This window comes from Bubalus kerabau, chromosome 10 (assembly GCF_029407905.1).
Source record: "Bubalus kerabau isolate K-KA32 ecotype Philippines breed swamp buffalo chromosome 10, PCC_UOA_SB_1v2, whole genome shotgun sequence".
NCBI lineage: Eukaryota > Metazoa > Chordata > Mammalia > Artiodactyla > Bovidae > Bubalus > Bubalus kerabau.
Genome location: NC_073633.1, coordinates 99,990,761 through 100,134,939, shown reverse-complemented (window position 1 = coordinate 100,134,939; position 144,179 = coordinate 99,990,761). Strand labels below are relative to the sequence as shown.

General features: G+C 37.5%; 1 pseudogene; it reads left to right on the top strand.

Moving 5' to 3' along the window:
- Nucleotides 1-77,057: 77,057 nt before the first annotated feature.
- LOC129620693 (60S ribosomal protein L35a-like) lies at nt 77,058-77,391 on the top strand (annotated as a pseudogene).
- The last annotated feature ends 66,788 nt before the right edge of the window (nt 77,392-144,179 follow it).

Here is a 144,179-nt window from a genome sequence, read left to right as displayed (position 1 = left end):
GGCATAGTGGGACAAGTATTGGAATAAACAGTTTCGGATTTGAATTTCTGTTCTGCCTTTATTCTGTGCTATTTAGCAACATTCTGGAATTGGGATAACTTAGAAGTAGTTAACTAACATGGCAGAAATAAATTATCTAAGAAAGAAAAATCATAAATGTGCATCAGTTCAGTCACTCAGTTGTGTCCGACTCTCTGTGACCCCATGAAGCCCAGCACACCAGGCTTTCCTGTCTATCACCAACTCCCGGAGTCCACCCAAACCCATGTCCATTGAGTCGGTGATGCCATCCAACCATCTCATCCTCTGTCGTCCCCTTCTCCTCCTGCCCCCAATCCTTCCCAGAATCAGGGTCTTTTCAAATGAGTCAGCTCTTTGCATGAGGTGGCCAAAATATTGGACTTTCAGCTTCAACATCAGTCCTTCCAATGAACACCCAGGACTGATATCCTTTATGATGGACTGGTTGGATCTCCTTGCAGTCCAAGGGACTTTCAAGAGTTTTCTCCAACACCACAGTTCAAAAGCATCAATTCTTCGGCCCTCAGCTTTCTTTATAGCCCATCATTAAAACTCAAAAAGAAGAACCTCCTAATATCTTAAAAATTGTTTTTTAGGATCCTTGAATTAAAGCATCTGTGTGTGCATGCACGCACAGTTGTGTTTGACTCTGAGATCCCATGGACTGTAGCCCTCCAGCTCCTCTTTTTTTTTTTTTTTTTTTCCCTAGTCACTAAGTCATATCCGACTCTCATCTCTCATGACCCCATGGACTGTAGCCTGCCAGGCTCCTCAGTCCATGGAATTTCCCAGGCAACAATACTGGAGCGGGTTTCCATTTCCTTCAGTATTAAAATTTCAGGTTATCATTGGTTTGGGCCCTTTGAGTATTCTTATATTCCAGGAATAAGCTCATCCCACAAGTTGCAGGACCAAGAAAGAGGAAACTTGGTGACGTCAACTTTGAATTATTCCAGAGACGGAATTCTTTCCTTTTTTTCTTTAAATTTTACCATCACCTTTATCTGCATTTCTTCAACTAACATATTTGCAGCTGTACAAATACCATGTGAAATAGCCCTGATTTCACAAACCTGGGCAGGAGTTTATATTAAATACTACCATTGCTCTGACTGACCAAATAGGAAAACTTACTCTATATGTGTAAGATCAGATCTGAAACTGAATATGGTAATTTACCTCGCTATGGATTTTCCAGTGGTCATGTATGGATGTGAAAGTTGGACTGTGAAGAAAGCTGAGCGCCGAAGAATTGATGCTTTTGAACTGTGGTGTTGGAGAAGACTCTTGAGGGTCCCTTGGACTGCAAGGAGATCCAACCAGTCCATTCTAAAGGATATCAGTCCTGGGTGTTCTTTGGAAGGACTAATGCTAAAGCTGAAACTCCAATACTTTGGCCACCTCATGCGAATAGTTAGACTCATTGGAAAAGACTCTGATGCTGGGAGGGATTGAGGGCAGGAGGAGAAGGGGATGACAGAGGATGAGATGGCTGGACGGCATCACTGACTCGATGGGCATGAGTTTGGGTGAACTCCGGGAGTTGGTGATGGACAGGGAGGCCTGGCATGCTGAGATTCATGGGGTCGCAAAGAGTTGGACACGAGTGAGCGACTGATCTTATCTGATCTGATCTGATACTGTATTGGTGTTTTTCTTTCTGGCTTACTTCACTCTGTATAATAGGCTCCAGTTTCATCCACCTCATTAGAACTGATTCAAATGCATTCTTTTTAATGGCTGAGTGATACTCCATTGTGTATATGTACCACAGCTTTCTTATCCATTCATCTGCTGATGGACATCGAGGTTGCTTCCATGTCCTGGCTATTATAAACAGTGCTGTGATGAACATTGGGGTACACGTGTCTCTTTCACTTCTGGTTTCCTCAGTGTGTATGCCCAGCAGTGGGATTGCTGGGTGGTATGGCAGTTCTATTTCCAATTTTTTAAGGAATGTCCACACTGTTCTCCATAGTGGCTATACTAGTTTGCATCGCTTTTAAAATTTATTATTTACTTCAGTTACTTTTTCCATTTGCAGCAAATAAATTTGCAGTAAATTTATTAAAATACTATTTAAGGGATTTCTAGATTAACTGGGAATATTGATGTCTAAATGTTGACTGTTTCTATTCATGGACATAGTACATAGCTAGCTATTTCTTTGTCCAAAACTTCTTTTCTGTTTTTCAGTAATTATTGGTAATTTTATTGCTTCATATATTTTGTTTTTAAACTCTATCTCTAGACACCTTATAGTTTGTTGTTTTTATAAATAGTCTTTTCATTTCTATTTTACTTTCTGTTAATACTAAAAATACAGTTAATATTTTTTTGGTTCTTGTTTGTAGAAAAGTTGATAATTAAAAAAGTTAGATAGTTGAATTTGCTGATTCTCCTAGATATTGCTTAAGATATAGCAGCACGAACAGACACAATTTCTATTTTTTAACCACCATTTTTGTCTTTAAATAATACTATGTCTAGGACTTCTCAAAATAAGAATGAATACAATCTAGCCTCTGGATTGGACCATTAAACATATTATTTAGTATAGGTTTTTGATAGATGTCCATCAGATAACAAGGAACTTCCTTTCCAGTTGAAATATTTTGAGTTTCCATTATGAGTTAGGTATTGAAATTTAATGAATTCTTCATATGCTTTTTTTGAGCTCAATTTTTTTTTCTCCCTTAAACTCTATGCAGCACGACATAGTGATAGTTTTATCTGAAATTGACATTTGTTTACATTCCTGAGAATAAGCACTAATTTGTTACAATATAGTTTGCATGTATGGATAGGTGTATGCCTATACCTGTGCACATATATGGTTATAATATTGAACTTGATTTGCTAGTATTTTATTTTGGATTGTTGTTGTACATGACTTTTTTCATGGAAACTGGTATCAATATTTTTTTTTTCCTTTTTGCTGTTCTTGTCTGGTTTTGTTATTCCACTTATACTAGCCTCATAAACTTAAACTGAATAGTTTTCTTTTTTTTCTAAATTTACTGTCTGAAATTGTATAAAAGCAGGAACATCTGTTCCTTGAAGGTAAAGTCATCTGGGTTGACCATGTGTTTTGTAAGTAAAAAGGCTGATGATCAAAGATTAAATTTTTGGTTCACATTCTTTATCAGAAATCCAGATTTTCTGTTATTCTCAGTACATTTTTATAATTTCTATATTTTCTCAATATTCTATTAGGTAATTGACAGAAAATTATTCAAACCAATCTTATTATTTTAAGAAGCACTACTGTAACTAAATTTGCATTCCCTTTTTTGTTGTAAATCTGTTTGTGGCTTTTCTCCCCTAATCAGTATTGCTAAAATAACAAATATATTGATCTTTTCTCTCCTAATGTGTTTCTATTAAATCAATTTCCACTTTTGCTATTATTATTACTCTCATATTTCTCCTATAAACTTAGTCATTTGTTTTGTAGCTTTTCTTAGCTCTTTGTTTTCAGAATTTTTTTTAAGGTAAATGCCTTTAAAATTATAAATTTACCACTAATCACTATATTGATCTTTTTATGCAAATTTTAGTGTATTATTTTTATTTTTGTTCTACTTTAAATATATTTGAAATTTTTCAACACTTTTCTTTACCACCTGTAGAATAGTTAGCTTGCATTTATGTCTTTAAACATATTTTTTCTGTTTTTAATTTTTAGTGTCATTGCATTGAGGTATAATTATATGCTTTGCTTTGGCACTTAATTTGCAAGTGAAAATAAAGTAATACAAACTTTTTGGTAAAATATTCTCCATTTTGGAAGGCTGGATCCTACATAAATAGGTATTAATGTCAAGCATACTATAGTTATTTGTTAAAATTTTTTGTATATCTATGAACTACTCGTTCTAGCTGACAATGTCTAGAAGATATGTGTTGAAATTAACTTCTTCAGGATACTGATTCCTTAATTACTTTGTGAAAGTTTATCACTCTTGCTTTGTATATTTGAAGGCTGTGATGTTACATGATTATATATTCGTGATTTGCATAGCTGCTTGAAGAGATCTGTGGGGTTTTTCTTTTAATACTAAGCAGTGCCAAGTGTCTTGGAGAAGAGAATGGACACCCGCTCCAGTAGTCTTGCCAGGAGAACTACATGGATAGAGGAGCCAGGTGGGCTATAGTCCACGGAGTTGCAGCGTCGGATATGACTGAGCAAGAGAGAGTGCCAAGTGAAATACAAATTAATACTTTACCTTAAAGTAACTATTATCTGGTGTTTAATTTTGCTTTACTTGCTTTTTTCATTTGCTGATGTTTACTTGGCATACCTACTTTCAGACCTCTATTATCACCTTTATATATTGTGTTTGTTTATATGTGACTTTTATGTAGAATATAGTTGATTTTGTATTGTTGGAGTTGTTTTTAATACGATCTGATAATATTTTCAATAATAAAATTTACATTTAATATTTGTTGTGACTGTAGGTGTATATATAATTTATATGTAAATATAGTCACAAAATTATATTGTAAATATAAAATATTATACATATTGTACAACATCTTATTTTGTATATGCTTTCCATTTTATTTTTATTTTTTCTCTATCTCCTTATTGTTATTGTTTCTTTTTAAAATCTTTTTCTTTTTAATTTGGATTGGATGGATAAAATTCCTGATATCCCTTGTCTTTCCTCTTCCAGTCTGAAGGATGCAAAATTTGTTTCAGTAATTTTAGTGGTTTGACTTACATTTTCTCAAACATAGTTAACTGCACATCTTACTTAATAAAACTAAGGGAACTTCATAAAATTTTCTTGAACAATAACCACTTACTATATCAGGTCCCTGAATCAAGGCAAATTGGAAGTGGTCAAAAAGAGATGGCAAGAGTGAATGTCGACATTATAGGAATCAGCAAACTCAAATGGACTGGAATGGATGAATTTAACTCAGATGACCATTATATCTACTACTGTGGGCAGGAATTCCTCAGAAGAAATGGAGTGGCCATCATGGTCAACAAAAGACTCTGAAACGCAGTACTTGGATGCAATCTCAAAAACGACAGAATGATCTCTGTTCATTTCTAAGGCAAACCATTCAATATCAGAGTAATCCAAGTCTATGCCCCAACCAGTAACACTGATGAATCTGAAGTTGAACAGTTCTATGAAGGCCTACAAGACCTTTTAGAACTAACACCCAAAAAAGATGTCCCTTTCATTATAGAGGACTGGAATGCAAAAATAGGAAGTCAAGAAATACCTGGAGTAACAGGCAAATTTGGCCTTGGAATACGGAATGAAGCAGGGCAAAGACTAATAGAGTTTTGTCAAGAAAATGCACTGGTCATAGCATACACCCTCTTTCAACAACACAAGAGAAGACTCTACACATGGACATCACCAGATGGTCAACACCGAAATCAGATTGATTATGTTCTTAGCAGCCAAAGATGGGGAAGCCCTATACAGTCAACCAAAACAAGACCAGAAGCTGACTGTGGCTCAGATCATGAACTCCTTATTACCAAATTCAGACTTAAATTGAAGAAAGTAGGGAAAATCACTTGACCATTCAGGTAAGACCTAAATCAAATCCCTTATGATTATACAGTGGAAGTGAGAAATAGATTTAAGGGCCTAGATCTGTTAGACAGAGTGCCTGATGAACTATGGGATGAGGTTCATGACATTGTACAGGAGAAAGGGATCAAGACCATCCCCATGGAAAAGAAATGCAGAAAAGCAAAATGGCTGTCTGGGGAGGGCTTACAAATAGCTGTGAAAAGAAGAGAAGTGAAAAGCAAAGGAGAAAAGGAAAGATATAAGCATCTGAATGCAGAGTTCCAAAAATAGCAAGAAGAGATATGAAAGCCTTCCTAAGCAATCAATGCAAAGAAATAGAGGAAAACAACAGAATGGGAAAGACTAGAGATCTCTTCAAGACAATTAGAGGTACCAAGGGAACATTTCATACAAAGATGGGCTCAATAAAGGACAGAGATGGTATGGACCTAACAGAAGCAGAAGATATTGAGAAGTGGTGGCAAGAATACACAGAAGAACTGTACAAAAAAGATCTTCATGACCCAGATAATCACGATGGTGTGATGACTGACCTAGAGCCAGACATCCTGGAATGTGAAGTCTAGTGGGCCTTAGAAAGCATCACTATGAACAAAGCTAGTTGAGGTGATGGAATTCCAGTTGAGCTATTCCAAATCCTGAAAGATGATGCTGTGAAAGCACTGCACTCAATATGCCAGCAAATTTGGAAAACTCAGCAGTGGTCACAGGACTGGAAAAGGTCAGTTTTCATTCCAATCCCAAAGAAAGGCAATGCCAAAGAATGCTCAAACTACCTCACAATTGCACTCATCTCACACACTAGGGAAGTAATGCTCAAAATTCTCCAAGCCAGGCTTCAGCAATACGTGAACTGTGAACTTCCTGATGCTCAAGCCGGTTTTAGAAAAGGCAGAGGAACCAGAGATCAAATTGCCAACATCCGCTGGATCATGGAAAAAGCAAGAGAGTTCCAGAAAAACAGCTACTTCTGCTTTATTGACAATGCCAAAGCCTTTGACTGTGTGGATCACAATCAACTGTGGAAAATTCTGAAAGAGATGGGAATACCAGACAACCTGATCTGCCTTTTGAGAAATCTGTATGCAGGTCAGGAAGCAACAGTTAGAATTGGACATGGAACAACAGATTGGTTCCAAATAGGAAAAGGAGTACGTCAAGACTGTATATTGTCACCCTGCTTATTTAACTTCTACGCAGAGTACATCATGAGAAACGCTGGACTGGAAGAAACACAAGCTGGAATCAAGATTGCTGGGAGAAATATCAATAAACTCAGATATGCAGATGACACCACCCTTATGGCAGAAAGTGAAGAGGAACTCAAAAGCCTCTTGATGAAAGTGAAAGTGGAGAGTGAAAAAGTTGGCTTAAAGCTCAACATTCAGAAAACAAAGATCATGGCATCTAGTCCCATCACTTCATGGGAAATAGATGGGGAAACAGTGGAAACAGTGTCAGACTTTATTTTTCTGGGCTTGAAAATCACTGCAGATGGTGATTGCAGCCATGAAATTAAAAGACGCTTACTCCTTGGAAGAAAAGTTATGACCAACCTAGATAGCATATTCAAAAGCAGAGACATTTCTTTGCCAACAAAGGTCCATCTAGTTAAGGCTATGGTTTTTCCAGTGGTCATGTATGGATGTGAGAGTTGGACTGTGAAGAAAGCTGAGCGCCAAAGAATTGATGCTTTTGAACTGTGGTGTTGGAGAACACTCTTGAGAGTCCCTTGGACTGCAAGGAAATCCAATCAGTCCATTCTGAAGGAGATCAGCCCTGGGATTTCTTTGGAGGGAATGATGCTAAAGCTGAAACTCCAGTACTTTGGCCACCTCATGCGAAGAGCTGACTCATTGGAAAAGACTCTGATGCTGGGAGGCATTGGGTGCAGGAGGAGAAGGGGACGACAGAGGATGAGATGGCTGGATGGCATCACTGACTCGATGGACATGAGTTTGAGTGAACTGGAGTTGGTGATGGACAGAGAATCCTGGCGTGCTGTGATTCATGGGGTCGCAAAGAGTTAGACACGACTGAGCAACTGAACTGAACTGAACTGATGTCTTTTTTTTCATTGATATTGTTACTTATTTTATTTATATAATTTTAAACACAAAGTAATGATGACTACTTTGTGGTCAATCTTAGTGAAGTTAACCACGGTGCACTTTCTGTGCTCTACCATGTCACTTGTATCTCTTCTCTCTCCTGTTTTTAGTATACTCATTGAAGCATATACTTCATTAATTCTTTATTTTGGTCATAGGAGTGTTAACACTCCTACCTTTGTGTCAATACTTTGCTCTCAGTGTTGAGTGACAGTTTGAATAGCATAGAATTGTGGAGTTATGTTCTCTTATCTTTTACCATCTGTCTGGGACATCTCTGGTTTACCTTACTTCATTCTTTTGCATATAATCTCTTTTTTCTTTCTGATAGTTGGAATAACTTCTCTTTAATAGTGATGACACTGTGTGGTTGTAAATTTGATTTTAACCCCCTTGTTTCTTAGGCTGTTTCACCTATGAATTGCTGTCTTTCTTAAATTCTTCATATATTTTTTCTATACAAATATTGCTCCATTTAATTTGCTATGCAAATTATATTTTCTATACAAGTATTTTATTGTAATTGTAATATCAAAGTTTGTTCTTTATTACATAAAATATATCATTATCACTCTGGAATTTTGGAGGGAAGAGGTATATCAAGTACTATCTTGAAATTCACCACTTCTCCCCTGAGTGTTAGCTATAGTTGATACCACTTACTATGAGCTTCTCTGTATTATGGGTTTATTGCATTGGTTTTGCTTTTAGGTTCTACATAATATATATTTTTTTAATTTTAGAGTAAATGTATGTTCTAGTCAGTGATCCTATAGCTGTTTTTATTAACATTATATCTACTTATAAAATTTGGAATTTTAATTTCAAGCTTAGTTTGAGTGGGATTTTTTTTATTTATTTGTGTGCTTCTTTTGATTGTCATTCTTTCACATTTTGTCTAAATTTTGCAGTTGTCTTAGACTGGGTAATTGATCTCCAAGTTTAGAAATAGATTGTACAGTGGAATTTGAGGTTTATCTTATACAGTGGAATTTGAGATTTATCCTCTACAGCAACCATAAATCTCTGTTCAAATCTTCCTCAGTCTAAATAATCCCACTTTCTGGGAGTATGGTAAATTCAGGAGAGCAATCCATGGCAGCCATGAAATTAAAAGACACTTCTCTTTGGAAAAAAAAAAAAAAAGCTATGAAAAAAACTAGACAGCATATTAAAAAGCAAAAACATCACCTAACTGACAAAGGTCCGTATAGTCAAAGCTATGGCTTTTCCAGTAGTCATGTATGGATATAAGAATTGGACTAGAAAGAAAGCTGAGCACCAAAGAACTGATGCCTTCAAATTGTGGAGCTAGAGAAGACTCTTGACAGTTCCTGGGACAGCAATGAGATCAAACAGTGAAACCCTAAGGAAATCATCCCTGAATATTCATTGGAATGACTGATGCTGAAGCTGAAGCTCCAATACTTTGGCCACTTGATGGGAAGAGCTGACTCATTGGAAAAAGACCTTGATGCTGGGAAAGATTGGAGGCAAAGAAGAAGGGAGCTGCAGAGGATGAGATGTTTAGACAGCACCAACAGCTCAATGGACATGAGGACAGGGAAGCCTGGCATGCTCAGTCTATGCCGTCACAAAGAATCAGACACGACTCAGTGACTGAGCAAGAACAACAGCAGTCCACGGCACTGCTCTCCCATGGTTTTCTTCTGAGCAGTGTTGCTAGAGTAGACTAGAAATCACATGGCTTAGTGCCTACTGCTGATTCCAACCAGTTAGTGGGAGAACAGATAGAGCCACAATAGGAAACAATTCTGTGTGTGTAATCCATAAATTCAAATGAGCATTTTGTGACTTTTTTCTTCTTGCTCTGAAACACAAATCCCCTTAAATTTTCCTTGAATGCAGAGCTGGCCAGATTAAAGGCTAATCACTGTTTAGTTGACTTACTGGCTTTTTCTCATAATTTTTTCAACAGAAGGTGAGGTCATAGAGTCAGGATAAGATATAGAATTGACAAAAACTTAATTGTGTAGCTTTAGTTAAAACTTAAAAAATTGCCTTCAGATTCTCATTATGCCTTTGGCTTTCTTCGATCTTTAGGTTAAAAGAATGTTAGCTATATTCATAGCTCTGCTTGATGTCCCATTTGTCAGTGTTTGGTTGGTTTTTCATTGGTTTTTGTTTTCTCTTTCTTGTCATGAGATATCATAGACCAGAAGAATGTCTTCTGAATTTGTTACCTTAACTTTTTTTTCATGGCTAGTAGTAAATATACTACTCTTTCTCCCTTATTAAGTGTAAATACCTCCTCTGACCAATGTCTCCTACTAAAAAAAATTGAAATTGAGAGTACCTTAGGTCTAGTTGCATAACTAGTGGAATATTTGGATCTTTTTTTTTTTTTTTTTTTGTCAAGCTGTATATTTGTTCTTCCTTTTTCCCAGTGGACTGAAAGGGTTGTGTTAGTCACTGAATCATGTGACTCTTTGTGACTCCATGGGCTCTAGCCCACCAGACTCCTCTGTCCATTGGATTCTCCAGACAAGAATACTGGAGTGCATTGCCATTCCCATCTCCAGCGGTCTCCTTGGCTCAGGAATCCAACCCAGGTTTCCTATTTTGTAGGCAGATTCATTACCATCTGACCTGCCACGGAAGCCCATGGACTGAAAAGTAAAACCCAAAATAGTGGCAATTGTTTTTTTTCTTCTGGATTCAGTTCACATGCCTGAGAATTCCACCCAGATCCTTGGCTTTCAAGCTTTGTGTATCAAGCAAATTCATCATCTTTTTGCAGATTCATTAATTTTCTATTACCCACTCTTTCTTTATCCACAAACATGGAACTCTCAGCCATCTTCTTCAGAGCCCTGTAGAGCCTCAGTTTTATTTCAGCACCCTAACATGACTTTCTAAACCACAACTTTGGATCTATTTGCTGAGACTTTCTCTTTTTCTCTTTGTCATTGCAATGATTTTGAAGCTGAATGGCAGTGCTGAAGCTTATGTCAACTTCTAAGAATTGTCAAATATAGCTGACTATCAAAGCATCTTATTATTATCTACTTTCTTATTATATTTTTCAGTTCTCCATCTACAGTTTGCCATCTTTAAACTGTACTCTAACTTTACAAGAGCATTCTTTCTCTAACTATATGACATTGAATATGACATTGAAGTCGCTCAGTCGTGTCCAACTCTTTGCAACCCCATGGACTGTAGCCTACCAGGCTCCTCCATCCATGGAATTTTCCAGGCAAGAGTACTGGAGTGGGTTGCCATTTCCTTCTCCATTCTCTAACTATAGATACTATATAAAATAACCACCTTACATTTCCTGTGTGTGTGTGCTGAGTCTCTCAATTATGTCCAACACTTTGTGACCCCATGGACTGTAGCTTGCCAGACTCCTCTGTCCATGGAATTTTCTAGGCAAGAATACTGGAGTGTATTTCCTACTTTTGTCTATAATTCTTATTTTGCTTCTTCACCTCTTGGCTCTGTGGCAGAATGCTTAATTCCGTCACAATGAAATATAGTCTTATACTTTTATAATTTAACATCACATAATGCACATGTACTATCCAAGGACTTATATAATTTAACTGTGTGAAACATTTTTGCAATGCACTCTACATAAAATATATTATATGCAATGAAGTTGTTTTGTATACAGCACAGAATTTTTTCTTTGAATAATGATTTTCACTAAGGACTTTAGCTCATCTGGCTCATAAATACTTGCACTCATAAAAATTATTTCTCTTTACCTTCCAATATAAATCTGCATTTGTCTATAAAACTTTTAGCCCAATGGGAACACTGTGTTTCTTCTAAGGTATTTGCCTTTGCTCCTATTGATTTTGTAGAATAATCCTTTCTTTCTTAAGAAAGTTATTTCTACATTTTCATAAAAGAGGAAAACTTTAGGGTGTGAAACAATAGTTTTATGGAGCATCCTTAGTACAATTCAGAATACTCATAGACATCTGAAAGTGGTGAAAAGACTAATTTTATGTTTAGAATTTTTACCATTATCTTCTAAAACCTTTTACAAATGCCAATTCCCACTGATTTTATCTCTCACTATCTCTTTATTGAAATCTTTTAAAAAACATCCAGATGTATATAAGCTCATAGTCAAACCTATTGACAATCTAAATGAACATATACAATATTTTCTCTTGAAGAATTTGCAATATAAATGCCTTACATCTTTGTACTTTTCAGAGATACATGTGGTATGCTATTGTGATCTGGTATAATTTTGTGTTTTCCATAATGGGCTTCTCATATCATCTAAAATTTAAAATAAAAACACCAAAATATAAAAGATTAATTTATGTATTATTATCTTTATATTATCTTATGTATTATTAATCTTTATACATAAGATTAACTTATGTAGTTTATCCATTTTCCATCTATATATGTGAAAATAATTACTTAAACATTCAGGATAGATAATAATTACATATATATTTTTGGTAAAGCTTGTATTTAATCATAAAACCTAATTTTAACAGACTTTTCAAAACCAATAATGGTACTTCATTGAAAAAATGCTGTTGACTGTTACATGTAGTTTAAATTCATGCTGTTATACTGAGATTTTTTTTTTTTTGTCCATGTTCCTAATGAATAAAGTGGAACACACAATATTGTATAACACACATTTTTAGTGCAAAATTTATTCTAATGACCATATTATTCCTTAGTAAAATATATTTTAATTAATTTTTGATTAAATAATACAAGAATGGTATTTTAGAGAAAAATGACACAGTATTCAAAACAATCTCTTTAAAATGCACCCCTACCTGTTAAAATACTTCAGTGATTTCCAAACACATAAAATAATAAAATCCAAGCACCTCACCTGAATCATCTGTCAGCTGACTCTCTCACTGCCTCAGTAGTCTGAGCCCACATTGTCCAAAATATGTCAAGCATTCCTTCCCCCCAGACAAATGCTATTCACTCCGCCTAGAAAGCTCTGCCCACCAGTTTTCCTATCAGTTGTTCATTCTCATCATTTAGTTCTTTATATAATTATCGTTTTATCAGAGAGCTGGTTCCTAATCGTTCTATACATTTGCTATTGTCACCACCCATCCCATTACTATATTTTATATAACATTTATTATCATAAAGATATTTAATGAATATTCCTTTCTGAATGTGTTTATTGTATACCTTTCCCAATAAAATATAAAACTATAAAAGAGCAGACAGTTCAGTCACTCAGATGTGTCCAACTCTTTGCGATCCCATGGAATGCAGCATGCCAGGCTTCCCCTGTCCATCATCAACTCCCTGAGCTTGCTCAAACTCACATCCATTGAGTCAGTGGTGCCATCCAACCGGCTCATCCTCTGTCGTCCCCTTCTCCTGAAGCAGAAGACAGTTAGTCTATTTGGGCCACTGCAGTATCCTTAAAATGTGGATACAGGCCACCATGTTTGGCCCATAGAAGTACTCAGAAAATGTTTGAAGGAAATACTGGCTATTGCCGAGGAAATTACAGTTGTCTAGTGGTTATTCCTCTTGCTAACTTTGTGACTTTAACTAACTCTCATGGGTTTCCCTGGTGGCTCAGATGGTAAGAATCCACCTGTGATGAAAGAGACCTGTGTTTGATGTCTGGGGCGGGAAGATCTCCTGGATAAGGGAAGGGTTGCTGCTGCTGCTGCTGCTAAGGTGCTTCAGTCGTGTCCGACTCTGTGTGACCCCATAGACGGCAGCCCACTAGGCTCCCCCCGTCCCTGGAATTCTCCAGGCAAGAACACTGGAGTGGGTTGCCATTTCCTTCTCCAATGCATGAAAGTGAAAATGAAGTCGCTCAATCATGTAGGACTCTTAGCGACCCCATGGACTGCACCCTACCAAGTTCCTCCATCCATGGGATTCTCCAGGCAATCCCATGGATGGAGGAGCCTGGTGCCCTACAGTCCATGGTGTGGCAAAGAGTCTGATACGACTGAGTGACTAACACTTCCACTTTCATAGATTCTCTATCCCCTAAATTACTCTTCTACAAAAAGAGAGAAGGTAAAGAAATAATGTTTGTACTTCTTATCCCCTAAAGTTATCATGAGGATATAAAGAGATAATTTATAAATTTATAAATTATACACATGTATACCTGTGGTGGATTCATTTTGATATTTGGCAAATCTAATACAGTTATGTAAAGTTTAAAAATAAAATAAAATTTAAAAAAATAAAAAAAAAGAGATAATTTGCAGAAAATGCTTTGAGAATTGTAAAACACTGTGAACATAGAAAATGTCATTGCTGTCAAGATTTTCTATTAACTTGCTGAGTGTCCTTCACTCACTCCCAGGATCCTCATCTATATAATTTGGGGAGTGAATGTCATAGAGTTCCTGACTCTTGAAGGGCTTATGAATCCAACCATTACTCTTAAATCTTATCTTGCTGTAACTGGCTAGTTTTATATTGAAAGCTAATGTGCCAACAATTAGACTTGGCAATGACAAGAGACATATGAAAAAGCTGGGGTCTATAGATGAGCAGCTGTGAATTTTTACATTTGATCTGTAGAACTTTTATTCACCACAGAAGTATTAGTAAAATATCTAACATGTAAATGTAAGTTTATAAACTCAAGTATATGTTGTATTTAATAAGCACTCTCCCCTAAGAGGTAGATAAAGGCTCAAAAAATTAAGGTCATTTGAATGTAATGTATCTGCCAATATTTAACAAGAGTAAAATAATAAAAAATAACAAAAACCTACAAAGTTTCATTAAGCAATTATTTCTTAGAATACACAATGACAATACTTTTAGATTTAATTTAGTAAGACTTGATCACTATAGTCCATACAACTGTAACTACTCATACTTTTGTAAATCTTACATAATATCATTATTCAACTGGGAGAAATAATTTCAAAATAAGTATTGGTCATAATAGCAATGGACATACCTGTTATTTCAGAAGGAATGGCTGACTTATTAGACCAGGTAAAACTGAAGATTATTTTAGGGCACAGTGGGATGATAAAATCTTTAATGACAAATCAGCAAAGCAAGGATTAACTTTTGTTTTCTTTCAAATAAGAATCTATTCTCTTACACTCAGTACCTTCTATTTAATAATTCCTTAACTATTCACCATTGTTTTATGTCTTAATTTATTTTTATCTCACACAAAGCCAAGAATTCATCCCTGTAGATACATTTGCTTGTATTCAGTTTGAACAGAGGTAAGACTCTCCTTTCCTGCTTCAGGAAAATACACACATGGTGTTGCCTTTTACTCATATATCTTCATTATAGCAACAAGGTCAATATTAAGTAATTATTTTTTTCAATAACTGGAAAGATAATTGAATGTGCTATTTTCTATAACTACCTCTCCCAACTAAAACTTCAGTAGTCTTTTTATTCACCATTTCACAGATGTTATTTTTTCTTGTCTCCAAAGCTGTATCTTGTGTATTGAAAGTAGGTTTTTGCTTGTTTTGTTTCAGTTTTTGCTTATTTCTACAATAGGTTTTTGGTAAGCAAATTTCAAACTTCCTGGCAGTGATGATTAAGTTTGTTTCAATTTGACTGGGCTACCAGATGCCCAGATAGATGGTAAAATATTATTTCTGAGTGTGTCTGTGAAGGTGTTTCTATAACACCTTTGGTGTTTTAAATGGTGGACTGAGTGAGGATCACCACACCAGTGCCAACGGCACCAGCCAATCCCTCAAGGGTCTTACTAGAACAAAAAGATAGAGGAAAGAATGACTTGCACTTTGCCAGATCTGCATCTCCCATCTGCCCTGCCCTGGGCGTCAGTGCTCTTGGCTCTCAGTCTTCAGCTTCAGACTAGGATTCATGCCACTGACTCCCCTGCTTCTCAGGCCTTTCGGTTTACGCTGGAACTACACCACTGGCTTTCCAGGGCCCCCAGATGCAAGCAACAGATCATGGAACTTTTCAGCCTCCATATTCACATGAGCCAATCCTTCACAATAAATCTCTTTTGAAATATCTATATTTGTATCTGGGCTACAGGTGACTCAGTGGTCAAGAATCAACCTGCCAATGCAGGAGACATAGGAGATGTGAGTTCAATCCCTGTGTTGGGACGATCCCCTGGAGAAGGAAATGGCAACCAACTCTAGTATTCTTGCCTGGGAAATCCCATGGACAGAGGGACCTCTCAGGCTACAGTCCATGGGGTAGCGAAGAGTCAACATGGCTGAACACAAACTCTCACATACATATTTGTATCTATAATTTTATTCTTCTGGTACTGTTTTTCTAGAAAACCCTAACTAGTATATTGTCTTTTGTGAGCCTTTTTTTTTTTTTTAATTAACATCTGACTTGGTTTGCTTTTCAAATGAAAGATATTGATTAGCTATATATTTACCAAATTAAATGTTCTTAGTTCTTTCTTTAAACAAGGTTCAATATAAGTTCAACTTTAAATGCAGCAAAGAGTTGGACATGACTTAGCAACTGAACAAAGTATTAAACACTTAAGCCCTTAATATATTCTATCATTTCATATGTCAGATTATCTATGGAATGTGTGGGGCTTCAGAAATTATTCAGCAATTCTAAGAAAAAGCTTTCTTTGATAACACTGCCTTCCCTAAGTCTAGAAAAGATTGTGGAATGTTTAGTTTTTCAAGCATTAGATAAGAGTCAATAGAATCTAAAGAAATGGTTTCAAAGATGCATCAGTTTATAGAAAAAACTATCATGAGGGGAAAAATCACATAGGCTAATCACTTTATGGTCACATTCTCAGAGTTAGTCCCTAAATTCATGTGTATGTTGCCTATCAATGTGTAAGCTAAATTAATGACTACTTGAAGGAGGCAAGGTAGAGAATATAAGTGGCAGTAGCCTTTAAAGGACCAAAGACATTGAAGATTTCACATTTCTTGAGGCAAAAGCATTATTTGGGAAGCAAAGATGAAGTAAACATCTTACCAAGATGCAACTGGGAGAAATTCCACAAAAATGAAATGTATATTTCATGTATTATGTCTCACTTCAGTATTGTCATTTTTGACAGTGATGTGCTTTTGGAATATGTTATTTTATACTAACTCTTATAATGTGCTTCTACTTACTCTCCTATATTGATATTTCACTGCCTGAAACATTAATGCCAAGTGTCAAATTAAGCTAACTCTAAGAAAATAATTACACATGAATAGGGGAATATTGGCTTCATTCCATATTTTAAATTATATTCAAATCTTAATAAATACCATCCACCATGACTTTCAAAATTTTTCTGTCATTTTTAAACATACTTTTACACAGTAATTAATAGATTACCTTTCTTTTCTAGGGTTGAGGAAAAAAAAGGTTAAAAATAAAATATATAAAGAAGAAAAAACAATGGAGCATTAAGAGGACTTATACATATTTTTTTTTTTTTTGAACTTAGACGTTTTGAAAGACCAACCAGTTATGGGAATAAGCCATGACAGCTGGCCAAGAGAAAAACTACACCGCTTAATGACAGCTCTGTGTTTGTTGTCCAGTGGCTAAGTCATGACCCACTCTTTGGCAACCACAGGGACTGTAGCCAGTCAGGCTCCTCAGTCCATGAGATTTCCTTGGCAAGACTATTGGAGTGAGCTGCTAATTCTCCCTCTAGGGGATGGTCTCGATCCAGGGTTCAAATCCATGTCTCCTGCATTAGCAGGTGAATTCTTTACCACTGAGCCAACTGGGAAAGCTCTAATGATAACTCAGTCTGTTCAGTCACTCAGTCGTGTCCAATGTTTTGCAACCCCATGAACTGCAGCACCCCAGGATTCCCTGTCCATCACCAACTCTGAGAGTTTGCTCAAATTTATGTCCATTGAGTCAGTGATGCCATCCAACCAATTCGTCCTCTGACATCCCCTTCTCCTCCCACCTTCAATCTTTCCCAGCATCAGGGTCTTTTCTAATGAGTTAGTTCTTTGCATCAGGTGGTCAAAGTATTGGAGATTCAGCATCAGTCCTTCCAATGAATATCCAGGACTAATTTCATTTAGACTTGACTGGTTTGATCTCCTTGCAGTCCAAGGGACTATCAAAAGTCTTTTCCAACACCAGAGTTAAAAACATCAATTATTTGGTGATCAGCTTTCTTTATGGTCCAACTCTTACATCCATACATGACTACTAGAAAAACCATAGTTTGCCTAGACAGATCTTTGTTGGCAAAGGAATGTCTCTGCTTTTTAATATGCTGTCTAGATTTGTCATAGATTTTCTTCCAAGGAGCAAGCATCTATAGATTTCATGGCTGCAGTCACCATCTGCAGTGATTTTGGAACACAAGAACATAAAGCCTCTCACAGTTTCCACTGTTTCCACACCTATTTGCCATTAAGTGATGGGACTGGGTTCCATGATTGCTGCAGCCTGGTGGAGCAGAGACCAGAACCTGCCCCATGACTCTAGGGTGCGGCAAACTGTGCCCTTGTGATTGTCCTAGTAAGCATGCTGAGCGGACACTCTTGGGGCGGGACACTCTCCCTGCTCCACTTTACTGCCTACCCCTGCATCTGTCTCCATGGAAACAAAACAAGATATTCTTTATCAACAGCAAGGCCTGTGCTAATCAAACTCCCCAGTATCACTCTTCCCTAATGATCTGATGTGACTACTGCCAATAAAAGTGAGAGCTGAAAGGAGCCATTTCATCTTCAGGCCATGAAGAGCAAGAGGGCCCCCTGACTCCCTGCTTGCCAAATTATATATGTCTGTCTTTTCATTATGCACTTGCCCCCGTTTCAGATCTTTCTTACCCACTGTGCTGGACGCGGCACGTGATGTTTGTTTTTTGAATATTGAGTTTTAAACCATCTTTTCCACTCTTCTCTTTCACCTTCATCAAGAGGTTCTTTAGTTCCTCTTCACTTTCTGCCATAAGGGTGGTGTCATCTGTATATCTGAGGTTACTGATATTTCTCCCTGCAATCCTGATTCCAGCTTGTGCTTCATCCAGCCCAGCAGTTTGTAAGATGCACTCTGAATATAGGTTAAATGAGTAAGGTGACAATACACAGACTTGACGTACTCCTTTCCCAATTTTGAACCAGTCCATTGTTCCATGCCTGGTTCTGTTGCTTCTTGACCTGCATAGAGATTTCTCAGGAGGCATGTAAGGTGCTGGTATTCCCATCTCTTTAATAATTTTCTACAGTTTGTTGTGATCCATACAGTCAAAGGCTTTAGTATAGTCAATGAAGCAGAAGTGGATGTTTTTTTCTGGAATTTTCTTACTTTCTAACTGCAATTTCATTTTCCTAAGAATACTAGGGAATATGTTGATCTTCAAATTTATAGAGATTTGTAATCTGCTGGCATATAAAAAGAATTTTTGAGGGTTTTCTTAAATACTTTAATGCAAGTTTGAATTCAAGACAGAATTTGAATATAGTAACCAATAGCTAAAACTAGCTTCCACTATTTAAAATAATACATTTAAAATCTTTATTTTCCAGTGACTTCTAGCTGTCATTGTTTCTGTTTAGTGTTGAGCTATGAATTTTGTTGTGTTTTTAAAAATAACGTATCTTTTTATCTATGGTCACTTTTAAGATGTTCTGTTTTTGGTTTGTGAGGCGCTTGAATATAATAATACTTAAATGAGGGTTACCTTGTATTTGTCTTGCTTGTGGTATATAATAAACCTTAAATATTTAGTTTAAATTAAACAGAGTAAAGACTTATTATCATTCAAATATTGGTTTTGTTTAATTTTTTTCTATTCAGCCCTTTTGGCACTCTAAATATTACATCTCACACATTTTCACTATGTCTCTTATGCCTCTTGTGTTTGCACATTTGTATGTGTATGTGTTTTTTTTTTTTTAATTAAGTTATTATTTTTGATTCAGGCAGATTATAGTCTATTTTCCTACACTACAAAGCACTACTCCACTCTTCTGCTGTGTTAATTCATATACTTAATGGATTAGTTTGTTATTAAATTTATCTACTTAGTTCTTAATTTTGTTAGTAAATAAGAAGAACTGATGCTTTCAGATTGTAGTGCTGGATAAGACTCTTGAGAGTACCTTGGACTGCAAGGAGATCACACAGTCAATTCCAAAGGAAATCAATCCTGAGTATTCATTGGAAGGACAGATGCTGAAGCTGAAGCTCTGATACTTTAACCACTTGATGCAAGGATCTGACTCATTAGAAAAGACCCTGATGGTTGCAAAGATTGAAGGAAAAAGGAGTGCCAGAGGATGAGATGGTTAGATACCATCAATGGCTCAATGACGTTAATTTGAGCAAACTCTGGGAGATATGGAGGGCAGACTAGCCTGGTGTGCTGCACTCCATGGGGTGCAAAGGGTCAGAAATGGCTTAGAAATTAAAAAACAACAGCAAAATTTCACAATTCTAAAATTTTTCTTTACAATTCCTTTATAATTTCTTAACATCTGTATATTTTAAATAAATGTGTTTGTTGGAATAGATAAAAGGATTGCATGAAAGCTTTTTTCAAACTGATTTGTTTGGAATTCTTCATCTTGCCATCTGTGTTTTGATTGCACTAATTACATTAAGTTTCAAAAATATGTGCTTTGTAATTGCAAATCTGTAAAAAAATAGATTACATTTTATTTATTTTTTTCTCCTCTTGCCCTCTCTATCTCTCTGTCTCTATCTCTGTTTCTCTTTCTTAATATGCTTGGTTACTCTTGATGGAGTGCCATATTCTATACATAAAGAAAAACAAGATAAAGAAATATCTGAATAATGCTAATTCCATCTTCTTTGGGAATTTTTTTCCCCCAAAACTGGGAATAGAAAAAAAAAATCCCTTAATTCAAACAAGTTCTAAATTTATCTGAGTCTGGGTGCATTCCTTGTAATACATGTTTTACTTATGTGTCACTACTGAGGTATAGCCCACAAGACATCTCAGTTGAGGGATTAGGAGGTATACTAAAACTGCCTTACTTCTTGGGAGGTCCTGAATTCTAAACTGGTCTAGTCTCCACCAGGGTCAGGAAGATCCCCTGCAGAAGATCATGGCAACCCACTCCACCATTTTTGCCTGGAGAATTCTACGGACAGAGGAGCCTGGTGGGCTAGAGTCCAAGGGGTCGCAAAGAGTTGGACATGACTGAGAGACTAACACTTTCACTTTCCACCATGAGACATTAGAAAACTCGATTGACTGAGCTTTCAGGGGCTTTTTGGTTGACATTTAGCTTCTTGCTTTGTGAAGCTTAAGAATTCCCAAAGTTCCTCAGAAGAAAAAGAATTCAATGCATCACACACCTTATTTAGTTCTCTTCTCCCCAGAATCATGGCCACTCATATAATGTGCCCCTGAGCATTCCAAAACTTCCATTTTTGTGTAAGCCAAGACCACAACATAGAGGAAAATTCTCCTGGATTCTTACCCTCTTTCTAAATTCTCAAATGTTGGACCTACACCAAGAATCAAAACTGCCCCAATGAGAAATGTTAAAGAAAAGGGATTCCACTCCTCATGATTTCCTTGTCTCTACAGTTTAGGTCTCTAAAGCCCTGGTTGCCTCAATAGTCTTGAGGTACTTTCAAAAGGTTTTCATGGAAAAATAGCTAGCTTTTCTAGTTTTTCCTAATGGGAGCTTGGTCTTGTAGTTTTTTAATAGGGACAAACAAAAGTTTCTAAGATAGAATGAGGAGGGAGGAGGGAGGAGGGTTCAGGATGGGGAACACATGTATACCTGTGGTGGATTCATTTTGATATTTGGCAAAACTAATACAATTATGTAAAGTTTAAAAATAAAATTAAATTAAAAAAAAGTTTCTAAGATAATTTAAGCTGTTATATTTTTATGTCTCAGGAGAATCCTGAGGAGGATAGGAAGAGAATGAGTGGATTTTGAGAATCTAAAATCTGTCATTTTACATATCTTATTTAAGTTTATTTAATTTATCATCTTTAAAGAAGCCCCTCTTAAGAATTAATGTTCTCATTTTACATTTAAAACTAGTAAATGACATGGATTCATATTTGTCTTTTAAGAGTTTATTCAGAGAGTGAGTAGTAGGGGTCATATGGCAACCAAGTTCATCTGACTCGGCCCTGCCTGACATCCAATGCATCGTGATTTTAAATTTAATTACCTTAGGCAGTTTTGATTCCAACAAATATATTCCATCTATCCATGCAGTAAAGAGTGACCCTAGAAAAACTGTTATTCTCAGAGAGTGCAAAAGGGCATTTCATATGTATTTGTAGCCCAGGAACCTTTACTACATTAATCCTGTCTAAACACAATTTATTTTAGTTTAAAATTTGTTGTTCTGTCATTCTCTCAATTGTTCATGAAGAAACAGTATAAAGTAAAACCCTTTTAATGTTCCTTATTATTTCCTCCATCTTTTTGTTCTGTAAAATGAAATTCTCTAAATACTGATTTTCTCAGAGTTAATTTTCTACCCATCACCATTATTATTGCTTGGCTTCTCTATCAATACATTTAATTAAATTCTAGACAGAACATGAACCTCACTTAATACATTGAAATTACTACTATTAGCTTCTAAACAAAGCATCCCTGGAGAAGGGAATGGCAACCCACTCCAGTATTCTTGCCTGGAGAAGTCCATGGACCGAGAAGCCTGACAGGCTATACAGTCTATGAGATTGCAAAGAGTTGGACACCAGAATGAAGTGACTTTGTGCACACACACACAAACAAAACATTCCAATTTATACATTCAGGTTAGAATTTAAAGAGCAGGGACTTCCTGGCAGTCCAGTGGTTAAAATTCTTTGCTTCCACTGCAGTCTGCATGGGTTTGACCCCTGGTAGAGGAACTAATATCCTAGACACTGCTTGGCACAACCAAAATTAATAATAATAATAATAGATACATTCTCCAAAAGTTAAAAAATACTATAATCAATTCACTATTGACCTAAGATTTTAATGTTTTAATGCAAAATTTAGAAAATTTAATTTGCATTAAAATTTATTAAAAGAGCTAAAGAGTTATAATAATTCTAAATGTCTTGTATCTCTACAAATTTATATTGCTTATATTTCCAGGTCCAAGTTACAAGAAGGACACAAAAATATCTGTCTCATTGTTTTGCAATCATGTCTAAGAGATATGATTTAAGCAAAATGTAGATCATTTTGTAGAAACCATATATTTATTTGTATATACAATTTTCCAAAGCTACTCCTTCTGGTTGATAAATTCCCCCATTTTCTTTCATTCAGTTCAGTTCAGTTCAGTCGCTCAGTCATGTCCGACTCTTTGTGACCCCATGAATCGCAGCACGCCAGGCCTCCCTGTCCATCACCAACTCCCGGAGTTCACTCAGACTCATGTCCATTGAGTCAGTGATGCCATCCAACCATCTCATCCTCTGTCATCCCCTTCTCCTCCTGCCCCCAATCCCTCCTAGCATCAGAGTCTTTTCCAAAGAGTCAACTCCTCTCATGAGGTGACCAAAGTATTGCCGTTTCAGCTTCAGCATCAGTCCTTCCAAAGAACACCCAGGACTGATCTCCTTTAGAAGGGACTGGTTGGATCTCCATGCAGTCCAAGGGACTCTCAAGAGTCTTCTCCAACTCCACAGTTCAAAAGCATCAATTCTTCAGTGCTCAGCTTTCTTCACAGTCCAACTCTCACATCCATACATGACCACTGGAAAAATCATGGCCTTGACTAGATGGACCTTTGTTGGCAAATTAATGTCTCTGCTTTTGAATATGCTGTCTAGGCTGGTCATAACTTTCCTTCCAAGGAGTAAGCATCTTCTAATTTCATGGCTGCAATCACCATGTGCAGTGATTTTGGAGCCCAAAAAAATAAAGTCTGACACTGTTTCACTGTTTCCCTATCTATTTCCCATGAAGTGATGGGACCAGGTGCCGTGACCTTAGTTTTCTGAATGTTGAGCTTTAAGTCAACTTTTTCACTCTCCTCTTTCACTTTCATCAGAGGCTTTTGAGTTCCTCTTCACTTTCTGCCATAAGGGTGGTGTCATCTGCATATCTGAGGTGATTGATATTTCTCCCGGCAATCTTGATTCCAGCTTGTGCTTCTTCCAGTCCAGCATTTCTCATGATGTATTCTACATAGAAGTTAAATAAGCAGGGTGACAATATACAGCCTTGACGTACTCCTTTTCCTATTTGGAACCAGTCTGTTGTTCCATGTCCAGTTCTAACTGTTGCTTCCTGACCTGCATATAGGTTTCTCAAGAGGCAGGTCAGGTGGTCTGGTATTCCCATCTCTTTCATAATTTTCCACAGTTTATTGGGATCCACACAGTCAAAGGTTTTGGCATAGTCAATAAAGCAGAAATAGATGTTTTTCTGGAACTCTCTTGCTTTTTCGATGATCCAGCGGATGTTGGCAATTTGATCTCTGGTTTCTCTTTTATTAAGGACCAGTTAATTAAGAACATTAATTTTTGACAAATAAACATATCTTTAATTTATTTAAAATACTTTGAAGTCCTGGAGGTGCTACATAAATTATCTTTCAAGTACATATCACAAAGTTTCCCTTTCAATTGAGTTTAAGTTTCAAATATGGGCTACAGTCCAAAGAGTGGCAAAGAGTTGGACACAACTAAGTGACTGATCAGCAGCAGTTTCAAATATAAGTTAAAAAAATTGTTTGTTTGTTTGTTCTCTGTATGCATTGTCATAGGATGAATGTCTTCTATTCAAATGATGGAGTAGCACATTCAAAGTATCCCATTCAGCCTGGGTCTTTTCCCGGCAACAAAGAACCACAAATCTTTCCCTACTAAAAGGAATCCCTCATGTTTCTGCCAAAATATAGTTACATGATCTCCTGGTCCTTTCCATTATCACTCTCCCTTCTCAACTATACATAATTATGGAATAAAAATTCAGGAAAATGTAAATAGGAGACTGATTCACCTAGCATTTACACTGTACCTGAAATAGCATGTCCCTTTGAAAATATGGAAGTTGTGTCTCAAACTTTGAATGCTTCATATGTACTGGTCTACTACACACAAAACACTATTAAAACCAATCAATTTATGTTGCCAAATTTTTATTACAAATGAATTAAGCAAGTAGTGATTGGGAAAAGCAATGACTGTGATATTCAAAATAAAAGACAAACAACATTTATTCAGTGCTTCCTTATGCAAGATTCCACAGATTTAAAAGAAAACAAGAAATGAATAAGACTGTCCATTTTATTGGGTATCCATTCATTAGTTACAGAAAAAGACCTAACATTACAATTCCGTGTGATAATTACTGTAATAATTATGTACAAAGTGTTACAGGAAAATTAAAGAGAGAAGGATTACTCTGCCTAAGTAGGGAAGACTTCAAAGAAGACATACTATTTGAACTGTCATAGAGTAAGCATCCGTGCTTTTCATGAAGTAAAGAGACAGAGGAAGTGGCAGTAAGGAAGAGATTGAGGACTTGGGTGATAACTTGTTCATTAAGCATTATCTCATCTGAAATCAACATTATGCAATTTCTGTGGCAGCTCAGGAAAGTTAGAAACACAACAGGAATGAGTGTAGTGTCCCGGTCCCGTTAAGCCTGCTTGGAACATCAGGCTCTGGCAAACACAGCCTCCAAACTGTTTCCTTGAACTCTCACATTTCAAGAAATAGAGCATCAAAACTACAATTAGAGAAGTGACTTGAATAATCAAGAAATGTTTCTTCATAGCTAATAAAATATATTTGGGTTTACTCTCACATTTCCACCCAGTATTTATAATCTCATTGAAGGGGTGGGAGTGACATGCAAGCTATTACTAGCAAAATCTAGGACACAAATCTCACTAGCAATGACCTTTTCATTGTTTCTTTGTCTCTGAAATGTTAACACATTTTTGATTAATTAGGGTAGAGAACTCTCTCAATCCATTACAGGAGAGGTTTCAGTTTGCAACTAATTTACAGATGCACCATATAACCAAGCAAAAGCTACAAAATGAATGTTAGTGAGCATACACACTATTATGGTGTTCCTCTGTGACTAGTGACAAAATTAGCCATGTCTTGAAAACATCCATTTCAGGTCATTTTTAGAAAGAAAGGCAATAGTTGAAACATTTCCAGTTTTGTATGAGTGTGTATTTTGTAGCAGGTTAGGAGATTTCACAGCATGCTAGGTAATTAACAGCATGTGACATAATGATGTAAGTGTTGTGAATGTGTTTACATTGTGTAATGTCAATATTCTATATTGTCAGTGCCTGAACAAAGAAACAAAAGTTACAGAGTACATTTGGACTATATCCATACTAGCTTTTAATTAGTTTTTGTTAATCGTCATTTTTTTTCAATAGAATCATGTTTCTAAATTAATTCCACTTAAGTAGTTTTACTTTAAACACATACACATGTATATCTGTGTGTGTTTTGTGTTTTTAACGCATCTGTTAATATGGGTATTTGTGATAAAGTAATCATGCAGTTCCTGGGGGTGCAAAGAGTCGGACATGACTGTGTGACTGAACAACAATTCAAAACAATCACAGAAAATGGAGAAGGGAATGGCAACCCACTCTAGTATTCTTGCCTGGGAAATCCCATGGACAGAGGAGCAGTCCATGGGTTCTCAAAAGAGGTAGGACACGACTTACCAACTAAGCAACTACAATCATGGAAAAGGATCTGATCTCTATGTTTAGTATTTCCAGCTTAGGAAAATGAGGGAAATTGGCATTATCTTCTTTGTCTTATTTATTTTCCTTTTTAATTTTTTTGTTTACTTATTTCTGAGAAACTTCGATCTCTGCTACTCTTCTTTCTCTTTTTTCATTAATAAAAATATTTTTCTTTTTCCCTCTGACTCTACAGTTTGGATCTTAACATCTTCAATGTTAGATGAGGTGTGCACTCAAAGATTCTGGGTCTGTTGAATATGGAAAATTGTGGAGAGGATATGGTTGAATGAAATGCATCTACTGCTCATAGTTCTCCATAAGGACTATTGTCTGTTCTGTCTTGCTGGGTCCCATCACTAAGAGATTGAGCATACTACATTTACTACGAGTAGCAGTTTAGCAGACTGCCAGATAGTGATGACCATGTGCTTATGCTTCCCTCTAATATTTCACTTTTCGGATTCTCTTGGGAAGGAAATCTTCCAGAATAAGTGTAGTCTGGGTAGTGACTCATCTGAGTTATTATCACTACTTTCTTTTTTTCCCCCAATTCGGACTTTGTCCCAAGGGTTTTATCTATTTTCGTCTCATCAGTCTTTGAATTCCAGAAAATGTCATCCCCAAGAGATCCAGCTAATGACAGCAATGGGAATTGTGCAGCTAATGCCAAGTTAACCTAGATCGTGACCTAATTTTTTATTGTTTTCAGTCTAGGAATGAGTCAAACTAGTAGCATAACTGTGAGAACTTCATCTCTTCTTAATCTTCTCAACAGCTTAGTTCCTGGGGAAAAGATCAGTCTGTTGATGGCAATCCAATTCCAAGGCATTTCTTGTGTGGTTTGGGGAGGAAAGGTCTCACATATTCCAATAAATACAAAGACATATCAGGAACTCAGAAAATAAGCTGAGTTCAGCAAGTGCTATCAGTAAGGTAGCAAAAATTCTTTGCCAACACTACTTTGGAATTATTTTCACATGGAATTGTTCAAGGAACTATAAAATGTGAACTCTGGAAGCATGAGAATCCTTCAGATATTATTTTAAAAGTTGTAAAATGCAAGCCATTCCTAATAAATTAAATTAAGGTAATATATGCATATACACATGTATCAGTAATTTTATAAATGTATATATCCTGGTGTTTTCAATTTCTTATGAAATTGTCCATTCATAGAATATTAGTCTGCATTTTCCATATGAAAAACAATTCACTTTCCACCTATAATAAAGTGAACTCATTGCTTTTAACCAAGAAGTAAATTATTGTAAACTTCACAGAGAACATTATATTTTAAAATATAGTGATAAGACTAGATATTTTACACTGACACAGATCTTTTCCCCAAAATAATTCATACTTGAGGCTGACAGAATTATTGAGGAATTTTCTTTTATATAAACCTGATTTTGTTTTTATTTTTATGCCTCAAATATTTGCTAAAATGCATTACATAGTTCACAGATTTCACACAGCCTCTGCCGAGGGATAGGTCACTCACGTTTGTATCATTAACTGCTGTGGAAAGTCTAGCCCTTTGGCTGCCTGTGGAAGAGTTTATGAGTGTTTTATGATGTTTCTTGGTTATACTATATTTTTACAACTGTTGCAAATAGACACAAATGTCATAAATTACTGAAAAAGTTATCCTCAATCCCTCTGAGTTTAATGAGGAACAGTTACAAAAAAGGGAAGTTTGCAAGTGCCTCTAAAGTCCGCTTGATGGATTCCATATGTAGAATACTTTCAGATTTCTGAGTCAGATTGGTTAAACTTCTAATGTTTATCTGTTTCCTTTCTTTGATGCCATTTTAAATGTACCCTTAATTATGGATAAATTGACTGTTTGGTAATAAATACAGCTATTTGTTTCAAGTAAATGATCCACACTGGCTACCTTTCAGATACAACCTGTGCAATAGATGCAACCAGTAGGTAAATGTGTCCACCCCCAAATCAAGTTATCTACACAATGTGTCCAGCAAGTTTCTACAGCTATAGTCTTTCAACTTTATCATTCATAGCATTTGCAGAGCTGTCATTGAGATACTGCATGAACTTAATGTTCCATCTAAAAATTTAGTTAAAATCATAACAGATATTAATGTAACCATGCACCTATTATTACTAGTAAACATATTTAGTGCCAAATATAGGGCTTGGAATGATGCTAAGTACTATGTATGGATTCAAAGAGGTAAAGGTGGAATTTAGAATATAGAAGACATATTTATAACTATCAATAGAGGATGAGTCTAAGATTTAATTTATGTTACTGATTAGTAAAGGTAACATTGTGATGGAGAAAAAGCAGCCTAGCAAGGGAAATATGCTTGAGAAAGAAAGCATTGAAGTCCAAACTTTATAAAAATTGAACTTAAATAATTAAAAATGGGTTCAAGGAGCTATATCCTGGAAGAATCTCTTTAGGTGCCTCTATAAAGCTGCATGAATTGGTGAAGAACAAGTCATTTTTATTATAATCTTTCCAAAAACAATGAACAATATAGAGGTAATATGAGAAACTCAAAGGAATAGGAAATCCACAGTCTTTCCATTATTCAAAGTGATTTAACTGATTTAACACTACTAACTTAATACCTTACTAAATCTGGTACTAAATAGGAAAACTAAGTGGTTATAAATGCACTTCTCTTCTTGTGTTTCAAAATTCTTCTGAACATGCCCAAATTAGAACAATAATTAAAAATGAAGGCAGTGGTAGAGGGAATTAAACTACATAACACCAAAAGCACAACTGTTGGCTCTTAAGTAATTGAACATTAGCTGACTGTGAAAGTAAATGCTTTGTGGAGTGCCTTAGATGAATTATCTCAAGTCAGCCTCATGTAAGCCATTATTAATAGGGATCCTATTACTCTCCCAGTTTTATAAATTATAAAATGTAACCTTGTTAATATAAGACTTCAGGAAAATCAAGAGTTAATAAAGTGATGGAGAACAGCATTGAGCCAATAAAGTTTGTCCAATGATGGTATTAACAAATACTCCATAATAAGATATAAGTACGAGGCATATTTGAATTCAAGTTTACCCTTTGAATTTTATTATATATACTCACACATACACACACCTGTATATTAAATACTACATATTAAATTTAAGCAACTCCTGAAATATATTTAATATCTATATCTACAGATGTATAAATTTATAAATGTACAATATAGAATATATTAAAAATGTAAATTTATAAGTATATAAAAGATATATGATATATGGACTATATTTTTTACATATATTTAAGGAGTTGAATTTTTGGTTCCTATTACTGGTTATTGCACTTGATTCAACAAGTTCCTAATTCTATGTTGTTTATGATCCTAGTTACTAGTCTTAATCACACATTAAATTTAGCCTAGGATTAACAGTAGTCTTAATAAAATCTAATACCCAAATGTATCACATTGAATACCTCTCAAAAGATGATCATGTATTTTCTTTCAACAAATTATTCTAATACTTTGTGAAGTTATCTTAACTGAATTTTTAGACTAAGATCATTGATTTGCTTATCTAAAACCATATATAACTAAAGAGTTTAAATATATATATATTATATATTATATATTATATATATAGTATGTATATATATATATATGTATATATATATATACATAGTATTTACCATACATAGAGAGAGAGATACTTAGGATATAACTCTTGAAAACAAATTCTTAATGTCTGAGATAGGGTGAAGCATTGAAAAGTTAATTTAGCCTGAAATAAGCATATGAAAACTAACTTTAAAATATCTACTATTTTACTAGAAATTTTAATATATTCCTATGAACCTCCCTTTCTTTCTGCTCAACCATTTTTATTTTTAAATACATATCTGTGTCTTCCTTTACAAATAAAAATAAATGGATATAACTCAGGCATCAACATTTCTTTTTTTTCAGGCTTGGTACAATAAATAAAAATAATATGGAAAAGCTAGAACTTTTACCTAATGCAAATAAGACAAACACACATCACTGAAATTAGTCTGTGTTTTAAATTGTTCAAGGGGAACCAAAAAGATGCCTAAGGGTAAATGTAGTTGATGTCGTCTTCACTTCTATCATAATTGTGTTTTTGTTCTTTTGCTGCGTGTATTACCATTATCAAACTACCGTGTATTTCATTCTTGCCTGTGGCAATGCAGTGGCCCCCGCTAACAGAAGACGGAGCCGCATCAGGACTACATTAGGAAAGGAATGTTTTATTTAAGGACTAGGCTGGTAACTCACTACCATATTTCCCTTTACAATTTGCTCACTCTAATTGCTGAAACATTTCCTGCTATTTCAGAAGAGCAAGGACCACAAAAGCCTACATATGAAATGCCACCAGGTTTACACTAAAGGAGCACATTTGTTTTGTGACCTACATTTGACGGCATTTTAAACACGCCTTGTATGACTCCATTCTTTCCTGTGTCTCCTAGTTCTTCAGAATTGAACCTCCGAACTTCGTGCGACTCTGAAATGAGTAATTAATGAAGCATCAGTGTTTGGAAGCTCTCTCAATGAAAGCCAGTGAGATGGAACACAGACAAATGAACCCAGAGACACACATGCACAAAGAATTGCAGTCTGAAAAACTTCTGATTCAAAAATGGATCTGAGATTATTGAACTGTTTTCTCCTGATAGCGTCAGTCTAAAGTGGAAATACTATATCATTGTAAAATAGTGGAATATCTATGGGCTATATCACTGGTAAGTAGTAGAAGTAATTCTTTTTTAAATTACAGTTTTAAAAAGGATTTAGGAATGAACTGGAAATGTATTGATCAAGTGTATAAAGATAAGTAGCAATTTTCCATTCTATTATGAAAAGTTTTAAATAACTTAAATAGTATTCCCAATATTAACAGATTTCTTGTGGATATTTGAAACATATTCTTTATTTCTGGCATTTATTACAAGTGTCTTGTGAAGACACAGCTAAATTCTTCAACTCTGTGAGCTCTCTTTGTCCAGAACATCTTGTACTTCTTACAACTCCCAAAATAATAGATGATAAATGTAAACAGATCAATATACAGACAAACCAAACATACTTTAATCAATAAAATTCAAATCTTAAATTCTAAATTCCTAGTACTTTTCATGTATTCAATATAAGCAGAACATTAAATATTTTTAAGGCTTACAGTTTCATTTGAGGTATGATTTCAAATATAGTAAAGGTTTAAATCAGTATCTTTTCAACATCACAATCATTGACTAGCCAGAGAGAAAGGTGGCTTCTTTAGTTAAGGTCACAGGGAGTAAAGACTAAGAATATGCCTTTTAAACATTTTCCCAGATAATGTTATAAGGCTTTGGCATTTTTTTTGCCTAAATAAGTGAATTTGACCAAATAGCCCTACAATCAGTGATTCTGTTGTTTTGTTTTGTGTTCATTCATTTCCACAATGACAAGTCACCTGTTTGGCGAAGGTATTCTATTGATAACTGTAAGTTTCAAATCTCATCATGCATTAAAATCTTATGGGGACTCAATCAAGGGTTTTTATTTTTTCTGTATACAGAAAATTTCTATTACCCCAGAACATTCCTTTATTTCACTTTCCAATCAATCTCTCTCTGCCAGAGGCATCTGCTATTAGTTTTGCTAGTTCTTGAACTTCATAAAAATGAAATTCCACCTTATAACATTGATTTAGAAAATTTCAGGGGAAAACAGTCCTTTAACAACCAAGTAAATTTTGTAGCATTTCAATATCAGGTCAACACCTATTTCGTGAACTTTTAAGATAAAAGTTGTCTAATATGCAATCTCTATTAATTAGCATCATCTTTCTTTATATTCGAAGATTAATATTCTCTCCTTTGATAGTTCAGTTGCTCAGTCATGTCCAACTCCTGAGATAAACTGACCATAAATCTGAATTCTATACACTAGGAAACATTTTGTAGAAAAAGAAAGAGAGCTGTTGTGAAAAACATTAGCGAATTCAAAACCTCTTTTCAAATATCAAGCATTATTAAGTACTGCAAGAATAATCTTCTACCCTGTATACATTCCTAAGAAAACAGTTACCTTCTCACTGTCTATTCAAGTGAAGAATATTCAGACTTCAAAATCTTTAGTCCCTTGATACACGCTAAATTCAATGCACCCTTTAATTCTTTTTTTTTCATACTAAAACTTTTACTTTATTTATTTTTTATTTTTAAATATAAATTTATTTATTTTAATTAGAGGTTAATTACTTTACAATATTGTATTGGTTTTGCCATACATCTACATGAATCTGCCACAGGTATACACGTGTTCCCCTTCTTGAAACCCCCTCTCTCCTCCCTCCCCAGTATGCGAGACAGCAAAAGAAACACAGATGTATAGAACACCCTTTAATTCTTGTGTCCCTTATGTTACAAATTCCAACTACTAGACAGAAAATCAGAGAAGGCAATGGCACCCCACTCCAGTACTCTTGCCTGGAAAATCCCATGGACTGAGGAGCCTGATAGGCCGCAGTCAATGGGGTCGCTGAGGGTCGGACCCGACTGAAGGACTTCACTTTCACTTTTCACTTTCATGCATTGGAGAAGGAAATGGCAACCCATTCCAGTGTTCTTGCCTGGAGAATCCCAGGGACGGCGGAGCCTGGTGGGCTGCCGTCTATGGGGTCGCACAAAGTCGGACACGAATGAATTGACTTAGCAGCAGCAGCAGAAAGAAAATAACCTATTCCCCAACTGCCTGTCCAGTTTAACCTCCTGTTCCTTTCTCTTTTCCTTACTAGATTTTAGGTCCAATAGTTTTCCTTTTTTTCTTCTAATTTTTATTGGAGGTTAGCTGCTTTACAACGTTATGTTAATGTCTTTGGTACAACGAAGTGAATCAGCTATATATGTACATGTACCCACCCCCACACACACCCTGCCTTTTTTGGATCCCCTTCCTATTTCAGTCACCACAAAGCACTGAATAGAGTTCCCTGTGCTATACAATAGGTTCACACTGCTGCTGCTGCTGCTAAGTCACTTCAGTCGTGTCTGACTCTGTGCGACCCCATAGATGGCAGCCCACTAGGCTCCGCCGTCCCTGGGATTCTCCAGGCAAGAACACTGGAGTGGGTTGCCATTTTCTTCTCCAATGCATGAAAGTGAAAAGTGAAAGTGAAGTCACTCAGTAAGTGTCCGACTCTTCGTGACCCCATGGACTGGAGCCTACCAGGCTCCTCTGTCCATGGGATTTTCCAGGCAAGAGTACTGGAGTGGGGTGCCATTGCCTTCTCCAAGTTATCTATTTTATACACAGGATCAATAATTCATGTATGTCCAGTCATTTTCAATGCCTTGAACCAACCCCAACTTTTCCTGCCCAGGGCCTCCATACACGCTGACCTGCCCTGAGCTTTCTTATCTCTGCTTTTTGAGAGACTCACATCTCCTTCTTCCTTTATCACCAATCAATATCATTTTACTTATTACCTCTTCAGAGAGGCCTCTTTTGATCATTCTCACCTCTGCTTTTGCCCTCTCAGAGCACTATGGATTTTAGCTCATGGAACACATACCAGTGGTAATTGTCTATAAGGAAATATAATCTGAAAAATAGCCTAATGACACCAAAGATCATGCTCCTAGGGCGTGCTAGTGATAAAGAATCCACCTGTCAAATGAGGGAGAGTTATATCCCTGGGTCAGGAAGCTCCCCTAGAGTAGGAAATGTCACCCCACTCCAGTATTCACCTGGAGAAGCCCATGGACAAAGGAGCTTCGCTGGCTACAGTCTATGGGGCCACAAAGAGCTGGACAGGACTGAGCACACACATACATACCCAATGGTCAGATCAGATCAGATCAGATCGTTCACTCAGTCATGTCCGACTCTTTGCGACCCCATGAATCGCAGCACGTGAGGCCTCCCTGTCCATCACCAACTCCCGGAGTTCACTGAGACTCACGTCCATCGAGTCAGTGATGACATCCAGCCATCTCATCCTCTGTCGTCCCCTTCTCCTCCTGCCCCCAATCCCTCCCAGCATCAGAGTCTTTTCCAATGAGTCAACTCTTCGCATGAGGTGGCCAAAGTACTGGAGTTTCAGCTTTAGCATCATTCCTTCCAAAGAAATCCCAGGGCTGATCTCCTTCAGAATGGACTGGTTGGATCTCCTTGCAGCCCAAGGGACGCTCAAGAGTCTTCTCCAACACCACAGTTCAAAAGCATCAATTCTTCAGCACTTAGCCTTCTTCACAGTCCAACTCTCACATCCATACATGACCACAGGAAAAACCATAGCCTTGACTAGACGGACCTTTGTTGGCAAAGTAATGTCTCTGCTTTTGAATAATGAAAAAGAATTTGAAAAACAGTCTAATAACACCAAAGATCATGCTCCTTTTTATGTATCTAGAACTTAACATTTTTACTGAAATAGTAAGAATTTTCAAAAAACTAAAGGCTTTGCCTTTCTGAATAAGAAAGCAATGAAATTTGTTTGTTAATTGCCTTCCCTTGCCCTGGAGTCAGAATCCCCAGAGCTCTTTTCTCCTGTTCACTCACGCGATGTCTGTGGAAGAGGGACTCTGCTCCTTGAAGCATCCCATGTATATTAACCCTAACATCGGGGTAACACCGATCTCCTGAGTAGTGTTTATGCTTGACATGCTATCAGGAAGCTGAGAAAACACTTTCTAATTTCTCTCTTCAAAGGAAAGAACCTCTTACTTCAACAAGATTGAGTTATCCAAGCATACAGGAGCCTCTTTCTATTTAATTTTGTTCTCAAGATGTCAGGTATTTCTCTCTATTCCTCAGGTCCTTATCTTACGAACTCAAAGAATTTGTATGACAGAGGAAAATGGACTCTTGTTCTTTTAAGAAAACTGATTTAGGAAACTATATCAGGGCTAAATACTGTCTTAAAGTTATTTCTTGATACGTCCACTGCCTTCACTGTTCAGTTCAGTTCAGTTCAGTTGCTCAGTAATGTCTGACTCTTTGCGACCCCATGGGCTGCAGCATGCCAGACCTCCCGGTCCATCACCAACTCCTGGAGTTTACTCAAACTCATGTCCACTGAGTTGGTGATGCCATCCAACCATCTCATCCTCTCTCATCCCCTTCTCCTCCTGCCTTCAATCTTTACCAGCATCAGGGTCTTTTCAAATGAGTCAGTCCATCACTTGAGGTGGCCAAAGTATTGTAGTTTTGGCTTCAGCATCAGTCCTTCCAGTGAATATTCAAGACTGATTTCCTTTAGGATGGACTGGTTGGATCTCCTTGAAGTCCAAGGGACTCTCAAGAGTCTTCTCCAACACCACAGTTCAAAAGCATCAATTCTTTGACATTCAGCTTTCTTTATAGTCCAACTCTCACATCCATACATGACCACTGGAAAAACCATAGCCTTGACTAGACAGACCTTTATTGGAACAGGAAACCTGTATCTTGTCCATCATTGGCTAGTGCTGATTTTCCCATGCTCTATGATACCTCACGCAGGACCGACAGTTTTAGGGACCAACGAAAGGAGAATGTCTCTTGTAAGTATTGCTCATTTGTCTTTCCCTGTGTTAACGGAGACAAGCACTATGACATACTAAATTAGAAATAGAAGGTGGAACAGAGGTCTTTTGCATAATTCATCATAAATTAGAAGAGACACATGCTTGAGCCTTTTTAATCAATGAAAAGACTGTTCTTTCAATGACTATGTTGTGGTTCTTAGCCTAGGAGTACTACAGCCAATGGTGGTGTGACTTCTGCTATTTTAGTCATAAAATACCTATGTGAACTCCAGATGTTGCCTATGGAGCCAGTTGTTAATGGGGCAAGAGAGGATTCGTTTCATGCCCATTTTCTACTTTGGTGCTGAAATGAGAGCTCGTCCACAGGCTAGATCCCACCCACAAGCCAACTTGCACCTGCAAAAGTCTTCAATCTGGGGGCTTTTAAATCACAAACAGACACTCTGACTCTATCTGCCATATTAAAAACTCCATAGCAGAGGGAAAAAAAAAAAAAAACACTCCATAAACTTAGAGCTCTAATTCCTTAATGAATTATGTATGTGCTGTGAGATATACAGACAGACATAACTTGATTTCCTATTCTGAATACTGAACAGTATATTGCGATGTGGACCAAGACCATTTCAGGGTTACACTTGTGAGTAAACCAGAATGTTATCAAGATTTGCTTTAACTGAGGCAACTGGGAATTCCAAACTATTCATAAAACATCACGGACAACGCTAAAGCTCAAGATGAAAATGCCATCTACTTTTACAAGTTAACTCTATGGTCTTTGGAGACATAATGCATGTGAATATACTGCCATAGACTGAAGTCCATTTTGCACAGATTGTGCAAAGGCTTATTTATAGAGACTTGCCCCTGCAATCACCAAGTTTCATTTTAGACTCCCAATGAACCAGAAACCCAAAGCTAAAGTGTTCTACAGTCACCAGCTTTCTTATACTTTTCACCTGGAGTCATAAATCTTGTCTTTATATCCTTGGGGAGGCAGTGAGTTCTCCTGAAAACTTGGGCCAAGTTCACCTGACACTTCTCATGAGTCCCATTTAGGGTTTTTGTAGGGAAAAAAAAAAAGTCAAATAAAAATAATGTTCGCCAGTTTTAGATTTCATTAAAAAAAACACAGACACATGTGCCATGTCCCAAGACACTTATTTTAATAGTAATCTGGAAGACAAAAATGGCATCAGTTCAGACTGTCAGGACTAACTTGAGAAACACACAGAAGACTCTAATCAATCCCCCTAGCCCTAGGTTATCTCTGAAAATGAGGCCAAAGGAAGTTTAGCCATGGAAGTTGACAGCATATGTGAGCACTCAGTAGTCAACTATGTCATTATTATTAACGTTGATGTAAATGCTCTGAGAACTCATATGTTCCATCCACATGAGCACGTAAACAGTTAATATCATGCTCATTGTCTGCTGTTGTCAAAGGCAGGCTGCCAAGTCTTTTAGATAAGTGGAAGCACACAGGCATACGTGTTGGAACTTGAGCATGAACCTTCCAGTAGAGGGCCTCAAAGGCAAGCATTGTTCAAGGTAAGTCCTTCTGGATTTCCTTCTTGGAGAGGCATCATCATTGTTCTCACTCTAAGTCCCCTCCTGACTCTTCTGCAAACTAATAGCATTGATAGATAAGACGTAAAAAGATACAATTCAAAAGTCATAGTCCTCTTTACCACCTAAATGGAAAGAAGTCGGGATAATCTCAAGGAAGAAATTATGTTTAGTAACTAGGCAGGAAAATGAATTGAACTTCAAGAATGCTAGTAATATTCTTTCTTCATTGGGTTAGCAGTCATATGTGTGTGTTCTCTTTGAAACGATTTGTCAATGTGCAAATTGGTTATATGTGCTTTTATATATCTATCATACTTTAAAAAAAATTTTAAGGTTTAAAAATAAAATTAAATTAAAAAAATAAACTAAAAAAAAAAAAAAAGTTTAAGGTATCATTTCACTCCAGTCAGAATGGCCACCATCAAAAAGTCTACAAACAATAAATTCTGGGGAGGGTATGGAGAAAAGGGAACTCTCTTACACTGTCTGTGGGAATGCAAACTGGCACAGCCACTATGGAGAACAGTGTGGAGATTCCTTAAAAAACTGGAAATAGAACTGCCATACAACCCAGCAATCCCACTGCTGGGCACACACACTGAGGAAACTAGAATTGAAAGAGACACGTGTACCCCAATGTTCATTGCAGCACTGTTTAGAGTAGCCAGGACATGGAAGCAACCTAGATGCCCATCAGCAGACAAATGAATAAGGAAGTTGTGGTACATATACACAATGGAATATTACTCAGCTATAAAAAGAAACACACTTGAGTCAGTTTTAATGAAGTGGATGAAACTGGAGACTATTATACAGACTGAAGTTAAGTCAGAACGAGGAACACCAATACATTAGAGCATATATATGGAATTTCAAAAGATGGTAATAACGACTCTATATGCAAGGTAGCAAAAGAGACACAGATATAAAGAACAGACTTTTGCACTACGTGGAAGAAGGCAGCAGTGGGGTGATTTGAGAGAATAGCATTGAAACATGTATATTACTATATGCAAAATAGATGACCAATGCAAGTTCAATGCATGAAGCAGGGCACTCAAAGCCAGTGCACTGGGACAACCCAGAGGGATGGGATGAGGAAGAGAGGTGGGTGGGGGGTTTGGGATGGGGACGTATATACTCCTATATCTGATTCATGTCAATGTATGGCAAAAAAAAACACCACAATAGTGTAAAGTAATTATGCTCCAATTATAATAAATCAATTAATTTTTTAAAGTTTACTAAAAAAAAAAAAGGTGTCATTGCACTGTGCTCCAAAAGATAAGTACTTGGAAAAATAACTAAAAATAGTGGGCAGGGTTGAATCTGCAGACCTGTTAGAGTCAAAACATGGAATTCCAGAGAACAGGGCATGACTTAGGCAGTGATGAAGTTAGAAATGAAAAGTATGAAAATAAAGACAATGTTTAAAGCCAGGCTTACTGCATAAACTTGAGAAGAAGAAAAAGTTTAAAAAGTTTTTGCTTCTTTCTGGATCTATAGCTCATTTAAAATTTCATACCCAGAGATACAAGAGAAAGAGAAGAGCCTGACAGTCAGGTCCTACACTAGAGAATGTACTAGATTCAATTTGCCAAATTTCAAATAACACCACTAAACAGGAGCCTAACCCACCAATATAAGACCTGGGTCTGAATTCAGAACTTCAGCAAAGAGCAAGAGAAAAGCTGAGAGAGAGGAGTATGGTAATAGACTGAGGTAAACGAAATTAACCTTTACAAAAAGCAAACAGCCAACAACTCTCTCAAAGCATCTATGGATTAAAAGCAAATGAACAAATAAATTTGCAGCATTCTCCTCTTAACAAATCATTAGATAAACGGGAGAGATGGATTGCTTACATATGAGCAGCAATTAAACAAGCCCTCTTCTCATCAGAAATGCTACTGAGAGAAGATAAAGAGCATCCTTTCAAAGTGTTCATTTAAAAAAAATACTGTCACAAGAGTGTATACTACAAAAGTATAGGTAATTAAAAAAAATCATATATTCATATTGAGATCCCCCCCTCCTCATTTGGACAACCATTGCGGAAGAGCTAATAAAAGACTACTGAAAAAAGAACCAATGGTATCTTAAAAAAAAGAAATGCAGAGCAAACAATAAATGAGTGTTCTGAAACTGGTTATGTTATCTCTTCTAATTAAATAGGCTGCTATGGACCCTGAGGCAGAAGCACACCGGCTGTGACGGAACTGCGCAGAAGCGTGGCCGAGAGGAGCTACCCCTAGCCTGAGGTCAGGGGCTGCGTCTGAGAGGAGAAACCCAACGTCCAAGGAGCGGTGGCTGTGCAGGCACAGGAGGGCTGAGAGGAGCTACTCCACGTTCAAGGTCAGGAGGGGCTGCTGTGAGGAGATATCCCTTGTCCAAGGTAAGGATCAGCAGCTGTGCTTTGCTGGAGGAGCCATGACCCCATGTCCAAGGTAAGAGAAACCCAAGTAAGATGGTAGGTGTTGTGAGAGACATCAGAGGGCAGACACACAAACCATACTCACAGAAAACTAGTCAATCTAACCACACTAGGACCACAGCCTTGTCTAACTCGATGAAACTAGGCCATGCCCTGTGGGGCCACCCAAGACAGGTGCATCAAGGTGGAAAGGCCTGAGAGAATGTGGTCCATTGGAGAAGGGAATGGCAAACCACTTCAGTATTCTTGCCTTGAGAACCCCATGAACAGTATGAAAAGGCAAAATGAAAGGATACTGAAAGAGGAACTCCCCAGGTCAGTAGGTGCCCGATATGCTACTGGAGGTCAGTGAAGAAATAACCAGAAAGAATGAAGGGATGGAGCCAAAGCAAAAACAATACCCAGTTGTGGATGTGACTGGTGATAGAAGCAAGGTCCGATGCTGTAAAGAGCAATATTGCATAGGAACCTGGAAGGTCAGGTCCATGAATCAAGGCAAATTGGAAGTAATCAAACAGGAGATGACAAAGTGAATGTCGACATTCTAGAAATCAGCGAACTCAAATGGACTGAAATGGATGAATTTAACTCAGATGACCATTATATCTACTACTGTGGGCAGGAATCCCTTAGAAGAAATGGAGTAGCCATCATGGTCAACAAAAAAGTATGAAATGCAGTACTTGGATGCAATCTCAAAAACGCCAGAATGATCTATGTTCGTTTCTAAGGCAAACCGTTCAATATCACAGTAATCCAAGTCTATGCCCCAACCAGTAATGCTGAAGAAGCTGAAGTTGAACGGTTCTATGAAGACCTACAAGACCTTTTAGAACTAATACCCAAAAAAAATGTCCTTTTCATTATAGGGCACTGGAATGAAAAGGTAGGAAGTCAAAAAACACCTGAAGTAACAGGCAAATTTGGCCTTGGAATATGGAATGAAGCAGGGCAAAGGCTAATAGAGTTTTGCCAAGACAACGCACTGGTCATAGCAAACACCCTCGCCAACAACACAAAAGAAGACTCTACACATGGACATCACCAGATGGTCAACACCTAAATCAGATTGATTATATTCTTTGCAGCCAAAGATGGAGAAACTGTATACAGTCAGCCAAAACAAGACAGGGAACTGACTGTGGTTCAGATCATGAACTCCTTATTGCCAAATTCAGACTTAAATTGAAGAAAGTAGGGAAAACCACTAGACCATTCAGGTATAACCTAAATCAAATCCCTTATAATTATACAGTGGAAGTAAGAAGTAGATTTAAGGGACTAGATCTGATAGATAGACCGCCTTATGAACTATGAACGGAGGTTTGTGATATTGTACAGGAGACAGGGATCAAGACCATCCCCATGGAAAAGAAACGCAAAAAAGCAAAATGGCTGTCTGGGGAGGCCTTACAAATAGCTGTGAAAAGAAGAGAACCTAAAAGCAAAGGAGAAAAGGAAAGATATAAGCATCTGAATGCAAAGTTCCAAAGAATAGCAAGAAGAGATATGAAAGCCTTCCTCAGCAATCAATGCAAAGAAATAGAGGAAAACAACAGAATGGGAAAGATCTCTTCGGGAAAATTAGAGATGCCAAGGGAACATTTCATGCAAAGATGGGCTCGATAAAGGACAGAAATGGTATGGACCTAACAGAAGAAGAAGATATTAAGAAGAGGTGGCAAGAATACACAGAAGAACTGTACATAAAAGATCTTCATGACCAAGATAACCACGATGGTGTGATCTCTCACCTAGAGCCAGACATCCTAGAATGTGAAGTCAAGTGGGCCTTAGAAAACATCACTACGAACAAGTGGAGCTAGTGGAGATGATAGAATTCCAGTTGAGCTATTCCAAATCCTGAAAGATGATGCTGTGAAAGTGCTGCACTCAATATGCCAGCAAATTTGGAAAAATCAGCAGTGGCCACAGGACTGGAAAAGAAAGTTTTCATTCCAATCCCAAAGAAAGGCAATGCCAAAGAATGCTCAAACTACCTCACAATTGTACTCATCTTACATGCTAGTAAAGTAATGCTCAAAATTCTGCAAGCCAGACTTCAACAATACATGAACTGTGAGCTTCCAGATGTTTAAGCTGGTTTTAGAAAAGGCAGAGGAACCAGAGATCAAATTGCCAACATCTGCTGGATCATTGAAACAGGAAGAGATCCAGAAAAACATCTATTTCTGCTTTATTGACTATGCCAAAGCCTTTGACTGTGTGGATCACAACAAAATGGAAAATTCCGAAAGAGATGGGAAGACCAGACCACCTGACCTGCCTCTTGAGAAACCTGTATGCAGGTCAGGAAGCAACAGTTAGAACTAGACATGGAACAACAGACTGGTTCCAAATAGGAAAAGGAGAACGTCAAGGCTGTATGTTGTCACCCTACTTATTTAACTTATATGCAGAGTACATATGGGAAATGCTGGGCTGGATGAAGCACAAGCTGGAATCAAGATTGCCGGAAGAAAATCAATAACCTCATATATGCAGATGATACCACCCTCATGGCAGAAAGTGAAGAGGAACTAAAAAGCCTGTTGAAGAAAGTGAAAGAGGAGAGTGAAAAAGCTGGCTTCAAGCTCAAAATTCAGAAAACAAAGATCATGGCATCTGGTCCCATCACTTCATGGGAAATAGATGGGGAAACAGTGGAAACAGTGTCAGACTTTTTTTGCGGGGGCTCCAAAATCACTGCAGATGGTGACTGCAGCCATGAAAAGATGCTTACTTCTTGGAAGAAAAGTTATGACCAACCTAGATAGCATATTCAAAAGCAGAGACATTACTTTGCCAACAAAGTTTCGTCTAGTCAAGGCTATGGTTTTTCCAGTGGTCATGTATGGATGTGAGAGTCAGACTGTGAAGAAACCTGAGTGCCGAAGAATTGATGCTTTAGAACTGTGGTGTTGGAGAAGACTCCTGAGCGTCCCTTGGACTGCAAGGAGATCCAACCAGTCCATTCTAAAGGAGATCAGTCCTGGGTGTTCATTGGAAGGACTGATGATAAAGCTGAAACTCCAATACTTTGGCCACCTGATGGAAAGAGTTGACTCACTGGAAAAGACTCTGATGTTTGGAGGAATTGGGGGCAGGAGGAGAAGGGGACAGCAGAGGATGAGATGGCTGGATGGCATCACTGACTCGATGGACATGAGTTTGGGTAAACTCTGGGAGTTGGTGATGGACAGGGAGGCCTGGTGTGCTGTGATTCATGGGGTCGCAAAGAGTCAGACATGACTGAGTGACTGAACTGAATTGAACTGTAAGCTAGAAATTAGAACCATAACTAATTTTTTTATTTAATAAAAAATCTGCAGTAAAGTTTCTAGAGGCCATTAACATGCAAAATGATAGACAAAATATTTATAAACTACATAAGAATCTTATGTTGTAGGGAAGGACTGCTGCTGCTGCTGCTAAGTCACTTCAGTCATTTCTGACTCTGTGGGACCCCATAGACGGCAGCCCACTAGGCTCCTCTGTCCCTGGGATTCCCCAGGCAAGAATACTTGAGTGGGTTGCCATTTCCTTCTCCAATGCATGAAAGTGAAAAGTGAAAGTGAAGTCGCTCAGTCGTGCCCGACTCTTAGCGACCCCATGGACTGGAGCCTACCAGGCTCCTCTGTCCATGGGATTTTCCAGGCAAGAGTACTGGAGTGGGGTGCCATTGCCTTCTTCATAGGGAAGGACAGGAAGATAGAATAAGCTATGTTGGAAAAAATGTGTCCTTTTACTCAACAAAGGGTAAAGAATGCCTCCCAGGTGGTAAAGAATCCACCTCCCAGTGCAGGATCCACAGGAACTAGAGTTTAATTCCTGAATCAGGAATATCCCCTGGAGTAGGATGTAGCAATCCACTTCAATATTCTTGCCTGGAAAATTCCATGGACAGAGGAACTTGGAGGGCTATAGTCCATGGAGCTGCAAAGAGTTGGACAAGACTTAGAGAGAGAGTAGTCAACAAATATTAATATTTACATAAGACTATTCATGTGCTTCCCAGTGGTAAAGAACCTGCTTGCCAATGCAGGAGATGCTGGAGACAAGGGTTCAATCCCTGGGTCGGGAAGATCCCCTGGAGGAGGGCATGGTAACCCATTCCAGTGCTTGCCTAGGGAATTCCATAAACAGAGGAGCCTGATGGGTTATTATCCATCGGGTCACAAAGAGTCAGACATGACTGAAGCGACTTAGCACTCATGACAATTCTAAGTGCTAAGGATTTGCACAGATTCTGGAGAAACCGGGGACCACCCTGAGTGGAGCCAAACAGGTTGTAGCAGTGGGTGGTGAATACAGTTACGGATGTAGCAGGGAGCCAGACTCTAGGGTGTTCTATTTGGTAAAGGGATTGAAACATGCTTTCAGTTCTTTGGTGTAATGAAGAGTCTAGCTCCTTGTGTTTGTTATTTGACTGCTGAGAGCTTTTAAGCCTTACCCAGCTCTTCCCTTTCTGCCTAGCATCTGGGCAAGCTGATAAGAAAACCCCATGCTCCTTCCTTTGGTTTCCACAGGAGACGAAAAGTACACAAACCACTATCTGCAAACAGACATCCTCATCCAGACTCTAATGCCTAAACATAATAAAAACTCCAAGCCAGTCTTTTTCCTGCTCTTTCAAGACACTGCAGACTCCCTTGGGAGTGGTAGTGCTCTTCCCGAAATACCTCCTTATGTGAGTGATAAACTTTTTTAGCTCCTCTTGGTGTTCCTGGCACCATGAGCATTTACATCTGAATCAAATTTTGAGTCACTTTCACAGATGGTAGGCCTTTGGAGTGTTTGAGCAGGTGTACACATTATCGGACTTATATTTTAAAAAAAATCACTCATTTTCTCTGTGCAAAATACACCAAGGAAGGCAGAGGATACAGCAGGAAAACTGTTCCAAGTTATTGCAATTGTCTAGACCCAATGCTCCTCAAGCTTTTTTCCTTCTAGGAAGCCCACATAGAAATTAAGACTCTCTGTGTGGCACAGTAGGAAAACAAGAAGCTGTTCAATGCCGGAAGTTGTTTCCAGTTTCTCTGGTTCCTTCAGATCTCAGTGTACATCAGAGTTGTTATCTTGGTACCCTTGAGACATATTAGGTAATAATATTTCGAAAGCTGGTATGAAAGAGTGATGGTTTAGACTCAGTGGCAGGAGCAGTGAGAGCCAGAAGCACTTTTAAAGGTAAAGCTGCTGGATTTGGTTGTATGCATGTATATTTCCGAGGATTTGACATCAGCAAACGAAAGGATGGAATTGTCATTTCCTGAGAAGAGGAGAAGTTGGGAGGAGCTGGTTTAATGGGACAAAAAATAAAAGGTTATATTTTGATAAGTATGTTTATCAAAACGGTTTTACCAATCACTGAAGGAAATCATTCAAAACCATAGCCTTCATTTTGCCAGACCTGCTTTATTAAAAAATTAAAACCAAATGGTAAAATGTACTATCATCTTTTTTTTGGTCATAGGCAATAATCCCAACACTATGTTTTATCTGAATATGTCTTTATTTCCCTATTGTTCTTGAATGACATCATTTCCAGATACAGAATTATAGTTGATAACGCTTCTCTTTCAGTACTTCAAAAATGTGGAGGCATTTCCTTCTGGCCTCAAGGTTCATCTACTGTCCTTTGAACTAGTATTTCGTTGCCTACTGTGCTGGTTATTTCTAGATGCCTTCAAGATTTTTCCTTCAACTTTAGTTCCAGAACTTTAATTATGATGCATCTTGCCTTGGGTTGCATGAATGACAAGTTGCTTCAATCATGTTCATCTCTGCAACCCTATGGACTGCAGCCTGCCAGACTCCTCTGTCTATGAGATTTTCCAGGCAAGGACCCACCCAGGCAAGGGGTGGTTTGCTGATCCCTCCTCCAGGGGATCTTCCTGAACCAGGATCTTATGTGTCTCTTATGTCTCCTGCATTAGCAGGCAGGTTCTTTACCATTAACGCCACCTGTATAGCATTCACACAGCTTCTTGAGTCTGCAGGTTTTGGCAAATTTGGAAAGTTTTTTTTACCATTATTTCATTGAATACTTTTTTCAGTTCTATTCTCTGCACCCTCTGATTTGGGTCAAAAATATGAATGTGACCTTCTTTATTATTCTACAAGTTCATGGGACTCTGTTGAATTTTTTCATGCTATTTCTTTCTGATATTCAGATTGCACAAATTCTGTTGATCTGTCCTCAAGTTAGTTAATTTTGTCCTTTATCATCACTGAAGCCCACCACTGTTTTATTTGTTTTTCTGATTTGTTTTTCAGTTACACATGTTTTATTTTATTTTTGTTTTATACTTTTTTACTTATTTGCTGAGATTTTCTAATTTTTATTTGTTTAAGAGAATTTAAGCTTCTTGTTGAAACCTTTTATGGTTGCTGTTTTAAAATATTTGTCAGATAATTCTAACATCTAATTTTTCTTGCTCTTGGTGTCTGTTAATATCTTCTCTTATACACGGTGTGATTTTTCTAGTTTTGATATAATAAGTGTTTTCTCAATTATACTCTGAAGATTTTAAATACAATAATGTAAAACTCCAGAGTCTATGTAGTTTTTATTTTTTTTTTTAATTTTGGTAAAAGTCACATGATGTAAAGCATGCTATTTTAACCATATTTAACTATACATTTCAGTGGCAGTAACTACATTCACATTGTTGCTTCAGTTTAGGAAAGTGAAAAAGTTTGGAGATGCATGATGGTTAGAATCTATATATATGTTATTAAAATATAATTGATTTACAATATCGTGTTAGTTTTGGATGTAGAACACAGTGAATCAGTTATACATACATATATATTCCTTCACATTCTTCACTCTTATAGGTTACTGCAAACTATTGAATATAGTTCACTGAGCTATACTGTAGCTGTATTATGTGGAGCAAGGGCAGAGAAGCCCCAAGAGGACGGTAGGCACTGGAGTGGCAACTGCGTGGCGCTGGAGCAACTTGGAGGAAATCCCCCATGTCCAAGGGCAAAAAAGAAGCCACGGCAAGATGGCAGGAGGGGGGAAATTGCATTTTAAATCAAACCCCATGCCCACCAGACACAGAGGGCTCAAGCAAACCTTGTGCACACCAGGACCCAGAGACTCCACAGAGACTGAGACAAAACTGTGTTTAAGCATCTCCTACAGAGGTACAGAGGGGTAGGGGCTCCGGATGCAGTAGACCTGGGTGTTGCATAAGCCCTCTAGGAGGAGGTCGCCATTAACCAACCAGAGAGCTGCCAGAACTTACACAGGACTGGGAAACAGACTCTGGGAGGGCACAAACAGAACCTTGTGTACACCAGGACCTGGGAGAAAGGAGCAGTGGCCCTACAAGAGACTGACCCAGACTTGCCCGTGAATGTCCGGGACGTACCAGTGGGTGTGTGGGAGTCTCTGGTGGAGGTGCGGGTTGGCGGTGGCCTGCTGCAGGGTTGAGGGCACTCAGTGCAGCAGTGCGTGCATGGAACCTTCTGAAGGAGGTCACCATTATCTTCATTACCTCCACCAGAGTTTGGCCCCAGATAAATATCAGGGAGGAACACAGCTCCACTCATCAACAGAAAGTTGGATTAAAGATTTACTGTTACAATGGATTAAAGACAATCTCTTTAACAAGTGGTGCTGGGAAAACTGGTCAACCACTTGTAAAAGAATGAAACTAGAACACTTTCTAACACCATACACAAAAATAAACTCAAAATGGATTAAAGATCTAAACGTAAGACCAGAAACTATAAAACTCCTAGAGGAGAACATAGGCAAAACACTCTCTGACATACATCACAGCAGGATCCTCTATGACCCACCTCCCAGAATATTGGAAATAAAAGCAAAAATAAACAAATGGGACCTAATTAAACTTAAAAGCTTCTGCACATCAAAGGAAACTATTAGCAAGGTGAAAAGACAGCCTTCAGAATGGGAGAAGATAATAGCAAATGAAGCAACTGACAACTAATCTCGAGAATATACAAGCAACTCCTACAGCTCAACTCCAGAAAAATAAATGACCCAATCAAAAAATGGGCCAAAGAACTAAATAGACATTTCTCCAAAGAAGACATACAGATGGCTAACAAACACATGAAAAGATGCTCAACATCACTCATTATCAGAGAAATGCAAATCAAAACCACTATGAGGTACCATTTCACACCAGTCAGAATGGCTGCGATTCAAAAGTCTACAAGTAATAAATGCTGGAGAGGGTGTGGAGAAAAGGGAACCCTCTTACACTGTTGGTGGGAATGCAAACTAGTACAGCCACTATGGAGAACAGTGTGGAGATTCCTTAAAAAACTGGAAATAGACCTGCCTTATGATCCAGCAATCCCACTGCTGGGCATACACACTGAGGAAACCAGAAGGGAAAGAGACACGTGTACCCCAATGTTCATCGCAGCACTGTTTATAATAGCCAGGACATGGAAGCAACCTAGATGTCCATCAGCAGATGAATGGATAAGAAAGCTGTGGTACATATATACAATGGAGTATTACTCAGCCATTAAAAAGAATACATTTGCATCAGTTCTAATGAGGTGGATGAAACTGGAGCCTATTATACAGAGTGAAGTAAGCCAGAAAGAAAAACACCAATACAGTATACTAACGCATATATATGGAATTTAGAAAGATGGTAACAATAACCCTGTGTACGAGACAGCAAAAGAGACACTGATGTATAGAACAGTCTTATGGACTCTGTTGGAGAGGGAGAGGGTGGGAAGATTTGGGAGAATGGCATTGAAACATGTAAAATATCATGTATGAAAAAAAAAATAAAAATAAAAATAATGGCCATTATACTTGAACTAATAAAGTTTACATTAAGGTATTCTTACTGAAAAAAAAAAAAAAAAAAAAGATTTACTGTGCATGGCCCTGCCCATCAGAAAAAGACACAGTTTCCCCCTCAGTCAGTCTCTCCCATCAGGAAGGTTCCATAAGCCTCTTATTCTTCTCCATCACAGAGCAGCCAGACTGAAAACCACAATCACAGAAAACTAACCAATCTAATCACATGGACCACAGCCTTGTCACACTCAATGAAACTCTGAGCCATGCCATGTAAGGCCACCAAAGATAGATGGGTCATGATTGGTCCACTGGAGAAAGGAATGCAAACCACTTCAGTATTCTTGCCTTGAGAACACCATGAACAATATGAAAAGGGAAAAAGATAGGACCTGAAAGATGAACACTCTAGGTTGGGAGGTGTCCAATATACTACTGGAGATCAGTGGAGAAATAACTCCAGAAAGAATGAAGAGACAGAGCCAAAGGGGAAAAAAACAAAAACAAAAACAAAAAACCAACAGTTGTGAATGTGACTGGTGATGAAAGCAATGTCTGATGCTATGAAGAAGAATACTGAATAGGACCCTGGAATATTAGGTCTATGAATCAAGGAAAATTGGAAGTGATCAAACAGGAGATGGCAAAAGTGAACATCGACATTCTAGGAATCAGCGAACTAAATCGAGTGGAATAGACAAATTTAACTCAGATGATCATTATATCTACTAATTAGGGTAAGAATTCCTAAGAAGAAATGGTGTAGCCATCATAGTCAACAAAAGAGTCCAAAATGCTGTACTTGGATGCAATCTCAAAAACGAAAGAATGATCTCTCTTCATTTCCAAGGCAAACCATTCAATATACAGTAATCCAAGTCTGTGCCCCAACCAGTAATGCTGAAGAAGCTGAAGTTGAATGGCTCTGCGAAGACATACAAGACCTTCTAGAACTAGCACCCAAAAAAGATGTTCTTTTCATTATAGGGGACTGGAATACAAAAGTAGGAAGTCAAGAAATACCTGGAGTAACAGGCAAATTTGGCCTTGGAATACAGAATGAAGCAGGGCAAAGGCAAATAGAGTTTTGCCAAGAGAAGGCACTGGTCATAGCAAGCACTCTCTTCTAACAACACAAGAGAAGACTCTACATATGGACATCACCAGATGGTCAATACTGAAATCAGATTGATTATATTTTATACAACCAAAGATGGAGAAACTCTATACAGTCAGCAAAAACAAAACCAGGAACTGACTGTGACTCACATCATGAACTCCTTATTGCAAAATTCAGACTTAAATGAAAATAGGGTAAACACTAGACCATTCAGTTATGACCTAAATCATGTCCCTTACGATTATACAGTGGAAGTGACAAATAGATTCAAGGTATTAGATCTGATAGACAGAGTGCCTAAAGAACTATGGACAGAGGTTCCAGACATTGTACAGGAGGCAGGGATCAAGACCACGCTCAAGAAAAAGAAATGCAAAAAGCAAAGTGGTTGCTGAGGAGGCCTTGCAAGTAGGTGTGGAAAAGAGAAGCAAAAGGCAAAGGAGAAGAGGAAAGCTTTACATATTTGAATGCAGAGTTCCAAAGAATAGCAAGTAGAGATAAGAAAGCCTTCCTCAGTGATCAATGGAAACAACAGAGGAAAACAATAGAATGGGAATTTGGAAAACTCAGCAGTGGCCACAGGACTGGAAAAGGTCAGTTTTCATCCTAAACCCAAAGAAAGGCAATGCCGAAGAATGCTCAAACTACGCACAATTGCACTCATCTCACACGCTGGTAAAGTAATGCTCAAAATTCTCCAAGCCAGGCTTCAGCAATATGTGAACCGTGAACTTGCAGATGTTCAAGCTGGTTTTAGAAAAGGCAGAGGAACCAGAGATCAAATTGCTAACATTCGCTGGATCATGGAAAAAGCAAGAGAGTTCCAGAAAAACAGCTACATCTGCTTTATTGACAATACCAAAGCCTTTGACTGTGTGTATCACAATAAACTGTGGAAAATTCTGAAAGAGAGGGGAATACCAGACCACCTGACCTGCCTCTTGAGAAATTTGTATGCAGGTCAGGAAGCAACAGTTAGAACTGGACATGGAACAATAAACTGGTTCCAAATAGCAAAAGGAGTACATCAAGGCTGTATATTGTCACCCTGCTTATTTAACTTCTATGCAGAATACATCATGAGAAACGCTGGGCTGGAAACACAAACTGGAATCAAGATTGCCGGGAGAAATATCAATAACCTCAGATATGCAGATGACACCACCCTTATGGCAGAAAGTGAAGAGGAACTCAAAAGCCTCTTGATGAAGGTGAAAGAGGAGAGTTAAAAAGTTGGCTTAAAGCTCAACATTCAGAAAATGAAGATCATGGCATCTGGTCCCATCACTTCATGGCAAATAGATGGGGAAACATTGGAAACAGTGTCAGACTTTATTTTTCTGGGCTTGAAAATCACTGCAGATGGTGATTGCAGCCATGAAATTAAAAGACACTTACTCCTTGGAAGAAAAGTTATGACCAACCTAGATAGCATATTCAAAAGCAGAGACATTACTTTGCCAACAGAGCTCCGTTTATTCAAGGCTATAGTTTTTCCAGTGGTCATGTATGGATGTGAGAGTTGGACTGTGAAGAAGGCTGAGTGCCGAAGAATTAATGCTTCTGAACTGTGGTGTTGGAGGAGACTCTTGAGAGTCCCTTGGACTGCAAGGAGATCCAACCAATCCATTCTAAAGGAGATCAGTCCTGGGATTTCTTTGGAAAGAATGATGCTAAAGCTGAAACTCCAGTACTTTGGCTACCTCATGTGAAGAGTTGAATCATTGGAAAAGACTCTGATGCTGGGAGGGATTGGGGGCAGGAGGAGAAGGGGACAACAGAGGATGAGATGGCTGGATGGCATCACTGACTCGATGGACCTGAGTTTGAGTGAACTCCGGGAGATGGTGATGTACAGGGAGGCCTGGTGTGCTGCAATTCATGGGGTCGCAAAGAGTCAGACATGACTGAGTGACTGAACTGAACTGAGAGATCTCTTCAAGAAAATTAGAGATATCAAGGGATCTTTTCATGCAAAGATGGGCTCAAAAAACAACAGAAATGGTATGGACCTAATAGAAGCAGAAAATATTAAAAAGAGGTGGAAAGAATATACAGAACAATACAAAAATATCTTCACAACCCAGATAATCAAGATGGTGTGATCAATCACCTAGAGCCAGACATCCTGGAATGCGAAGTCAAGTGGACCTTAAGAAACATAACTATGAACAAAGCTCGTGGAGGTGATGGAATTCCAATTTAGCTATTTCAAATCGTATAAGATGATGCTGTGAAAGCACTGCACTCAATATGCCAGCAGATTTGGAAAAATCAACAGTGGCCACAAGACTGGAAAAGTTCAGTTTTCATTCTAATCCTAAAGAAAGGCAATGCCAAAGAATGCTCAAACTACTGCACAATTATTCTCATCTCACATAATGCTCAAAATTCTCCAAGCCAGGCTTCAATAGTATGTGACCCATAAACTTCCAGATGTTCAAGATGGATTTAGAAAAGGCAGAGAAACCAGAGATCAAATTGCCAACATCCGTTGGATTATCGAAAAAGTAAGAGAGTTCCAGTAAAATGTCTACTTTTGCTTTATTGACTATGCCAAAGCCTTTGGCTGTGTATATCAGAACACACTGGAAAATTCTGAAAGAGATGGAAATACCAGACCACCTGACCTGCCTCTTGAGAAATCTGCGTGCAGGTCAAGAAGCAACATTTACAACTGGACATGAAACAACAGACTGGTTCCAAATCGGGAAAGGAGTACATCAAGGCTGTATATTGTTACCCTGCTTATTTAACTTATATGCAGAGTACATTATGAGAAATATTGTACTGAATGAAGCACAAGCTGGAATGAAGATTCCCAGGAGAAATATCAATAACCTCAAACATGCAGATAATACCACACTTATGGCTGAAAGTAAAGAAGAACTAAAGAGCCTCTTGATGAAAGTGAAAGAGGAGACTGAAAAGTTGGCTTAAACTCAACACTCAGAAAACTAAGATCATGGCATCCAGTCCCATCACTTCAGGGCATAGATAGATGGGGAAACAGTGAAAACAGTAACAGACTTTATTTTTTAGGCTCCAAAATCACTGCAGATGGTGACCGCAGCCATGAAATTAAAAGACGCTTGCTCTTAGGAAGAAAAGTTATGACCAACCAAGACAGTGTATTAAAACACAGAGACATTACTTTGCCAACAAAGGTCCATCTAGTCAAAGCTATGGTTTTTCCAATAGTCATGTATGAATGTGAGAGTTGGACTATAAAGAAAGCTGAGTGCTGAAGAATAATTGATGTTTTTGAACTTAAGAGTCCCTTGGACTGCAAGGAGATCCAACTAGTGCATCCTAAAGGAAATCAGTCCTGAATATTAATTGGAAAGACTGATGCTGAAGCTGAAACTCCAAAACTTTGGCCACCTGATGTAAAGAACTGACTCATTTGAAAAGACCCTGATGCTGGGAAAGATTGAAGGCAACAGGAGAAGGGGATGACAGAGGAGGAGATGATTGGATGGCATCACCAACTCGATGGACATGAGTTTGAGTAAGCTCTGGGAGTGGATGATGGACAAGGAGGCCTGGCGTGCTACAGTTCATGAGGTCGCAAAAAATCAGACGTGACTGAACAACTGAACTGAACTGAACTAAATATGTGGAGTAATACAGATTAGAATGAAAGGGAGATGTGGAGAGTTCTTTATGTTCACCTGGAACCACCTCATCCCACCTAGTAGATACTGGGTTGGATGAAAAGTCAGCTTTCTTTTGGACCAGGATAACACTAGGCAAAGTGTCAAGAGTGTGTCAACTAGCCCAGCTGCACCTCCTGTTGTTGTTCAGTTGCTAGGTCATTTCCCACTCTTTGTAACCTCATGGACTGCAGCAGGCCTGGTTTCCCTGTCCTTCACCATCTCCCAGAGTTCCTCAGATTCATGTCCATTGAATCATTGATGCTATCTAACCATCTCACCCTCTGCCACCGTTTTCTCCTTTGGTCCTCAACCTTTCCCAGCATCAGGTTCTTTTTCAATAAGTCCACTCTGCATCAGTTGCAAAGAGTATTGGAGCTCCAAGTATTGGAGTTTCAGCTTCAGTATCAGTTCTTCCAATGGATATTCAGGGTTGATTTTCTTTAGGATTGACTGGTTGGATCTCCTTGCTGTCCAAGGAATTCTTGAGTCATCTCCAGCACCACAATTTGAAAGCATCAATTCTTTGGCCCTCAGCCTTCTTTATGGTCTGTCTCTCATACCCGGACATGACTACTGGAAATTCCATAGCTTTGAATATACAAACTTTGTCAGCAAAATTATGTCTTTGCTTTTTAATACGCTGCGCTGCCTTGGTTTGTCACAGCTTTCCTTCCAGTGATCAAGTAGCATCTCCAAACCTGTCTTATTGATGTTGGATGACTGTGGAGGCTCAGTTTTTTGCTGGATTGACCTATATATGTTTATACCAGCTTTATAATCAACAGTAACAGTATAACTGAATGTTAAAATTGCATAAAACTTAAAAACTGATATTTCTATTTCACTATAATTTGTGTTTCATTTTATTTCTTGGGTATTCTCTACATATGTTTGTGTTTCATGGAAGTTCAAAAATAGCATATGCTATTCCACATTCTTTTTCTGTTTATATTTATATTTTCCTTCTGAGTCTACACAATTTTCATTCTACTGCTCACACAATATTGTAAATGGAGACTTGTTACTTTTTAAAAGATTGGAAAATCACTTCAAAATCAATTTAATAATTAAATGTACAGTCAATTTTGTACCAAAGTTGCTGTTCATTAATGACCATACTAAAGCTAGTCACTGTATTAGTTTCTTATGGCTGCATAACAATTTACCATGTGTTTATAGGCTTAAAACAATGTAAATTTGAATCTTATAGTTTTGTAGTTCAGAAATTTGTGTAGATCTCACTAGGCTAGAATCAACCTGTTCCATATCCAGACTATGCTCCAATCTGGATGTTCAGTGGAATCACCACTGTCTTTGACTTTTCCAGTTGCTAGAGGCTTCCCTTCTTCTTTGGCTCATGTTTCCTTCCATCTTCAAAGCCAGCAATTGCTTTCAAATCTTTCTCATATTGTATCAGTCTTACACTGACTCATCTCACTCTTCCACATTTAGGAACTCTGTGATCACACTGTGACCACCCAAACAGTCCACAATAATCTCCCTACTTTGTTGTCATTTGATTAGCAGATTTAGTTGGATCTGTAACCTTAATTCTTCTTTGCCATGGATCCTCATACCTTAACAGAAACTGGGATTAGTTGTGGACATCTTTGGATAGCTCAGTTAGTAAAGAATCTGCCTGCAATGCAGGAGACCCAGGTTCAATTCCTGGGTCAGGAAGATCCCCTGGAGAAGGGATAGGCTACCCACTCCAGCATTCTTGGGCTTCCTTTGTGGCTCAGATAGTAAAGAATCTGCCTGCAATGCGGGCAACCTGGGTTTGATCCCTGGGTTTGCAAAGATTTGGACATGTGTGAACACCTTTCACTTTCACTTGGAAGACCATTATTCTGTCTACATCCATGACAATTCAACTGGGGTTTGCATCTTGATTAACTGAATCATGATGTTCACTGTTTGCACGAAGTAACTTGAGGTTTACAAGTTTACAACATATAATTTATCCTTTCAACACTAATTATGAGCAAACGGTTGTAAAATTAAGATTGATTCTAAATAAATGTGGCTTTTAGAGTATAGATTAGATGTTAAATCATTCTTAAAGCTTGGAGAGAATGGGAACATTTATTTCAAAACTCTTAGATCTTTTACTACATTCCTAAGAGAAATTTGTCAGGAGCTGCAGGTGCAATTAGATTTGCCCCATTTTCTAAGATAAAAATATGGAGAAAAGAGTTTTAGGACTAGCAAGATCAGTATCAAGTGTATGGAATAACATCATCTACTTTTACAAAGGTGATGAAACTGAACTCCAGAATCTTAGATTGCTTATGGCCACACATTCAATAAGCAGCAATGGGAGAGTAAAAGCCAATAGTCAGCTTTTCTGAACTTAATCCTCATCCACTCCATTTCATCACAACATCTATTGATAAAAATGATTTTGATTGTTTATTTCTATTAAAATGTACTTATCACTAAAGGCATAGGAGAAAAAATGCCATCACATCAATAGGAACATTTTTTGAAATAAGAAATTATATAAAAATGAACTTCTAAAATTAATAGCAATAATTTAATGAAGAATAATTCTATATATTTGTATATATTTTCCTAAAATAAAATCACTCTATTTTACTCCATTGTACACTCTCTGGATAATTATAAACAGTCACACTATCCGTGATTAAATATACAAAACAAGTCTTCTAATAAAAATGTTCAATATATAGCAAGTTAAAGTGGCACAGATATATATTAAGTAAGTAGTATATTTGAATATGTATATATTCAATCTACTCCATAGGGCTTTTATAACTAAATATTTGATATAAATTTATTATTGAACATGTAAGAAATCAATATCCTTAATTTCATCATCAAAGGAAAATTTTTGGCATTATTTTTATCATAGAAATGGAAATATTTGTTAAATATATTAATTTCCTAGTAAGATCTCTTCTTCACTATAATTCAGGTCACAATGACCAGTTAACAGAATACAGAAACCAAGAGCTCTTGATTGAGGTCCTGAGTCATCCAGCTGTAACTTATGATATGGCATGACTTTGGAATCAATAGCAGTAAACTAGTATTCACTAGACATATAATCCATTTATAGATGACAGGAGGGGAAAAAATATTCTCTTAATATGTTTTCTCCTATCTGAAAAATCATCAAAATGATTCAGAAATCCCAAAATGATACTGTCGTAACCATCCTGACTACACAAATTAGCAATTAGTAAGCAGTCTGTTTTTGAACACATTGAACAAAACTTTGAATATTTCCCAAGATAAAAGCAAACATTTAGTTCAAATATGGGGTCATCCATAATATCTTACTGAACTCTTTACTGGAAAGCTAAAAGATTTTTCTTAACAAGACTGTATCAGAAATTTTTAGCCTTGAAAAAAAAAAAATCTCTTGAGTGTTCATACAGTCTTACAAGGAAATATTGGAGAAATATAAGAAATATGTATTAGTGCTAGAAACATAAGAGATACTTATTATTGTCTTTTCTTTCAGTGTTTTTCTGTTTTAGCACCAAACCAAAGTTGACTATTTTAGGATATTGATTATGCCTATTCTTTTGTGCCAGGTATTTTTGTGGCGTGATACATATGCCAGGGAATTTAAGAGGCCAAGTAGCTTTTCCCATTAAGTAGATTGTAAGACACAGAGAATGACACTGAATTATTATTTTAAACTATGCAGACACAATTGAAAAACATGATGTAAAGTTTATTTAAAAACAAGACAAACAATCTGAAAAAGAAGGAGCCAGATACTTTATCACTAAAGCTAGGGTAATTGGGGAGTGAAATGAACCACTAATTAGATCAGGAGAGCAGACAAAAAACCAGGATTGTTAAAGGCAGTTCAAGAGATGTGGTCATGCTACCGATCAAGGATATCACAACTGTGGGAAACTTCTCTGGTTGCCCAAAGGATAAGCTTCTGCACTCCCAGTGCTGGGAGTCCAGGTTCAATCTCTGGTCACTCCCAGTGCTGGGAGTCCAGGTTCAATCTCTCATCAGGGCACTAAGATTAAACCTACACAACTAAGTCTGCCCAATGAATGAAGACCCAGCACAACCAAATAAATTTAAAAAATAAAAAGGAGTGGGGTTCAAGAGGGAAGGAACAAACATATACCTACAGCTGATTCATGTCAATATATGGCAGAAACCAAAAAAGTATTGTAAAGCAGTGTTCCCATAAGTAAAAATATATACATTAAAAAAATAAAAAGGAAATAAATTTTTAGAAACATATCACAACTGTGAAATAAAGAGCTCAGAAGCCTTCTCATACAAACCTGGAATTAAGCACTAACTGTGCCATCTACTGACTCTGTTTTAATTGGGACATATTTTAAGACTTTAAAGACTATTGTCATATGTCAAATGGAACCATAATAATACCTATCTCTTGGTTTATTGTGAGAAATAAATACAGCAAAGTATTAATATTTAAAGAAGTTAGCAGACTACTGGCACCAAATGAGTACTCAGAAAAAGGACAGCTATATATATGTACTGATAATCAGAAAATGTGTCAAAAGAAGATGAAATAACCAGGAAAAAGAGACTTTGAGACATACCTCCCTAGCACCATGAAATTACCTATCCCACTGAATGTTAGAAATTCTAACTTTAATCAGTTATTCATTTCAGCTACACCTTTTTTCTTTTAAACACAAGTATTTCTGGAAGGTAAACACTCTTTAAGCACTTCAAAGGTTTTTATTCTCATGTATTATAAATTAACGATTATCTGAAACAAAAGATTATATTTTGTTTAGAGTTTTCTTGTTTCCAGAATATTTTTGCATATATTATCACAATAAAATTTTTGCACAATTAAAATTTACTAGCTCTACCCTTACTTCCCAGATGAAGAAACAAAAAAAAATATTCAAGCCTAGCAAGTGAAAAACAGTACTGTATTTGAATGAAGATTTGTTTTTCCAATATCTTCAGGGCTAGCTTAAGAACTTGTTGTCAGAGTGCAAAGACTAGAAAAGACTGGCTTATTGTTGGGGGGCCAAAAAAGCCTTAAGAAGCTATGTCTGGTGATCACATGGCTTATGCTGGTAGATGGCACTGGGCAACAAACAAAAGAAGATAAGGGGAGGAAAGGATACAAACAGGGAGGTGGGTTCAAAAGGACAGATGGACAACAGAGTGGACAACTCTTTTGTGCCATTTCATATACTTTCGGCCCCACCTCTTGCATTAGTAACACAGACACCATTTTTGAGCAAGCTTTGTGCAGCTGACAGATCCTTGTTTCCTACCTCGTGGTTTCTCAGCAACCATATTATGGGATGGTCTTTGTCCCTACCTCCTGTACAATGTCATGGACCTCCATCTATAGTTCTTCAGGCATTATGTATATCAGATCTAATCCCTTGAATTTATTTGTCACTTCCACTGTATAATCATAAGGGATTTGATTTAGGTCATATGTATGGATGCAAGAGTTGGACTGTGAAGAAAGCTGAGCACCGAAGAATTGATGCTTTTGAACTGTGGTGTTGGAGAAGACTCTTGAGAGTCCCTTAGACTGCAAGGAGATCCAACCAGTCCATTCTGAAGGAGATCAGCCCTGGGTGTTCTTTGGAAGGAATGATGCTAAAGCTGAAACTCCAGTACTGACTGTGGCTCAGACCATGAACTCCTCATTGCCAAATTCAGACTGAAATTGAAGAAAGTGGGGAAAACCACTAGGTCATTCAGGTATGACCTAAATCAAATCCCTTATGATCATACAGTGGAAGTGAGAAATAGATTTGAGGGATTAGATCTGATAGACAGAGTGCCTGATGAGCTATGGACGGAGGTTCATGACATTAAACAGGAGACAGGGATCAAGACCATCCCCATGGAAAAGAAATGCAAAGAAGCAAAACGGCTGCCTGAGAACGCCTTACAAATAGCTGTGAAAAGAAGAGAAGAGAAAAGCAAAGGAGAAAAGGAAAGATATAACCATCTGAATGCAGAGTTCCAAAGCATAGCAAGAGATAAGAAAGCCTTCCTAAGCAATCAGTGCAAAGAAATAGAGGAAAACAACAGAATGGGAAAGACTAGAGATCTCTTCAAGAAAATTAGAGATACCAAGGGAACATGTCATGCAAAGATGGGCTCAATAAAGGATGGAAATGGTATGGACCTAACAGAAGCAGAAGATATTAAGACGAGGTGGCAAGAATACACAGAAGAACTGTACATAAAAGAGCTTCACAACCAAGATAATCATGACGGTGCACTCACTCACCTAGAGCCAGACATCCTGCAATGTGAAGTTAAGTGGGCCTTAGAAAACATCACTATGAACAAAGCTAGTGGAGGTGATGGAATTCCAGTTGAGCTCTTTCAAATTCTGAAAGATGATGCTGTGAAAGTGCTGCACTCAATATACCAGCAAATTTGGAAAACTCAGCAGTGGCCACAGGACTGGAAAAGAAAGTTTTCATTCCAATCCCAAAGAAAGGCAATGCCAAAGAATGCTCAAACTACCTCACAATTGCACTCATCTTACACGCTAGTAAAGTAATGCTCAAAATTCTCCAAGCCAGGCTTCAGCAATACATGAACCATGAACTTAGTGATGTTTAAGCTGGTTTTAGAAAAGGCAGAGGAACCAGAGATAAAATTGCCAACATCCGCTAGATCATGGAAAAAGCAAGAGAGTTCCAGAAAAACAGCTACTTCTGCTTTATTGACAATGCCAAAGCCTTTGACTGTGTGTATCACAATAAACTGTGGAAAATTCTGAAAGAGATGGGAATACCAGACCACCTGACCTGCCTCTTGAGAAATCTGTATGCAGGTCAGGAAGCAACAGTTAGAACTGGACATGGAACAACAGACTGGTTCCAAATAGCAAAAGGAGTACATCAAGGCTGTATATTGTCACCCTGCTTATTTAACTTATATGCAGAGTACATCATGAGAAACGCTGGGCTGGAAGAAGCACAAGCTGGAATCAAGATTGCCGGGAGAAATATCAATAACCTCAGATATGCAGGTGACACCACCCTTATGGCAGAAAGTGAAGAGGAACTAAAAAGCCTTTTGATGAAAGTGAAAGAGGAGAGTGAAAAAGTTGGCTTAAAGCTCAACATTCAGAAAATGAAGATCATGGCATCTGGTCCCATCACTTCATGGCCAATAGATGGGGAAACAGTGGAAACAGTGCCAGACTTTATTTTTTTGGGCTCCAAAATCACTGCAGGTGGTGACTGCAGCCATGAAATTAAAAGACGCTTACTCCTTGGAAGAAAAGTTATGACCAACCTAGATAGCATATTGAAAACCAGAGACATTACTTAGCCAACAAAGGTCCGTCTAGTCAAGGCTATGATTTTTTCAGTGGTCGTGTATGGATGTGAGAGTTGGACTGTGAAGAAAGCTGAGTGCAGAAGAATTGATGCTTTTGAACTGTGGTGTTGGAGAAGACTCCTGAGAGTCCCTTGAACTGCAAGGGGGATCCAACCAGTGCATTCTAAAGGAGATCAGTCCTGGGTGTTCTTTGGAAGGACTGATGCTAAAGCGGAAACTCCAAAACTTTGGCCACGTCATGCGAAGAGTTGACTCATATGAAAAGACTCTGATGCTGGGAGGGATTGGGGGCAGGAGGAGAAGGGGACAATAGAGGATGAGATGGCTGGATGGCATCACCGACATGATGGATATGTGTTTGAGTGAACTCAGGGAGCTGGTGATGGACAGGGAGGCCTGGCGGGCTGTGAATCATGGCATCACAAAGAGTCGGACATGACTGAGCCACTGAACTGAACTGGACTGAACTGAATATATGCGTGGAATAATGCTGTGGGTATTTTTACTTCCTAAGCCTATACTTGCCATAGATATACCTAAGAGTTTGAAGAAGCATTTCATTGATTCCCTGAACTGTAGATTAAGGCAGTTTGGGGCAAAAAAGGTCGAGTGGAGGACCCTAAAACTGGTTCTTGCAGCCCCTTTGGAGGATGATAAAAGAAAACAAAACTGTCTCCCAGAGGAATTGTATGATTAACACCACCGTAGAAGTTTTATAAGATATAGAGCTATAGATCCCCATAGACTCTCATTCAAATCCCAAAGCTGTGTATGAAAGGGGTGGTGAGGTAAACTCACAACCTTTTTCATCGTGTAACTGGGAAATTTGGGGCAGCTAACACCAACAATGCAACCCCTAACCAAGGGAAGGTTCAGCTGCTTTTATCTCACTGAATAGTTCATTAGTATGTCATACCCAAGGTGTCAAATAGAAACCCGCCTGAGAACCAGCCAGAAAGAACTGGATGTAGGAGAGTAGGCTGTTCCAGCGGGAGGATCAGGGTTTATCAGAGAATGTTTTTCCTCCGTGTCAGTTTGCTCTGTAGAGGGATCATTAAGAAGAGATTGTTTCCAATGCTCAAAAGCGAGTCATAATTCAGGGGCCTGAGGGGAGAAGAGAAGCCCAGCTATAGTTTAATCAAGTTAGTGGGGGTTTTATCCAAATTGCTGAGTGGGAACAACAGTTCTGCAAATTATTTATTTATCAATATTTATTGATGTGGCTGTGTTGGGTCTTAGTTGCAACATGTGGGATCTTAGTTGTGGTCACAGGTTTCTCCCTAGTTGTGATGAGAGGGTCCAGAGCAGGTGGGCTCAGTAGTTGTGATGTGTGGGCTTAGTTGCCCAGAAGCACATGGGATCTTAGTTCTCCAAGCAGGGATTGAACCTGCATCCCCTGCATTGGAAGGGAAGGTGGGTTCTTAACAACTGGACCATAAAGAAGGCTGAGCACCGAAGAATTGATGCTTTTGAACTGTGGTGTTGGAGAAGACTCTTGAGAGTCCCTTGGACAGCAAGAAGATCCAACCAGTCCATCCTAAAGGAAATCAATCCTGAATGTACATTGGAAGGACTGATGCTGAAGCTGAAGCTCCAATACTTTGGCCCACATGCTCTGGAGCCCTCTTGTCACAACCAGAGAGAAATCTGTGAGCCACAATGAAAGATCCCACATGTTGCAACATAGCCCAACATGACCACATATATAAATATTGATAAATAAATAATTTTCAGAACTGTTGTTCCTACTCAGCAATTTGGAAAAAATGCCCACTAACTTGATTAAACTATAGTTGGGCTTCTCTTCTCCCCTAGCTAATTATTTATGAGACAAAGAATGGGAATTTGAAGGGTCTATACCTGGCCCTTTCATAGGTAACAAGAGAGTCATCCAAAGTCTTATGTAAGTCATGTGGGGGAGAATTATTCATTGTGATATGATTTTCCCAAAGCTCAAAAAGATGGAGGAGACTTCTTGACCCTTGTTTTTTACCAGAAGTACAAGGTTCAAAGTTCAACATTGCCAGTGGGCAACTCAGCAAACACACCTTTCAGTTGTCCTTTCCTCTTCTTCTGTTATAGGTCCATGGAATCCTTTTTTTTTTTTTTTCCAGGCTTTGTGTTTTGATAAGAGAACAAAGTTTACTCTAAATTAAGGATCAATGTTAGATTAGTCTTCTAATCCAGCAATGCTAGATTAGTCTTCAGGACAACTCAGTTCAGTTGCTCAGTGGTGTCCCACTCTCTGCAACCCCATGAACTGCAGAACGCAAGTCTTCCCTGTCCATCACCAATTCCCGGAGCTTGTTCATGTCCACTGAGTCGGTGATGCCATCCAACCAACTCATCCTCTGTCATCTCCTTCTCCTCCTGCATTTATAAAAAGAAGACAGCTATCATAGACAATAGTAAAATAATGAGTGAGACACATTCCAATAAATATAAAAACTGATGATGGGCTATGGCACCCCACTCCAGTACTCTTGCCTGGAAAATCCCATGGACAGAGGAGCCTGGTGGGCTCCAGTCCGTGGGGTCGCTAGGAGTAGGACACGACTGAGCAACTTCACTTTGACTTTTCACTTTCATGCATTGGAAGAGGAAATGGCAACCCACTCCAGTGTTCTTGCCTGGAGAATCCCAGGGACGGGGGAGCCTGGTGGGCTGCTGTCTATGGGGTTGCACAGAGTCGGACACAACTGAAGCGACTTACCAGTAGCAGTAACAGATGATGGGCTGAATTTGCCTAAAATGATACAGTCTTCTGACAGCACAAGGGTAAAAGAATATTCAGTTCCTTTAACATGCTACTTTGCTTCATGCTTCTAATTTTATTCACATATCTAGTCCTCTAAAATGAAATAGTTATAATAAATAAAATGTTTTCTGTTTGATTAATGAGCTAAACAAATTTCTTTTAGAAAATCATGAAAGATCCAATTAAGAATTACCTCTGAAATGAAAGCTTGTCAGCGCCATACATTTTTTTCAGGGGTCTTCATCACTATATTCCTTATTCATCTGGTTTACCTTGTAATCACTTCTTTTAATGCATATAATACTTTATTGGCCATCTTCATATCACTACTGTTTTAAAGAATGTAAGTTCCTTTAGTGAAGGCAGATTTTATCTTTTAAATTCAGCTCTTATTATGAGCTTTTGAAACTGTTTTGTTTGTGGAAATATTGAAAAAAAATGAATAAAGTTGTGTCATGCCTTTCTAGAAGCAGAGTCTCCCTGGTTTGCATTTTTGGAGAAAAAAGTTGCTTCATTTGAGACTCTGGCAACAAGAGACAAATAAAAACAAGAACGTTTGCCTGTGACTATATCTTTGTTTTTGGCTAGATAATCTTTACTAAAATTTGAAGCTACAGGGTGCTTCATTAAGAGAGACAACCAGATTTATCACTACAATTTTGAGAGAAGAAATGGAGCTAATCTGAAAGCATTTTCTTTTTAATACATATTGCTCTTTCCAAATAAATAGCTGATTAAAAAAGGACTCTTAAAACCAGTGAGGAACATATGGTAACATATTAACTTCATCATATTAAGATCACAACTTTAAGGCTATTTTTCAATTTTTTTTTCCTTTTTTTTAAAATTTTATTTTATTTTTAAACTTTACATAATAAGGCTATTTTTTTTAAAAGAAAATCCTGCTAATAGGATTTTTGCCCTTTTTCAATAGTGTTTTCTGCCTGCATCCAATACTTCCATCATAAGATTCTCCACTTTATTCCTATGTTACAAAGAAGTTTCTGTGACGATATTTACACATTGACTTTGGTACAATGAATAGTGAATACTGTCATCACTAACAAAGTAAAATGAAAATGAAACTGAAAGTAAGATCACCTTATAATATTAGCATGGCTTATAATGTCCAATTTTGCATTTACTTTAGTGATGAAATATCTCACATTTTCTTTTTGCCTCTCCTCTGCCAGATGTATCAACCTCGAATATCATGTTGGTGCTTTTTCACTGCAGTTAGGTCATGGCTGTCATTAGCCAAGAAATCCTGGGGAAAAAGGAAAACATATCTGGAGAAAACTAAAAAGTAACCAAAACTCTGTCAAAATATTCAGGTTTGTAACAGGTAGTCGTTCTTATGAAAACAGATTCCAGAAGAGGGAAAAAAAGATATGTGAAACGTCAAACACTGAATGACTAGTATGAATATTGCAAAGTGAACCAAAAAGCTACAGATGTTTCCAGGTTTATGTCTGAAAATCTGGAAAGATGAATGATTTATATATTTTCATTTTTATGATGGGGAGAGTGAAGCGAATTGTTCTGTAAGTAACACGTCATGAGTTGTTGGAACATATGTTGAAAAGCTCAGTGACTTGGATGCTGAAATTGGCTACTCTGCTTTTATTTCTAGTTCATAGACATTTTTTTCTGCTTTAATACAATTTTTATTATTTTGGGGAGAAAATGGAGAGCTGACAGATAACTTTGACTACCTAAAGTATTGAGAAGATTTTTAAGAAGTTTCCTTAGTTGAAAAAATTAGGCATGCAGAAAAAAATTAAGTCCAATAGCATATTATTTTATTTAAAAAGATGCTTTTGGAAAATTTATTTGAAATATTTCTAAGGAAAGTCAAATAGAATACATGGAAATTCTTCATATTTTCTTTTCTGTATCTATATTCTATAATTTTTTAAACAATATTTCTTTAAATAATTTATTTATTTTCGACTGTGCTGGGTTTGGTTGCTGTTTGGGCTGTTTTCTAACTGTGGCGAGTGGGGGCTACTCTCAGTTGAGTTGCCCGGGCTTCTCAGTATGGTGGTTTCTCTTGATGCAGAGTATGGGCTCTAGGGCCTGTGGCCTTAGTCATAGCAGCTTCCAGGCTCTAGAGCACAGAATCAATAGTTGCAGCCCAAGGGCTTAGATTGTTCCAGTTCAGTTCAATTCAGTTGCTCAGGGGTGTCCGACTCTTTGCGACCCCATGAATCACAGCCCACCAGGCCTCCCTGTCCATCACCAACTCCCAGAGTCCACTCAAACTCATGTCCATCAAATCGGTGATGCCATCCAGCTATCTCACCCTCTGTCTTCCCCTTCTCCTTCTGCCCCCAATCCCTGCCAGCATCAGAGTCTTTTCCAATGAGTCAACTCTTTGCATGAGGTGGCCAAAGTATTGGAGTTTCCGCTTCAGCATCATTCCTTCCAAAGAAATCCCAGGACTGATCTCCTTTAGAATGGACTGGTTGGATCTCCTTGCAGTCCAAGGGACTCTCAAGAGTCTTCTCCAACACCACAGTTCAAAAGCATCAATTCTTCGGCGTTCAGCTTTCTTCACAGTCCAACTCTCACATCCATACATGACCACAGGAAAAACCATAGCCTTGACTAGACAGACCCTTGTTTGCAAAGTAATGTCTCTGCTTTTCAATATGCTATCTAGGTTGGTCATAACTTTCCTTCCAAGGAGTAAGCGTCTTTTAATTTCATGGCTGCAGTCACCATCTGTTGTGATTTTGGAGCCCTCAAAAATAAAGTCTTACACTGTTTCCATTGTTTCCCCATCTATTTCCCATGAAGTGATGGGACCAGATGCCATGATCCTCCTTTTCTGAATGCTGAGCGTTAAGCCAACTTTTTCACTCTCCTCTTTCACTTTCATCAAGAGGCTCTTTAGTTCTTCTTCACTTTCTGCCATAAGGGTGGTATCATCTGCATATCTGAAATTATTGATATTTCTCCCAGCAATCTTGGTTCCATCTTGTGCTTTTCCAGCCCAGCGTTTCTCATGATGTACTCTGCATAGAAGTTAAATAAGCAGGATGACAATATACAGCCTTGATGTACTCCATTTCCTATTTGGAACCAGTCTGTTGTTCCATGTCCAGTTCTAACTGTTGGTTCCTAACTCGCATATAGATTTCTAAAGAAGCAGGTCAGGTAGTCTGGTATTCCCATATATTTCAGAATTTTCCACAGTTTATTGTGATCCACACAGTCAAAGGCTTTGGCATTGTCAATAAAGCAGAAATAGTTGTTTTTTTTCTCTGGAACTCTCTTGCTTTTTCCATGATCCAGCGGATGTTGGCAATTTGATCTCTGGTTTCTCTGCCTTTTCTAAAACCAACTTGAACATCTGGAAGTTTACAGTTCACATATTGCTGAAGCTTGGCTAGGAGAATTTTGAGCATTAGTTTACTAGCATGTGAGATGAGTGCAATTGTGTAGTAGTTTGAGCATTCTTTGGCATTGCCTTTCTTTGGGATTGGAATGAAAACTGACCTTTTCCAGTCCTGTGGGCACTGCTGAGTTTTCCAAATTTGCTGGCATATTGAGTGCAGCACTTTCACAGCATCATCTTCCAGGATTTGAAAGAGCTCAACTGGAATTCCATCACCTGCACCAGCATTGTTCATAGTGATGCTCTCTAAGGTTGCTCCAAGGCATGTGGAATCCTCCCAGATCAGGGATCAAACCCCCGTCACCTGCATTGGCAGGCAGATTCTTGACCACTGAGCCACCAGAGAAACCCCATGTTCTATAATCTGAAGAAAAATTCTTAAACTCACATTCCTGACCATTGTTATATCAGAATATGGTTTGAATGTATTCATTGTGAATAACACCATTGACCAGTAAGTATTATTGTAATCTGCCATCATTAAAGTGGTTAATATTGCTTTGTATATGATTCAAAAGGTGCTTATATTAATTTGATACATACATCTAAATTTTAGATTTGCTTGTTCCTACATTTATTATTCATATTTTTCCTTCTTTGTCTCTTTACCTCAGACTCAGGAAACCACAAGGTGGGTCAGCTATTTACATCATCACTGCCCAGTTCTTTCAAATATACCTGAAAACATCACTTCTAAATCAATCTTTAAAATGAATAATACCCCTAACATTCAGTTTAATATTTACAGAAGAAAACTCATGAGAAAATATACACTAGTTATTTGGTATAAATAATTTTATAGAAATCTAATGTTCTTTGTAAGGGATATGCAAATCTGCAGAAATCTACCATGATACCCAGAGTTTCCCTATGGCTCAGACAGTAAGGAAACTGCCTGCAATGTGGGAGACCTGGGTTTGATCCCTGGGTGGGGAAGAACCCCTGGAGAAGGGAACGGCTACCCACTCCAGTATCCTTGCCTGGAGAATTCCATGGACAGAGAACCTGGCCGGCTACAGTCCATGTGGTCACCAAGAGTTGGACATGACTGAGTGATTTTCACTTTCACCAGTATTCTCTCTTCAGTCTCTCTTCACTATATGCTTTTCCTAATTTTAAATAAATAAATAAATACAATCTGTTACATTTGCACATGTCCTAGTGAGACTCCAATTAGGAGATATAAATCACATCAGTTATTATAACAGAAGAAATTAATACAAATAAATTGCTAACTAGGTTAAAGCTGTTAACTAGATAGCTCAAAAGGTAAATGAAAACATGAAGGTATCAGGGAAGTAGCAATTTCAGGGAGCATTCCCCTAGTTGGGCCTAAAATCCAAAAATGCTTCATAAATGGAAAATTGTCAGCAATCTTTAGTTCACCTTGTAATGGTTCCACCTTTCTAGAAGGTAACTCATCCAGAGATCTGTGACATCTTTAAATATAAACATATATTAAATGTAACCTGCTTTTGTCTAGTACATGCAGTAGAAGCATTAGCCTAGTATGATCTATTACATTCTAGAAATGGAAGTCTCTGAAATATATTTTATTAAATTCACAATGTTACTTAGTATACTTAGGCTAGTGTGTGAGTCCTTCAGATGTGTCCAACTCTTTGGGGCCCCATGGACTGTAGCCCACCAGGTTTCTCTATCCATAGAATTCTCTAGGCAAGAATACTGGAGTGGGTTGCCATTTTCTTCTCCAGGAATGCTTAGAGTAAATCAGTAGTAATTATTTAAACACTGCTGGTACATCTTATTGAGTGAAATCATTTAGGCAATTTTGAATATTCCTACCTAGTTTTCTGCATATGGAACTAAGTTCTCTTTTAAAACCCATAATTTTCAACACAGATATTTGGTAGAATAGGTATGTCCATGAATAAAATTCTAGATATAGATATAGGATACACAGATAAATCACTAATATATATTTATATATTAACTAACATTGTTATTATAGTAAAATAAGACATCAATTTCAAACTATCCCTTTGTAGACCACTGTGCTGTGAACCAGATTTCAAACATTATTTTTCAGCACCAAACAACATATTTTATAAGCTATAAAACTGACATTAGAAATATATTATCATTAAATTCTGTGATCTTGGCTCAAGAACATCAACCATTAAGTAAAACTGCTGATTTATCTGTGATATGATAGGATTATACTGCAGAAAGTGGGATTTTTTCTTTAAAACTCTCCTAATTTGAAACTCTCCTGAAGTCTCTTATCACACAAGTACACATCAAAACAACTTTATATTTGGATATTAAATATGTTTTCGGTCACATACATTTATATTAACTTCTCTGAGTGTTTCATTCCATACATCTTTTCTGGTCTCCAAAGCAATATCTCTAAGTGACAAATTTGACGCTAGTGGTAAAGAGCCTGCCTGCCAATGCAGGAGACATAAGAGACTTGAGTTTGATCCCTGGGTCGGGAATATGCCCGGGAGGAGGAAATGGCTATCCACTCCAATATTCTTGCCTGGAGAATTCCATGGACAGAGGAGCCCTATGGCCTACAGTCCACGGGGTCAGAAAGAGTGAGACAGGCTGAGCTACAAACACTTTCACTTTAGGTCAAGAGGGTTGGGCTCTCATGAATGGGAGTAATATCCTTACAAAAGAAATCCCAGAGTCTGACCCTTCTCCAGAGGAGCCCACAGCAAGTTTCAATAAAGGGCAGTTTATGAACCAATGACCCAGCCCTCAGCAAACATTTCATCTGCCAGCACCTTGATTTTGTGGTGATGATCACCACTTCTCAGCCTCAAGAACCTGGAAAAATAACTTTCTCTTTTATAAACTACTGAGTCCATGGTATTCTGTTATACTCACCCAAACAGACTAAGATATACATTTCTCCAAGATGTATAGATAAATGTAATTAATTTGCCTTTACTTGCACATACATATGTCTGCCTCTACACTCTGTAAACAAACCTTACAGGAGTAGAAACAATACTTAGATATTGATCATAGATCTCAGTGAATGATAAGTAAAAGCATCTATTATAGATACTTTCTCATACATACCTATTAAAATGTTTATCAATGAAATATTTTAAATATATGACGTAATTCATCTCATAGTTTATATATACATATATATAGATATAGTTATAGATATAGCAGGGTAGATATTAAAATTAATATATATTAATATATCTTTGGGCTTCCCAGGTGGTGCCAGTGGTAAAGAATCTGCCTGCAGTGCAGGAGACTCAGGAGACATGGGTTCAATCCCTGGGTCAGGAAAATCTCCTAGAGCAGAAAATGGCAACCTGCTCCAGTATTCTTGCCTGGGAAATTCCATGGCCAGAAAAGCCTCATGAGCTACAATCCTCTTCTGTAACTTAAGCCATGCTAATGACAAAATATGCTTAGAATATAGCAATTTCTCTTTATAAAGTAGATTATGTATACTGTTATTAAAATGATCCATCACACTATAAAAGTCATTTTATTGTATCAAAAATTTTTACATTTTTTTAGAGATTGGACATAGCAAGGTATTTATATGAAAATAGCAATTATAAAATCAGTCCTTGCAAAACTAAAATATGCTTCATAAGATTATCCAGTTCCACTTTCACATTTAATCTAATTAGTATGTTCAATTTTTTGTCTGATTTTGAATGCAGTGTCTTTTATTAGCAGAATGTTTTCTTTTATAATAATCATGATCAGTCAACAAGATTGCTATGCTGTTTTTAAACAGCAAGTGGAGCTGCCAAAAGGAGCCCATTTAGACTTATTTTTCCTTTTTCCCTCAAAAATATGTGATAACTGATCAAATAATCAGTGTACCAAACTATAAAATGTGAAGATGTTTGTATATTGAGATGCTTAGAGACATAGTCACTGCTCTGTAATCCTAATCAAAGTTCTAAGAATCTATGGAGACTGACTGTGATGTTGTAAGGTAAGGTGGAGTATATATTTCCTCACTTGGACTTCTGAAGTCTATTCAATGCATCTGTAGAAAACTTTTTACTGTCTCATCTGTGTCACCATTTTTTACTTTGTTTTTTATGGACATCTTCAAGAATATTATGGAAATCAAAAAATAAATAATTTTTAATAAAAAAAGACCCTCCCCGCTCTTTTTGTTTCTATCTCACCTATGTTTGCTGTTGTTGTTTAGTCCCTAAGTCATTTCCAACTTTTGTGACCCTGTGGACTATAGCCTGCCAGGTTCCTCTGTCCATGGGATTTCCCAGACAAGAATATGGAGTGGGTTGCCATTCCTTTCTCCAGGGGATCTTCTCAACCCAGGGATCGAACCCATGTTTCCTGAATTGCAGGCAGATTTGGTTCAGAGGTTAAAGCATCTGCCTGCAAGCTTCTGCCCCTCAATCCCTAGGTTGGGAAGATGCCCTGGAGAAGGAAATGGCAACCCACTCCAGTATTCTTGGTTGGAGAATCCCATGGATGGAGGAGTCTGGTAGGTTACAATCCATGGGGTCACAAAGAGTCAGACACCACTGAGCGATTTCACTTCTTTATGACTTAGCCACCAAGGAAGCCCTGTTTCCATATAAGCATACTTTAGGTAAGATATCAGGGGATATATTATTTAGAATTAGGGCTATTTGTATAGAAGATGTTCTATTCATTTCTCCATGGATCCTGTTGTTATTTTCATGCAATCTGGGTCCCAATCTTTTTTTAGTACCAATGGTAACAACTGTGTGTCTCTTTGTTAGAAGACGGACCTCAAGCTTTTGGAGTACATACTTTTATGTAAATGTGGAAACCTTTTATATTACTTCACTTCCACAAGCATTTCTTAACAAGTATCTGATTGAGGTGGGGATATAAATATCCCCAGGGATATAAATACCCCTTAGTCAGGACCACCTGGACATATGATAGACACTTGAGAATAAGTTACCCGTCATGGGACTTTGCATCATATCACATAGTTTCTTGACCTTCCTTTTTTGGTTCCATTTTCCTAGTTTCTTACTAAGTTTTCCCGTGAACATTTCTTAACCAATCAGTCTCAAATCTTGCATCTGAGGAACCTAATCGAAAATAAGACACGAGTAACAGGTGATACTAGCGGTAAAGAACCCGCCTGCCAATGGAGGAGATGTAAGAGACGAGGGTTCAATCCCTGGGTCAGGAAAATACCCTGGAGGGAGTTATGGCAATCCACTTCAGTGTTCTTGCCTGGAGAATCCTATGGACAGAGGAGCCTGGCAGGCTACAGTTCATAGGGTCACAAAGAGTTGGACACGGCTGAAGACATTTAGCAGAAAAAACAACAAAAGACTTTTAGTGGAGGTGATTCTGAAATGATTCTGCATAAGATTTTCTCAACAGTGGAAACTAAGGCAGGTTTAAAAGGTAGAGTGAAGCAGCCCTCATTGCTCACAACATCACAATAGTCAGATGTGATGATAAGCAAGGTGTAAGATTCCTGGCAAGCTTCTGCCTGTCATCAGTCTCCTCTTGCTCTTCTTCTAGCTCTTACTTCTAACTGCTAGCCCAGCTGACCACAGCAAACTTAGGACCACCTGCAGCTTAGGAGCTTGACTGTAGACCGCAGAAGTGAGAGTTACTTACACTCCCCCTGGATCCCCCCATGAGTTTCCCTCCTCCACTTTGGTACCTGAGAGAGGATGATTTCTGTGAATGACTTGTTAATGTCTCCTCCTCTGATTCTTCTGTTCTTTCTACCTTCATTTCTGCAGATCTCACAGTTGTGCCAGATCTAACTGTTCCTTAAGTTCTTTATCTATAACTTTCATTGTGACTTATACATAATGGCACACACTTAATGGCCATTCCATAAATATGTAATGAATACATGGATGGTGATTTCACCGAAAGAGATCATTTACAAAGTGACTGGGAAATATGTATTTCCCAAATAATAAGTACTACCTTTTCATTGAAAGAATTAAGATGAGCTAAACTTAATTTAACTTATATGCAGAGTACATCATGAGAAACGCTGGGCTAGAAGAAGCACAAGCTGGAATCAAGATTGCCAGGAGAAATATCAATAACCTCAGATATGCAGATGACACCACCCTTATTGCAGAAAGTGAAGAGGTACTAAAAAGCCTCTTGATGAAGGTGAAAGAGGAGAGTTAAAAAGTTGGCTTAAAGCTCAACATTCAGAAAAGGAAGATCATGGCATCTGGTCCCATCACTTCATGGGAAATAGATGGGGAAACAGTGGAAACAGTGTCAGAATTTATTTTTCTGGGCTCCAGAATCACTGCAGATGGTGATTGCAGCCATGAAATTAAAAAACGCTTACTCCTTGGAAGGAAAGTTATGACCAAACTAGATAGCATATTGAAAAGCAGAGACATCACTTTGCTAACACAGGTCCGTCTAGTCAAGGCTATGGTTTTTCCAGTGGTCATGTATGGATATGAGAGTTGGACTGTGAAGGAAGCTGAGCACTGAAGAATTGATGATTTTGAACTATGGTGTTGGAGGAGACTCTTGAGAGTCCCTTGGACTGCAAGGAGATCCAATCAGTCCATTCTAAAGGAGATCAGCCCTGGGTGTTCTTTGGAAGAAATGATGCTAAAGCTGAAACTCCTGTACTTTGGCCACCTCATGCGAAGAGTTGACTCATTGGAAAAGACTCTGATGCTGGGAGGGAATGGGGACAGGAGGAGAAGGGGATGACAGAGGATGAAATGGCTGGATGGTATCGCTGATTCAATGGACGTGAGTCTGAGTGAACTCTGGGAGTTGGTGATGGACAGGGAGGCCTGGCATGCTGCAATTCATGGGATCGCAAAGATTCAGACATGACTGAGCAACTGAACTGAACTGAACTGAAACTTAATTTTATCAGTGAAAAGGTAGTACCTTAAGCTAAACTTGGGCTTCACTTATGGCTCAGTTGCTAAAGAATCTGCCTGCAATGTGAGACACCTGGGTTCGAGTCCTGGGTTGGGGAGATCCCCTGGAGAAGGACATGGCAACCCATGCCAGTATTCTTGTTTGGGAAATCCCATAGACAGAGGAGACTGGCAGACTACAGTCCATGGGGTCACAAAGAGTCAAACATGACTGAGTGACTAAGCACAGCACAGCACATAAGCTACATTTACAGATGCTTATGAAGCTTAGAAATCAAGGCAATGATTTTGTGAATTTAGAAAAGAAGAAAAGGAAGGCGTAGGAATAGAATATTCACATCCTCAGTTGATAATTTAAAATTGATCAAGCACTCAATGTACCAACCATTACTTGCTTAATTGGAGCATAGATAAATGTGTACAGAGAAAAGATGATTCAGTTTCTCTGCAAATATTGATAGACTGGACCATATTGAACTTCCTTTTTCTTGCTGAACAAAAGAAACATGTTTTTCAATAAGCATCCAGGAAGCATTAAGTAAGTAATTTGCGGTTGAACATGTGAAATTTTATACATTGCAACTAAAAACTAAGCCCTGAAAAACAGCAGTGTTTAGGTGCTGCATCTGTGCAGAAAGATTAAAGTACTGTTTATTTTATTCAGCAGTACAGTGAAGAAATTTAATAGAAATCACCAGGAATTATGTCAATTAAGTAGACATGATATTCAAACATGGGAAAGGGAAAGTAATGAGACTTGATTTCCAAGTTTTATTATATATGTAAGAAACCATTCAATGCAATAAAAACTCATGAAAATTAATATTTTCAAGTTAAATTATTATAGCACATTGTTTATATGTCACTTGTTAATGCTGCTGTCATTATTCACTCTCAAGGTGCTGAATAAATTTTAGTGGAAGCATAAATATGTTATCTTCAATTCAGGATAGCCTTTATTGTGTTATTTCAATTGGATTGACCATTTTTATCTCCTACTCCACTCTTCCCCCAGTAAAGTGTGTCTATTTTTTTTTAGAATAAAAGTGAACTATGGTGTGACTGCATTATAAAATATTGCCTTTATCACTTATTTAGCATCTTAGAACTCCAAATTGCATATGATTAAGGTTGCAATGTGTTTATACATTAAAGACCTGCAGGGAGTTATGCTAGCATCTCAAACCACTTTTGTTTACCATGTAGAGGTCTATAGATATAAATAGGTATAGATAACTACTTGCTTATAAGTAATCTACAGGAAGCAAAGATTATTTAAAAGTTAAGCAATGTTTAATAACATTTTTTTACACTAAATAAATTATGGAAAAGATCAGCTCTAGTATCCATTGCTGGGTGACCCTAGCTTCATTTCTCCTCTCTGAGATGTGTTTCCATAGCTGCAAAGAGAAGGGAATGGCTCTCCACTCCAGTATTTTTGCTTGGAGAATTCCATAGACAGTGGAGCCTGGTGGGCTACAGCCCATGGATGGCAAAGTGTGGGACACAACTGAGCGACTAACACTAAAGAGAAGCTATCCACTGAGTCTACCTTACAGAATGCTCCTAAATTCAATAGAATTAATGAATGTACATGTGTGTTTTGTAAACCCTAAAACAGTGCCTGGCTGAAAAAACAAAAAAATACTGTGAATTATTCAAAGTATGTATTTTAATTAGTTATTCCTTTAAGCATAGCTCCAAATTACTTCGTTAAGACTAGTGTTTGACCAAAGAGTTGTTCATCATGACCCAACTGACATACCAGAGTAGCCATCAGAGTAAACCTTAAATCAAGAGAAAATATTTGGCACAGCATGAAAAGGCATGGATATTATTAACATAAAGACTGTGAATTTGCTGTATGGCTCAGGAAACTCAAACATGGGCTCTGTATCAACCTAGAGGGGTGGGATGAGGAGGGAGATGGGAGAGAGGTTCAAAAGGCAGGGGATACCCGTGTACTATGACCAATTCATGTTGAAGTTTGACAGAAAACAACAAAATTCTGTGAAGCAATTATCCTTCAATTAAAAAATAAGTAAATTTTTCAAAAGAATGCACTTTTAAAATTAAAGCTTTCACAAACAAAAAAGAAAAAGAAAAATTCAAATGATCATTCAACAGAAGGAAGAATTATATATGTTGCTATCATTGCAGGAGAATAGGAACATAAAAACAAACAACCAAAATTATTGTAATTATTTTAAAATGATAGATATTGTTGGATAACAGTTTGCTGGTATCTGAAAAAACTAAGCATACTTTTACCATATGATCCAGCATTTGCGCTCTTTGGTATTTCACCCAACAGAGTCAAAAACTTATGTCCATACAAAAAACTACACAGTGATATTTATGGCTGCATTATTCATAACTGCCAAAATTTGGAAGCATTCAAGATGTCCTTCAATAGGTGAATGGATCGACAAGCTGTGCCATATTCAGACAAAGGAATACTCAGCACTTAAATAAAAAAGAAAGAAAGAAAAAAAATGAGCAACTAAGTCATGAAAAGATGTCAAAGAACTTTACATGTATAAGGGTTACTAAGTGAAAAAAGCCAGTCTGAAAAGGCACATGTTGTCTGACTTTGACTATATGACATTCTGGAAAAGGCAAAATTAAGAGGCAATTAAAAAAAAAAAATCAGTGGTTGCTGGGACTGGAATAGGGTAAAGGATGAACAGGCAGAGCATAGATGATTTTTAAGGCAATAGAAAACTCCCTGTGCAAAACTGTAATGATGGGCAGATATCATTACATATCTGCCCAGACCCACAGAATGCACAAAACTGAGAGTGAACCCTTATGCAAACTGTGAGCTTTGAGTTATTCGGACATGTCAGTGTAAGTTCATCTACTGGAACAAAGATACCACAAAGGGGATGTTGATAATCGGAGAATTTACACATTGTGGGGACAAGAGGAAGATGGGAAAATTCAATTTTTGTCTCAGTTTTGCTATGAACCTAAAACTGCTCTAAAAAATAATATCTTTTAAAAAGTGACAGATACTGTCCTTTGTAAAAACTGTACTATAAGAATTAAGATGGGTGAAACTGTCACCCAAGGATTAGGAAACACCAGCCAATCTATATCTCAAAATTATATAATTTCTGTAATGCAGGGGTATTATCTATGACCCCTTCCATGAATAGCCTTGTGATCAATGAAATGGGGAAACCTAAGGATAGCCCAGCTGGCAGAGAAGACCTCTGAACCCTCAGGAGCGAAGCAGGAAATTGTAGCACAGCTAAACTCTGAGAAATTTTAAAAGGCAATTTGGAGATATTTGGAGCCTGTGGAAGCTGCTGGTAACAGGACTCTAACATGACTAATAGGTTGGAAAAATTATGGTCCAAGCCCATTATTGCTGGCTATAAGTGGGATCTCTGGAACCAAAGGGAGCACACAGCACTTCCTAAATTGAAGGTGTTTATGTAAGAGGTTAAATTGATTTCTATCTAGGCAAGAGATATGCTTATGCATACAAAGAACAGCATAGTAACTCCTGGCAGAAAACCTAACAAAACCAGGGTTATCTGGGGAAAGGTAACTCTGGCTCACGGAATCTAGCATGGCTCTTGCCAAATTCTGAAACAACCTTCTTACTAAAGTCATTGGATACAGAATCCATGTGATGCTGTTCCCCTCAAGGATTTAAACTTACTGAAAATTAAATAAATAAAAGTGTGAATTTGTGGGAGGAAAAAAGCAATTTGGAAATACTATTAGCTCACATATCTTTTAAAAAATTCACAATATCTACCCAGTGAAACATATAGAATCTATAAAGGGCTTAGGCTGACTGTTCATAATATGAAAATACTAATAAACAATTTGACAAATGAAACGTCAACTTTTAAAATATGGGACAAGTAATGCTGTCTTCTATAGAAAGTCATCCATACTCCTGATCACTAGCACTCAAAATATAAGTCTAAATTATATTTCCCTAGGAAATTAGGAGAAGACTCTTGAGACTCCCTTGGACTGTAAGGATATCCAACCAGTCCATCCTAAAGGAAATCAGTCCTGAATATTCATTGGAAGGACTGATTGCTGAAGCTGAAACTCCAATATTTTGGCCACCTGATGTGAAGAACTGACTCCTTGGAAAAGACCCTGATTCTGGGAAAGATTGAAGGCAGGAGGAGAAGCGGATGACAAAGGATGAGATGGTTGGATGGCATCACCGACTCATTGGACATGAGTTTGAATAAACTCCAGGTGTTGGTGATGGACAGGGAGGCCTGGCATGCTGCACTCCATGGGGTTGCAAAGAGTCAGATGCAACTAAGTGATTGAACTGAGGAAATGAGGAAAAGAAAAATGAGTTTCTAAACTATAGTATTTGTATTAGTTCTCACATGTTGCACTGTAAACTTAAAAGTCTAAGAACTAAGAGGGAGTTTCTTATAGGGTCATTGGGACTCTAATAAGGAAAAAGGGGAAGAAGGAAAAGGGAAATTGAATTTGACCTTAAGGTTGTTCATATTTTTCAAAGAAGATATTTGTGAAATTTGCATAACTATTCTAAAGGACCTCTAGCTTTCAAAATTAAAATGTAGTATTTGTGGCATTTCTTTATCAGCAAATTGGGAACATATTATCCCTACTCTTAAAAATGAAGGTAAATGAAAATTAAGCTGTGGCTACTGTTTTACATATTAAATGTGCCAGTATCAGAAAGAGGGAATGAAGTTAAGTGGAAAATATCAGCTTCTAGCCAGGAAATTAAAATAAAGGAAGAAAAAAATAGCAGGAACACACAGACCCTTAAATCAGCACTGTCAGGAATGTGACAGACCACTTTTTTCTCTTCTTGTGGCTTTGATTTGCACATGGACTCTGAGTTGCATTTGTGTCAGAAGGTTTCACTTAAGTAAGGAAAGAAACGAAGTTGGGGCACAAATTGGAAAATGGGCTTTGGTTAAACAACCTGGGTACGAATGGATGAGAAAAGTTCTGGCCTATCTCTCATTAAATTCATCACTTAGTTGTGATCTCTATTCATCTGAGGAGTCATGTTTAACTCTCTGAACATTTTTAAACTATATTCTTTGAAATGCATCTAAAAAAACATGTGTTTCAATCAGGATGAAAAATAGGTATTTCTCCAGAATCTGTTTAATGTGACTGAGTGCAATCTCCTGTTAAAAGTTCCAAAATCAAAATTAATGTAGTTGACATATTGTTAGAGATATCTTCAAAATCAGTTCCCTTTATCATATCAGAAAGGCTTTACCTCCATATATTATGTGTGTGTTATGTATACAGATATGTTCAGCCAGTAAGTCATGTCCAACTCTTTGCAGCCTCATGGACAGTAGCTCACCAAGCTTCTCTGTCCATGGGATTTCTCAGGCAAGAATATTGGAATGGGTTGCCATTTCCTTCTCCAGGGGACCTGATTGAATTAAGGATATAACACACACACCTCCTGCACTGGCAGACAGATTCTTTAGCACTGAGCCACCTGGGAACCCCTATATGTATTAAAAATGTCAACATCAACAAGTTATAAGTTTTAAGAGAGATTTTAAATTCTTAGAACTTATGGTGGTTACAAAATATTGCCAGAAATTGAGAATAGTGAGTAGAGTTTATGATCACAGTGAAACATACTACAATTCACATAAAATAGAAGGAATTCCAATGCCCTGCCACAGAGGAAACATAATTTAAACACACCAAAACCACACCCAAACTATCTCACATTTAATAGCAAGAAGTCAGTTTTAAAATGTCTCACATGCAGCAATTCTGACCCATTGGCCCCAAGCTTCTCCATTTTTTTATTCTTTATTTTTTACTATAAATTTATTTTAATTGGAGGCTAATTACTTTACAATATTGTATTGGTTTTGTCATACATCAACATGAATCTGCCACGGGTATACACATGTTCCCCATCCTAAACACCCCTCCCACCTCCCTCCCCATACCATTCCTCTGGGTCATCCCAGTGCACCAGCCCCAAGCATCCTGTATCATGCATTGAACCTGGACTGGCGATTCATTTCATATATGATATTAAACAGGTTACAATGCCATTCTCCCAAATCATCCCACCCTCTCCCTCTCCCACAGAGTCCAGAAGACTGTTCTATACATCAGTGTCTCTTTTGCTGTCTCTCATACAGGGTTATCGTTACCATCTTTCTAAATTCCATATATATGCGTTAGTATACTGTATTGGTGTTTTTCTTTCTGGCTTACTTCACTCTGTATAATAGGCTCCAGTTTCATCCACCTCATTAGGAATGATTCAAATGTATTGTTTATAATGGCTGAGTAATACTCCATTGTGCATATGTACCACAGCTTTCTTATCCATTCATCTGCTGATGGGCATCTAGGTTGCTTCCATGTCCTGGCTATTATAAACAGTACTTCAGTGAACATTGGGGTACACGTGTCTCTTTCAATTCTGGTTTCTTTGGTGTGTATGCCCAGCAGTAGGATTGCTGGGTCATAATGCAGTTCTATTTCCTGTTTTTTAAGGAATCTCCACACTGTTCTCCATAGGGGCTGTACTAGTTTGCATTCCCACCAACAGTGTAAGAGGGTTCCCTTTTCTCCACACCCTCTCCAACATTTATTGCTTGTAGACTTTTGGATCGCAGCCATTCTGACTGGCGTGAAATGGTACCTCATTGTGGTTTTGATTTGCATTTCTCTGATAATGAGTGATGTTGAGCATCTTTTCATGTGTTTGTTAGCCATCTGTATATCTTTAGAGAAATGTCTGTTTAGTTCTTTGGCCCATTTTTTTGATAGGGTTGTTTATTTTTTCTGGAATTGAGCTGGAGGAGTTGCCCAGAATATTGGAAATAAAAGCAAAAATAAACAAATGGGACCTAATTAAAATTAAAAGCTTCTGCACAACAAAGGAAACTATAAGCAAGGTGAAAAGACAGCCTTCAGAATGGGAGAAAATAATAGCAAATGAAGCAACTGACAAAGAACTAATCTTTATTCTTGACTTACTTTCCTTCACTGTTTACACACTCATCTTCCTTTTTCCTTCACTTGCCTTGTACCATTATCGCTTTCTCCTACACTGATAACATTTTATTTTCTGGAAATTCTAGTTTGGGTTCTTATTTAGTTTTGGCTACACATTTTCACTTGGAAAATATAAAAAGGCAGTGGCAAACACAGTCTATAAGAATCGTCTCTGAGCGCTGAAGAATTGATGCTTACTGTGGTGTTGGTGACGACCCCTGAGAGTCCCTTGGACTGCAAGGGGATCACACCTAAAGGAGATCCTAAAGGAGATCAGTCCATCCTAAACGAGATCAGTCCTGACTATTCATTGGAAGGATTTATGCTAAGGCTAAAACTCCAATACTCTGGCCTCCTGATGTGAAGAAATGACTCATTGGGAAAGACCCTGATGCTGGGAAAGATTGAAGGCAGGAGGAAAAGGGGACGACAGAGTATGACATGGTTGGATGGTATCACCAACTCGATGGACATGAGTTTGGGTAGACTCTGGGAGTTGGTGATGGACAGCGAAGCCTAGCCTGCTGCAGTCCATGGGGTCGCAAAGAGTCAGACATGACTTAGCAACTGAACTGGCTGACTGATTCATTGGAACAACTGATGCTGAAGCTGAATCTAGAGCTCTAATACTTTGGCCACCTGATGCAAAGAGCCAACTCATTGGAAAAGATCCTGATGCTGGGAAAGATTGAAGGAAGGAGGAGAAGGGGATAAGAGAGGGTGAGATGATTGGATGGCACCACCAACTCAATGGACAGGTGTTTGAGCAAGCTTCAGGACATTGTGAAGGACAGGGAAGCTTGGAGTGCTACAGTCCATGGGGTCACAAAGAGTCAGACATGACTGCATGACTGAACAGTATAGGGATCTTTTTATTCTCTTTTTTGTTTTTTTTTTCATTATTTTTTTCTTATTTTACTATGTCACAGAATTTCAAGTACATAGGGTGAGACCTAGATATTTGTTGGCCAATCATTTCTATATATTCATATTTTTGGATTACATATATATATGTGTGTGTGTGTGTGTGTGTGTGTATACACAGTCTATGGGATTCTGCAGGCAAGAAGAATAGAGTTGGTTCCCATGCCCTCCAAAAGGGATCTTCCTGACCCACAGGATGGAACCCATGTCTCCTGGATTGCTGAGCCACCAGGGAAGTTTCATGTATATCCACAAAAGTCTCTTGACAGAGGACAGGATTTGAGAAAATGAATATATGAGTAAATCTTTCTCTTTGAAAAGTTTCCCACTTCAATTTACAAAATTATCTCATTCTGAGTTAAATTACAAATATTAATATCATCAAAACATTTTTTTTAAAAGTCAAAGTTTCACATGTATAAAAAGTACCACTGGAATTAGGCAGTGCAAATAATGAAAAATTCTATGTCTTTTTCTAGAGAAGTATTTATTCAACATTCCAACATATGAAACAACTGCGGGAAAACTTTGTGAGGGATATAAAAGTAAGATCTGCTACATATATAATGGGTATCTATTTCAGCAAATAATAGTCTTTGCTTAGTGTGAAATTGTATCGGTGCACTTAAGCTGCTGTAACAAAAACACTGCAGAATATGTGACTTATAATCAGAAGGAATTTATTGCTCAGAGTCCTGGAGGCTAGAAGTCCAAGACCCAGGTGTCAGCATTGTCAGGTTCTGGCAAAGTTGCCCTTCCAGCTGTGGACTACCAACTTCTCACTGACCTCATAGAGTAGAAGGGGCTGTGGAGGCCTGTGGGATTCTTCTGTGAAGACACTAATCCTATTCGTGAGAGTTCCGCTCTCATGTCTTAAACACCTGCCAAACCCCTACCTCCTAAAACCATTTCATGGAGCACTAGGATTTCAACATGAATTTTGGGAGGGATACAAATGTTCAGACCATAACATTCCACTTCAGTTACATAAAATCTGGGGCTTCCCAGGTGGCGTTAGTGGTAAAGAACCCACCTGCCAATGCAGGAGACATAAGAGACATGAATTCGATCCCTGGGTTGGGAAGATCACCTGGAGAATGAAATGGCAACCCACTCTATTATTCTTGCCTGGAGAATCCCATGGACAGGAGTGTGGAGGGCTACAGTCCACCGTAGAGTCGGACACAACTCAGCAACTAAACGACAACAACAACATACAAAATCCATCTCTCTCATGTGTTAGCAACTCAAAAGCGTATGTCCAAATTCTCATCTGAATATCATCTGAATCAGGTATGGATGGGACTCCAGTTGTGAACTTGTGAAATCTAATGTGCTGTATGCTTTTAAAATACAATGCGGGAAAAGGGATAGGACATCTCATTCCAAAGGGCGAAATATAAACGGAAAATAAATTATAAGCCCCAAGGAAGTCCAAAACCCTAGGGCCCACAGGGTCAGGCAATCCTGCAATCTGGACACACTGATGTGGGGAACCCCATACAATGAGTTGGCTCCTAGCTCCCATGGCTTTTCTGGGAAGAGCACACTTTGTGGCTCTCATGTGTTGGGATTCCATGCCTGTGACTCTCTTGAGTTGGAATTCCACACCACTGGCTCTACTGATACGAGGTCTTGGTGGCCCACTCATCCCATTGGTTCCACTGAGCATTATCCTAGTGGAGACTCTCTGCAGTCACCACACCTGAGTGCAACACTCCATGGTTCTGGGTAGCTCCATAGTCGAAATCCAGCTGGAGGTGTAGAAGAACTACCAAACTAGTGACAGATCCCTGTGTCTGCAAATCATACTCTTTGCCTAGTGGGAAAAAAAGAACAGTCCCTCACATCAAAGCAAACTATTATCTCAAATATAGTTTGAGAAATGAGTTAGGAAAGTGAAAAAAAAAATAATTGTAATTTAAATGTAATATCACTATAACAACGAAATAATTGTTCTAATGGTGTACATAATAATATGAAAAACTTACCCAGAAAAATGATTGCTGTGGAAATTCAAAAGAGAGCAAGAACCTTGGTCTCAGAACATTAGAGAAGTTTCTGAAAGTAGGTAGGATTTAAGCTGGATGACAAAGAGTAGGTCAGATTTGAACAGAAGCTAAATGTTTAGAGAGAACAAAGATTAGCCATAATAAAGTATTCCATTAGCAACTTGACTGCCCAAATTAGAATTAATAGAGTTGACTTGAGGACAGAGAAAGAGATAACAACTTTAAAAATAAATGCTAACTGGAGTTAAATTTTGGTTGCAGCATACTCATAGCATGAAAAATTTTTTGCATTTTTCTGTGACTTCTGTACATCAATTGTACATCATTGTAATATGATTAATTGATTGTCAATGCCTTTTTTATTGAAGACAACTTTGAAGAAAGGTATTAAAGGAAGAAAATATAAAATCAATAGGAGAGGATAACTTTATTTATCTAAATATATATAAAGAAAGAAAAACACCAATACAGCATACTAACACATATATATGGAATTTAGAAAGATGGTAACAATAACCCTGTATATGAGACAGCAAAAGAGACACTGATGTATAGAACAGTCTTTTGGACTCTGTGGGAGAGGGAGAGGGTGGGATGATTTGGGAGAATGGCATTGAAATATGCATAATATCATATATGAAACGAGTCGCCAGTCCAGGTTCCATGCACGATACTGGCTGCTTGGGCCTGGTGCACTGGGACGACCCAGAGGGATGGTATGGGGAGGGAGGAGGGAGGAGGGTTCGGGATGGGGATCACATGTATACCTGTGGCAGATTCATTTTGATGTATGGCAAAACCAATACAATATTGTAAAGTTAAATAAAATAAAATTTAAAAAATAAACATATATATATATATATACATTTATAGTTATCCAAAAATAGCTTTATTATGACATCTATATAAAATAGTCTAAATAAAATTATAATATTTAAAAAATACTTTTACATACTGTCTTAGCTCACAATTCGCTTAAGATATTGGATTACATATACTAGTAATTACTAACTAGAAAATGCAAAATTTTCAAATATTCTGTTTTCAATAACAAGAGCATAATGTTATTAGAAATACAAATAACAAAAGTGTAAATTCTTGGCAAAATTTTTGTAAACTATTATTAAAGAACAAAATGAGATGTTAATAAATGAAGAGCTATAGCACAATATGAGTTTTAAAATTGCCATTTCTATCCAAATTAGTCTATAGAATCAAAACAACTGCAATAAAAACAAAACATTATTTTTCTTAGAACTTGACAAGATATTCCTAAAATTCATATGAAAAAGCAAGGTGCTAGACAGTCAAGATAATGTTGAGGAAGAATAAGCAACTATATGGTGTTTGTAGGTATCAAGTCTTAAACTAATGAATACTGAAATTAAGACAGTGAGGTTCTGACATTTAAGATATCAATGGAGTAATGGGGTCCAGATTAGAGTTGAAAACAGATTCATACAGATGTGTGGCTTGATATCTGACAGAGGTACTCCTGCAAATACCTGTAGAATTAATGATTTATTTAGAATGTGAGTGTCCCTCTTTCATAACAACAACAACAACAAAAATCCACTAAGTTCTATAGTAAGACTTTCCCAGGTGGAGATTCCAATACAAAGTAGTTATTTTCTTCTCTCCTCTAGAAAAGCATTCAATGACAAGGAGAAAAAGAAAAGAAACATACACACGCATTGTATTTTTGAAAGAATTAGAAAATACAAAAATATAGAAAAAATACTTACTGCTGTGCAGAAAGAGGCCATTAGGCAGGCTCATAGAGCGATGTGAGTAGAGAACACACTACAGAATTCAGGAAGTGTTAGCAAAGTATCCTCTCTTCTAAAAAAATGTAATTTGTCATTATATTTTATTTTGCTTTAATTTTTATTAGATTATAATTGATTTACCACATTATGTTAGTTTCAAGAGTATAGCAAAGTGAATCAGATATATATAGATATAGATATGGATATATATATATATATATAACCACTCTTTTTTACATTCTTTTCTCATATAGGCTATTACAATATTATTTTCTCATATAAGATACCACAGAGCATTGAGTAGAATTCCTTGTGCTATATGTAGGTTCTTATTAATTTTATATTTTATGCATAAGTGTTAGTCACTCAATCTCGTCCAATTCTTTGCGAACACATGCACTGTAACCCACTAGGCTCCTCTGTCTATGGGATTTTTCAGGCAAGAATACTGGAGTGGGTTGCCATTTCCTTCTCCAGGGGATCTTTCAGACCCAGAATCAAACCTGGATCTCTCCCATTGCAGACTCTTTACCATCTGAGCCACCAGGGAGACATTCTCCCACCTTGTCCCCTCCACCACCACCTGGTAACATCTGTAACTCTAGTTCCAGTATCTTTCTCTACAGGTGCAAAACAGTGAGTGTAGCCTGATGGATTAAAGCAAAATTCTTGTCTTTGACTTTCTTTAAAATGAATGCATGATGCAGGGGCTGGCATTAGGAATTTCCCAGGGCAACTGTGGTTTCAATAAACATGTTTCACAGCAGATTTTACTGAGTTGCCCCAAGAGATCATTCTCTATATCAGCAGTTCTTACCCAGGTCTCACAATCCACTGATGTACCAGGTAATGGTGCAATAAATCACATGCCATTTGGTATTAGAACATTGAAAATTCTAAATTGCATATCTTTTCTTAAATAAGGATGATCTGAGATTATCTCTGGCCATATTTATCTCTACTGGATATTGACACGGCTTTGGCCAGTATATTTCCTATAAGTTTTGTCGATCATATGAGTCAGAACAAAGCAAATGCATTGGGAACCAGTGTGCAGGGTCCTTTTATGTTAAACTTATTCATGTCAGATGCCCTGCTAATTAGAGATCTGCATTTTTACTAGGTTCTACACCAAAATATACCAGTGAACCCTCATCCTTTTTGCTATACGACCCTACACTGGAGAAGGGAATTTCTGGGAATCCTGGAGAGTTTTACTTGTGCCCAGATGTCTGCTGGCCAGAGGTTCAACAAAGAAGCTGGGCATGTGTGTTCCTAGTATATTTCAGGAAAACTGAAAGAGACCAAAAAAATTAAAATTACTGAGGAAAGGTATTTTTCTCTCATCTTTTTTCATTTTCATGTTCATGGCCTCATGGCATTTTTCCTTGGCAGAAGGGAGGGAACAGAAGAAAATCTACCAGCAAAGAATCATTTATATAAAATATTTCCCTGTCAACACCTTAATTCCAGCAGAGACTGTTCCCGTTCCTCAACCAGCACCACAGTTTGTAAGACAAACCTAACAGCAGGATATGCAGGGCTACACACCTGAAAGAGAACCTTTGTCTTTCCTCAAAAAAAAAAAAAAAAAAAAAAAAAATCAGGAATTCAGGAATGTTTTCATTACATCTCACAGAGTGCCTTTGATTAGATTGGTTTATTGCTCACTTTTGTTTTTTTCCTCCATTGCTCCATAAAGCATAGGAGAGAAGGTTGAGTGGTGAAGGCTGGTGGAAGCATTAATCTCCTATATCCATTCTAAGTGGTTGCTTTATCTGACAAAATATTTCCTTATGGCGAGGAGATTGTTTGCATATTTCCGATCTCCTTTGTGTCTTTGATCAGGAATGCAATAATGGATCACAGAACGTTTCCTATCTATTATATTTTGGTTTTGTTTGCTTGTGTCTTTTATTTTTTTTTACATTTGCTCTTTTGTGATCTGATGTTGTGTGAAGAGGTTTTGGTTTTATAAAGTAGGACCATTAGGAATCAATACAGCGGTGCTATGTGCTTCTTAAAAAATAGAATATGCACTTTTTAAAAAAAGACCCTTTTTACTAAGATTATCAATTAAGCATAGTTTTGTGTTTTTTTCCTACACTTTTCCATTTATGCGTTTTTCCCAAGGGACTTGCCAGGTGGTGCTAGTGGCAAAGAACCTGCTGCCAATGCAGAAGACATTACAGATGTGAGTTTGATCCCTGGGCGGGGAAGCTTTCCTGGAGGAGGGCACGGAAACCCACTCCAGTATTCTTGCCTGGAGAATCCCCATGGATAGTGGAACCTGGCTGGCCACAGTCCATAGAGTTGGACACGACTGAAGCCACGTAGCATGCACACACTAATAGATAATATAGATCCAATACAATATGATAGGTCATAAACTGAAATATATGAGAAGCTAATTTTACTACTTAAGTTATTAATAGCTTGGCAATGAGGGAAATAAAAATGCATATCCTTGTAAAGTCAAAATAATAAGGGTGGTATAGGTGATAAAAATAAGAAGGGAAAATAGTGAAAATACAGATATTCAGATCTCAGAAGACTAACTTTCATCGGCGTGGATGTGGTGAAAGAATACCGTCTGCTTGAGGATATAAATGTGCTTTATTGTAAGAGAAGTTGATAAAAATTAGTACAAATCTGGAAACAAGTTTGAAATTAAATTATAATTATAGCAAAATAATAATACTTATGAACATTATAAATTAATAATACATTGTATCCCTATCATATTTTATAGCTTTTAAATGATTTTTGCTTTCTTTTATAACATTATACATGCTAGCAAAATCCTAGCCTTCAAAAGTACATGCACCAAGAACTTCCAAGATGTACAAACTGGATTTAGGAAAGGCAGAGAAATCAGAGATCAAATTGCCAACATCCTTTGGATCATAGAAAAAGCAAGAAAATTCCAGAAAAAGATCTACTTCTGCTTCACTGATTACTCTAAAGCCTTTGACTGTGTGAATCACAACAAACTGTGGAAAATTCTTGAAGAGATGGGACTACCAGACCACCTTATCTGCATGCTAAGAAACCTATACACAGGTCAAGACACAACAGTTAAAATTGGACATGGAACAACGGGACTGGTTCCAAGTTGGGAAACATCAAGGCTGTACATTGTCACCCTGCTTATGTAACTTACATGCAGACAACATCATGCTAATAGCCAGGCTGCATGAAGCACAAGCTAGAATCAAGAATGCCAGGAGAAATATCAATAACCTCAGATATGCAGATGACACCTCCCTTATGGCAGAAAGTGAAGAGGAACTAAAGAGCCTCTTAATGAAAGTGAAACAGGAGAGTGAAAAAGCTGGCTTAAAACAACATTCAAAAAACTAAGATCATGGCATCTGGTCTCTTCACTTCATGGCAAATAGATGGGGAAAAATGGAAACTTTATTTGTTTAGGCTCCAAAATCACTGTGGTCGTGACTGCAGCCATGAAATTAAAAGACACTTGCTCCTTGGAGGAAAATCTATGACCAACCTAGACAGCATATTAAAAAGCAAATGCATTACCTTGCTGACAAAGGTCTGTCTAGTCAAAGCTATGGTTTTCCCAGTAGTCATGTATGAATGTGAGAGTTCGACTATAAAGAAAGCTGAGCGCTGAAGAATTGATGCTTTTGAACTGTGGTGTTGGAGAAGACTCTTGAGAGTCGCTCGGACTGCAAGGAGATCAAACCAGTCAATCTTAAAGGAAACCAGTCCTGAATGTTTGTTGGAAAGACTGATGCTGAAGCTGAAACTCCAATACTTTGGCCACATGATGCAAAGAACTAACTCATTGGAAAAGACCCTGATGCTGGGAAATATTGAAGGAAGGAGGAGAAGGGGATGGCAGAGGATGAGATAGTTGGATGGCATCACTGACTCGATGGACATGAGTTTGAGTAAGCTCCAGGAGTTGGTGATGGACAGGGAAGCCTGGCATGCTGCAGTCCATAGGGTCGCAAAAAGTCAGACAGGACTGAGCCACGGAACTGAACTAAACTGAAACTTAATTAGAACTACATTTTTCCCTTAGTGATGGATGAGAAAAAATGGTGTAGTGTTTTCTCTTATTCTTCTATTGTTGAACATATATACATAGAGTAAAAGAAATAGTTCTTGTCAGAATTTATGCTACTATACAATAACTCCCCCCCCAAAAAAATCAAGATTTTGTGACTTCCCTGGTGGTCCAGTGGTGAAGGCTCTGTGCTTCCAATGTAGGGAGTGCAGGTTTAATCCCTATTCAAGTAACTAAGATTCAGTTTGTGGCATGACCAAAGAGAAAATGTTGAAGAAAAAAAAACCAAGATTTTATGTATATTTTTCATCTATCTTATAATAATCACTCTTTAGTTTGCACATTTCAGAAAGATTTTGCACTATCCTTAATAACCTGTACACTAGGTATTTTCTTAGTATATTTTTACAAAATTAAGCATTTAGGAAATGAGTAAAATAAAAATTGTATGCATCAGTTAATCCAATTGAAAATTAATTGGAACATGAGATAGATATCCACTCATTTTTATATAATATAAGCATTACTATATTACATGGAGAAGGCAATGGCACCCCACTCCAGTACTCTTGCCTGGAAAATCCCATGGATGGAGGAGCCTGGTGGGCTACAGTCCATGGAGTCTCTAAGAGTCAGACACGGCTGAGTGACTTCACTTTCACTTTTCACTTTCATGCATTGGAGAAGGAAATGGCAACCCATTCCAGTGTTCTTGCCTGGAGAATCCCAGGGACGGGGAAGCCTGGTGGGCTGCCGTCTATGGGGTCACACAGAGTCGGACACGACTGAAACAACTTAGCAGTAGCAGCATATTACATAAATATATAGGGTTGGAGAAAAAATTCCTTTGGGTTTTTTTTGTAAGATGTTATGGAAAACCCCAAAGAAACTTTTTGTCCAACCCAATATTTAAAAATACAGCAGATATTTTTTCTGAGTATGAAAGTCAGTCATGTAGCCTCCCAGGCTCCTCTGTCCATGGACTTCTTCAGGCAAAAATTCTAGAGGGGATAGCCATTCTCTTCTCCAGGGCATCTTACCAACCCAGGGATTGAACCCAGATCTACTGCATTGCAAGTGAATTCGTTAGCCTCTGAGACACCTATAATGCAATAGTAAAAAATAATAATATATTGTAATAATAAAAATGAGATGTTTTTTAAGCACTTACTTTGTGCCAAGTACTTTTTAAGCACTCTGCATGGGTTATTATCATTCAATCCTCACAACACCTTTCAGATTAAGATTGCCATTGTACTCAATTTTCAAACGAAGGAATACAAATGAAATTCACCTAAGGTAATGATAAAGCCAGTATGTATGCTCTCCTTACAACTAAAATATCATGTGACGTAAAATATATGAAACGTAAAAAGCAAAAATAATGTGCTGGCAATTAGGTGAAAAGAGTTGGCCCCAGGTATACATGGCTTCTGATTTGCTTCCTCTAACCAACTTTATTCAACTAGAAAGTGTTAACAATTGTAACAAGAAAGTGTTAGTTGCTCAGTCATGTGTGACTCTTTGCTACCTCATGAACTGCAGTTCATCAGGCTTCTCTGTGCATGAATTCTCCAGGCAAGAATACTGGAGTGGGTTGCTCTGCGTTTTCAAGATCTCCCCGGCCCAGGGACTGAACCTGGGTCTCCTGCATTGCAGACAGATTCTTTACAGTCTGAGCTAACAGGGAAGCCTGATATAAAATAGATGAAACATGAAAAGAAAATGTAATCTGCTGGTAATTAGGTGAAAAGAGTTGACTCCTTGTTCATGTGGCTTCTGGTTTGCTTCCCCAAGCCAAAATCATCTGCAATTTGAGAGCCATTTTCCCTAATTCAATGTATCACTGTTGTATTTCTAAATATATACCAATAGTCACATGTTATAGTTTACTTACATATTACTAAGCATATAGAGGTTTCCCAGGTGGCACAGTGGTGAAGAATCCACCTGCAATATGAAGATACACGATATAGTTTCTATCTCTGGGTCAGGAAGATGTGTGGAGGAGGAAATGGCAACCCACTCCAGTATTCTTGCCTGGAGAGTCCCATGGACAGAGAAGCCTGGTGTGCCACAGTCCATGGGATCACAAAGAGTTGGACAGGACTGAACACCCACAAGCATATATAGTGAACACACTTTTGCATTTACTCATTTGATAATGTGAATTCTACACCTTTGAGGAAAAAAAAGGGTAAGAATTTTGAACTTGGATTCACTGTATCTGCAGATGAATTTTGCCTCTGTCATTCTCTGGCTAGCTGAAGCCATGAGAAACCTTTACCTTCTTGAGATTGCTTGTATATAAAATGCAGTGATTGACCCCTTCCTAAATTATTTGTGTTATTAGCAAGTGAAGATACTAATACATGTTAGGGATAGAATTGCTAATCAATAAATGGCAGGTATTTTTATTATTCTTTCAGTAAGTTAATAAATATTAAAACATATTAATGTTTCACTTCAGTATGATGTTTCCCTTATGGCAGAAAGTGAAGAGGAACTAAAAAGCCTCTTGAGGAGGGTAAAAGAGGAGAGTGAAACAGTTGGCTTAAAACTCAACATTCAGAAATCAAAGATCATGGCATCTGGTCCCATCACTACATGGGAAATAGATGGGGAAACAGTGGACACAGTGTCAGACTTTATTTTTTGGGGCTCCAAAATCACTGCAGATGGTGACTGCAGCCATGAAATTAAAAGATGCTTACTCCTTGGAAGAAAAGTTGTGACCAACCTAGATAGCATATTGAAAAGCAGAGACATTACTTTGCCAACAAAGGTCCGTCTAGTCAAGGCTATGGTTTTTCCAGTGGTCATGTATGGATGTGAGAGTTGGACTGTGAAGAAAGCTGAGCACCGAAGAATTGATGCTTTTGACCTGTGGTGTTGGAGAAGACTCTTGAGAGTCCCTTGGACTGCAAGGAGATCCAACCAGTCCATTCTGAAGGAGATCAGCCCTGGGATTTCTTTGGAAGGAATGATGCTAAAGCTGGAACTCCAGTACTTTGGCCACTTCATGTGAAGAGTTGACTTATTGGAAAAGACTCTGATGCTGGGAGGGATTGGGGGCAGGAGGAGAAGGGGACAACAGAGGATGAGATGGCTGGATGGCATCACTGACTCAATGGATGTGAGTCTCAATGAACTCTGGGAGTTGGTGATGGACAGGGAGGCCTGGTGTGCTGCGATTCATGGGGTCACAAAGAGTCAGATACGACTGAGCGACTAAACTGAACGGAACTACATACTACACATTTCACAATTTTACTACATAAAGCTCCTACTCATCAGTTAAGCATTTAACTATACAACCCATCACTTGTCCAGCACATGTTTCAGAAGTATTACTGTATCTATAGAAGTGAAGTGAAGTGAAGTTGCTTAGTCATGTCCGATTCTTTGCGACCCCATGGACTGTAGCCTAACAGGCTCCTCCATTCATGGGATTTTTCCAGGCAAGAATACTGGAGTGGGTTGCCATTTCCTTCTCCAGGAGATCTTCCTAACCCAGGGATTGAACCCGGGTCTCCCATGTTGTAGGCAGACGCTTTACCATCTGAGCCACCAAGGAAGTCCAATTTATAGAAGTATTTATAGAAGTATTTATCAAATTATTAACTCAACTGCAATTGAGTGTATTGACTATGTAAGAGAATATGCAGGATGCTTACATTATTGAAAGATGTTTACATTATTGGTATTTACTATTATAATTCTCATGTTTAGTAAAATATGGTGGTAATTTTTAAAAGATATTCAAATCTTTCAAACTGCATTTCTTGTAGTACAGAGTTTCTAAATGTCTTAGATGAGAAAAGTATATAAACCCAAAATGTATGATAATCTTCACAATTAATTATTTTGAGATAGGAATTTATTGCATGAAATAATCTCATAAAGTTGGCCATACTTTATTTACTCTGAAACGTGGACTACAAGTTAATTATGTCAGATAAATATAACAGCTCATTTGCTTTAAATATGTGACTAATGAGGCAAACTCACAGGTTTAATTGCATTAAAGGTCAATCAGCTTTACTTTGCTCCATGGAAACAGATTGCACTTCAAACACTAACTCTGCTCATCACAAATGAATGAAAATAATCATAAGAAATTGCAAGACGTTGAGCATTTAAGTCAAAGTTCATCATCAAAACTAGATAAAGTCTTCTGAATTGCAAGTCAATGATACCATCAAAATAATACTCAAAACTTATATTAAAAAATAAATAGAAATAACTAACAGTTTTATTTTTTAAACTAAGATGCTCATAAATGATTAAACTTCTAGTGTGATTTCATAAATAGATATAGTGCTTCTTAGTACACATGTTCTGAAATGGGATCGACTCTGCCTGACACTGAGAGTCCACTCTGAACTGATATTTTACGTTTGAAAGTTTTCTCTCCCATTCTTCCTGTTATATCTCCTTCATGACCATACCTGAACATGTCATATTGTCTGTGGCCTTATTCTTTCTTTGATCCTCTTGCTTTGTCACTCTCCTTCCCCGTAACAACTCATAGCTTTTGCTTTTTAATACACAGTCAGTAAACATTATCTGAAAAAACAAATATATATATATATATATATATATATATATATACACACACACACAATGGCACTACAATTTTAAAAATGGTAGCTTATCTAATTTATCTAGTGATAAATTAATGTACCTTGCTCCTCAGAATAACCCAATATATAAAGTATCATGATTAGATAGAATCAATTTTAAGAATGAAGAAATTAAAATGCAATAATGTTAATAAATTCTGTCCCACTGAAAGTTAATAAAGGGCCTATAAGATCACCATGATTCTATTTCCACGCCTTCTTGAAGTATCACATTCAACTACTAAATGGTCTTGACAACAACTTCTTAGGTCTCTTGTACCAGAATTCTGTGTCTTGTCTGTCAAATTCTCTGTCTGTGTGATTTCCCTTGGAAACAGATGTAAAGAGGATCCTCTTGGGCATCTACTATTAGATTCTTACATAAGGTACAACCAAGAAAAAGACGCAGACCTCTCGCTGGTTGGTTTCGTTTACTTTCAGGAATTCTTAGGTATGCCAAACGATTGTCCTTTCACGCACAGACCAGCCTTTCTCATACAGAACACTCTTTCCAAGTTCGGTAACATTTTATCCTGGTCTAGCTATTTTACTGACTTCTGTTAAAGAAGACAGCACATGATATTCAAATATTTTTGTCACTAATCCTTTTATATGAACTTATTATATTTCAGTACAGCTTTAGAAAAGTAACATAAGTTAGACAAATCAGATAAATAGCAATCTTTTTGAAAGTGAATAAAAATACAGAGAATTAAAATTTAAAAGTTAAAGTTATAAGAACATTCAAGAAAGTAGATTTTTTTTGTACTCATTCTAAATATAGCATGTAAGCAAAGTGCTATAAAATTTAAAAAGAATGATGTTCACAAACATCAATTTTAGGACAGATAACCTACTCTGATTTTAGGAAGAAATATACTTTTTGGATAGAGGATGTATGTGCATGTGTGAGTGTGTGTGCCTGTGTGAGAGAGAAAGGAAGAAAGAATGATCTAATTGCAATATTGTAAAATAAATAAACACTAATTATTCTTGAAAAATAAAAATTTAGTGAAAAATGAGAAGTTTTTCTGAGTACCATATTAAATTAACAGTTTAATAAATTACTTCTATTAGTAATCACGGCACGTTATTTCAAAAAAAAAAAAAAAAGCTGTTAAATTTCTATGGGGAAGTTGAAAGTACAAATATTACCTTTTCTACCAGAAATTTGGGGATATGCTGAAGAGATATAAAAGCAAGTAGGTCCGTTTGAAGTCAACTCTATTGCATTAAATTATAGTCATTAAAATTATGTATCAAATGATAAATACAAGCTTTAATAACCTTTTTTTATTTAATTGTAAGTCACTTGAAAAGTCATTATCAAGTTTTAATCAATATACAGTATGGACAGAGTAAGGCAGTGTTTCCCAGATTTACAAATAACTGCTCTCCAAGAAAAATTAAAATGCATTTTTCTACTCCTTCACCTATTAATCAACAGTATAAAATAGACACATGAGAACTCAATACTTCTAAATTGCTGTCTGCTTCAAAAAAAATACTAATTACACACATTATTCAGATCAAATCAGATCAGTTGCTCAGTCGTGTCCAACTCTTTGCGACCCCATGAATCGCAGCATGCCAGGCCTCCCTGTCCATCACCATCTCTCAGAGTTCACTCAGACTCACGTTCATCGAGTCAGTGATGCCATCCAGCCATCTCATCCTCTGTTGTCCCCTTCTCCTCCTGCCCCCAATCCCTCCCAGCATCAGAGTCTTTTCCAATGAGTCAACTCTTCGAATGATGTGGCCAAAGTACTGGAGTTCCAGCTTTAGCATCATTCCTTCCAAAGAAATCCCAGGGCTGATCTCCTTCAGAATGGACTGGTTGGATCTCCTTGCAGTCCAAGGGACTCTCAAGAGTCTTCTCCAACACCACAGTTCAAAAGCATCAATTCTTCGGTGCTCAGCCTTCTTCACAGTCCAACTCTCACATCCATACATGACCACTGGAAAAACCATAGCCTTGACTAGACGGACCTTTGTTGGCAAAGTAATGTCTCTGCTTTTCAATATGCTGTCTAGGTTGGTCATAACTTTCCTTCCAAGGAGTAAGCGTCTTTTAATTTCATGGCATCAGTCACCATCTGCAGTGATTTTGGAGCCCAGAAAAATAAAGTCTGACACTGTTTCCACTGTTTCCCCATCTATTTCCCATGAAGTGATGGGACTGGATTGGTCCTTTTATATTTTTTTACTGTATTAACATAAAATTTTAGGCATTAAATGGCATTGAAACATGTATAATATCATATAAGAAATGAATCACCAGTCCAGGTTCGATACAGGATACAGGATGCTTGGGGCTGGTGCACTGGGATGACCCAGAGGGATGGTATGGGGAGGGAGGTGGGAGGGGGGTTCAGGAGTGGGAACATATGTACAACCCATGGCGAATTCATGTTAATGTATAGCAAATCCAATACAATATTGTAAAGTAATTGTCCTCCAATTAAAATTTAAAAAAAAAAACTTGCTGAAATTTCAAAGTACATAATTTTCTCACTTGTCAATGCAGGACTCATTCCAAATTTATATTTTAAAAATTAATTTTGTTGTTGACATTTTAGTTCTCTTAGCATTCAGTGACCTCCTACCTGAAATCTTGCATTCTACAAATGCTTTCTAAGGAAATATGACTAATTGACAGAATATAAAACCATTCACAAACATGTAAGAAGCATATAATATAACTGACTTTGCACTATGTTTTTCCTATTTCCTCATTATTTTCACGTAAGAAACAGAAAAGAAATAATAGCATATTTTATTTACTTGGCTAAATTTTAATTCATAAAAGAACCTTTGAAAATTAAAATCAAATAGATCTGTAAACTTTGCGGCTGTATTCTAAAAATAAAATTCTTCTAACAGCTTTAGCAATGAAATAATAATTGGACTAGGACAACAAAATATAGAAATGAAATAAGAAATTCATCAAGTAAAAGTATACATACTGTATAAAAGTTTGTCAAAATATTTATTTCAAAAGGTCCCTCTCCATTAGATAAATTCTGTCCTTGTGGAATGGAGGTTCAACTTAATTCAACAAATACTGAGTGCCCATTGTTTACCAAGCAGAGGATCAGTTTTATAGAGGATATAAAGAGTAAACAATCCTTACCATTTCCTCTTCCAGGATATCTTCCCAACCCTGGGATCAAACCCACATCTCCTGTGTCTCCTGCATTGCAGACAGATTGGTTACCCGCTGAGCCATGGGGGAAGGCCCTGTAATTATGGAATTCAAAATAAATATGGATACAACATTTAGTCATATACAATAACTAGACAAGTATATAATTAAGTCATTATGAAAAAACTTTATTGAAAATCACTCATGTTCACACAAGTAAGGCCAATGGTATTATGTTATGAGAATAGAATAAATCAGAGTTGGTTGGCTGGTTAAGAAGTTGTATGGAAAGGTTGGAAAGAAACTGAGTTTTAAAACAGTGTAAAAAAATGTTATATTCAAATTAAAAATGCTGTACTAAAATATACTAAAATTTTTGCAAAAATGAGGAAGTATTCACCTTTTCATGAACACTGGCAAGTATCTTGGATTAGAAATAGCTGCAGACCCAGCTATTGGGAAGTTGTTGATGAACTTGAGTTTCTAAAGCATCTTGGGAAATACAAAAGTGGCAGGGAAAGCTAGATACAGCTCCATCTCAAGATCATGGTAGTGAAAAGGGTCTTTACTCAAAATCTGCCAAAAGGGATAGATCTTTGCATATCTGTATTTAAGAAGCATCTCACACATTTATCCAAAACATACAACTTAATCCCTTGCTCTGACCAAAATCCATTTTTTTCCTGAAGACTTTAGCATTTTATTAACTGGGCCAACAACCCACCCAGTTGATGAAGACCCATCTTTGTTAATATCTCCTATTTTTATCCTCTTTGAAGTACAATCCATAAGAAGTTCTATTGCTTATCATTCTAAAATATTTTTGAAATGTTCCTCCTTTTACAGCTATTCTATGCACTTAGCCTAATCTAAATCATTATAATCTTTTGCCTTTTCTGCTGCAGTAGTTATTAAATAGTCTATCCAAATTCAAAAATGCAATCTCAAAGAATCTAGAGTTAGGTTTTTAAATCCTAAACCATTGCACTCTATTCTTATTCTTAAAAAAATCTTCAAATAACTTCTCTCATTAAAACAAAATCCAATTCCTTACCACGGCCAACAGGATCAATTTCAACTCTTCACAATGATTTTATGACCTCATCTCTATTCCACATCTTCTAGTTCACTAATACCCTCCTATATCTACATATGTAAATTATTTTTTCTTTTATTGTTCCAAGTCCTTTCCCATTTATAGACTTCACACATTTTTTTCCCTATGTGCAGTTCTGTTATCCTAACTCTTCAAAAGGTTAATTCAATTATATGTCACCTTGTAATGCTAGGTGGGCTCACCTAGCAAATACAATTCTCAAATGGGGAAATTATATGGATGGGAAGAAAATCAGGCTTGATTTGTGTGCCAAAATCTGTGTTTTAGGTATTTGTAAAATTGTTTCCACAATTAAACTTTGAGTAGTCAATTATATAAATAGAAACAAATCTCTGTGACAAGTAATTTAAAAATTAGAGAGATATTAGATTCAATTAAGTGATGTTCTGGGCTTCCCTGATATCTCAGTCAGTAAAGAATCCGCCTGCAGTGCAGGAGACCCCGGTTCGATTCCTGGGCTGGGAAGATCCCCTGGAGAAGGGAAAGGCTACCCACTCCAGTATTCTGGCCTGGAGAAATCCATGGACAGTCCATGGGGTCACAAAGAGTGGTACACGGCTGAAAGACTTGCACTTTCAAGTGATGGTCTATGTCATAAGATTCTCTCTCAGGAAAACAAAGAACCATGTCAACCATGTAATATATATATTCAACAGAGAAAAATATAAACTCCCAGTATTATGTACACATACATATTTGACCTCACTGGAGTGGTGAAAAACTCTGGTCTGGTTTTTATGTTTCCATAAAGTGGCAGAGAGTTCAGTAGTACATTTGTTTGACATCCTAAACACGGTAAAATTACCTAATCAAATTTTCTGAGAAAGTAATCAGTATCTTCCCACATTATTCCCTGTTCTCAAGGGTAAGTATTTATTTTTTATCATGCTTTATGAAATTAAATTTACCTTAAGATGAGACCAAACAGTTCAGTATATATGTGGTTTCTAAATGTGCTTGATAACTTTGTTTATTTGACATCTACCATAAGAAAACTGCTAAATGCCCTTGTAATGTAAATCTTGACAACAAGTGCAGAATTACTTTGAATATCATTCACTGCATAGAATGGATAGATGCAACAGCAATTTGCATGATTATGTAAAACATAGCATAGTTGATTTGCAAAACAGCTCTGTTGATGAACCTTATCTAGTTCAGGTTAGACAATATTAACATAATTTTCCTCAGTGATCTCATTACAATAGATTGAATTTACAAACCATCCAGTGATGCCTATTAAGAAATCAGAAGGTTTGACTTTTCAAGCTTGATCATATTCAAGCATAAGATTCTGTCTACATTCTAACTGGGAAAACAATGCAATTTCATGAGCTCAGAATAGAATTAGAAGTAAACATTGGTTCTTTAAATGGAAGACAGCATTTTCTCATTTATGAAAACCAAAAGAAAGAAAAAAGAACAACACGTTACCTATAAGTTAACTTTCTGAAAATGGATTACAAAAAGTTAAAATATTTTCTACCAGTCTGCTTTATTTTATATATCCCCCTGTATATTTTTATCATGTTAGAAAATCACAGTTTTGTAGAACGTAGATTCTACAACGGGGCTTCCCAGGTGGTTCAGTGGGTAAAGAATCAGCCTGCAATGCAGGAGACACAAGAGATGCATTTTCAATCCCTGGGTAGGGAAGATCCCCTGGAGGAGGGCTTGGCAACCACACCAGTATTCTAGCCTGAAGAGTCCCATGGACAGAGGAGCCTGGAGGACTATAGTTCATAGGGTGACAAAGAAATGGACATACTGAAGCAACTCAGCACAGATTCTGTAGTAAACATATTTTGCTTAAAATCATGGTCTGCCTTATAAGTTTAAAATTCCTCTGGGCATTAGATTTCTCAACTATGATATGTGGAAAATAACATGAATGGTATTGGATTTGCATTAATTAATACATCATGCTCATGCTCAGTCATGTCCGACTTTTTGAAACCCCATGGACTTTAGCCCATCAGGCTCCCCTGTCTGTGGAATTTTCCTCCTCTTGCATGAAATTTTCCAGGCAAGAGTACTGGAGTGGGTTTCCATTTCCTTCTCCAACTTTTAGAGTAGAGTAACAAAATAGCGTCTCTCAAAAGGAGAAGAATAAAAAGTAAGTGAAAACTCAGTCCTTAGTTATTTGATGTCTCTCTTTTATAACCCTCAGAACTATCATATTGGATTTTTTGAGCAACAGGAACACTTTTAACTTACTAAAAGTGCATTAATATAAGACAATGCTTATTTGTAAAAAAAAAAAAAAAAAAAAAGGATACTAGTTAAAATGGAAAGTAAACCACAGAGCTAGATCTTTTATGTGTTTTATAGCAGAGTCATAGAAAATAATTTTTTCTAAAATTGCAATATTTTGCATATGCAAAGTTGAATGTCAAAATTAGATAACATCGTCTGCAACTGTGGTATCAGAAATCTGATAGCAAGTTTGCTGCTCCATTCTGCTCACATTATATGACTTGATGAAACATTCCAACCATGGAGATGCATCAACTTTTGCTCCTGGAGGACAAAATATGCCCATGTTCATATCCACACTTTGCCGAAGGTCATCATTGATTAAGACTTCTGATGCTGGAATCTGGAAGAATTTTTCAGAATTCACGAGGTAAGCTTCCAATACATCCATCCCATCATCAAGAGTAAATGTCATCACAAACACGTATTGGAGGGTACAATATCCAGGACTTCTGCCACAGAAGAAGGACTCCATGATGTTTTATCAACCAGGGAATTTATGACAATCTGAGACCTAATGAACACTCAACAAACTTTACTGCTATTGTTCATTACGCTAGTCCTAGCCAATATAGTCTTCCCTGATATCTCAGTTGGTAAAGAATTCACCTGCAATGCAAAAGGCCCTGGTTCAATTCCTGGGCCAGGAAGATCCACTAGAAAAGGGATAGGCTACCAACTCCAGTGTTTTGGGGCTTCCCTTGTGGCTCAGCTGATAAACAATCTGCCTGCAATGTGGGAGACCTGGGGTTGATCCCTAGGTTGAGAAGATCCCCTGTAGAAGAGAAAGGATATCCACTGCAGTATTCTGGCCTAGAGAATTCCATGAACTATATAGTCCATGGAGTTGCAAAGAGTCAGACACGACTGAACAACTTTCACTTCACTAGCCAATATAATCTCGTGCTGACATTAAGATTTTGGTAGAACTTTAGATACATAAACAAGGAATAAGGAGTTTACCTAACTTGACCACGGTCATTTGTTTAGTAGTTTTGCAATGTTTCAAACATAAGAATTTCAAGAGTAGAGTGTCATCTGCCAAACTAATGTGATAATGAATAAAGCAAACATCTATTAATGTAGTGTAATGGTTCACAATAGACCAAAATTATAAATATGAGTAAAAGGTTAATAGAAAAGGTAACATTTAAGTTATACCTCAATGGATAGATTCCACATGTATGTGTTAATACACAGAATTTGTTTTTCTCTTTCTGACTTCACTCTGTATGACAGTCTCTATATCCATTCATGTCTCTGTAAATGGTTCAATATTGTGCCTTTTATGGCTGAGTAATACTCAATTGCATATATGTGTCACATCTTTATCCATTCTTCTGTTGATGGACATTTAGGTTGCTTCCATATATGTAGAAAAATGATACAGATGAACCTATTTGCAAAGCAGAAATAGAGATACAGATGCAGAGAACAAATGTATGGACACTAAGGGGGGATGAGTTGAGAGATTGGGACTGACATATATATACTACAGTGTATAAAATAGATAAACAATGAGAACCAACTGCAGTTCTTTAGACCCCAAATAGACTCTCTTCTTATTTGCCATCTTGCACTTCTTTTTGTTTTTTTTTTTTTGGTTGACAGTGATCTTAGAAGGATAGTATATTTTGCACCCTCTTTGGGGATGCCTCTTGAGGCCATGTTTGTCCAGGAATACTTACTGAAACTTGACAAGGTATTCAAAATATATTTTTATGGTATTTCTGTGGTCAAAATTTGGCCAAATTGGAAGCTAATATTCAGGGCCTAATGGGAGCATTTTTTGGCCTTTTCCACACAATCAAAATGAAACTATGTAACCAAAGGGAAAGTAAAATATTCTGAAGTTTTTGTGAAAGAATTTAATGAAACATTCCAAAGATACACAGTTCTGCATCTAGATGTGGGAATGTTTGATTTCCATCTTAGCTGAAGATCTGCTCCCTCATATACATGGAAGCAAATTGAGGAAGGTGTAGTTGGAAGCTGTGTCAGCCTCTCAATCATTCAGGTTGTAACCTGAGGAATTACAAACAACTATATGTGTCTTCCCAGGGAGCTCAGTGGTAAAGAATCTGCCTGTCAATGCAGGAGAAGCAAGAGATGCAGGCTTGATCCCTGGGTTGGGAAGACCTCCTGGAGTAGGAAATGGCAACCTACTCCAACATTCTTGCCTCGAAAACTTCATAGACAGAAGATCCTGATGGGCTAGAGTCCCTGGGGTCGCAAAGAGTCACACAGGACTGAGTGATTGAGCACACATACTTGTCTTGCAATTTAAGTCTTTACAAGCAAAGAGAGGTGGCTCCAAAGTCCATCTATGGTTTTACAAATACCCAAATCTCTCCTATTTATCTCAGAAGATGTACAAATGTTGTAAAACACCTGGACTTACCAGAAAAAAATCCTTCTTGATGGAAGTTGCTTCCTTTTTTCTGTGTCTTTTCTGTTAGAAGAATTCTGCCTGTACTTCTCTGGAAATCAAGTAATCTTATCAGAAGGTGGGGGGAGGGGAGTGGGTGGGAAGGGCCTGCTTTGAAATCTAGGCCTAGGAAAAATCTCAAAATTCTCTTTCACAGATATTAGCAAAAAGCTTTAGCTGTCTGAGGAAATAACTTTCATTTATTCCATCTGCAGAAACACAATTTAGATCCAACTTTTCTTTTATAAAATAGTGATTTTTGCATTATTGCACCTGTCTCATGGCTAAAATTTTAAAATAAAAGCTCTAAGATCTCTGTTTGTGTCTGTCTGTATGCTTATAGTATGTGTATGTATTCATTTTATACATGTGAAATTTTCTGGATCATATTTCCAAAATTATTTTGTAAAGAGCTCTATTTAATTGGTTTCAAGTCAAACAAGCATAATATAAATCAAGTATACCTTCATAAATACAGAATCTAACCCAACTGTTTTTCAAGATTACATGAACTAGGATGCTGCTGCTTCTGCTGCTAAGTCGCTTCAGTCGTGTCCAACTCTGTGCGACCCCATGGTCTGCAGCCTACCAGGCTCCTCCATCCATGGGATTTTCCAGGCAAGAGTACTGGAGTGGGGTGCCATTGCCTTCTCCATGAACTAGGATAATCTTTGGTAAATAAAAGCTGGTTTCAACCTGCTTACTTTGTTATATACAGAAACTGTCAGTAATAAAGATACCATAGGATGATGGTTAGCTGCATAATGTCACGAAATTTTCATGACTAACTTAAATATAATCGTCAAAAACAAGTAAATTAAATAGGCATAAAATAAAAAAATTATAAATAGTGTTAGTCGCTCAGTTGTGTCCAACTCTACATCCCCATGGACTGTAGTCTGCCAGCCTCCTTTGTCCATGGAATTCTCCAGACGAGAATACTGGCATGGGCTGGCATTCTCTCATTGCAGGCAGATTCTTTACCATCTGAACCACCAGTGAAGATCTTATAAATAATACTTTCAGCAATAATTATGCTTTAAGGTATGAGTGAAGTCGTGAGTGAAGTTGCTCAGTCGTGTCCAACTGTTTGTGACCCCATGGACTGTAAACTACCAGGCTCCTCCATCCACGGGATTTTCCAGGCAAGAGTACTGGAGTGGGGTGCAATGGCCTTCTCCAGGGGATCTTCCTGACCCAGGGATTGAACCCAGGTCTCCCACATTGTAGGCAGATGCTTTATGGTCTGAGCCACCAGGGAAGTCCTTTAAGGTATATTTACTTAGAAATAGTTTCCCCAAAAAATTGTGATGTCTCAAAATTTATCTACACTAAGATAGATTAAATAATGGATATACATCAAATATCCAGATCATTTCCAATACATAAAATACTGACAAATTAATTGCTGAACACAGAATTATCCACCCTCACTTTCTTTTACAGAGGAACGAAAGCTATTTGGGTCTTTTAGTAAAAATGTTTTGTGCAACATTGGAATTTCTACTGTGGAGAAGAATATACTTCTAGAATTATAAATTGTATTTACAAATTTGCCAGTTCACAGAATACTGTCCACAAATGCTTAGTTCTTAGGTTTTGTTAGGAATTAAGCATTTATGGAATAAACTTATAATCAATACATGGAATTAAAACCACTTGGGCATGAGACTTCCCTAGCAGCCCCATGGTGAAGACTGCCATGCCGTGTAGGTGGTGCAGGCTCAATCCTTGGTCATGGAGATTAGATCACAAATGCCTCGCAGCCAAAAAATACCAAAACATTTTTTAAAAAAATGAGACTAGATTGTAACAGATTAAAGAAAGACTTAAAAAAAGATCTACATCAAAATAAAATAAAACTACATAGGGATAGAAAGAGTGAAAGGGAAAAAAATGTGCATGAAAAGCAGTAAGGAAAGTAAAATGATTCATTGCTCCAGAACGAGAAAAAGAAAAACAGAGAAGTATTTCATTGTGTGTAGCTCCTCAGGTCTCCTTTCTCTCTGTTAGATTGGATTCTGCCCAATTCAAAATGATTTTTATTCAAACTCTTTTAATGTTAGTATGTTTCAGTTTAACTTTTAACAGCTTTATTTTTCTATCTCAATGTGTTTCTCTGTCCTCAGGCTCTGTCTTTCAACCAGCGTACACAGATGTTTACGTGCTTTACCTGCACTATTTTATTTAATGCTTTGCCATGGAACTGGAGTAGGAAGTGGCAATACACTCCAGTATTCTTGCTCTGAAAATCCCATGGACAGAGGAACGTGGTGGGCCACAATCCACAGGGCTGCAAACATGTGAGAGTGCACGCATGTGCATGCACACACACACACACACACACACATGAGAACAGAGATTATCATCTTGATTCTACATGTGGGGAAGCTAAGGTTATGGAAACTGGTCTAACTTTCCTGACCTTGTACAAGTAGGAAGTCACTGAACTGCTTCGAATAAATAGCCTGATATTTGAACTCAGGCATTTGCCCTGAAAGTCTGGCAAGACAGCTATCCATAAGGCCTCCTGACCTGAAGTAGTTGCATGGTGGTGCTGGTGGTTTAGTTGCTAAGTCATGTCCAACTCAACTACCACATAATTAAAAAGCCTGTAGCTAGCCTGCAAAGATTGAAACAACCTTGCTTAGGTTATCGTTCTCTTATTAAAAAAAAAACTAATTCAATAAAGTCAGTTTTCTTGATTAGTAAACCATAAAATTAGGAATATATGAGATTAACTCAGAGAACCTATCTGTAAAAGTTAGGTGGCAACTGATGGGAAAAAAAAAATGCCTGTATTTGGGTATAGAACTACAGAGAATGAGATGGCTGAATGGCATCATCAGTGAAATGGACCTGAACTTGGGCAAACTCTGGAGGATGGTGAGGGACAGAGAAGCCTGGCTTGCTGTCATCCATGGGGTCGTGAAGGGTCAAACATAACTAGGTGACTGAAAAACAGCAAATTTGGGTATATTTGCATGTGCTATATTTATAAGAAGTAGCATAGCATAAAGCTAAGAGCATACTTTTGAACTAGGCTACCTTGGTTCAAATTAGGTCAGTATGCATTAGCTCTATTACCAGAAAAATTTACATACCATTTTCTGCCTGAGTGTCCTCATGTATAAATGGGTTATATAATAGTACCCACCTAATAGACTTGTTCTAAGGCTTAATTGAGAATTCAAAAGAGAACCTCATTTACGGACATAAATATGAAAGTGTTTGCTCTGACAATGATGATGATAATAGTGATAGCTATTAATATGATATCATATGATATGATTATCATATGATAATGATGATGGAGCTTATATATATATATATATATATATATATATATATATATATATATTCTGGATCATCTAACTTCTTGTGTGTATATTGTAGTCAGTATTGATCTGACTTTTACAATAGAAAAATGGATATAATGAATTTCTATGCAAATGAGTATCTTTGGATTATTAGCAATGAAATGATGTGCTGCACTTTCCTATAAACATGAGGAAGGATACTTCTTAGAATCGGGGGTGGAATGAGAAAAAAAAGAGAGAAAATAGGTAACCAGAGTTCCAAATTAGTCATTTCTAGACAAGGTATTGGCCAATACAATGAATTAGGAGCTGGAGAACAGAATTAACACCATAACAAATGAAAGGAGTGCACCAACTCTCTAAGTTGATTCTAAATATTCTTGCTTCAAAAGTTGATAGATCCATTTTTTCAAGTTTTGTTAAGTTCAAATCATCCTATGATTTTTATTTTGTATGTGTTTAAGTCTTTGATAATGTATCAATAAAAGTATTCTACATGATATCCAGGTATTTGGTATTTCTTAATTTTTTTGAGTTGGTTATCTTTAATTCACATTAGTAAGATAATATACTCTTACTTCATTTACTAACATATTTTTATTTTTGCAAATATTCCACATGCCTTTAAAACAAATCAGTATGCTTCAGTTGCACTATTTTTAGATATAAAAGTTTGACAATTGTCAGTTATAGTGAACCTTTGATTTTCCTGGCCTCCCAGGTGGCACTAGAGGTAAAGAATCTGCCTGCCAATGCGGGAGACCCAAGAGGCTTGGATTTGACCCTTGGGTTGGGAAGATCCCCTGGAGAAGAGCATGGCAACCCACTCCAGTGGTCTTGCCTGGAGAGTCCCGTGGACAGAGGAGCCTGGTGAGCTACATACACTCCATTGAGTCTCAGAGTTGAACTTGACTGAGCAACTCGCACTCTTTCTTTTTCCTACATATTAGGTTTTTTTCTTATTCTCCTATGACTAAGAAAAATAGGCTAAAATCTTCGAATATCATTGTGAATTTGAATAGTTCCCCTTTTGGTTTCTGCCCATTTGGCTCAAATATTTTGACATTATAGTATTAGGTGACACAGGTTTAACATTTTACAGACGTTGGTCAGTAACCCTTGTATCGTTTTGGTATATGCCTCTTCATCTTATTAATGTTCTCTGAAATTCTATTTGTCTATTAATAGTATAGTTGCATGATTTTTGTTTTGATTAACATTGATCAGTTCCATTGCTTTCTTATTTTTCTTCTATATCTTCATATTTAAAGCAGGTTGTAAGCAGAAATGTTTTCTTTTACTTTGTTTGTTTTATTTCTTTTTAAACTCATCTGACAATATTTCTTTTTAATTATGTAACATGGTTTTATGTTACCATTGACATATTTGGACTTGAGTGCAGCATTTTTCTCTCATGTTGCTATATATATATCTTTCCATCTATCATTCTGGTCATAAGTTTATTTTATTTTTGACACGCATCAAAACACAGTTGCCCACAACCATGCACATCGTCCTAAACACTTAAGTGCTTGTATATCGTTTTCATTGCATACCTTCATTCTTGTCTACTTATTTGTAAAGCAAACAATTTTTCCTTATGATTTGCTAGTATCTTTTATCATTACTTTTATGGTTCTCATAGAGATCATAATCTAAAATTTTGATGTATAAAACATATACATGCAATTTTCCCATGACTCAGTGAGTTTAGAGAACTTTAACTCAACATATCTGTTCTTCTCTGGATGCTACCTTAATCATTTAAATTTATTTGATACACATTTTTAACTCAGTAAAACAATTACAATAGTTTTGTATCTAGATTTGCCTATATACTTACTTTTTATATTGCCCCTTATTCCTTCCTGCTTATCTATTCTTCTTCCTGCAGCTAATTTTCTGATAAAAATACTCCTTAGTATTTCCTTTATTAAAATTATATCACAGATGAGTCATCTCAGCTTTCTAAGAGAAAGTAAATTTTTTTTTTCTTTTTAATATTTTTCTTAAATTCATTTTTAATTGGAAGATAATTTTTAAATGTTTGTGTTCCACTTTTTTTTTATTTGGTGTAAAATCTTAATTTTATCAGTGATGGATTTGGGTCACTTGAACACTCATGTAATCACCACCTCGATCAAGAGACAAAGCGTTTCCATTATCTTGGATGATCCCGCCTGCTTCTTTCAGTCCATCACCACCATCCACAGGCAACACTTTCTGGTTTAGATTAACAGACATTAATTTTTCTCATACTTGATCTTTAGATTTCCTTTACTTAATGTTTTTATTCCTTCCTGTTGTTATATGTATTGGATATAGATATAAATGAAGAGGTAAACAAAAGAGCAACAGGTCATACGTTTTGTGGTATTAGCGTCTCTTAATTTATCCCTTACAGTTCATATTTGAGATATTAAATGTATATAACACCGTACAGTGAATAAACATACTCCAGTCACTTAAATTATATAATTATTAATATTTTGGCATATTTGTTCTATTTAGCACATATCCTTCTCTCTTGCCACGTATCAATTTGTTTTATCAAGTTTCAGACAATGCTACATCCCACTCCAAAATGTCTCAGGGTTCATATTACTAATTAGAATTTAATATTTATTTAGAGTTCTTTTTTCATGTAATTTTACTTTCTATAAAATATGAAAGAATTTTAATTGTTAATAAGTACCTCAATTTGTTTATCCATTTTTGTGTTGGTGGCTGCTCAGTTTGTTTCTGCCTTGTTAACTATAAGTAACACTATTATCAAGGTTGCTGTACAGATATCTCTCTAGAAATCTTTGTCAATTGCTCTGGAATAAGTATCTGGAATTAGAACTGCTGAGTTAGAATATATGTATGTTAAAATTTGTTTTAAAATGTAGCAAGATTGCACAGACCCACAACCTAATAATTAGACCTTTTCAACTCTCTTCTGCATGTTTTTTGTTCAGTCCCTAAATTGTGTCCAACTCTTTGAAATCCCATGGACTGCAGCCCCCCAGGTTTCCCTGTCCTTTACTATCTCCGGGAGTTTGCTCAAACTCATGTTCATTGACTCTAAATTAGAATCAGTGATTCCATTCAATCATCTGACCCTCAGTCACTCCATTCTTTTCCTGCACTCAATCTTTCTCAGGATCAGGGTCTTCACATCAGGTGGCCAAAGTATTGGAGATTAAGCTTAAGCATCAGTCCTTCCAATGAATAGTCAGGGTTGATTTCCTTTAGGATTGACTGGTTTGATTTCTTTGCAGTCCAAGGGACCCTCAAGTGTCTTTTCCAGCACCACAATTTGAAAGCATCAATTATTTGGTGTTCAGCCTTCTTATAGGCCCAACTCTCACATCCATACATGACTACTGGAAAAACCATAGCCTTGATCATATGGACCTTTGTTTGCAAAGTGATGTCTCTGCTTTTTAATACAGTGTCTAGGTTTGTTATAGCTTTTCTTCCAAGGAGCAAACATCTTTTAATTTCATGATGGCAGTTCCCATCCACATTGATTTTGGAGACTAACAAAATAAAATCTGCCACTGTTTCCACTTTTTCCCCATCTATTTGCCATGAAGTGTGGGACTGGATGTCATGATCTTAGTTTTTTGAAGGCTGAGTTTTAAGCCAGCTTTTCCACTTTCATCTTTCACTTTTATCAAGAGGCTTTTCACTTCCTCTTTGCTTTCTGCAAATAGAGTAGTATCATCTGAGTATCTGAGGTTATTGATATTTCTCCCAGCAATGTTGATTCCAGTTTGTAATCCAGCCAGTCTAGTATTTCACATGATGTACTCTGTATAGAAGGTAAATAAACAGGGTGACAATATACAGCCTTGACATACTCCTTTCCCAATTTGGAACCAGTCCATTGTTCCATGTCTAGTTCTAATACTTCTTGTCCTCCATACAAGTTTCTCAGAAGGAAAGTAAGGTGGTCTGGTATTCTCATCTCTTTAAGAATTTTCCAGTTTGTTGTGATCCACACAGTCAAAGGCTTTAGCGTAGTCAATGAAGCAGAAGTAGATGTTTTTCTGGAATTCCCGTGCTTTTTCGATGATCCAAGGAATGTTGGCAATTTGATCTCTGATTTCTCTGCCTTTTTTAAATCCAGCTGTACATATGGAAGTTCTCTCTTCAGATATTGCTGATGCCTAGCTGAAGGACTTTGGGCATTCCCTTGCTAGCATGTGAAATGAGTGCAATTTTATGGTACTTGAACACTCTTTGGCATTGCCTTTTTTGGGATTGCAATGAAATTTGACCTTTTCAGTCCAGTGGCCATTGCTGAGTTTATAAATTTCCTGGCATATTGAATGCAGCACTTTAATTGCATCATCTTTTTATATTTCAAATACCTCAGCTGGCATTCCATCAATTCCACTAGCTTTGTTCACGGTGATGCTCCTAAGGCCCACTTGACTTCACACTCCAGAGTGTCTGGCTCCAGATGAGTGACCACAATATCATGGTTATCCCAGTCATTAAGACTGTTTGGTTTAGTTCTATGTGTTTTAGCTACCTTTTTTAAATCTCTTCTGCTTCTGTTGGGTCCTTGCTGTTTCTGTCCTTTATTGTATCCATCTTTACCTGAAAGGGTTCCTTGGTGTCTCCAATCTTCTTGAAGAGATATCTAGTCTTTTCCACTCTTTTGTTTTCCTCTATTTCGTTGCTTTGATCACTTAAGAAACCTCTCTTATCTCCTTGCTATTCTCTGAAAATCTGTTTTCAGTTAGGTATTTCTTTCCCTTTCTCCTTTGCTTTCTGCTTCTCTTCTATTTTCAGCTATTTGTAAGGTCTCCTCAGACAACCACGCTACATATGTATAAACACATACAGATATAGGTATTGTAATGCAGTGTGATCAGCAAAACTCTCAAGTGGAATGCTGTAATCCATCACAATTTTCCATCTTTCCTGGAACTCAGCATCATTTTCACTCTGAAAAACACTGAATTTTTACTTTATACTCCCCATTATCATGCTTTATACCTTGAGTTCCTGTTTTCCCCTAGAGTAGAATAATGCTGCTTTTTGACAACTGAACTACCTATTTGATATTTGTACATTTCTTGGATGTATTATGCTTTCATCTTTCATCATTTAAGCATATTGATTTTTATAATGATTTCCTGTTATCTTCCATCTCAGTTCCTAAACCTCTTATGATTTTCATTTCACAGTGATTAATATGGCCATTTTTAAAGATAAGGAGAAAAGAGTTCTTCTCAGTATGCTTATTTTCTTTCAATCTTGAGTGTATTATGACCTTGAATGTTTCATAGATACTAGATTAATAATTTTAAAAATCTATCCCTGAAGTGGCCTAACAAACAAATGCAAAACAGAATAATTAAAAATGAAAATGGACATTAGACAATCTAAAGGGTACATAAAAAATGGGGCTTCCCTGATGGCTCAGCAGGTAAAGAATCCACCTGCAATGAAGGAAGCACGTGTTCAGGATGGGACGATCTCCTGGAGGAAGAGGAACATTCCAGTATTCTTGCCTGAAAAAGCCCTACGGGCAGAGGTGCCTAAAAGGCCACTGTGCACAGGGGCGCCGAAAGTCAGACACGACTGGAAGAAAGTGTTATCAGCAGTCTGCACTTAATTTGCTAAAGATCTTCTGGAAATTAAAGCAGGATTGGGAAAATTATGGGGTAACATAACTAGCTTATGCTGCTAAGTCGCTTCAGTCGTGTCCAACTCTGTGCGACCCCATAGACAGCAGCCTATTAGGCTCCTCTGTCCCTGGGATTCTCCAGGCAAGAACGCTGGAGTGGGTTTCCATTTCCTTCTCCAGTGCATGAAAGTAAAAAGTGAAAGTGAAGTCGCTCAGTCGTGTCCGACTCCTAGCGACCCCATGGACTGCAGCCTACCAGGCTCCTTCATCCATGGGATTTTTCTAGGCAAGAGTACTGGAGTGGGGTGCCATTGCCTTCTCCGAACTAGCTCATAACAATCCCTGATTTTTCTTTTCATATATCTATAGACAGCCTTGTTCATGGCACAAGGGTTTACCTTGCTTGCATTTGTTACTATTGGAGGAGTTGCTAATTGAATGTTTGAGATCCTAGAGGGAAGGATGATGCTCTTATTCAGTTATCAATGGCCTTCAATTAGACCTTATTCTTTGCCCTAAAGATGGGAAAACAATAGAAACAGGGACAGACCTTACTTTCTCAGGCTCCAAATTCACTGCAGATGGTGACTGCAGCCATGAAATAAAAAGATGCTTACTCCTTGGAAGAAAAGCTAGACCAACCTAGACAGCACATTAAAAACCAGAGACATTACTTTGCCAAGAAAATTAGTTATAGTCAAAGCCATGGTTTTCCCAGTAGTCATGTATGGATGTGAGAGCTGGACCATTAAAATGGCTGAACACTGAAGAATTGATGCGTTTGATCTGTGGTGTTGGAGAAAACTCTTGAGAGTCCCTTGGACAGCAAGGAGATCAAACCAGTCAATACTAAAGGAAATCAGTCCTGAATATTCATTGGAAAGACTCATGCTGAAGCTGAAGCTCCAATACTTTGGCCACCTGATGTGAAGAGCCAACTCATTAGGAAAAACTGTGAAGCTGGAAAAGATTGAAGGTGGGAGGAGAAGGGGATGACAGAAGATGATATGGTTGGATGGCATCACTGACTCAATGGACATGAGTTTGAACAAACTCTGGAGGACAGGCGGGCCTGGTGTGCTGCAGTCCATGGTGCCATGAAGAGTTGGACAAGACTGAGAAACTGAACAACTTTGCCCTAAAGAAAATCAGCTCATGTGTGGAAACAGAAATGTTTACACATAGAGTTAACAGTCTTCCTAAGAAATATGCTAGATTGTTTTCAATCACATGCACTCCTGAGACCTAAATTCTTAGACATTTGTCATGAAACAAAAAACCTAATTTGGAAACATTCATGAAATGTACAAGGAATTGAAATGCTCATTATTGTTTGGATCTCAGTATAGGTTCTCTCAGGCTTCCCAAGTGTCAGTGTTGCTGTTCAGTGGCTCAGTCATGTTCTACTCTTTGTGACCATATGGACTGCAGCACTCCAGTCTATCCTGTCCATCAGTTCCCAGAACTTGGTCAAACTCATGTCCATTGAGTCGGTGACGCCATCCAACCATCTCATCCTTTCTCATCCCCTTCTCCTGCCTTCAATCTTTCCCAGAATCAGGGTCTTTCCTAATGAGTTGGCTCTTCACATCAGGTGGCGAAAGTATTGGAGCTTCAACTTCAGCATCAGTCCTTCTAAGGGATATTCAGGACTCATTTCCTTGAGGATTGACCGGTTGGATCTCCTTGCAGTCCAAGGGATTCTCAAGCGTCTTCTCGATCACCACAGTTCAAAAGCATCAATTCTTCAGGACTCAGCCTTCTTTATGGTCTAATTCACATCAATATATGACTACTGGAAAAACCATAGCACCCAGGTGATGCAAGTGATAAAGAACCTGCTTGCCAATGCAGAAGACATGAAGAGACCCAAGTTCGATTCCTGGGTCAGAAAGGTCCCCTGGAGGAGGGAATGGCAACCCACTCCAGTGTTCTTGCCTGGAGAATCCCATGGACAGAGGAGTCTATCAGGCTACAGTCTATAGGGTCACACAGAGTCAGATACTACTGAAGCAACTTAGCATGCACCACACATAGGTCCACTTATTGTTAATCTAAGAACATCTTGAAAGACATGCCAGGAAGTTTAAACTTTTAAAATCACTTCTAAAGAATTGGAATGTTCTGACATAGGAGGGGGCATTTAGGCATGTTAAAGCATTTCCTAAGTAATGCTTCTTCAAGATGTGTTTTTACATAATCATAATGTCATGAACTGGTGATCCCAAGAAAAGCAATCAGTGGATTCATCTATTTCTTAGGATTACTTTCCATCCAATCCTCAAGATTCTTCTCCAACACCACTGTTTTGAAAGCATCTGTTCTTTGGCATTCAGCCTTCTTTATGACCCAGATCTCACACAATACCTGACTACTGGCAAAGCCATAGCTTTTACTATTCAGACCTTTGTCAATAAAGTAATGTCTTTGCTTTTTATTATACTGTCTAGTTTGTCATAACGTTTCTTCCAAGGAGCAAGTGTCTTTTAAGTTCATGGCTGTAGTCACCATCCGCAGTGGTTTTTGAAGCCCAAGAAAATAAAGCCTATCACTGTTTCCTTTGTTCCCTCATCTATTTGCCATGAAGTGATGGGATTCTGTGATCTTAATTTTTTGACTGTTGAGTTTTAAGCCAGCTTTTTCACTCATTACATCTCCTTTATCCCCATTATCTAGTTCATGTTACTGTTTACTTACTAAGTCATGTCAAACTCCTTACAACCCCATGGACTAGAGCCCGCCTGTCTCCTCTGTCCCTGGGATTTTCCAGGCAAAAATATTGGAGTGGTTTGCCATTTCCTTCTCTAGTAGTTCTTCCTGACCCAAGGATCAAACCTAAGTCTCCTCCTTGACAGGCAAATTTTTTACCTTTGAGCCACCAGGGAAACCCACTGTCTAGTCCATAACAAAGTCTAATAAATGCTAGCTCATGCTGCTTCCCCACTTACTTTTAATTCAGCACAGAAAGTTTGAGCACAGAAATCCCCCCTCCAATACTGCAAATATGGAATTTCTTTGCATATTTTCTATATATAGAATCCCAAGTAGACCTATTCTAAATCTACACTGTAAAATGAAGCCTATTCTTCACTATTTACTTCTTGCATCCTCTTAGGTAATGGATTCAGTAAATGTCTAAACAAAGACAGCATTCTTTGTACATCCTTTGTACAATGTACAAACATCTTTGTACATTCACTTTGCCTTAAGATGAGAAATGCTGGGCTGGAAGAAGCACAAGCTGGAATCAAGACTGCTGGGAGAAATATCAATAGCCTCAGATATGCAGATGACACCACCCTTATGGCAGAAAATGAAGAGGAACTAAAAAGCCTCTTGATGAAAGTGAAAGTGGAGAGTGAAAAAGTTGGCTTAAAGCTCAACATTCATGAAATGAAGATCATGGCATCCGGTCCCATCACTTCATGGGAAATAGATGGGGAAACAGTGGAAACAGTGTCAGATTTTATTTTTGGGGGCTACAAAATCACTGCAGACAGTGACTGTAGCCATGAAATTTAAAAGACGCTTACACCTTGGAAGGAAAGTTATGACCAACCTAGACAGCATATTCAAAAGCAGAGACATTTCTTTGCCAACAAAGGTCCGTCTAGTCAAGGCTGTGGTTTTTCCAGTGGTCATGTATGGATGTGAGAGTTAGACTGTGAAGAAAGCTGAGCGCAGAAGAATTGATGCTTTTGAACTGTGGTGTTGGAGAAGACTCTTGAAAGTCCCTTGGACTGCAAGGAGATCCAACCAGTGCATTCTAAAGGAGATCAGTCCTGGGTGTTCTTTGGAAGGACTGATGCAAAAGCTGAAATTCCAGTACTTTGGCCACCTCATGCAAAGAGTTGACTCATTGGAAAAGACTCTGATGCTGGGAGAGATTGGGGGCAGGAGGAGAAGGGGACGACAGAGGATGAGATGGCTGGATGGCATCATTGACTCGATGGACTTGAGTTTGAGTGAACTCTGGAAGTTTGTGGTGGGCAGGGAGGCCTGGCGTGCTGCAATTCATGAGGTCGCAAAGAGTCAGACACAACTGAGCGACGGAACTGAACTGAACTGAATGCAATTTAAAACTCACTTTGTATTAAATTGTATCACTTGTAAAAGGGAGAAAATACAGAATAAATGCAACAATTCTTTATTCATGTCTGGTTTCCTATAAGGGTTTTACACTAATGGGATCCTTCAACAAAAAACAAGAGAGGCAAGGGTAATTTAAATGAGAGCGGAATTTTTAATAGTTCAGTGTAATTTCCTGATGGCAATTTAATATGAATTTCTGCAACAAGGCATTTCAAAATGTTGTTTCTTGAAGATGAATCCAAGTTCTAGTAAAGGCCAAAAATAATCTAATTACTGCTTGAAAATGTCCTGAATTAAAAGTGTTGGTTTTTTAGAACTGGGTGGGAAAGTGCAAATATATGGTTTATATGCCTGAATACTATTTTTTATCATTGCTCAAATTAATAGTGTGTCTCAGAAGAGTTTTTTTTTAAGTTAATCTTCTTAAAAGTATTAACTCTCATAACTCCATAAATATCAACTTAAATATATTCATTATAATAAAATTGGAGGTAAGAAATAACAGGGGATTAATAAATAATATGGTAACTGCTATATGACTTTTAATAAGATATTTTGAAATCAGAAGTACCACCATAGTTGCACACATAATATAGTGTCAGCTCTCTCAACGTTTTTCTGTACATGAACTTCATTGCCTGTGATTGTTAAATACTGATTCATGAAATTAAGATATCAAACAGGAATCAGTGATTCTGAACACATCAACATTCCTATCTCTCCTTTTCTTGAAATAAGGATTTTTCATATTATCATTGCTTGAGTTATTGAAGTACTTTCTTAAGGTTCCATTTTACTTACTCTGAGAATATCATACTCACAACTTAGCTCAAGGCAGTTTAGAAAAGAAAAAAAAAGTGCAGGAAAAATTACCATGACTTGCAACATATATAATTGCAAAACACAGCTTATTTATATCAGTGTAAAATACCTTGTGCATTAAAATGAATCTGACAATTTACCATCTTCTCTTTTCACTTGATATTGTCATTGCTATCTAATCAACCAAAAATGGTTTTACTGTAGTTCTTTTCATTCTGAGAGCTAAGGAATAATTTTCAGAAACTCGAAGTACCTTGAATATACGTCTTCATTATTTGTGACTTAGAAGCCTATTGATATTCTCAGATCTTCTATGGATTTGCTCTTGTTAGCAATTGTTGCAGGCACCTTGTAATCAATACAAATAAAACCATCATGATTTCAGATAAAATTGGTTTTATAACTGCTAATTTGTGTCATTTCTGCAATGACACACATACACAAATATGCTACTTATATAAGAATGTGAATAAAGAAGCAATTGTATATGTATTGCTGCTGTTGTTCAGTTTTCCAGTCGTGTCCAACTCTTTGTGACCCCATGGATTGCACGCCAGGCCTCTTTGTCCCTCACCATCACCTGGAGTTTGCCCAAGTTCATGTTTTCTTCATCAGTGATGCCATCCAGCCATCTCATCCTCTGACGCCCTCTTCTCCCTCTGCTTCAATCTTTCCCAGCATCAGGGACTTTTCCAATGAGTCATCTTTTGTATCAGATGACCAAAACACAGCTTCAGCATCGGTCCTTCCAGTGAGTATTCAGGGTTGATCTCCCTTAAGATTGACTGGTTTGATCTCCTTACTGTTCAGAGGACATTCAGGAGTCTTCTCTAGCACGATAGTTTGAAGGCATCAATTCTTTGGTGTTTTGCCTTCTTTCCATTTTAGCTCTCACAACCATGTGTGATCCCTGGGAAGACCATGGCCTTGCTGCTACTGCTGCTGCTAAGTCACTTCAGTCGTGTCCAACTCTGTGCGACCCCATAGATGGCAGCCCACCAGGCTCCCCCGTCCCTGGGATTCTCCAGGCAAGAACACTGGAGTGGGTTGCCATTTCCTTCTCCAATGCATGAAAGGGAAAAGTGAAAGTGAATTCGCTCAGTCGTGTCTGACTCCCAGGGACCCCATGGACTGCAGCCCACCAGGCTCCTCCGTCCATGGGATTTTCCAGGCAAGAGTACTGGAGTGGGGTGCCATCACCTTCTCCAACCATGGCCTTGACTGTATATTAATTTATATTTTTACATTTGCATGTATATATTTAAGTTAACTGAGTATGTAAACAAGTATATTTTTAAAATAACTGACTATATAAACATCTATATATTAATCTATATATAAAAATTAATCTTTTTCAACCAATCAAGTGAGATGGCAAGGGAGTGACAGCTACTGCTATATACAACAGTAATGCTATTCCTACGAGTATTATTTTATCAATAAAATAATTCATCAATTAATAGCATCAACACAATATACAATGCATTTTCAATGAGCTCACATTTTTAGACATTAATCAGTTTTGTAAGAATCAATCATTTAAATGTCAAATATGTATCTATTAAACTGAAAATTAAATAATAACTGGCTATTTTAATACATATTTATACATTCAAAATTTCTTCTTAAATAACAACACTTGTTTAATGAATGAACAAACAGATAGACAAAAGAACTGACTTTGATACAATTGGCTTACTTATAGCAAAATCAATTTTCTTTAAAAATTCAAAAAACTAAATTAATTATATTCTTTTTATTAACATATATTTCCAACATTATTTACTAACACCTACATAAAGTTAATTGAGGTCATTGTTCTTGATATGGTACAGAGGCCATCAATTCATGGCCTGGGATTCATGTTAATGTCATACCTAAAGTGAATCATCTTTTATTTTCTCAAATTTAATATATATTTTATGTCTCATTTTCCCCAGTTAAATGGTAATCAAGTTTTCATGTTAAATAGAGCAATACGTATAAATTGAGCACAATCTTCCACCTTGTCTTCATATAAACAAATGAGTAACAATCTGATATTGTCTTCCTCAATTAATATCTCCTTTTCTGTTATTGAAGTGTCATTTAACTATGCACACAATGTCCTATATGTACCTCAGAAAATAAAGATCTTCAAGAATAGAAAACACTATTTAAATAGCATTTATCTATCCATCCATGCATATGTGTACATCACCACAATTCCCAGCAGTTCTTATTTCAAATGTGAACACTGGTCAAAAGTGACTACGTTGAAAACATTTCCATGTTATTTAAGATATATCAGCATTAAAAGTTTCTCTCCATCAATTGTAAGTATTTTTAAATGAATAATAGTTTAAAATTCAGAAGAATATCATCTGTTTGATTTCTAACACCATGGGACAAGAAACATTTGTCTCATTCACAAAGTGAATAGGACAATGCCATCACTTGATAGAATTTTGGAATAAATAATATAACTAGATTTAGCAGTTTTAAGCTACCAATTTTTCAGTATGTCTATAAATTAATGAGACTACTTAAAAAAAAAACACGAGTAGTAATTCTTGCTTTTAAATATGCAAATATTAGGCTTCCCAGGTAGCCCAGTGCTAAAGAATCTGCCTGGCAAGGCAGGAGATACAATAGACATAGGTTTGATCCCTGGGTCAGGAAGATCCCCTGGAGAAGGAAATGGCAACCCATTCTGATATTCTTGCCTGGGAAATCCCATGGACAGAGGAGCCTGGAAGGCATTCTACAGTCCATGGGTTGCAAAAAGGCAGAAATGACTTAGCGACTGAACAGTAATATTATAGAAGTAGCACAATCCACAATGCCTAATACAATTCCCTAAAAGAAATACTGATATACAATGAATGCTCAACAAATATTTGTTGAATCTAACTATTCCCTCCATAATTTATGCATTTATCCCACAGGTAATCCCTTTTTTCCCCCAAAATACTTTGTCACTTATCTTTGGAATTATTTTTAGAGCTACAGTTGCTCTTTGAATATGTGACTATTTACAGAACACTGAGCTTCCCTTGAGGCTCAGCTGGCAAAGAATCCGCCAATAATGCAGGAGACCTGGGTTTGATCCCCGGTGTGGAAGATCTCCTGGAGAAGGGAAAGGCTACCCACTCCAGTATTCTGGCCTGGAGAATTTCATGGATTGTATAGTCCAGGGGGTCGCAAAGAGCCGGACGTGACTGGGTAACTTTCACTTTCATTTACAGAACACTAGAATAGTTTGCTACCACTGAATATCTATCCATTGGGAAATGTAGGTCAATCTCTGGGTTGGGAAGATCCTTGGAGAAGGAAATGGCAATCCACTCTAGTATTCTTGCTGGGAAAATCCTATAGACAAAGGAGCCTGGGGGGCAATAGTCCATGGGGTTGTAAGAGTTGGACAAGACTGAAATGACATAGCTCTCATGCACATCTGTCTAACTGGCTGTCATCTATCTATCTATGCACTTATGTTTATAATGTTATGAGAAATGCTTATCTGGAAATGTATTTGTTGCGTCTATTGTTTAGTATTGTCATAATGGCAAATATTGCATGGATTGTCTACATTTCAGATTGGAATAATATTAATAGCCTCAACTGAGATACATTTTCATGTCTGGATATATATAAATACAAAAAAAAGAAATATGAACATAAATATTTAAAACTATACACACATACATATGTATATAATTCTTCTTATCATTCTGTATTTCAGAAAACTGTTTCTGAGGCCTCATATAGATAATTAAGCCAATAGCATATGCTATGTTTTATATATAGGCACAGCAAGAAATATCTCATTATTAAAATATAAAAAATAAATATGAAGTTAACATATTAAGAAGTATTTAGCTAATGGATATTTAAAATTTTTGTAGAGTTTGTGTATTTAAGGGGAAAACCATTGGGACTGTAAGTACTAATGACTGGTTGATTCAACATGAGAGCAATATTTACATTCTATTTATTTTTCTAAATTAGAGAACTGTGACAAAGAAAAATAGAGTGATATTTACAAATTTTCTTAAAAAGGTCATGTTTACTGAGATTTGTTAGTTATATTTTTGTGATTTATTACAATGATATAAAGTAGACTTGAAAATTTTCAAAATCTGTAGCTTCTTTAAAAATGGTAGGTATCCCCTTTAATATTCTTCATCTAATTTTACCCCTGGTTAATATCAAATGGATTAAAGTTTGATTTAATTTTTCACCAGAAGATTGAATTCTTCAAAAAATTACTTTATAACTGTTTGATCTTTGTAATAGAAAACTAAAGCTGTCTCTACACTGGAAAGACAAAGAATTGGATTCAAGTTCAGTTCAGTTCAGTTGCCAGGCTTCTCTGTCCATCAGCAGCTCCTGGAGTTTGCTCAAACTCATGTCCATTGAGTCAGTGATGCCACCCAACCATCTCATCCTCTGTCGTCCCCTTCTCCTCCTGCCTTCAATCTTTTCCAACATCATGGTCTCTTCCAATGAGTCAGTTCTTCACTTCAGGTGGCCAAAATATTGGAGCTTCAGCTTCAGCATCAGTCCTTCCAATGAATATTCAGGACTGATTTCCTTTAGGATTGACTGGTTGGATCTCCTCACAGTCCAAGTGACTCTCAAGAATCTTCTCTCTCCACAGTTCAAAAGCATCAATTCTCTACCCTAGAAAGACAAAGAATTGGATTCATAGGATCCTGATTTTTCAATCATTTTGGCTATTGAATATAATCATTGAAAAGGCCCTTAAATCAAAAGCAATCAGTGAAACGGTAGCTAAACTTAATGCCCATTTATTTCAGGGTCATATGTCCTGTTTCAAATACATTACCTCTCTTTGGCTGCAAGGACCTAAAATAAAAATGCTTATGCCTAACAGAGAAGTCTGAGGATAACTAACCAAGGCTAATCCATTGACCAACATAATTTCAAGGATAAATTGCATTGGTTAACTGTTGAATCCAATAAAACATATTTGCTGGAATCAGATTATACATTAGACTGGCTCATATACAGATTCACTATTTATTTGAAGTGTATAAACAACTAGAAACACAAAGAGGCAGTAAGCTTAGTTTATACCACTGATGTGAGATCACATAGAGATTGATAGTAATTTTTTCAGCTATGAACGAGTGACTTTTCAGCTATGGTCTCTGTCCTGTCTTTGTGAAATATGTGCCTGGATTAGCCACTCTCTGTCTTTCTTTCCTTAGTGTGTTTTACGACTTTAGCCTTAGAGAATTCTCCTAAAATTTACTACTAGCATAATGATTTCTATACTAGATCTTCTGTGTACTGTTTACATATCCTTACTAAGTAAAGTTTTCTGTTCTTATGTAGCTTTTCTTAACCAAAACTTTTATCATTATAGCTTTGTTTTACCTGCAGCACATTTTACCTTAGCACATTTTCTCTGAATGCGTTCTCTACATGTTGTCTCTTTCTCTGAATTCAGTAATCTGCTGTGATTATCTGCTGTGAATCTGTGACTATTTCTCAGTGTTCTTTTGCTCTGTCATTGAATTCACTTTCTTTAAATTTTGAGCACCTGCAATTTTTTTTGTTCACTTGTTTCACAGCCTTTACTATTTCCAACATTAATTCTAGGCACAAGACAAGTAGAGTTATTTATTTCACTTTTGAAGATTAATTATTTTGGCAGAAATAACACACCTTACAGTTTAGTTATATTGCATAAAACCAAAATATTTATGCCAATAATTTAACAAATATAAATGGCATGATTTTACTCACTCAATTCTCACAGCTATGCCTGTGAGATATATGTAATCATTATCCATTTTTTAGATATGACAATGGAGGCTCAGAGAGTTTCCATGGATTGTTCAGGGTAATACAGCTAGAAAGTAGAAGGTCTGGGATTTCACCCAAGGAGTACAGGACTCGTGTTCTTAAGCACTATATGCCCTCTTGATTAAATAAATAACTCATTTTAAGGAGAATTTTCATAGAACAAATTTACCATCCATCATTACTTGCTAATGATGTTACAGCATTATTTTATCAGAAATATTTGCCATCAACCATATAAGTGGAAATTACCCCTTTGTTATTGTATGCATGTTCAACATGATAATAAAAATATTACCACAAACTTAGAGGCTTAAAACAACACACCTGTTTTTTTTTCATGTTGTTCATGGGTCAGGGGTCCAGACACAATTTATCTCAACCCTCTGCTCAAGACCTCAGAAAATGCAGTCAAGGTATTAGCTGAGCTACATGTTCATCTTAATGCTCAAAGTGAGAATTTCTTCCCAGTTGGCTAGGGTTGTTAGCAAAATTCAACTTCTTTCAATTATTGGAAGGAGGTCTCCACATTTTTGCTAACTGCTAGGTCCTCTGTCGGAGAAGGCGATGGCACCCCACTCCAGTACTTTTGCCTAGAAAATCCCATGGATGGAGGAGCCTGGTAGGCTGCAGTCCATGGGGTCGCTAGAGTCGGACACGACTGAGCGGCTTCACTTTCACTTTTCACTTTCATGCATTGGAGAAGGAAATGGCAACCCACTCCAGTGTTCTTGCCTGGAGAATCCCAGGGATGGGGGAGCCTGACGGGCTGCCGTCTATGGGGTCGCACAGAGTTGGACACAACTGAAGCGACTTAGCAGGGCAGCAGCAGGTCCTCTGTACTACCTTCTGTTCCTTTCCATGTGACTCTCTCAATAGGAAGTTCACAGCATAGATGCTTGCTTTTTCAAGACCAGCAAAACAGAGTACGCTAAGACAGAACCTTATAGAATATAAAATAATCATGGGGTGTTTTCCCATCACCTTTTCCATATAAAATAAACTAAATAAAATTAGTTATTATTATTATTGCATAGCTGTGACAAACCTAGACAGCCTATTAAAAAGCAGAGATATCACTTTGCTGACAAAGGTCCTTATAGTCAAAGCTCTGTTTTTCCCAGTAGTCATGTACAGATGTGAGTGTTGGACCATAAAGAAGGCTGAGCACAGAATTGATGTTTTCCAGTTCTGGTGCTGGAGAAGACTCTTGAGAGTCTCTTGAGCTGCAAGGAGATCAAACAGTCAATCCTAAAGGAAATCAACCCTGAATATTCACTGAAAGGACTGATGCTGACTCTAAGCTCCAATACTTCGGTCACCTGATGCAAAGAGTCAACTCATTAGAAAAGAGCCTGATGCCAGGAAATATTGAAGGCAGGAGAAGAAGGGGATGACAGAGGATGATTTGGATGGATGACATCACCGACTCAATGGATATGAGTTTGAGCAAACTGCAGGAGATAGTAAAGGACACGGAAACCAGGTGTACTACAGTTCATGGGGTCACAAAAAGGTGGACACAGAGACTGAACAACAGCATTACCTTTGCCATATAATAAGTCCTCTACAGACAAATAAGTTCCATTCCAAGAGTGTGTTCTTAAGTCCAATTTGTTCCTAAGTACAACCAAGTTAACCTAGATACCCAACTATCACAATTGTCTATGTACCACTGCTTTTACACTGGCTTTGGAATATCCTGGACTTTGAATAAAGACACTGTACCATTATAGAGTAGACTGTATAGTACTGTACTGTACTGCAAGCAAGGTCCACAAAACCACAACCACTTCTAGAGCATGCACACACATGACGATGTATTCCAGACACGCGAACTAACTTACAGGATTGGCTATCAGAATGCACATTCGCACCTTTCAAAGTTCGCATCTTAAAGATTCACATGTAGGGGACTTACTGTAGTCTATTGGTTAGAATCAACTCACTGGTCCCAGCCTCCACTCAGGAGAAGTTTACACAAATTGCTGGGTACCAGAAAGTGGGATTGGAGAAGGCAATGGCACCCCACTCCAGTACTCTTGCCTGGAAAATCCCATGGACAGAGGAGCCTGGTAGGCTGCAGACCATGGGGTCGTGAAGAGTCGGACACGACTGAGCGACTTTGCTTTCACTTTTCCCTTTCATGCATTGGAGAAGGAAATGGCAACCCACTCCAGTGTTCTTGCCTGGAGAATCCCAGGGACGGGGGAGCCTGGTGGGCCACCGTCTATGGGGTCGCACAGAGTCGGACACGACTGAAGCGACTTAGCAGCAGCAGCAGAAAGTGGGAAATCACTGTAGCATTTCATTGTCCACCAGTCATTAGGGCCATTTTAAATACAATATTAATGCCAAATAATTGTATACCTTAGTTTGAATTAAGATGAAGAATTTGGGACACAGAAGTTTCAAGTACCCACTCATCAATTTATTCAATGAGGAGAATATTTCCACCTGAAGCTCTTTTCTTCACTCAGTCTTCCAAGTGGCAGAGGTAACCACAATAACGCTTACAGTTACCTCATGGGGTACTGGAAACAAACTGTAAGTGGACGCTTGCTTCATTGATGGTTGATCAGTGATCAGCCTACACACAATTGATCTGGGCGGCAGCACAGTACTCAGTCTATGCATCTAGTTGAGATTTTAGTGAATAACACCTCATGTATTGAGCATGATTTAAGAAATAAAGGACCCTCCTTGAATGGATCACCTAATAAATGTGAACAGTTCATGATGCTACTTGAGTTAATTTTCATGTCACCTACTTCTAACTATGCTTCTACCCACAGGACTATGATGGCTTCAGATTTAAATTCCAGCTGTATATATTTTTTTCTATTTATAGCTGCTTAGGAAACTCTTACCAGTCTAGGATTAAGAGAGCTTGAAAACATTAACTATTTAGTAAATGCAACTTAAAAATTAGAGAACAAAATAGTTTCCATGTGGAAGGACACACACAACAAAATAACAAGTAATTGTACATTTAAATAAAGTATATTTCCTTGACAAGGAATGAGTACAGGTACAGAAGAATGTGGAATTCAGGACAGCTAAAAAATATGAATGTGATTCTTTGTTGCACCTATTGGAAGAATGAAGTCTGTCCTCAGCATTAAGACTGTTCATATTCCTGCTAAGTCATTTCAGTTGTGTCCAACTCTGTGCAACCCCATACACGGCAGCCCACCAGTCTCCCCGTGCCTGGGATTCTCCAGGCAAGAACACTGGAGTGGGTTGCTATTTCCTTCTCCAATGCATGAAAGTGAAAAGTGAAAGCGAAGTTGCTCAGTCGTGTCCGACTCTTAGCAACCCCATGGTCTGCAGCCTACCAGGCTCCTCCATCCATGGGATTTTCCAGGCAAGAGTACTGGAGTGGGGTGCCATCGCCTTCTCTGGTTCATATTCCAGAGGATATCAAAATCACTCTGAAGGGATGCCCAGTTGTTGCAAAGGGTTCTGGTGGCACCCTGGGGAAGGACTCCAATCTCATCAATGTACAACTCACTCTCCTTGGGAAAAAAAAAAAGAAGTTCCAAGTTACAAAGGGTGGGGAGATAGAAAGGCACTGGCTTGTGTGCATAAACTGTAGTCATGTACAGAACACCAGTGCTGCGGCCTGCTTTGCTATCGTCATTCTTCAAGAGAATGGGTCTCCTGATGAAGCTCAAAATTTCTTTGGCAAAAAGCAACGCATCTACTGCGCTTGGATGAAGCCAGGAGTTGTTTGTTTGTTGTCTCAAGCCCCAAAAGATGAGTTGATTTTTTTTTTTTAAGATGAGTTAATTCTTTTCTTTTTTTAATTTAAATTTATTTAATTAGAGGCTAATTACTTTACAATGATGAGTTAATTCTTGAAGGAACAACACTGAACTTCTACCAAATTTAACTTCTTTGATTCAGCAAACCCCACCAGTTACAAGCAAATATATCAAAAAAAGCTTGGACAGTATCTACATTTGTGAAAAAAGGAACAGTTTTTTTAGGCTGATGAATAAAAGCTTGTTCAGTTACAGAAACAGCATGAAACTGGATAACTCCTCAGACTTATTTGTGGTATTTTAAAGATGCAAAAAAGGCCATGCAATGAAAAACAAACAACAAAAAAAAACCTAATGTGCTTATACTATGCTCATACATTTAATGCTTAATATATTATTAAAGATAGCCCAAGGCAAAAGTTCTGCTCCAAAAATTGGAAAGGGCATTTCAGGGACCAAAAATATTCAGTGACTAAGTCGGTTTTGTACAACCCCATGTTCAATCGCAAGCTGGAATAACATTTTTAAAAACTAAAGAGGAGAGTGAAAAAGTTGGCTTAAAGCTCAACATTCAGAAAACGAAGATCATGGCATCTGGTCCCATCACTCCATGGAAAATAGATGGGAAACAGTGGAAACAGTGTCAGACTTTATTTTTGGGGGCTCCAAAATCACTGCAGATGGTGATTGCAGCCATGAAATTAAAAGATGCTTACTCCTTGGAAGAAAAGTTATGACCAACCTAGATAGCATATTCAAAAGCAGAGACATTACTTTGCCAACAAAGTTTCGTCTAGTCAAGGCTATGGTTTTTCCAGTGGTCATGTATGGATGTGAGAGTTGGACTGTGAAGAAAGCTGAGCACCAAAGAATTGGTGCTTTTGAACTGTGGTGCTGGAGAAGACTCTTGAGAGTCCCTTGGACTGCAAGGAGATCCAACCAGTCCATTCTAAAGGAGATCAGTCCTGGGTGTTCTTTGGAAGGACTGATGCTAAAGCTGAAACTCCAATACTTTGGCCACCTCATGTGAAGAGCTGACTCATTGGAAAAGACTCTGATGCTGGGAGGGATTGAGGGCAGGAGGAGAAGGGGACAACAGGATGAGATGGCTGGATAGCATCACCAACTCAATAGACATGACTTTGGGTGAACTCCGGGAGTTGGTGATGAACAGAGAGGCCTGGCGTGCTGCAATTCATGGGATCACAAAGAGTCAGACACGACTGAGCGACTGAACTGAACTGAACTGACTTCAAGTGTGTGACAAATTTTATTTGATAATGACTCACACAGAGATGGATTTTTATTTTATATGATGCTTAGGGTCTAAAATTTACTGCTTGTTCTTTAGTCTGAGGGCTTTCATCTGTGGACTCAGTGGTATTCTTGATGGTAAAGACAAAGAAAAATCATTCAATGTACTTTGTGTTTCACAGCAAGTTACTTGTTAGATATTCAAAATGAGTCTTGAAAGGCACCTATTATCTTTCTTTTTCAAAAACAGAAAAACTTGGGGGTACCCAGAATTTTAGCATATAACTCACTTTCCATAGATCCTGACACTATTTTTAAGAAAAAATACAAGCTAAAATGGATATCGCCCAACAGATTTCAAGACACATCTCTCAATATTACTGTAGGACATGTGGCACAGTAATTTTGGAATCCTACAAACCTCCACTGAGTTTTCTGCTTAGTGGCTAGCTGCTAAGTCGCTTCAGTCGTGTCCGACTCTGTGTGACCCCATAGACCGCAGCCAACCAGGCCCCCCATCCCTGGGATTCTCCAGGCAAGAATACTGAAGTGGGTTGCCATTTCCTTCTCCAATGCATGAAAGTGAAAAGTGAAAGTGAAGTCATTCAGTCGTGTCTGACTCTTAAGGACCCCATGGACTGCAGCCCACCAGGCTCCTCCATCCATGGGATTTTCCAGGCGAGAGTACTGGAGTGGGGTGCCATTGCCTTCTCCCTTAGTGGCTAGAACTTTCCCCAAATTTCCAGAATTAATAAATCTCTCCATATTTGTTGAGATATCTGTGTGCATACCATTACAAGCTTTTACCACTCTGTCTTGGCCTTTAATTTCTGGTTGTGCAGTTTCAAGTCCATTTGTAAGTGAGATGTTAAGACATTCTCAAGACCTTCCTAGATATATAGACAAGTTCACAAATGTTCACAGCATTCTAGACTCCAACAATACATGAGAGCTTTCCAAAGGTTCTGTGACATTTTATGTGGAAAAAATTGTGTTTCCCCAAAATCATTTGTTGAAACCCTACCCCTCCATATAAGCATATCTAGAGATAAGCTCTTTGTGAAGTAAAGTTAAATCAGGTCTTAAGGGTGGCCATAATTTGGTCAGAATGTGTGGACTTATAATAAGATAAATAAAGATATCCCTCTTTCTCTCTCTCACTGTCATGTGAAGACATAGTGAGAAAGTGGCTTATGCAAGCCAAGAAAAGTACTCTCACAAGAAATCAACCATACTGGCACCTGGATCTTAGACTTCAAGCCTCTAAAACTGTGACAAAAATATTTCTGCTGCTTAAGACACTCAGGCTATGGCATTTTATTAGGGCAACATCTTATTCCTCAGTTTTTCTTTTTAAGATTTTTAGATGGTTTATTATTTGGCCCAACTTTTATCTTCACCTGCAGCAACTGCAACATTAAAATACTTTCCTGTAAGTATGTTTTTTTAATGTAAGGATAAACTTTAGTAATGCATGAATTCAAGTCATGTTTAATAAAGACCAATTTTCATCTGGAGCATTTCCAGGGAAGGAAAAAAATAATCATTTCATTTTTGTTTCAGAATGAGGTTTTGAAAAAGCTGGAGCTTCATGCTTTTCCTTTTGGTACCAGGAAGTTTGACTTGTTATTTTAGCAATCTATTCTCTGTTGACCATATCTCTCCAGCCCTCCTTCTTTATTCATCTGGTCCCATGGGTTCTGAAAAATCACCTGTGATAAGTTATTACTGAAATACATTAAGTGATATTATAAGGAACTCACTTTTCTAGACAAAAATTCAAATTTCTCAAAGCATGACACTCCCCCCCTTCAAATATTCTTAGGGAATGTAAAAACGTATTTATTAGCTGTATATGTAAATTTACATAGAAGTAAAAGATAGTTTTCAAAAATCTTTTTTTTTTTAATTTAAATGTATTTATTTTAATTAGAGGCTAATTACTTTGCAATATTGTATTGGTTTTGCCATACATCAACATGAATCTGCCACGGGTGTACACGTGTTTCCAATCCTGAACCCCCCTCCCACCTCCCTCCTCATACCAACCCTCTGGGTCATCCCAGTGCACCAGCCCCAAGCATCCTGTATCATGCATCGAACCTGGACTGGCGATTCATTTCTTATATTATATTACACATGTTTCAATGCCATTCTCCCAAATCATCCCCAACCCTCCCTCTCCCACAGAGTCCAAAAGACTGTTCTATACATGTGTGTCTCTTTTGCTGTCTCGCATACAGTGTTATCATTACCATCTTTCTAAATTCCATATATATACGTTGCTGCTGCTGCTGCTGCTGCTGCTAAGTAGCTTCAGTCGTGTCCGACTCTGTGCGACCCCGTAGACGGCAGCCCACCAGGCTCCACCATCCCTGGGATTCTCCAGGCAAGAGTACTGGAGTGGGGTGCCATTGCCTTCTCCGTATATATGCGTTAGTATACTGTATTGGTGTTTTTCTTTCTGGCTTACTTCACTCTGTATCACAGCAGGATCCTCTATGACCCACCTCCCAGAATATTGTAAATAAAAGCAAAAATAAGCAAATGGGATCTAATTAAATTTTTTCTCTCTTTTTAACCATCTGCATTTCATGAAGATTTGTAATGTAAATTCAAACAGTCTGTTTCTTTTGAAAAATCTTAACCAAATAATTTGGGCTTCCCAGGTGGTGCTGGTGGTAAGAAACCCACCTGCTAATGCAAGAGACATAAGAGACACACATTTAATGCATGAGCTGGGGAGATGCCCTGGACCAGTGCACGGCAATCCACTCCAATATTCTTGCCTGGAGAATCCTTTGGACAGAGGAGCCTGGCAGGCTATAGTTCATAGGGTCACAAAGAGGCAAACAAGACTGAAGTGACTTATCACACATGCAACCAAATAGTTTCATTTAAAATGATCCTAGATTTGTAGTGCCTCCAGTCAAGTGATAGCAAAACAAGCAAACAAACAACAACCCTGTCCAGAGTAACTCAACTTTAACATTTAAAAAGTGAAAGGGTTAATTGTTAAGTTCTGTCTGACTCTGAGACCTCTTGAAACATAGCCCACCGAGCTCTTCTGTCCATGGAATTCTCCAGACAAGAATACTGGAGTAGGTAGCCATTCACTTCTCCAGGGGATCTTCCAGACCCAGGGATTGAACCTGGGTCTCCTGCATCACAGAGAAGCCTAACTTTAATATAAGCTTACTGCATTTCTGCAGATTGTCTAAGGAATATGACTTTATAGTCAAAAATCACAAAACAGCTAAGGACATGAAGTAATATGATTTACAGTGAATAAAATAAAATTGATGTCAGAATTTGAGTTTAAAATGCTTATATCTTAATTATCAAGCATGGAGATAAAGTAGTAAGATGAATATATTTATAAAGATAAGTGTGTGAATATCTAAATAATAAATAAATACTGAGTGAAGTCAGACAAAGATGAATATCATATGATGTCACTTTTATGTGAAATCTAAAAAATGGTACAAATGATCTTACACACAAGATGGAAATAGAATCACAGATGTAGAAAGCAAACTTACATTTACCAAGGGGGAAAGCAGGGAAAGGATAAATTAGAAGATTAGGATTGACATATACACATTCAGTTCAGCTCAGTTCAGTCACTCAGTCGTGTCCGACTCTTTGTGACCCCATGAATTGCAGCACGCCAGGCCTCCCTGTCCATCATCAACTCCCGGAGTTCACCCAAACTCATGTGCATCGAGTCGGTGATGCTATCCAGCCATCTCATCCTCTGTCGTCCCTTTCTCCTCCTGCCCCCAATCCCTCCCAGCATCAGGGTCTTTTCCAATGAGTCAACTCTTTACATGAAGTAGCCAAAGTATTGGAGTTTCAGCCTCAGCATCAGTCCTTCCAGTGAACACCCAGGACTGGTCTCCTTTAGGATGGACTTGTTGGATCTCTTTGCAGGCCAAGGGACTCACAAGAGTCTTCTCCAGCACCACAGTTCAAAAGCATCAATTCTTCGGTGCTCAGCTTTCTTCACAGTCCAACTCTCACATCCATACATGACCACAGGAAAAACCATAGCCTTGACTAGATAGACCTTTGTTGGCAAAGTAATATGTCTGCTTTTTAATGTGCTATCTAGGTTGGTCATAACTTTCCTTCCAAGGAGTAAACGTCTTTTAATTTCATGGCTGCAATCACCATATACATTACTATACATAAAATAAATAAATAATAAGGACCCCCTATATAGCCCAGGGAACTCTACCCAATACTCTGTAATGACTTAATGGGAAAGGATCTATAAAAGAGTAGATGTATGTATATGTATAATTTATTCACTTTGCTGTACACCTGAAACTAACCCAACATTGTAAATTTATTGTATGACAATAAATTTTTTTCAAAGTAATAAAATATATAATTTAAAAAGAAAAAAGAAAAACTGATTATAAATTCTTAAAGTAGAAATATAAATATAGGTACACATATGCATATACACATATATGTATATATAATCACTGAAATTATCAAAAGATAGGTAAGCAACAGATTAGAAAAAGTATTAATTGCAGTAAAAAGATTAATAAAATGCTTTTTTATATTTAAAGAATGTAGCAGATTTCAGGATGAAAGGAAAACAAGATGCAAAATATAAAAGGAGCTGAAAAGACCAAAAAATTTTTAAATGTAAATATAATCAGAGTTCCAAAACATAAAAACAATGAAGAAACAATATTTAAAGAACTATTAGCCAGGAAATTTCCAGAACTGTTGAGAAACACATTCTCAGATCTAGTCACCAAAGTAAATCAATAAAAATAATATTTCAAATTATAATCCCAATAAGATTAAATAAGGTAAATCCATATAATCTGTGAAGCATCTAGAAAACACATATACAATGCACACAGGTATTGTTGTTCAGTCGCTAAGTTATGTCCAACTCTGTCACCCGATGGACTACAATACCTCAGGCTTCCCTGCCCCCACTATCTCTCAGAGTTTGTTCAAACTCAGTCCACTGAGCCTGTGATGCCTGGTGAGTCACTGAGTCACTGAGCCAGGTGAGATATGCAAATTTAATTGACAGCTGACTTGTTATTAGCAACACTTCAGACAAAAGCCTGTAGAAAGGAATGAATTATCTAGTTTTCCTGTGAATTTGCTTGCTACAGTCCATGAGGTCACAGAGTCAGGCACAACTGAACAACAAGAATAACAGTAACAAAGGGACAAAAACAGAAACAAATAAAAGCTATTGATTTAAAATTCTGCAAAAGTATAGCAAATATTTTTGCATTCATATACAGTTAATGCCAACTTTTTGATAACACGATATATATAAATAAAATAATCAGATTAATTACTTTGGACAAAATCTTGCAACCCATGGACATTTACTATAAGAGAAGCAGTATAAATTATTTTCTAAAAAATTAAAATAGTGCAAACTCTAACAATTGTAATGTGTGTTTTTTCTTAGTCATTCAGTCATGTCTGACTCTTTGTGTCCCTATGGACTGTAGCCCGCCAGTCTCCTCTGTCCATGGGATTTTCCAGGCAAGAATACTGGAGTGGGTTGCCATTTTCTTCCCCAGGGGATCTTCCCAAACCAGAAAGCCAACCTAAGTCCAATGAGTCTCCTGCATTGGAAGGTGGATTCTTTACCACTACACCACCTGGCTTAATGAAATTCATTGCCAGTGAAAATAAAAGTAATGAAAACACATGCTAACACACAAAATGCTTAAGTAAAAGATAAAAATAAAAATTGTAAAACAGCTACATTGGAATTATGTAATGGTATTCATACATTTAAACAAGACTTCAGAAGAAATTTTATGCTTTGTGACTAATTTTACATCATTCCATTTTTTTTCTAATAAAATACCTATATTGTATGTTTCTCCATAAGTTATTTTTTGTATTTTTTAATGAATCCAATTAATAAGGATTAGCAACATCTATTGAACAGCAAATAATTAATGACTACATTAGACTCCATTTATATTTACATATGTATATATAAAACACATGAAGATATTTTCCATGAAACTTTATAATCTAATAAGGAGAAAAGATGACAAAAATACATGGATAAACATTTTAAATTGTATGTTTTGTTTATAAAGCCTCAGAAACTGACTCTGAATAAATTTAGCAAAGACAGAATTTATCAGAATGTTTTAGGAAGAATTATGCAGTGTACAAGAAAGTTGAGGAACCATTTAGGAATAAGTAAGACCCAACCTGATTTCAAGAATCAAGATAGGTTTGTTGCATTGTTTTTTATGGCTGACTGCTATAAAACATAACTACAAGCACATTGGCTGAAAACACTAATGTACTATCTTACTGTTGTGTAATTTGGGGAGCCAGGAACAGACCCAACTGAGCTAAAACCCACAGGTCAGCAGGATGCCATTCCCTTCTAAGGCTCTGCGGAGAATTCATTCCCTTAAGTTTTCAACTTCAAGAGCTTGCACAGGTTCCTTAGCTTAGGTGCCTTTCTTCATCTGTCATCTTTAAATACACTTGTAATTATATTGGCCCACCTGGTTCACCTTTTCACAGGTTATAGGGGTTAAGACATGGATATCTTAAGTTGAGGGGTGGCAGGAAGCAGGAGTGTCTACTCTACATGTCATGCATTAATGGTATTGGCAGGCTACTGCTACTGGAATGAGTTAGTTCTTTATTTTTTCTGGCTCTCTACTAAAGATTCAAAATTCCAAAAAGTACAAATAGCCCAGGGTGGGTCATTACATCCCCTGCTTGGCTATCAGATGGTGCCATCACCCCCCATCCATTCTATGCTAAATGAGGGAATTGCTTGAAAGTATATTGAGGCCCCTGCTACATAGGAGCCAGATGAATGAATGCAAGCAGCCATGGACAGCAAATGTCCAATATCATTAGTAAAATGTAAATGGCAAACACAGAATATGGAAACATATAAAGTAGCCAATAATTATCAATAGCTATTTTCCAAAATGTGTTCCTCAGTATGTTAGTAAATCCATGGTTGCATATAAAGAAGGAAAAATATAGTTGTTTCAAGTGTTATAGAATTCTGAGAATAATCATATCCTTTCCTTTGATATTCATCAAATAAATCAGCAAAGTAGAACACGGTAAAATGTTTTCATTAAAATAACCTGAACACAGTTTTTCCTAACCTATTTGAGTAACGAAACTTTTGTTTCTAGATTTCTTTCTTAATTCCATTTAAACACCAAAAATCATACATTCATTGGCACTTTTTTCAAAAATTTGTCTAAAGCACCCAACCCACAAAAAGAAAATTTTGCTTTTGCTATTAAAACTTTATAATATTTTTTGTGTTTTTTTATGTTTTGTTTGAAATTGTGAAGTGTCTTGAATAGAACAATGTTCAGAGAGTTGGAATTTGACCACTGAGAAGCTCAGAGTGTGGGAAAATTTTTATTCATTGGATCATAGAAAAAGCAAGGGAATTCTAAAAAAAAAAAACCTACTTCTCCTTCATTAACTATGCTAAAGCTTTTGACTGTATAGATCACAACAAACTGGAAAATTCCAAAAGAGATGGGAATACCAGGCCACCTTACCTATGTCTTGAGAAACCTGTATGCAGGACAAGAAGCAACAGTTAGATATGCACATGGAACAATGGACTGGTTCAAATTTGGAAAGGAGTGCATCAAGTCAACATATTGTTATGCTATTTATTTAACTCATATGCAGAGTACATTATGAGTAATGCCAGGCTGGATAACACAAAAACCTGAAATTAATATTACCAGGAGAAATATCAATAACCTCAGATATGCAGGTAATACCACTCTAATGACAGAAAGCAAAATGGAACTCAAGAGCCTCTTGATGAGGGTGAAAGATGAGAGCAAAAAAGCTGGCTTAAAACTCAACAATCAAAACCTAAGATCATAGCATCTGGCAAATGGATGGGGAAAAACTGGAAACAGTGACAGATTTTATTTTCTTGGGCTCCAAAATCACTTTTGGATGGTAAATCTAGCCATGAAATTAAAGACACTTGGTCCTTGAAACAAAAGCTATGACAAACTTGGCAGCAAATTAAAAAGCAAAGACATCACTTTGCCAACAAAGATTCATACAGTCAAAGCTATGGTTTTCCCAGTAGTCATATGCTGATGTGAGAGATGGACCATAAAGAAGACTGAGCACCAAAGAATTGATGCTTTTGAATCGTGGTGCTGGAGAAGACTCTTGAATGTTCCTTGGACAGCAAGGAATTCAAACCAGTCAATCCTAAAGAAAATCAATCCTGAATATTAATTGGAAGAACTGATGCTGAAGCTGAAGTCCCAGTACTTTGGACATCTATACGAATAACCAACTCATTAGAAAAGATCCTGATGCTGGGAAAGATTGAGGGTAGGAGGAGAAGGGGATGACAGAGGATCAGGTGGTTGGATGACATAACTGACTCAACGGACACGAGTTCATGCTGCAGTTCATGGGGTTACAATGAGTTGGACATGACTGAGTGACTGATCAACAGCAAAATTTGATTTGCTAGTGGATACAGAGGAAAGAAAAAGAATATGGATATTGAGGGGAAGAGTTGTAGTCCAGGTATCAGGAATATCAGATACTTGAAAGCTTGAAAGTAAGCACTGTGAAAGCTGGTTGTTGATGTTCAGTCAGTAAGTCATGTCTGACTCTGCAACCACATGGACTGTAGCATGCCAGGCTCTAAGCTGATTAACTTGATGGAATCTTGACCTTTCAGTATGCAGCTGACAAGTTGTTAAAAAATAAGAAAGTATTGAAAATCATTGAACAGAGAGTTGGCATAATGTGTAGTAGGCTTTTGAAAGATTAATCCAGGATTTGATGGGAGGTCAGGTGAACAATGGAAGGAGTTGTAGTAGCCAAAAGTCAAGCTAGAACTTATCTAGTAAAGAGATCATCTGACCTCTTAATTATAAGAAGATAAAACTAATAGAAGTTGAAAGATGTACAGTTGAGAGTAACTGAATAACTAGAATAAACAAGGAACTGGATCTGATAAGGCAAGAGATAATAGGAATGCCTAGAAGGGACAGCAATGTTTTGATCTAAAGAGTTAGGAAACAGATATGTATTTCCTGAAAGCTGGGAAATTGGAAGTGGTGATGGTCTACTGGGGAAGTGGGTAACTTTGTTTGGGGTATATTTAGATACTGATAAATAGGCATTTATATTATCAATGAACACTGTTTTTCAAATATCATACAAAGCAATAGAGGTTTAATAAATGAACATAATTGACTTAGTTTCATGGAAGTTAGAACTTAGCAGATAAGACAGAAAATAAATACATATGGCTAATTTTAAAAATGGCTACAAATTTGTCCCTTTCCATCTGAAGATAGAGTCTGGTTCAACATCCTTTCAATGTGGGTTGGCTATGTGGCTGGTTTTGACCAATGGATCATTAGCAACCATAAAGTAAGTGGAGATTTGTAAAATGTGTGTGCATTATGCACCCTTGTCTTGGAAAAACTAACATTGACCTGTGTGAAAGGACAGGCTAGCCTGCTAAACAATGAAAGACACCACAGCTAAATCACTCCTAATGCCTTGGCTGACAGCCTGCTAATTGCCAGAACTATCTGTGAGGTCATCCTAGATCATCCATTTACCAGCTGACACTTCAGCTGACTATGACGCATGAGAAAGCCCAGTGGTGTTTATCCAAATAAGCCCACATCAGACGAATCATCCAGCTAACCCACACAATCATGAACCAAGCAAATTTTAGTTTTCTTAATCTACAAAATTTTGAAGTATTTATTCAGTTAAAAGTTAGTTGATATAATGCACACATGTTTACATGTGCTGTGGTCGTGTCTGACTCTCGGCAACCCCATGAACTGTAGCCCGCCAGGCTCCTGGAGAAGTCCATCGGGCTTCTCCAGGCAAGAAAACTGGAGTGAGTTGCCATGCCTCCTCCAGGGGATCTTCCCAACCCAGGGTTTAAACCTAGGTCTCCACCATTGCAGGTGGGTTCTTTACCAGCTAAGTTACCAAGGAAGCCCATGCATACTTATATACATTATTGATCATGTCCTCCAATGATCCTGTCTTGTATTCTTTTAATTACCAAATTTCTGATTCTTTAATCTCAGTTTCCTGCAAACTACTCTGGCATCTTAATCCAATTTGTCAGTAATCTTATTGGATTAACATCCAAGGTTTATCCACAAGCTGAGCACTTCTTACCACATTTACTTACCACATTTACTAAAGTTACCCTTTGGTTCAAGTCACCAACTTTTCTAAAAATGACTACTGAAGTAGCCTATAAATTTGTCTCTCTCTTCTACAAAAGAAATATCTTTTAAACAAGAAAGTCAGATTTTCTGCTCAAAACTTAGCAATAGTTCTCAACTTCATTTACAGTGAAAGCCAGAGATTTTACAATAACCTACAATGATCTCCCTACCCTTATTATGTTACAATCTCATTAATTTACTTTCCTACAATCACTCTCTGTCTCCCCTTTGTCCCAGCCACATATTTCTAGGAGCAATAGTGTAACAGGAAAGAGCTGATTTTGACTCTTCCATGCTAGATCTGTTTCTTTGATTTTGCCATTTTTCTTTTTTGCCACTTTTGTTATTATAATCATACATAATGGCCTGCCTCAGAAGCCTCTGCCTGACCCTTAAACTAAAGTGCCTTTGTTAGATGACTGGGAAATAATCTTACCCTGTTAACCCCTGAAGAACTGTAAGAAACATAAAAACTAACACATCCCACTGCCTGAGGTTTTCTATTCTAGGAGATATTTGCAAGAATTAAATGGTTTTTATAATTTGTTTCCTCACTTCTCCCATCTCTGACCCATAAAAGAACGTGACATCCAGACCCCAACATGTTGGTTATTTTGAGACATTAGTCTGCCATCTTCTTGGTCAGTCGGCTGGCTCTGAATAAATTTGTATTCCTTGTTCAACAACTCCTCCCTCGGATTCATTGGCCTCTGACAGCCACACAGCTGAGTGAGCTTGGACTCCATAACAATAGGATCCTGCTACTCATTCTCCAGTATCTGGAGAGCTCTGCTTTAGATGAAAACATTGTTCAATCCCATTACTTTCTTTAAATCTTTCCAAAGCCTGATCTCTTTATTTAACAATGAAAGATTTACTTCCATCCCTCCACCCATTCCTTTTTACCTCACATTACTAGGTTCTATTGTTTTTGGTGTGTGTGTGTGTTAACTACATCAATTATCATCTATACCCTAAAATTTATTTCTTAAAATCATTTATTGTCAAACTAAAACTTAAGTTCCATAGTTCTTTTTTTTTTCTTTTTGCTTTTTTCTTATTGACATAATCCAGGTGTATAAAACAGTCTCTAGAAGATAGTAAAGTTCAACAAATATTACTTAATTGAATGTTGAAGAAAGAATTATGTATGGGAATAATAGGATGCTGTGTTAGATGATATCAGGGAAAGAAATCCTAGACACTTGATCTGTCAATGTTCATAGCTGTACCTGAAACGTCCATTTCATTTTCTCCTGGCAACACATGGAAAACATTTTGAAAATTTGTTTCTGCACTCCCTGCAAAAATACTACATAGTGTTTCCAGCAGCATTCCATAGATTTTTGAATTCTACTTTAGAGCTCCAGCTGGCATAGCTGTTAATTTTTTGGTATTTACCCGTTCATTTATAAATCAAAGTAACAATTTAATTAAAAATATCGGAGAATAACCTCTTCAGACACTTTACAATGCCAATGGCAAATTTCTGCCTCTTTAACATCATCACCACATACAATAGGAAGGAATTAAGGAAACCACTTTCCTTTCAATTACCAGGGCACCTATTGCTTGGTTTTTGAAGCAGCTCTATGCATTTTAAAAAGGTCTAAAAAGCAACATAATTTATTTAAGCAGGCTTTAAAAATACACTTGCATCTATCTTTTCAGAAGATAGAGCATAGCATGTAACAGCAATTATTAACAAATCAACCAATTAAATTCCTACAACTGAAACAAAAACAGCTTGTTTGTAATAATTCTTCAGAAAATCCATTTACCTAGGCTTCCCTGAAGAGGGAGAACCATTCTACTCAAAGAAAGTGCACTGTCTTCTTTCAAGCCTTTAACACATTAATATCTCCAAAAAAAAATTGTACAAATGTGTGGTCCAAGTTCCAAACAGATTTTCATAGTAGGTCACAGCTGAGGGCCTCCCTATAGACTTAGGTGTTTTGAGACTGTTTATGGGGCAGCACTTCAAGTTTGGAAAGATCACATTGGCCTTTGTAGCACAGTGTGTGTGCAAATAGATTTCTTGTTCAAGCTTCTGGAACAAACTATGGCAAAGCTGCCTGTGAAGTTGCTACTAATAAGGCAGCTTAAATGTATTGCCACTTGGGTATTTCTGGTCTAGCTTTACAAGTTCTGCAAAAGATGCTGCACAAAGAATCAAAGAATCTGCCAGCAGTGGAGATGCAACCACAGAAAATGTCAAAGGCAGATTTCAGCCTAATGCTCTGGTGAAACAGGGACATAACCAGATAAGTGAAAGCCATGTGTGTTGTTTCAAAGGATCATCTTATAGCCTGGTTATGTGCGTAAGGGAGAGACAAGTGACCAGGGTCCTTGGGGTTTTCTGTTTAGTATGAGCGTCTGCCTCGTCTGTATTCTCCCAGGGATGATGACAGGCCTGTGAGCAGAATCTGCATCATAAAACTCACCCAGGGTTCTTAGCCACAGGAAACCCTCCAATTAAAGCTGAACAGAGGCAAACACTGACACAGGCTTTCCCTTCTGTCACAACACTAAGAATTTTCCAGAAGAAACTAAATTAAATGAACTCTAAGTAGGGGAAAAAAGCAACAGAAATGTCAGATCTACACACTGTGTGTTCCAAAACAGGGCAGGGCAGACTCAGTTACTCATCTTGCTTGTTGTTCAGTCGCTCAGTTGTGTCCAACTTTTTGGAACCCCATGGACTGCAGCATGCCAGGCTTCCCTGTCCTTCACCATGTCCCGGAGCTTGCTCAAACTCATGTCCATAAGTCAGTGATGCCATCCAACCATCTCGTCCTCTGTTTTACAAATAGTGGAAAAATACAGACTGAGGATGGGTGGCCAATGATGAGTCAGTCATCTTCAGATATTTTTTTCCCCCACATCTTCACGAAGGTTATTTGACCATTTGACTGGAGGAGCTGCAGAAGACACCCCAGTAACTACATTAGCTAAATTCTAGAGCAGCAGTCCCCAACCTTTTTGGCATATGGGACCAGTTTTTTGATAGACATGTTTTCCATGAACCGGGGGTAAGAGGGATGGTTTCGGGTTGATTCAAGTGTATCACATATGTCATGCACTTTATTTCTATTATGATGATGTTAGGGAAAGTGTATCACATATGTCATGTGAAAGTGTATCACATATGTCATGCGCTTTATTTCTATTATGATGATGTTAGGGAAAGTGTATCACATATGTCATGTGAAAGTGTATCACATATGTCATGCGCTTTATTTCTATTATGATGATGTTAGGGAAAGCACAGGGAAACCACCCACCTTGGCCAGGCGCCACAGTAACCATCTGCATGTGTTGCTTTATGACAGGAGGTCCTGGTAAGGAACACGGAACTAATAAGCCACCACCAACTGGAAGAGTTCAGGAAAGGTCAAAAGGAGACACCACGTGTCAGACCACCTCCCAGAATCCTTCTCACTGGCCTCCATCTTGGCTGAGCAATGCATGCACCACCAGGAAGGACTCTGAGTCAGACTGATTGATCAGAGACCACCCGGAAACAATTCCCATCACCATAAAACCCAAGACTGTGAGCCACATAGCAGAGCAGTTCTCCTGGGTTCCCTTACCACTACTCTCTGCCTGGGTGCTCCTTCCCAATAAAATCTTCTTCCTTGTTAGCACATGTATCTCTTCGGACAGTTCATTTCTGAATGTTAGACAAGAGCTCAATTTGGGCCCTGGAAAGGGTCCCCCTTCTTGGAATAATTACATTAGGTCTACCTCAAATCATCAGGCATTAGATCCTGGATGCTGGGGATCTGTATTCTAGAATAACTAGCTAAATTTGATGTGTCTGTCTAAAGAATATCTGGGGGAGCTGGTCATGAATGGCAGTTATCTAAGCTGATGATGATAAACTTGTGAAGGGGGTCTTGGTGGAACTGTAAGATGTTACTTTCTTAAACTTTTAAGTAAGTAAAATTAAGTTACCCTTAACTGACATCACTGACACACACATTCCTACCTTTGACAAGCAGCAGTTAACTGCAAAGAGGAGACAATTACTTAAGAAAAAAGCAATTTTCTAATCAACTTAAAGAAAAACACGTCATCCTTGAAACAATTTCCAAACAACGAATTTTCATTCAAAGTCAAGTCTCATTTTTACTACTATAACGGGTTATTTCAAAGACTAAAACATCCTCATGACATTCAAGGTCATGTCTTCTCAGATCTGAAACTTATTCTGGTCTTTCCTCCAAGCATACCCTGCCATTATCTAGCTTTGGACTCTACTCTGTATGCTTATAATTGTAAATAAAATAATATTGTATTTACATACATAAGATAAAATATATAGTTTCATACCTTATCTTTTTTTTTTTTTTCCTTAAATGTGTTGACCAGAGTTTTCCAAGGATGCAGAAGGCCTTGGGCCTTGGTTTTATCTAGATAAAGGATATGCCAGTTGGGTTGCTTTTGGAAAGTCATTTAAATTTCCAGAACCTCAAACTTTTTGTCTGTATAACAAAGGGTCTGAGAAAGGTGAGATATCTAGGTTTATCCACCTCACTACAACTGACTCAAATTATTTACTTTTCCTGGCTGAGTAATATTTCAATTATAAATGTATCACAATTTCTTTATCCATTCATCTGTCAATGGGTATTTAAGTTACTTTCATGTCTGGCTTTTGTAAATATTGTTGCAATGAACATTAGGGTACTTATATCCAATTATAAGAACCAGATGTCAAACAAAAAAATTAAGGAAATCTAAAAATCTGTTTCTCTATAAAATATTGAAACATTGGTCAAAATTGTCCTTAATCAACCTTTTAAAAACTCTGGAAATCAACCAAAAGCTTGTAACAACCCAAGAAGAGTCTATCAAGAAAAATGGTGAAATCTAAATAAGAGCAAATCTTGGGGCATTAACATGCCACAAATCTTTCCATACTTCTCCTCCATGTATTCTTTATATCCTTGAAAACTAACAACTTTTCAATTACAGAATCTAAAACCCAGCAGTCCAGCAGCTCAGCAATCATTAAGGAGACCAGGATTGCACCACCTCAAAAATCCCAAGGGAGAGTCATTATTTAACATGTCAGGATGGTTCCTGAAAAGCTCTCTTCTCAGAATCATCTGTTCTGATATGAGTCAGTGCATGCTCTCAGCAAAAAGACTACTATTCAAGGTTTTTTTTTTTTTTTTTTTCAAAAATAATCTCTGATAATTGTTTAATCACAGAGATCTGAAGCAGCAAAACCAGTCTGGGAGAATAAGAGGTTCACCAAAAACCTTAAAAGGACAAATTGGGGAAAACGGTGTCCATAGTGGACTTTTAAAAACTTTAATATATTTCTGAAAATTTAGAAGGCCACACACATATGCAAGACTGTGTACATACCCATACATAAGAAGGTCCTAACTGTTCCTCTCTGGCTGTCTTTGAATAACATTGAAGACTAAGGCAGAGTTGGAAAGTGCTGGGTCTGCCCTCAGCAAGATTCAAGGTATTTAATTATACTTCTGTTCAATGAAAGGCTCATCATTAAGGTAACTGGAACAAAGTTTTCAGTTGCTGCATCTGACAATTACTGTAGACTTTTACTTTATAAAAATAGTCCAAACAGACAAAAACAATGCATTTCAACTAAAACAATCCATGAAGAGGTGGGTAAATGTGATTTTTAGAGATGCCACAGTATATTTTCAAAAATGTTCTATATTCATTAAAAAAAAAAAAAATGAGACGCACAAAGAAACAGAAATGTATGGCAGATACACAGGAAAAGATACTGTTAATAGAAACTGTCCATGGGGAAGTTCATATATTGAACTTAGGACAGAATTTAAATCAGCGATTGTAAATATATTGAAAGAACTAAAGGAAGCCATGTCTATAGAATCAAAAGCAAGTATGAGAATAATGTCTCACAAACTAGATAATAACCATGAATGGATAGCAATTGCAAAAAAAAGAAACAACTAGAAATCCTGGAGAAGAACTGGCTAAAAGGGTTCAAAGCAAATTTTAACTGGCAGAAGAAAAAAATCAGCAAATTTGAATTTATATCAATGAGATTTTTCTAGTCTAAGAAATACAAGCAATAAAGAAAATGTATAGAGCCTCAGAGATCTGGATACAATCAGACACACCAGTATACGTGTGCATGCTCAGTTGCTCAGTCGTGTCGGAC